Source organism: Artibeus jamaicensis, unplaced genomic scaffold (genome assembly GCF_021234435.1).
Source record: "Artibeus jamaicensis isolate MK-2021 breed Jamaican fruit bat unplaced genomic scaffold, CSHL_Jam_final contig_240, whole genome shotgun sequence".
In the NCBI taxonomy this organism is placed as follows: Eukaryota; Metazoa; Chordata; class Mammalia; order Chiroptera; family Phyllostomidae; genus Artibeus; species Artibeus jamaicensis.
Window position 1 is genome coordinate 16,008,166 of NW_026521506.1, and position 144,179 is coordinate 16,152,344.

The 144,179-nt window shown below is 39.7% G+C and overlaps 2 protein-coding genes across 9 annotated transcripts; one reads left to right on the forward strand and one right to left on the reverse strand.

Moving 5' to 3' along the window:
* The first annotated feature begins 11,932 nt into the window (after positions 1-11,932).
* Positions 11,933-78,233, forward strand: FHL1 (four and a half LIM domains 1). 7 transcript variants are annotated; one of them, XM_037142220.2, is made up of 8 exons: positions 11,933-12,115; positions 40,120-40,193; positions 73,345-73,526; positions 73,959-74,133; positions 74,749-74,918; positions 75,386-75,572; positions 76,140-76,339; positions 76,724-78,233. In XM_037142220.2, exons 3-8 carry the CDS (start codon positions 73,371-73,373, stop codon positions 76,805-76,807), a joined length of 972 nt encoding a protein of 323 aa, XP_036998115.1. In that variant the 5' UTR covers positions 11,933-12,115; positions 40,120-40,193; positions 73,345-73,370; the 3' UTR covers positions 76,808-78,233. The 7 variants fall into 7 exon arrangements, with proteins under 7 accessions (XP_036998115.1, XP_036998114.1, XP_036998116.1 ...); XM_037142219.2 differs by having other exon boundaries at positions 11,933-12,082; XM_037142221.2 differs by having other exon boundaries at positions 11,934-12,035.
* A 5,631-nt stretch (positions 78,234-83,864) lies between these two features.
* Positions 83,865-116,871, reverse strand: MAP7D3 (MAP7 domain containing 3). 2 transcript variants are annotated; one of them, XM_037142227.2, is made up of 17 exons: positions 116,624-116,871; positions 110,614-110,712; positions 110,439-110,522; positions 109,152-109,315; positions 105,393-105,498; positions 104,477-104,581; positions 95,197-95,825; positions 94,559-94,656; positions 94,093-94,298; positions 92,398-92,524; positions 90,696-90,831; positions 89,630-89,734; positions 88,558-88,611; positions 87,212-87,308; positions 85,890-86,082; positions 84,711-84,985; positions 83,865-84,096 (listed from the first exon to the last, which is right to left on the reverse strand). In XM_037142227.2, the coding sequence occupies exons 1-17, from the start codon at positions 116,682-116,684 to the stop codon at positions 84,089-84,091; spliced, it is 2,547 nt and encodes an 848-aa protein (XP_036998122.2). In that variant the 5' UTR covers positions 116,685-116,871; the 3' UTR covers positions 83,865-84,088. The 2 variants fall into 2 exon arrangements, with proteins under 2 accessions (XP_036998122.2, XP_036998121.2); XM_037142226.2 differs by having other exon boundaries at positions 94,093-94,301.
* Positions 116,872-144,179: the final 27,308 nt, after the last annotated feature.

The following is a 144,179-nucleotide window of genomic DNA, read 5'->3' on the forward strand; positions in this document are numbered from 1 at the left end:
ACCAGGGTTATTGTAAAGATTCAATGAGATTATGCATGTAAAACTCTTAAAGTGATGGCAGGCACAGAGTGATCAAGAAACATTAACTATTTTTACTTCTTTCTTAATTCCCGAATTGTTTTAAAAAACAGAAAGAATTAAGGCAGTTAACATTTGCAGTGAATTGGCAGCAATTAACAATGTGCTATCTCAGCTAAGAAATTTGAAGGATTGGGCAGAAAAGAAACAATGACTCCTTAAACTGATGGTAATTTTGGTTGCTGTCTTCTTTGTGGCTGTCTTCATAACGTGCTTTTAAATTTTTAAATTTTTCTTCAGTCATAGTTGACATACAATATTATATTAGTTTCAGGTGTACAACATTGTGGTTAGACATTTATATAACTTACAAAGTGATCCCCCGTTAAGTCTAGTATCCATGCGACACCATCCATAGTTAGTACAGTATTATTGATTGTAGTCCCAATGCTGTAATTTATAGAGGAACACCACTTACTCAATTCCCAAATATAGACTTAATCTCAACTGACAATGGTTCTCACTCCTAAAACATTGCAGTCTAGAAAACAAGTCAAGAATTCATTTGCTTCCATTTTTATTCAATTTTGCCAAAGCCATTAATTCGTTAAGCATCTAGCTCTTCAGAATTCAACTGCTGTTAATGCTCAGCTGACTCCAAGCTCAATTTAAACCCAGTCCAAGAGGAGCTGTGTATATTCATACCATAAGCATATATGGTAGAAGTCTGCATGTGGCAATCTGGAATAAGAAAACAATGACATCAACATGATTTAACCCCAAAACAGAAAAACCTCCCAAGCCGAAGTGGGCTCTACCTCTGAGTGTCTTCCTGGCTTCCCTCACCTCTCATAATTATATAAAGGGAATATTACCCTTGATGTGTGTGACCGCACTTTTAAAAAAGTTTTACAATTATCAGTGACTTTCAGTTCTGAAATAACAGAAAAATGGTTCAATATTACATTTAAATATTCTGAAAATGTATGTACTTTTGTTTTGAATCGCTTTTTCTTCAATGATATTATTTGTGCATAAACAGTGAACAACTGAAAAATCAATGGATGAAAAGTAAAAACTCTTATCAAACACCATGTCCACTGCTATATTTAGCAAATGAACTAATAGAGAAAGCTGCTGCAGAATTAGTCAGCACATCAGCCTGTTAAATATCAAAAGGAGAGGAGGCCTTTTGTCTCAGCATTGAACCAGAGACTGAAAATACATCTAATTTTAGCATTTCCAGAGGAGGATAAAAAGATGTAAAACACAATAATCAGGAAAAAATGTCACACACAGCCTAAGTACACATTCGTCAGAGGACAAACCCTGGGAGGGTGGCAGCATAAGTAAGAGGTCTGCCTGGAAATGAGAATTAATCACAAGTGAATTCTTTAAAGCAATTTGCCATTTAAAAAAGCCAAGACTCTCATGTACACAAGAGGTCCAAGGGAGTAATACAGAGTATTGAGTAGATGGCAAGGTTGTTTTTTTTTTTCTAGAAGTAATTTCAGGTGGTCTGCTTTTGCACTTAGGGCTCCAGGGTATCATCACTGCAATTGGAGGGAAGGATTAAAGAAATAAAGGAAAATCTTTTTTTTTCAAGGTGAGTTTTTATTTTCCATAGAAAAGCTTTTGGTTTTTATGTTTATTTATTGATTTTAGAAAGGAAAGGAGAAAGAGAGAGAGAATGAAAGAGATAAAATGAGAGAGACATCAATTTGTTGTTCCACCTCATTATGCACTCATTGGTTAATTCTTGCATGTGCCCTAACTGGGGATCAGACCTGCAACCCTGACATTTCCGATGATGCTCTACCCAACTAAGCTACCCAGCCAAGGCAGGTTCTTTTAAGTAGAGAATGATATCCAGGTATAGGTGTGGGGAGGAGGAATTGGGTGAGATGATATCTCCTTCAAGACAGTCTAGGAATCCTAATATATTTTATTTTTTTAAGATTTTATTTACTTATTTTTTCAGAGAAGGAAAGGAGGGAGAAAGAGAAACATCAATGTATGGTTGCCTCTTGCATGACCCCCACTGGGAACCTGGCCCACAACCCAGGCATGTGCCCTGACTCGGAATCAGACCTGTGACCTTTTGGTTCACAGGCTGGCGCTCAATCCACTGAGCCACACCAGCCAGGGCCAGTCTTAATATATTTTAAAGGTTTTATTGTATTTTGAAGGCAGAGTGTACATTCTTAATATACAAAGTATAATGAGAAATAAATGTAAGCTTTGATTACTTATGATAATTTAAAAAATTTATTCGGGTGGCCCAAGACCTTGGACATCATGTGCCTTCTGATGTGATGAACTAAGGAGAAGATATCAGTTACAGTGTATTCCTGCAAAATGGAAACAGTCAGGCAAGTCCAAATTAGGAAAATTCTAGAGAAAAGCTGACCTGGACTCTTCAAAATGTCAATATCACGAGAGCAAAAATGACTGAAAAATGATTCTAGATCAACGCAGACTAAAGAGATATGCAATGCTTAATTCTTGCTTGGATTCTGGATTTAAAAGACCTATAAATAATATCATTGCAACAGCAGGGAAAATTTGATTATGGATGCAAATCCAATGATACTATTATATCAATGTTAAATTTCCCAGGTGTGATAATTGTACAGTAGTTGTGTGGGCATATCTCCTACTTTTCATGTTGAAGTATTTAGGGGTAAATATCATGTTATTTGCAACTATGACAATCAAATCGTTAAGAAAGATAAATAAATATATGGACACATCTACACACAAATAAAGCAAATGTACATAAATATTAATAATTGGTGAATCTAGGTGAAGGCTACATGGGATTTCATTATATTGGTCTCGCAAATTTTCTAAAGATTTGAAATATTTAAAAATAAAAAATTGAGAAAGACAAACAAAAATACAAACAAGAACAACCCTAAAACGTCACAATAAAAAGAAAAATTAGCATATCTAAAATTATAAAATCAGATTTTAAAATTTGATTATTAAATCGTAACATGCACTGAAAAGTCCATTTTAAAAAACGAGAAACCAACAAATTGGGTGAAGAATAATAGACAATACAACAAAAAGATGATTATTTGAAAATATCAACAGAATTGAAAGGCTTTAATTAGATTGACCAAGGGAAAAGTAAAGAACTCAAATTAGTAAAATCAGAAATTAAGCCCTAGCTGGTGTATCTCAGTGGATTGAGTGCAGGCCTGCAAAGCAAAGGGTCGTGGGTTTGAGTCCCAGCCAGGGCACATGCCTGGGTTGTGGGCCAGGTTCCCAATAGGGGATATGCAAGAGGCAACCACGCATTAATGTTTCTCTCCCTCTCTTTCTCCTTCCCTTCTCCTTTCTCTAAAAATAAATTAATTAAATCTTAAAAAAAGAAATTCAATAATGTACACAACTACTGACCTTACAGAAATTAAAAGGATTATATGTGAATACTATGAACAAATATATGCCAACAAATTACATAGCCTAGATTAAACAGAAAAATTTCTACTAAGATACAAACTCATGAAACTGACTTAAACAAAAAGGAAACCCAAATAGAACAAATAGGTAAAGAAATTGAATTACTAATTTTTTAATTTCTCACAAAGAAAATCCCAGGACCAGATGGCTTCACTGATGAATGTTATCAAACACATAAAGAATAATTAATATCAATTCTTCATAAATTCTTCCAAAAGTGGAAGAGGGGCAAACCCTTCCTAACTCATTCTATAAGGCCAATATTATCTTGATACCAAAGCAAAAAGAAGACATTGCAAGAAACTAAAACCATACACCGATAGCTCTGATGAATATAGATGCAAAAATGTTCAACAAAATGCTAGTAAACTAAATCCATCAACATATAAAAATATCATACACCTGATCAATCAAATGGGATTTATCCTAGAAATGCAAGGTTAATTTAACCTAAGAAGAACAGTTAATGTAATATAACAAATCAATAGAATCTACAGAATTGATAGAGAATAATCTGTATTAATAGAATAAAATACACATGATTATCTCAGTACTCTCAGAAAAAACATTTGACAAGATCCAACATCCTTTCATGATAAAATCACTCAATAAGCTAGCAATAGAAAGGATTTTCCTCTATTAAAAAAATCTACAGCTAACATTATACTTAATAATGAAAACCTGAAAGTTTTCCCTCTAAGAACAGCATAAGGATGTCCATTCTTATCACTTTTACTCAACATTGTACTGGAGCTCCTAGACAGTGTAATCAGGCAAGAAAAAGAAATAAAAGGAAACCGGATTAAAAAGAAGTAAAACTATCACTATGTGCAGATGACATAATGTATATATGAAAGAGCCTACAAAATTCATCAAAATACCTTATTAGAACTAATAAATGAGGTCAACAAAGTTTCAGGGTACAAGATCAATAAGTAAAAATCATTTATAATTCTACACACTGGCAATGAACAATCCAATGGTGAAATTACAGAAACAATTCAATTTATAACAGCATCAAAGGGATAAAATACTCGGGAATAAGTTTAACAAAAAGTATAAAATCTATACTCTTGAAAATTATTAAATATTGTTTAAAGAAGATCTAGGCCTGGTTGGTGTAACTCACTGGGTTGGGCACCAGCCTTCAGATCAAAAGATCACTGGTTCAATGCCCAGTAAGGGCACATGCCTGGGTTTTGGGCCAGGTCCCCCACTGAAGATGTGCAAGAGGCAACCAATCAATGTTTTTCTCCTTTTCTTTCTCCCTCCCTTTGCCTATCTCTACAAAATAAAATAAAAGTCTTTTTAAAAAAAATTTAAGAAGGCCTAAATAAATGAAAAGAAATCCATTGTTCATGGATTAAAAGACTTAATTTGTAAAGATAGCAGTACTTTCCAAATTGATCTACAAACTTAACTCAATCTCTATCAAAATCCCAGCTGGCTTTTTTTTTCCCAGAAACTGACATACATCACTGGTCATCTGGGAAATGCAAATAAAAACCACTATGAGATACAAGTTCACACACACCAGCATGACTATACTAAAAGAGACAGACAATAGCAAGTGTTGGTGAGAATGTGGAGAAATTTGGAACCTTCACACATTCCTATTGGAAGTGTAAAATGGTACAGCTGCCTTGGAAAACAATTTGGCAGTTTCCCAAAGCTTAAACAGAGTTACCATTTGATTCAGCAATTCCACTCCTAGGTGTATATCCAAGAGAATTGAAAACATATGTCCAAACAAAAAACTTGTGCACAAATATTTACAGTAGCATTATTCATAACAGCCCCAAAGAGGAAACAACACAAATGTCCTTCAGCTGATGAATGGATAAACAAAATGAAATGGACAAACCAAATATCCATACAATCACTCATTATTCAGAAATATAAAGAAAAAATAAAGATACACATTTCATTGGAGGAAATGATATAAATAGAATCTGTAACTTCTAAAATGGTGGAGAGAGGAGCTCAGTAAATAAAGCCATGATGTACAGCCAAACAGATAAAAATAAGTTGCAGAATGATGTATATTAATAGTACCACTGATGTACATTAAACATAAAATCATAAAAGAAAACTAACTCATAATAGTGGTCGACTCAGAAGAGAGAAGGGGGTAGGACTGAGGGCAGTGGCCAATACTAAATTTTTATCTGTAATATTTAATTTCTTATTTCACAAAAACAAAGGTTTAGAGTAAATATAAACTGTTAACAGCTGTTAATAATGCTGAATGGTGGGAGCATGTGTTCATATGATTCCTTGAACTTTTCTTTTTTAAAGTATCTCAAAGTAAAAAAAAAACCCACAGGAAAATGTCCTGAATTAAGATTTTTGGCCCACTTTTACTCAACATCCTGGTCAGGGCATAACCTTTATGTAAGGTTATGCTTTTTAGACTATAAAAAAAAGATTAACAATAGTACTTATGTAAAAAAAATGGGCATATCAAGGTGGAATGGTGGGGAGGGAATCTAATATTTGCTGAATACCTACTAAATATCTGACATTGTGCTAGGTGCTTTACATATGATATGTGATCTAATTACATCTTCGTGTTAATATTGAGATTCAGAGAATGCCAGTTCCAAATCACAGCTGTGGAAATTGGGATGAGGTAAATTAGGTCAAACTAGGTCATGAATATCATTGGGGATACATGAAGAATGGCCAGGAGTTGGTGGGCACATTCAGTTGTAAAGAAATCACTTTCTAGACTCTCAATTTCCTAAAGTTGATACTGAGAACACTAAAGATTTCCTGAGAACACTGTCTCTGGCAGTTGGGTTCTTCTTCCCCACCTACTCTTTCTTAGGTAAGGTGGAGGTGGGGCAGAAAGGTCTGGGTTCAAAACAACAGGACAAGGCAAAATAAGGTTGATGATATGGAAAAAATGAATGACCCTAATCACTACTTAACAAGACCTTTCGCTTTTCTTTCAAGAAAATTGCTGAAGGATCTAATGAAATTGTCAGCTAATAATAAATCATTAAAATTAATATTTGATGAAGGATCACAATTGGATTTTTGATACACAACGCAGAGGAAATACAAAGAATTGTGTGATGATGCTGTGACAAAACATTTTTTTTCATTTCATTCTACCTATTTCTGTGAACAAAGCTTCTTAATGTTTACATTTTTTAAAGTAAAAAAAAATCAAAACAGAATTAATACTGAACCCTGTCTCGTTCTAACAATAAGTATTATTTATTCATAAATGCACGAACACCTCATCCACCTTGAAGAGATATAGTTCCAAAGCACTTTTACATCATATATGTAATTATTTTTCAAGCTTTATAAAATATTTGTTTTTCTTTAAGTGTGTACTAAAGATAATTCTATCTAGAAAACTTTTTAAAAGATTTTATTTATTTATTTTTAGAAAGAGGGGAAAGGAGGGAGAAAAGAGGGTGAGAAACATCAATGTGGGAGAGAAACATCAATTGGTTGCCTCTCTTAAGTGCCCCAACCAGGGCAAGCGCCCTGACCAAGAACTGAACCCACACCCCAGGCATGTTCCCTGACTGGGAATTGAATAAGCGACCTCTTGCTTTGCAGGCTGATGTTCAACCAACTGAGCCACACTGGTCAGGGCCCCCCAATTTTTTTTTGAAACACATAGAGCCTTATGGTGGTGGGAAATTTAAAAAATTAATTTTAATTGTTATAACTATTGGTGGGAATATAAACTGGTGCAGACACTATAAAAATATGAAGTTTCCTTAAAAAATTAAAAATAGAACTACCATATTTGGTAGTTCTCCCAGCATTTCCACTTCTGGGTATTTATCTAGAGAAACCCAAAACACTAATTCAAAAGAACATATGCACCTGTATTCTAATTGCAGCATTATTTATGATAGCCAAGATATGGAAACAACCTAAGTATCCATCAGCAGATGAATGGATAAAGATGTGAAATATGTGCCCTGACCGATGTGGGTCTGTTGGTTGGGCATCATCCTGCAAAGCGTAAGGTTCCTGGTTCAATTCCCAGTCAGGGTGCCTGGGTTGTGGGGTTTGGTCCCTGGCTGGGGCACATGCAAGAGACAACAGGTTGATGTTTCTCTCCTTTTTTTCTCCCTCCCCTCCCCTCTAACTAAAAAAAAAAAAAAAAAAAAAGACATGAGATACATATACACAATATCATTAAAAAGAATGAAATTCTGCCATTTGCAACAACAATGGATGAACCTCCAGGGCATTATGCTAAGTGAAGTCAGACCAACAAAGACAAATACCATAAGATCTCTCATATATGAATTCTAAAAAATTAAATAAACAAAAATCCAGCTTGTAGATACAGAGGATAGATTGGGATTGGTGGTTGCCAGAAGCAGGGCATAGTGGCTTGGGGGTGGGTGGGAGAAATGTGTGAAGGAGATGAAAGTTAAAAAAGTAATTTTAATTTATGTTCATATTTTTGCTTCAGACAAGTATATAAAGTGATCAAAAACAGACTTATAGGCATAAAATATATTACATTAGGAGAAATTCTGAGAGAATTGGAATGGACATGAGTTTAAGGAGAAAAAAAGAAATGATGTCAAATTTCCCATTGTTAAAGATAAATTAATCATGTGTTTTTCAAATAGCTGATGATGGGCACGAAAAGGCTATTGTATTCATATTCGATTGGACAGACTAAAAAAAGTGACATAACCACTTTATTTTAGAATGTCAATATTTACTATATACCAAAAATAACTTCCTTTGTAACTACGTAAGCATGGGATGAAAACATTTACCTATGAAGTTACAAATATGTGAGGAAATAAACAGGTTTTTGAAATTATTTTAGAGCATGTGAGCAAACACTTTTTTGTTTTTAATCTTTTACAGAATCTTCCTCCCCCCATTTTTACTATAGTCATGAGAAAAAAAAATTTGAAGACACTTGACTTTTTAACTTGCCCTGGGACACACAACCAATAAGCGGCCAAGCTCAAACTTAATCCCATGTCTGCAAGATTCGAAAGCCCATGGTCCTTTAACTACACCCAGGGGAGACAAAGGATTTTATGCTTCAGATTTCCTTTCAAGGGTGCTTTAAGTTCTGTTGAAATCTAAGACCCTTCTCTTTATGTCTCTTTCCTTACTCAAACAAAAATGAAAAAGATCAGATCTGAGGTCATTCCATCTGAATTTAGTCATCCTGAAAGAAATTAAACAAATTTCTCTTTCATTTCTTTATGCTGGAAACATTACCACAAAAGTGAACAATTTGGGCAGCCTCTTTTCTTCTATCCATTTGCTTACCCTGCAACACAGTCCCCCACATATTTTAAGTGAAACAATGTGTGCCCATGACCCACAAAAGTTGAGTTCAAATCCAAGGAGATGAAGTGTTAAGAAGCAGGCAGGACTGACCTTCAGTGTGGACCAAGTTCAAGCAATGAGGGAGATCCATGACTGGCACCTAGTGGGAGAACATAATAAACCGAGGAAAGGATAGAAGAAGTGGAGGAGGTGGGGGCTGAAAGGAGGGGAAAGGAAAGATGGAGAATGGAATGGGGAAGGAAGAAAAGGGTCTTGTGAGAAATGACCCACAACTAACAATGACTGAGTGCCAAAGGATGGCCAGAAGTTTCACTGGCAGAAAACCTTTCATCTGGAGACCTCCAAGCTTGGGTGCCTCTTAGCTACTCTGGACTAAACACTGGACTGGTATTCTATCTGGGGAACTCTGTTCCTGGAGGTAATTGTTCTCGGGATCAGGACAAGGCAGATCAGCTTCTTTTCCTAGCAAGCGTGGAGAGCCTCTCTTATACCATCCAGAAAGGCAAAATTTCAGTGCTCTTGAGGGCTTGGAATGGAAAAAGGGAAGGCCCAGATCCCTGGTGCCAGGGAGAAAAAAGGGAACTCTAAGGGCTTATGCTCTCTCCTGAAGGAGGCCAGCACCCAGTTTGTAAATGGGGTCGGGGGCAGTGAACAGGAGTCATCAGAATGGATTTGTTTGATTATTACATACACAGCTGATTACCCCCTATTCCATCATGTTCAGCATATACCTTCATGAACTTTCCAAAGGAGACCGCCCTTCAGCAGGTGGAGGGCCCATCTTCCACCTGCAATATAACTTTCATTTCACCTTGCTTAGGCAAGGATTCATTTAGCAAGCCCTTCCCTCTAATCAGAAATCCCTCCCTACATATTTATTCCTAAACAAACTCTCATCTCTCAAATTGAAAAGGGAGAAAGGAACCTTCTTTTGTCCCTGTTTATCCCTCCTGTTCTACACCACTTCCTTCCCCCTTTATAGTGAAATGTCTCAAAACAGTTGTCTGCACTATGCTATGTCTACTTCAGCTCCAATTTCCTCTTTGAACCTTTTCCATAAAACCCTTTCAATCCCCTCCACAAGCACCATCTCAAACTAAACCACCATCAGTTTTTAAAAAAGATTTTATTTATTTTTAGAGGGGAAGGTAGGCAGAAAGAGAGGGAGAGAAACATCAATGTGTGAGAGAAACATTGAGGGTCTGTCTCTCCCATGTGCCCTGCCAGGGACCCAACCAACAACCCAGACATGCGATGCCACCAGGAATTGCACTGGCGACCCTTTGCTTTGCAGGACGATGCCAGACCAACTGAGTCACACCATCAATTTTGAGAAGGACTATTGGGAAAACCTAACTAGTTCTTTGATTCTCAATCTCTTCTGATCCTTTCTCTACCTGGTAGTCAAGGTGGTCTTTCCAAAATATGTCAGACCTGGAATACTACTCAGCAACAATAATTTAAAAAGAAGCTAAGTAGGGGGAAAAGCCAATCCCCCAAAGTTACATACTGTATGATTAATTTACATAACATTCTTAAAATGACAAAATTGCAGAAATGGAGGACAGATTAATGGTCACCAATGGCAAGGGACCTGGGAGGACTGGGGAGGTGGCTGTGGCTATACAAGAACAACAGGATGGATCCTTGTAATGATGGAACTATTTTATATCTTGACTGTGGTGGTGGATACATGAACCTACATGTGATAAAGTTGTACAGAACTAAATACACAAACACACACAAGTACAAGTGAATCTGGGGAAATCTAAATAAGATTGGTAGATTGTACTAATGTCAATATTCTGCTTGTGGTCTTGTATTATAGTTTTGCATTGGGGGAATGGGTAAGGTTTATAGGACTTCTGTTTTATTTCTTACAAAAGTTGTGTGTTTACAATTACTTTAAAAAAAGAACTATCAGATGTCTTGCCCCAGGTTAAAGCCATTCATCCAATGGCCTCTCATTTATTTTGGAATAAAATGGTCTGTCCATTGACTAAGATTCAGTTCATGATCCGGTCCCTGTCAACGTCCAACATTTTATCATGCTACTCTCCCCAGCTCTTCTGGTGCTAATCAGAATCATCAACTTAGTTCCAAGGCATCAAGATTTGCCCCCTTTCTGGTTTTCTTACACCTGCTCCCTGTTTCTTAAGGCTTTCCCCTGGCTGTTCTACAGTTGCTCCTTTCATAACTTTCAGGGCTCAGCTTAAATCCCACCTGCTCTTTCCCAAGCACACAATTTGCACTTTCTTCTTTTTCTGCACGGGTCTTATCCTAGGTTTGATTATTTTCTCACTTCTTTATCCTCTGTCTCCCCTACTAGATTGCAAGTTCCCAGGGCAGGGTAGAAAGTGTTTTGCAGGACTCTGCACTTCCCACTAGCGCCTGACACAATGCTTGGCACATAGTGAGGGCTCAGTAAACTGCATGTTCAGTGAATGAATGAGTACCGACGTGCCGCTAACCATCAGGGTTTTTCTGAGTGATATAAAGCAACGTGGATTATGGTTTTGGACTTACGGATGGGGCTCCTTTAGCTACCTCTCCTTCTTGTTACTAAAGAGAAGGGTCGCTGGTGGGTCCCTTGGGGCCACTCCGAATCACGGGGTTCCACAGTCGGGGCCAAGCGGAGTACATTCGGGATCCCGGAGGCTGTGCAGGGAGTACGCAGGTTGGCGGAGGCCCCTGGCGTGGCCACCTTCACTGGTCTGTCTTTGTTACTCCCACCACCCATGCTCTGGGCGAAGCTGCCTGCAGTGACTCGTGACTCCTCACCGGGCTGGGAGGCTGTGGATCGGGGGAGGAGAGCCCCGGAAGCCCCTAGCCCGCCCTCCTCTCCAGGCCAGGGCCGGCCCTACGGAGAAGCACTCGCGGCCGCCACCACCCTACACCCACCTTCTCCGCGTGCCCGTGCTGTGCAGGCACACCCGCTGTTCGCGAGACAGGGGCAAGCGGGCGCAGAGTGCTTGGCGCTCCGGCCCCCAGCCCCCTGCCAGACCCGCCCCAACCCGCTCACCCCCACAGCAGCCCCCAAGGGCAGAGTCCGAGCAGGCGCGCCCCGCCCCAGGCCAGCCGCGTCGGCCCCTGCGCGCGCTCCCTCCCTCCCCGCCCCCCGAGCGCCCCTCCCCTCCCTTCCCTCCCGCGCCCTACATCTTGCGCCCGGCTGAGGGGGCTCAGTCCGCCGCTGCCACCACCACCACCACCGCTGCTGTCGCCGCTGCGCTTCGGTCTCAGTACAGGTAGCGGCAGCCTCCGGGACAGCTGTGCTGCCGAGCATCCCTAGGCAGTAAGCCCGCTTTCTCTCTGCGTGTGCATGCAGGTTTGCCTCCAGCCCACCGGCCCGCGTCCCCAGGGAGCTGCTGCCCTCTGGCCCCGCGGCAGTCCGTCAAGGCTGCTGGGCCTCCAGGGGCCCGCTACCTGCGGCCTCTGGCCACCGCAGCTGGGCCGGGTGTGGGGACTGGGGACGCAAACCGGGCTGCAGGCTAAGGGACGCCCAGAGGGGGCTCCCCTCTGGTGCCCGGTTAGGCCTCCCCTGGGCTTTCGCCAAGGTGATGGGGGGTGGGGATGGGACGACTGGGGAGGGAGCTGGGTGGAGGTGGGGAAGCAGGCTCTCCACGCTCTCCTGTGCGGAATGGTGGGGAGGACTGAGGGAGGGAAGGGGGCTCTTGGTTTTCTCACCCAGGATGTCAGGCAGTTTGGGTGGGGCGAAGTGGGGCACCTCTTGGTTTTCTCAGTTTTCTCAACAAGGATAGCTAGCAGGTTTTGTGGGAAGCGGGTGAAGATGAAGTGGGGGGGGGCTCCCCTTGGTTTTCTTATTAAGGATGGTGGGGATTAGGGAGGGAATGGAGGGGGACCTGCCTTAGTTCCCTCTACGAGGATGGTGGGGGTGGGGATGTGAGGGAGCGGAGGTAAGGGGCTCTCCTGGTTTTTCTACAGGGGGATGCTGGGGTGGGGGTGGAGGAATGGGGGAGTGCAGGAAGAATGAGGGAGTGGGTAGCCAGCTGCGCTTCTAAATGGATGTCCTGGGGGTGGGGTGGGGTGGTTGGCGAATTGAAGGGGTAGTGGTGGATTTCAGCTCCAGAGTGAAACCTAGAGAAGCTACTAGGAGGTTCTGTCACGTGGATTGATCCCTAGAAGGTAGATTTTTAAAAAACTGCAGGGTGTGACCTTTCCGTCTCAAAAAGCTTGAAATCCCTATAAGGTGCCGTCTGTTCTGGGCTCTGGAGAGCGCTTTCTGCTTTCGAAGTTTCTCTTTCCCTTCATTCCTCGCAGCCTCTTCTCACCGTCCAGGACTAGGTACACTTTTGGAAATCAGCAAAGAAAAACTGTGTGGTTCGGGTTCAGTGCTATATTATTTTCTGCATTTGGGACTGCATTTGAGTTTTTCGGGCTTGTTTTGATTTTGCCCTTTACAATAAAAACCCTGTACCAGGGAGACCCCTTGGGAAAAGAAGAGAACACGGTTTATTAAGGGGACTCTAGGTCTGGTTTTTGAATTTCATGAAGGACAAGAGATCCGACGTTGTTGCATTTTGCTTGCCTTTCAGAAGTAGAAATAGAATAAACGCCGTATGTCTTTACTGGAAGTCCCCTATATTCATTTAAATTATTCCATTGGAGTTATCCGAGCCCCCTTTGATTTGAATTTGGAATAGATCCAGTTTTCCTAATTGGAGCCATCATTTTGTAATTGCCTGTAATTCTTCCCTGGGTTATCAAATCTGTGGCAAGCTTATAGAGCAGCAGGAATATTTTTTCGTTATTTTGATTAAGACAGTTTTAATATGCTTTATGTTGTTTCTTGGAAATGTGAACATTTGCAGAATAGCATAAATTTAAATTATGGGCCCCTTGGAATTTTGCAGAGCCTTTCCTTCCCCAGCTCTTCTTCTCTTGGAACAGAACACTCCCCATTCTTTACACTGAAGAGGCAAGGGCTTCTGGGATGGTAGCTTTGCCTTTGGAAACTCATGCTCTTATTTGCTTAAGAAGAATACATATTAAAGAGGCTAAGGCCTTTAATGTGGTGAGGCTATATACTGCTTTCCCATTTTGGTTACATAAGGTTCCAATCTAGTTTTTACTTTCAGTCTTTAAAATGCTTATTTAACATTTTTAAGGACAAATATAATCCTTATGCAACAGGAAATTGGTGAGATAGGCCATGATTTGTACAAACCACCTCCCAATAATTACATAGTCTAATACTGCCATATAGGTTCTGTAGCCATATCTTGTTTTTGAAATTCTAAGCTACCATTCTCATATTGGATTTGTGGAGAAGGAAAGAGTGAGTTTTTTTGTTGTCATTTTTTTAACCAAGTGTAGTTTTTTTGAGTGAACCATTAAAAAATGTGTGTAAAATTTAATTTGGTAAAAATGTCTCTCATATGATACCGAAGTATTGGAGCTAATTTAATAAGTATCAAACTAATGAACCACTGAAATCAGATTATTACTTATTTATTGGTAATGCTAACCTGGAAGTGTTCAAGTGGGAGTAGAGACTTGGGTCTCAAAGATTAATGAAAATACATTTAAATAAATGTATTTACTTATTTAATAGCATGTATTTATTTATTATTTAATGTATAATAGCATTTAAGTAAATGCTATTATATGCACCATTTCTAATGTTAATGTGATGTGCATTCTTTGTATAGGCAACAGCCTAAAAAGTAGTACAGTTGAACAACACAGGTTTGAACTTCAGGGATCCACTTATACAGCAATTTTTTCCTAAAAAATACCTGTACTGTTTTCTGTCTGCCCTCGTGAGTCCACAGATGTGGAGGACCGAGTGTGTGCATTGAACTGCACCATTTTATACAGGTGATGTGAACAAGCATGGATTTGAGTATCTGTGGGGTGTCCTGGAGCCAGTCCCCTGGGGATACCCAGAAACAGCCTTTGGGGAGTCAAAAACTATACATTGACTTTTTGCCTGCAGGATTTAATTCTGATTGTTTTTTCTTCTATGAATAGAATGCTGAGAGGTAAAATCTTTTACAGAGAGAAGTATGTTGATGGGTGGTGGACCTCAAGTTTCTGTAGAGAAGAATTGCACATGGGGAGTTTTTTACCCAGATTTTTGAGAACCTGTTGCCCTGTGGGACTGGAGGGGAAAAGAAAAAGATGACATTTCAGAAATTAACAAATACAATGATAAAATATCTTTTGAAATAGCCTTAAAGATTTTACTAACATCCATTTGAAAACTAATTTGTAAATCAAAATTTGTGTAAGAAATTGCCCCGTACTCCGAAAGTCTTGATATTAAAAAAAACAGTTTGTTTAAGGAACGGAAGGTGGTAACCTTCTGAGACTGATCCTTATTTTCCGGCCCTCCACTTCCTGATTCTCTTCTTCGCCACCTCTCCTTTTTCCCCTCCCGTGCCAGTAACATTGGCTTTTATGACCTTGTGGGAGTTGAACAAATGTTGGCACTTAGTTGAACTTATCTCTTTGGCTGCTTTCCCCAACTTTTGCCTACAAAAATTTTTTGGTTAATTGAACTTTCCAGTTGTTGGGATTTGGGGTAAAAGGGAGTTGTAATTATTTTCTCTTAAAAGAGCTTTTCTTTCAGCCCCTGTTAGATGAGGGCAAAGAAAGTTGTGGGTTTTTTTTTTGTCAATGGAGTATCTAATTAAGCAGAATATAGTACTATTCATTTATTCAACAAACATTTATTGAGCTTTACCACCTCTGTCAGAGGAGCTGTGTTAGGTGCAGGGGTGCACAGTGGATAGGAAATGGCTTCTGCCTTCTGGTGCAGTCATTAAATCAAAGACAGAAAATTAATTATGAATAATCAAGAGTTGTCCAGAGTGTTTTAGAAATTAACTTTATCTACATTAAATGTGCTTTACTCATGTAAATAGTGGAGTCATTTTTTTTCCAGAGAATTTTTCACTAGATAAATTTTTTCTCACCTCCCCAAATAAGACATAAGTTTTCATCTTGGGTAGTAATATGTTTTTTAAGTCATCTTAAGGTATGATTTTTTAAAGCTTTATGTAAAATAAATAAGACATAGCAGAATTCTTGGTATTTAAGTTCAGCATTTTGTATCTCTGTATACACTAGAGAGAAGACTGCCAGGCCAGCATTCCTTCCTGTGCCTTAAAGCATCTTCTGACAGCAAATTGGGCCAAAAAAGATTTTTCTGTGGTTAACTTTGAATTGTAGATAATAATGGGTGGTGGAGCCCAGAAAAGTCAGTGGCTGGTAGTAGCTCCAGTAAACCTTTGCCATCCTGCAGGGCTACCTCCTGAGAATTTTGAGAATTCCCCTTTTTGGGAATAGTTCTAGACCACTGGTTTCTAACTGGGGCAGTTTCGCCCCCAGAAGACATTGAACAGTGTCCAGAGACATTTTTGGCTGCCACATCCTGGGGCTTGGCATGCCTCTGAGAGGCCAAAGATTCTGCTTTAACAGTCTGGAGTGCACAGGGCAGGCCCCTCTCCCCCCACCCCAACAAAGAATGACCTGAACAAAAAAGTCATTAGCGCTGAGGTTGATGTAATTTCCTTTACAAAATGCAATAAAATGTAACTTCAGGAGAGTAGAAAACAATGACACTGCCTTGATATGACTTAAGTAGTTGGCTGAGCTCACTTTACTAGTCTTAAAAGTGACTGGTTCCCATACATGGACCTGAATAATTAGAAGACCAACAGCAGTTACCATTAATGGTAATTACTGTGTGCCAAGGACCAATATGGTATATTCTCTTCATTTTATAAATGAGGAACCAGGCTCAGAGTGGTAAAGTAACTTGCCTTAGGTTGCACAGCTGGTGATGGTTGGAAGTAAACATCAAAAGATTGTTCACTTCTTAGAAGCTCATGTTTTTAAGCACAGTGTCATATTGTATCCCTTGGGGTGTGCTTTGCTCAAAATCTTAAGAAAATTAAAATTGTTATATGTCCTACATACCATGGAGCTTGCTTGAGAGTAATTAAAACCATGAATTTTAAATTTGATCCTTCTTGGAGTAAGTAGCCAGGAGTAGGGGGAGAAGGGGAACCAATATTATTTGAAGGTATACTATAATTACATGACTTGGATTTATACCTTTTAAATAATTTTATCCTCACAGCAACTCTGCAAAGTAGTTATGCACATTTCACAGATAAGATTAGTTAAGTAACTTGTTTAAGATTGTACGACTAATAAGCAGCAGAGTTGGGTTTTGAACTTAAGTCCCATGGCTAAACTACTGTCCCCTGCTGCTTCGTCTAAAGCTTGGGATTGATAGAAGGGGGTGAGTTAAGGAGTGGGCTGCAGGGAAGTGAGTAACCGGTCCTATAAAACAGTAATTTCAGAGATAATGTGTTGTAAGTGCTGGATTAAATTCATGTAGGGAATGAACAACTGAGTACATCATGGAATGTGTTCTGCAGATCTACCCGAACTAGGCCTGTCACTGTCATTTTGGAGAACTTCATTTTCTGTTACTTGAGTTTTTTGAACATGTATTTGGTAACTGTAAAACTGGAAGTTACTGAATTGTATTTGGATCCTTTGTGCAGTTCACCTTCTGTCTTTCCCCAAGCTCTCTCATGTAGAAGTTAGTGATGGCAATGTTTGGGTTTGTTGTCTTTTAAACATTTGTTTCTTTTCTATGGATGTTGTTTTGATTTTAAAAAAGTCATTAAATTCATACTCGTGTTTTTCATATGAGGGGTGTGTTTTGTTTTGACAGCTAATATTTAACTTTTGATGTGTTGTGTTTTAGAGCATAAAAGGAGGAAAAATAAGAAACAGCCCATTAGCAATTATATTTTGTCTGGCAAGCTTTTTTGTGGGTAGAAGAAGGACCTCGTGTTTCATTTCATTTGCTTTAAATTGGAAAGAAATTCTAACCATGATTTTCAAGGGCCAGGATGCTGGGGGTGGGGTTGGGGGAAGAAATGTTATTTAGATAAAATGAGTTCCACGTAAGACTGTGAGCCATAGATTTTGATTGTAATAAAAATGTCCTGATTCTGATTACAACAATCAGCCACTTGGGTAGTCAACCACTGTGTATAAACACTCATTGTGATACTGTCTGATTTTTGTGTCCCACACCCCAGTGATTTCAGAATAAACTTGAGAGATCTGATCAAACTTGTGAGAATACACTAATCCTTTTTAAAATATCTAATTTTTTAATGATAAGAATGGTACTTCATTGTAGGGAAATTCAGAAAATAAAGAAAAACCTAAAGAAGAAAATAAACATTGGTTATAATCCACCACCCAGAAATTAGTGACAGTGTTTTGTAGTTCTTTTTAAAATGCAGTGATTTTTTTTTAAATGATGGGCTCGAGTCCTTTGCAAGATCTCCAAACTATAAGGGTAGTCTAAGTTATTTTTTAACTTTATCAATATATTTTCTGAATCAGTGCTGTATCTTTAGATAGAAGTCATGGTCATAAGGAGTGAAATGAGAATGCTGCTGGGGAGTTGGAGAACTATCCTGCGGCTTCCTCATGCAATCTTAAAATTTCCTCCTCCAACTTGAGTGATAGAATTTCATCGCTATAGGGGGCTATCAGTGCCCACCCCCTTCATTTTACAGATGAGGAAAAGGAGGCTAAAATAGGCCAAGCACCTGATCCATGGTCATATAACATGCTAATGTTGCTGAGTTCCAGTTTGAAGTTGTGTAGATTCTCCATAGGAGGTAAGTTTTTATTTTCTAATTACAAACTTCTCATAGTCAAGAACTTTTTGTTAGCCTGGCCCTCAAAAGAACAGCTATTGTGGTGGAAGTATAATAACTACACTAAAGGATACCAAAAAGTCCAAGAATTTCCTCATTTCAGAAAATTATCAGAAGTGTTGTGAGCAGTATTGTGAGGAATTTTTCATATAATTTGCTTTATTGAAATTGAAGATTAGTGATGGGAAATTTCTTTTGTGCATCTTACCCTCGGTTTAATTTTCTCTGGCTTGTGGGCAAGTACCAACGCATATCAAACATGCCTATGGTCACAGAAATGAAAAACAACTTTATAGGAGTCTTTACTCATTGGAAGGCCACAATTAGAGCTATTTTATAAGGGAAAAATTATTATTTTTCCCTTATAAAATGAGATACCTGTTAAAATTGTGGGAAAGAAATTTTAAAAACTGCATCTGCTTCCAAATTTAGGTAGGAGCTTAAGAAATTGTAGCAAATGCCAGCTGTGTGGCACCAATAACACACATGTAATTGTTTTAATTTGGCACTATTAAAAAAGTTCTTCAGCTTTCCTTCCTCTCTTTCCCTGCCTTCTATCTCTTTCTGTAAGTGTGCAGCTAACTCTCTGTCTTTGTGTCTCCTTTCCTATGTGTCTATCTCATTCTTAGGGTGACATTTTTTGGTGCAGCTGACTCTGTCCACTTTCCTTGCTCCAGCTCTCAGTGTATCCACATCATCGCGTTCATCTGCTGATGGGTCCCTCTTACCCCACTCACCAGTATTACAGTGATCCCAACCTGGACTGGACCAGGTCCTTTTCTCAGACTCAGAAGGGCAGGGAAGCTGCTCTTCAGAGCAGGTGTGGGCCTAGAACTAGTGTCACTTGATACAGAAATGCCACTAATAGAAGAGAACAAAACAAAATATGATTAGAGATGACATAGGCCGCATACACAGGGTGGGGCAAAAGTAGGTTTACAGTTGTGAGTATGTGAAACACAGAGTTTATTTTTGTATTATTATTTATCAATTATTACATTATTTTCCATAACAACTGTAAACCTGCTTTTGCTGAACCCTGTACGTGTAAACCTGTGAACACAAAATCATCTGTTATGCACAGTGAGGGCCCCAGCAAATGCTAAAGCTATGTGAAATGGTGAGTATGGATACCATTGCTAAGGGCTTACTATTTGAACAAAAAAAGAGCACTCCTGGGGTGTGCTCTTAAGTAGTTTATGTGCCTGTTTCTCCTTATTGTCTGTTGGTGAGTATGTGCATTGTCAGGAGCAACCAGCTCTTAACAAGCTTCCTGTAGCACACTGTGTGCTGCTTAGAAAATGGGTGTTTCCTTTTGCATTTAAACTAATGAGATTTGCTTGTAGTTTATTTTTCAACTACTACTGGGCAGAAAATGGACAGATAGAAAATATATGTGGACTGTTTTTTTAATGCACTTAAACCTACAAAAATAAAAGAACAATCAGTCTAAGTTTTTGTAGTCAGCTCCTTATTGCTTGCAGAATTTATATTTTATTTACTCACATAAAAACTCTCTGGGTCTTATACATATTCCAAGACACAAAATGACCCATGGATACTCTCATCACAAGAATTTATAGTATCCACAAGGTTTTATGTATACTTTTCAATACTGAGGAAATTATAGCTGAGGATGAAGAGATTTTTTTATCATCAAGGTTGTTTTGACAAGAATGAAACAAAACTAAATTTCTATGCTCCATTAATTAATAAGTTTTGTCATTGACTTTCAACTTTAGAGTGTGGCTAAGGCTGCTTGACTCCTCTCAAGTTTAAAATGTATGATTTCTTAGGAAGACATTACACATCATTCTTGCTTGTGAAGCTGATTGTTAGCATCTGCCTACAAACATAATCAATCATCTGGGCTCTCATGTGACCAGGTAAACTAAAGTAACAGGTGTCCCCCCCAGGTTTCCTAGAGACTGAAGAATGCACACACAGAGATACACACACATGAATTATAAAGTCTCAAAGATTTTATATCACAAAGTCATAGTAGTGGATCTAGGTATCTGAATTAATAAAATTTTGTGTTTCAACATTTTCTAAGAAGTACCCTGTAAAGAAATTGTACTTTTAAATATTTGAAATGATAAAATAAAGTCCTCAGCCTTTTGGAAGCTAAGGAGAAACTAAGTTCCTGTCAAAGATTCTACATCTCTATCTAGATGGCAGAGTCAATTCAAATTTTCAGACCCTAGGACCATTTTTAGGCCACAGGAAGCTCTGCCTCGTGTGTGTGTGTGTGTGTGTGTGTGTGTGTGTGTGTGTGTTCAAAATGTTTATAAACTGAAATTGAATTTGGTTGTTAGACAACTTGCAGTATTATTAAAAGTCTCATGAGTTTCAAAGCCAAAAACAAGAATGATGGTGGTCACGAATTTAGGATTTGATGTTGGAATATTCTTTCAAATGCTGGTTACAGGTAAACAGCAGTTCTTTGTTTCATGAGTGGCCCCTGGGACTCTGCTGAGCACATCCATACTGCAACTTGGCTCAAGATTTTTATATGACCTTGCCCTAAACCTGCCTCACTAATGGGTACCCTAAAAGCAGAAGGGTTGATATTTAGAACTATTATACTCAACCAGCTCAAGAAATAAACATGTAAGTGAAAGGGTAGAAAAATGTGCCTTAAAAGAGGCAGAGCTTCAGTAAGCACTATGCTGTACACCTGAAGCTCTGCCTCTTTTTAAGGAAGGAACCGGGGAGGAATTTTCCATATGGTAAGCATACCTAACCACTCTAAGGAAAGAAACCAAGCAGCTAAACTAGTAGCTGGTGAAAGTTTATACTTGCATCTATAGCAGTGATTTTCAGCCTGCCTTCCTCTCGTGGCACACATAAACTAATTACTGAAATTCTGCAGCAAGCCAAAAAATATATATATTTTTGCTGATCTGACAAAAATTGGTATAATTTTGAATCATTCACACCGGATGGCTATTGTTATGTTGCCTGTTGTCATTTTTATAGGATAGTCTAAGGGAAACGGGGTCAGTGCCCCTGACTAATAATCGGGTATTGCATGCTTTAAAAATTCTTGTGTCAAAGCAGTTGAAAATCACTGATAAGCATTTGGCCCTTGTTAGAGCCACTTTTTAGATATCCACTTCCCCTACTTTATTAAGGAGTAGTTAACAAGTATAATTGTATATATTTAAAGGGTACAGCATGACAATTTGATATACATATACATTGTGGAATGTTAATATCAACTTCATCGAGTATCATTTACATCCAACATAAATTGCATTTACTTAAGGCGTATAATTTGATGAGTTTTGGCAGATATATATATACCCCATGAAACCACTGCCACAATCAGAATGTAGAATATTTTTGTCATTCCTGCGAAAGTTTCCTCAGGCCCGTCAGTACATTCTTCCCTCTGTTCATGTCCTCAGGCAACCACTGAGCTGCCCTTATGTGAGAGCCACTTTCTTTTTTTAAAAAAAATATTTAGACAGAGGACAAGGGAGGCAGGAAGAGGAGAAAAATATTTATTGGCTGCTGCGCACACTTACCCAGCCAGAGGCCAAACCCACAACCCAGGCATGTGCCCTCGCCAGGAGTCGAACTGGGGACCTTTTCACTTTGCGGGACATCACTCAATTAATTGAGCCACACTGGTCTGGGCATGAGAGCCACTTTTTAAACTTAGATTTGAAAATGTGGATCCTTTTCTACCCAAAAACCAATATATATATATATATATATATATATATATATATATATATATATCTAAGATGCAATTTTCTCTCTGTTTAAAATAAAATAATACTATCCCAATTGTCTAAAGATGAATATTTGTGAAATTTGCCTGCAAGTAAACTACAGCATCCTTATCAAGTAGCCTCATTACACACTTGGATTAAAGGAAAATTATAGCCTAGACAGAAACAATTCTGATAAAATAGAAAAGTGGTGTATGTTTTTCCAAAGTAGTTATAGTGAGATGTATAATTCCTCAAGAACAGCATAAATAAAATAATTTGAATTATATTTCATGTTTATTTGTAAAGTAAAAATGTGATATATATCAGAACCTCCAGCTAATGTATGTATATTATTACAGAGGAATAATCCTATCCCTTGAGCTTTCCAAAAGGTTTGAAACAAATTCAAAGGGAATTTTCTGTGCATTGGTGGTACCATCTTTACATACTTACATGAAAGGCAACCTTTTAATGTGCTTAACATTCATTTCCCTGTGATATATTCACTTGAACAATTATTAGCCAATTTAAGGGCCATACTATTGAGATCTAATGTGTCCCTTCCTCACTTGCTCTCAAAAAAATTCATGTCACTGTGCTTTTTTATCCAGCTAGCTCTCTGTTCCACTGCTGCTGCTATGTCCTGCATGCAGTCTCCACTTGTCACTCCTGACTTCCACTGTCTTCCTTTTCCAATTTTCTTCCTCATCTTTTCTGTCTCCCCATGCGACTCCTTACACTACTTTGCTTTCTTATGATACAGCTGTTTATTTAGGGAGAGAAGTTGTAAAAGGCCTTTTATAAAACCATTTTAAAACAAAGGTTTACAAAAGCAGAAAATACACAGGAAAAGAATAACTTGCTTCATAGGTCCCCCAAAAGAGGGGGGAAAAATAACAGGGACAATACCAACATGCTCAACAACAAAGGATTCTTTTTCTTTCTTTTACTTTTTTTATTATTTTTTAAAGATTTTATTTATTTATCATTAGAGGGGAAGGAGAGAGGGAGAGAAACATCAATGTATGGTTGCCTCTAGTGTGTTCCCTGCTGGGAACTGGCCTGCAGGGAACTGGCCTACAACCCAGGAATGTGCCCTGACTGGGAATCAAACTGCGATCCTCTGGTTTGCAGACCTGCGCTCAATCCACTGAGCAAGACCAACCAAGGGCTTCTTTCTTTTTTTTAAATCACAAAATACAAGCAAAAGATGCACACACATACTTAAAACAGAGCTCAGGAGCAGACACGTAGTCCTGGAAACCCTTTGATGAAAGAAAGCAGAAGTTTGTTCTTTGTCTATACAGATTCATACAGAGAGACTAGGGTATATAAAAATTAAGTATCATAAAAGCTCACCATGCAAGTCTACCAATGCATGTTGCATCTATAATTCATGAACATGGTCAACAAAATCATGTTCCCTTCAACCCTATTCATTTACATTTAAAAAAAAATCTTTTAAGGACACAGCTGTTTTTTGTACACATCTCCAGACTAAGTCATCAACAGACTAACTTCCCCGTGTCAGATATTGTACTGGAGGTGTTTTCTTTTTGTTTTGTCGTCCAGCAATTTCTTCAGGCTCCTTTCGGGTTGGGATCCAGGCTGGAGGTTTGAGAGTTGTGAAGGGTTGGTTTTTAATTATCAAAGTCAAATATGTTTGCAGGGCTATGTTATAGATAGTCTTTGGAATCATGAATCATTAAAAAGAAATGAATGATTTATATTATAATATCCCCATGAAAGTTCCTTTTACAAAGCTAAAGCAATAAAAATTTCCTTGAGGTAAGGTGATTTATTGCTCCTCAGGATGTACTGGAAAGGATTTTTAAAAATCCTTCAACATTTGTCAAAATCTCTGGAATGCACTACGCAGAGAATGAATGCTAATGTAAACTTTAGGCTTCAGTTAATAATAGTATATCGGCATTGGCTTATCAGCTGTGACAAATATACTACAGTAATGCCAAGATGTTAATAGAGGAAACTGGGAGGGGTGTTGAATATATGGAAACTATTTTCCACTCAGTTTTTCTGTAATCCTAAATCTGCTAAAAATAGATTAAGTTAAAAAAAAAACTTTGTAAATTGTGATTCAGAAATACAAAGGATGTATCAGGCACTTTTTATTATTAACTTATAGATGAAAGTGCAATGTTTGTTTTTAAGTACTAGTAAAATAAGAGAAGTGCTTCTTGTCCTGGCTGGTGTGGCTCAGTGGATTAAGTGCCAGTCTGTGAATCAAATGGTCACTGGTTCAATTCCCAGTCAAGCCACATGCCTGGATTGTGGACCAGATCCCTGGTGTGGGGTGTGTAGGAGGCAGCCATACATTGATGCTTCTCTCTTTGTCTTTTTCTCTCTCCCTTCTGCTCTCTAAAAAAGTAAATAAAATCTTTTTAAAAAGAGAGAGAAGTGCTTCTTGAATGACATAACTTTTGTCTTGGTGCCCTTGAAAAGTGAAAGTGTGAGCTTCTGAGAGGGCTGCCCAGTACTGCTAACCACCATCTGGTTGCACAATAGTTACTGGGCAGGTCATTGTGAGTATTGGGTTGGAACTTTGCCACCAACGGGGCATTGTGCCATCTTTGCAATGGAGTGGATCTCCAGACTTGATAAATCCCCTGCCCTAGAGCCCAGTAAGCCTCTTTACCCTTGCATTTGTTGATGTCACTAGCAACAGTGACAGTTGGTGAGCTCATGCCAACTCCTTGAGCCAATGTCCAGGTCATAGTTTGATTGCTTTGGGCCAAAGGCTATTGCGGGGCTTGTAGAAGCATTGACCTATAACACCAGAGCTTCCATGCAGTTACTCAGTGCAACCGGCTCTGCATTGGAGCCGGGTGATTATTATGAGCAAACTACAAGTATGTGTTACTTTCTTAAGTGAGTCAGCTGGAAAACAACATTCCATGGTAGGCAGTAGTAGGCAGGGGATGCGGGGAGGGAGATTGGGTCTGAGAAGGACATTGAGACTGAGGGACATAAGCAAATATTATGGTGATGTTAAAGTCATTGGCAGAGAAAAAAACTGACAAGACATTGAGGATTAGAACATAAAAATGAGGTTGATCACTCAAGGAATGAATATCTGGATATCTAGGCAATATGTTTGTTCATGGAATGTGTCCATCAAGTCTATAATTAGACCTAGGGTTAAAAACCTCATACAGCCCTGGCTGGTGTGGCTCAGTGAATTAAGTGCCAGCCTGGAAACCAAAGGGTCACTATTTCAATTCCCAGTCAGGGCACGTGTCTAGGTTGCAGGGCAGGTCCGCAGTAAGTGGCACAAGAGGTGGCACACATTGAAGTTTCTCTCCCTCTCTTTTTCCCTCCCTTCCCGTCTCTCAAAATAAATAAATAAAATCTTTCAAAAAATAAAAACTTCATACAGTTACCTGAAAAGATACTAATAAATGGGAGGTGGTTATAGAGTTTGTCTATTTAAATTATGAAATTTCATTTTCTGTATCAGAAGTGATTTTTTAAAGTATGGATCTGTTATGTATACTCATTGTCACACCTGTTGGTAGACAAACTTTCACATATTTTTTCTTGGCCTCACTGCTTGCAAGATTGACTATACTGTACATGCGGTCCTGTGTCTGTTAGAAGCAACAGATTTTAATGGGGAAGGAGAAAGAGACAATACAGGAATAACCTCTCCCCTGAGGTACAATCCATAATGGAGGCTGGAGATTCCACTTCAGTTGCCAAGATCACGAGTTACTTTGTGCCAGTGGTGAACCAAACAGTGGCACAGCCAGCGCATGCCTGTGGTCACCTTCACAATTAATACCAAGTTCTGCAGCTGATTTGTTTATACAGCAATTCCTGTTCATTGTAGTGATGCAACATTATCACTCTAGTCAAATCATAAGGTATAGATAGGCTTAGTCAGTCGTGAGGCCTAGCATAGTCATTCTCCTCCCAGCAAAGCTGCTGGAAATATCTAGAAAGTCTCGGTAGGTGTAATGGCAATAACATGCATGGCCAGATGTGTGACAACATCCTCTTGCCCCTGGTGCTCACCCAAACTGCTTCTCAGAGACCTCTGGCTTCTCTTCAGCTACCCCCCTTACTCTCTCTCCTTTTTACCCTTAACTCAGTTACCAGTGGAATTTCTGTTAAGGGACAGTGGTGGCCTCACCACAAAAAAAGCTGGGGGACCATTGGCCTACGTTTTCTAACTACCGAAGCAGTGTACCTTAGCCTTCCCTAACTAGCTAGGTTTTCAGTGCTGCACTGGTTTGTTAGGTATAAAATGGAATTTTGGGTATGTTTTAAATCTTGAGAGTTCAATTGTGTCACCTCATAAACTTATTCCTTCTGCTTTTAAAAGCCCTATAATTCATTTGCCTTTATGTGTGTGCTTATTTTGTCCCTATAGCAGATACTGGCAATGTTCGTGTTGATGTGAAAGATTTACTCTGTGGCTAATTGATTAAAGCAGAGCTGCCCAGCTGCCAGCCTTGTGCCAAACCTAGATTATAAATAAGTATGAGGCTGAGTACTTTGTAAAAGGAAATAAGCAGATGTTTATTGAATGCTTGCTCTATGTGCTAGGTGCTTTGCTAGGCTTGCTAGATGCTGTGGGGAATATTAAAAACAAAAGTGATCTCTTTAAGCAAAGAACATCCAACCTAATTGGAGAGGCTGTTAGAGATGCATTAAGGATGTGGTGGAAACAGTATTGAACTGAGGGAGAGGAGGAGTTGGGAATTTTGAATCTTAGCCCAAGTCCTGCCAATAACCATCTGATCCTTTAAGCAACACCTCTTGGGGTCTGTTTATAAAAAGGGAATTGGACTAGATAATCTCTAAAACATTCTAAGAATTGGTTCATAAACAAGTGTGTTAAAAAAAAAAAACCTCATAGTAGCCCTGCTAGTGTAGCTCAGTGGATTAAGCATGGGCTGAGAACCAAAGGGTCGCTGGTTCAATTCCCAGTCAGGGCACATGCCTGGGTTGCAGGTCAGATCCTCAGTGGGGAGCTCACAAGAGGCAACCACACATTGATGTTTCTTTCCCTCTTTCTCCCTCCCTTCTCTCCTCTCTAAAAATGAGTAAATAAAATATTTTTTAAAAGCAACCTTGTAGTACAAGGCAATAATGGAAAAGATTCCAGAACATGCTTCCTTCTCATTTGCTAAATGAAGTATACATATAATATTACATGCACATACAATAACTACTGTATGTGTGGTAAGTCTTCACTTAATGTTGAAAGGTTCTGTGACTTTAAGTGAAACAACATACAACGAAATAAAATTTACCATGGGCTAACTGATATAAACAAGAGTGAAGTTCCTTTGGCGTCTCATCTAGTAAAACAATTTTGAACAAAATGTTGTTAGTTGAAAACCCTGCTGTATACAGTACATATATTGACACTACATAATTATGTTAATTACAGCTATAGAGGAGCAGTTCTCCAAGTGGGGTCCTTGGATCAGCAGCATCAGCATCACCTGGGAATTTGTTACAAATGCCAATTCATGGGCCCACCCAAGACTTACTGAATCAGAAACACTAGGGGAGGGGCCCAGCAATCTGTGTTAACAACCCCCTTGCCTCCAGGAGATTCTGTTGCCCACTAAACTTTGACAACTGTGGGCTATAGGGATTTGGAGCAAGGGGGTGTTAATTTGGAGCCAGCAAGAGGCTGGCTCCCTGCCTCTCAAACTTGGCTGCACATTAGATTCGAATGGGGTAACTTCAGGCACCCAAGACATCGCTAGTTGCTCTAGCTCCCCAGGTACAGGCAATTTGGGAATAGTCGGTTTAGGGGAGGGTGGCATGAGTACCTGTTACTCTCCAGTGGTGACTAACTTAAGGCAGGGAGCCAGTCAAAGCCAGAGCCGAGTATGGTGCAAAGTGAAAAGTGGGCTCAGGTCTGACTAGAAGGCCTTGAAATTCATGCTAGAAATATGGCCTTTAGGTAATGGTGGAGGAAGGTCTCGAGGAAAGGAAGTGGATACTTGCACGGTGCTAAGTTTGAAAGATTATTCTGGCAGCTCTATGAAGGAGGGAGTATATCAGTAGTTCAATTTGATGAAGTAGTCTATTTGCGAAGTGATAATGGGCTAAAAAAGTGCTGGAGAAATGAGATTATAAGGAAGAAAAATATGAAAGCTCTTTTGCAGGAGAAATGGACAGGATTTGGTGATGGTTGTGGGAGTGAGAGGGAGTGTTACGATGTGTTTAACTCAGGAGTCCCTCTTACACTTCTGAGACAACCAGTGCTATGAGAATTGTCACATTTTTATAGGTCTGTACTTATTTTTGCCCCCCCCCATTGCTTTGATTTAGGAGTTCTCATTTGGGGAATGGGTATTCCCCAGTGAGTTACATAAAAATAAAGCGCTGTAGTCACCCAGAAAGTTACTTAGGGTCATCATGGCAAGGGGGTAAAAACCCTGTTTCTCTTAACGAAAGAATGCTTGGAGTTGTGGGAAAGTTGTAAACTTGGCAACGACTAATTCCAACCTATCAGTCAATTAAGTGAATTATCTTATCGTTTGTTTGATTTGGGAGCTGTTGTAATTGTCATTGAAAGGACATCAATCTCTGTATTTTAAAAACAAAACAAAAATACCAGTGAACATTAGGGCAAAGGACAAGAATTTCAAGGTTGCACCTTTTGACTTTAGCAAATATTTGCTTCTTCAATTTTCTTGCTGGATTTGGCCCTTTTGGGGGAGCATTGTTTTCATTTGTTCCTAATGATGATAATTTTAGTTACTTCTATTTTGTTATTGACAGCTTTTAAAGTATTTTCATGTTCTATTATTTTTTACTTTTCTATTTTTCTTTATTCTCATAAAGATCATTAGGCAGAAATTATGCAACAATATACACAGAAAATAGTCTTTTAAAAATCCTTTTGACCCCCTTCGCCCATTTCTTCCACCTTCCTGTCTCTAGCAGTCACCAGTCTGTTCTCTATATATATGTGGTTGGTATTTGGTTCTTTTTGTTTTATTTTAGATTCTACCTATAAGAGAGATCATATGGTATTTTGTCTTTATCTGACTAGTTTTGCTTAGCATAATACCCTTGAAGTCCCCTTGTGTTGTCAAAAATGGCAAGATTTCACCCTGATTGGTGTGGCTCCCCAGATTGAGCACAGGCTTGCAAACCAAAGGGTCTTTGGTTCAATTCCCAGTGAGGACACATGGCTGGGTTGCCAGCCAGGTCCCCAGTTTGGGGCATGCAAGAGGTAACCACACATTGACATTTGTCTCCCTCTCTTTCTCTTTCCCTTCCCCTCTCTCTAAAAATACATAAATAAAATTGTTTAAAAAACTTTATAAAAAATGGCAAGATTTCCACTCTTTTTTGATTTTTAAAATTTTATTAATTATGCCATTACATTTGTTCTATTCCCCCCTTCATTCCCCTGTACCCTGAACCCCCTTCCCCCACCATTCTCCCCCCTTTAGTTTATGACCACGTGTCTCAAGTTCTTTAGATTCTATATTTCCCTTACTATTCTTACCCTCTCCCCTGTCTATTTTCTGCTTGCCATCTATGCTACTTATTCTCTGTACCTTCACCCCCACTTTCCTCCTCCCACTCCCCCCTGTTGCTAACTCTCCATGTGGTCTCCATTTCTATGGTTCTGCTCCTGATCTAGCTGTCCTCTTAGATTGCTTTTGTTTTAGGTGTGGTTGTTAATAACTGTGAGTTTGCTGTCTTTTTCTCTGTTCATATTTTTTATCTTCTTTTTCTTAGATAAGTCCCTTTAACATTTCATAGAATAAGGGCTTGGTGATGATGAACTTCTTGAATTTGATCTTACCTGAGAAGCACTTTATCTGCCCTTCCATTCTAAATGAAAGCTTTGCTGGGTAGAGCAATCTTGGTTGTAGGTCTTTGGATTTCATGACTTGGAATACTTCTTTCCAGCCCCTTCTTCCCTGTAAGGTCTCTTTTGAGAAATCATCTGACAGTCTGATGGGAACTCCTTTGTAGGTGACCGTCCCCTTACCTCTTGCTGCTTCTAGGATTATCTCCTTCATTTTAATCTTGGCTAATGTAATGATGATGTGCCTTGGTGTGTTCCTGCTTGGGTCCAACTTCTTTGGGACTCTCTGAGCTTCCTGGATTTCCTGGAAGTCTGTTGCCTTTTCCAGAATGGGGAAGTTCTTTTTTATGATTTGTTCAAATAAGTTTTCCACTGGTGGCTGTTCCTCTTTCCCTTCTGGTACCCCTATAATTCGGATGTTGGAGCGTTTAAAGATGTCCTGGAGGTTCCTAAGCCTCTCCTCCTTTTTTTGAATTCTTGTTTCTTCATATTTTTTTGTTTGGTCATTTTTTTTCTTCCTTCTGGTCCACTCCCTTGATTTGATTCCTAGTTTCCTTTCCATCACTATTGCTTTCCTGTGCATTTCCCTTCATTTCAATTAGTTTAGCCTTCATATGTTCCTCTAATTTGTGGCTAAAATCAAGCAGTTCTGTGAGCATCCTGATGACCAGTATTTTGAACTGTGCCTCTGATAGATTGGTGATTTCTTGTTCGCTTAGATTTATCGGCTCTGAGGCTCTGAGTTATTCTTGAGCCATGTTTTGATCTGTTCGTGCCTGTTTTGTTCGAGGAGAGGTGCCTTAGTTGTTCACCAGGACTGGGCCACCCAGGTCGCTGGTTTGTGACGGTGTATGTGGGGGCGGGGTCAGAGAGGGAGCAATAGTGGTCCTCTCCACTCCCTTTCACTCAGTCCATCTCACCACTCGCCGCCCCTCCCCTCGCCTGTTTATCTGCGTGCAAATGCACGACCTTGGTCAGCCAGCTGCCCTGCGCCTTCACTGGGTCCGCCCGTGGGTACCCCACACCTGGGATCCCCACCCTTGGCTGGCTGCGCACCTAGGTCGGGGGATCTTTTTTGCCCAACCTGCTCCGCTGCTGGCTCTGCCCCTCTCACCAATTTAGCTGAGTGGGTTGTTGTTGTCGTAGGAGTCTGTATTGTTCGATTTTCTGTGGCTTAGCTATGTTTATTGTTGCTAAAACTTTGTTGTTTTTAGATTTGGTTGTGCGAGAAGGCAAAGTGTTTCACCTACGCCTCCATCTTGGCGGAAGTCCAGATTTCCACTCTTTTTATGGCTGAATAATACTCCCTTTTATATCACAATTTTTTTATCCATTTATTTATCAATGGGCACTTGGGCCGTTTCCAGATCTTAGCTATTGTAACTACTGCTGCAATGAACATAAGGAGTGCATGTGTTCTTTTGAATTAGTGTTTTGGGTTTCTTTAGATGTATCCCCAGAAATGGAATTGCTGGTTCATAAGGCAGCTCCACTTTCAATTTTTTGAGGAAACTCCATACAGCTTTCCACAGTGATTGCACCAGTCTGCATTCCCTCTAACAGTGCACAAAGGTTCCCTTTTCTCCGTATTCTTGCCAACACTTGTTTGTTGATTTATTGATGATGGCCATTCTGATAGATGTGAGGTGATATCTCATTGTGGTTTTAATTTGCATTTCCTGCATGATTAGAGATGTTGAGAATATTTTCATGTGTCTATTGGCCATCTGTATGTCTTTTTTGGAAAATTATCTCTTCAGACCTTCTGCCCATTTTTAAATCAGATTAGTTTTCTTTTTTTTTTTTGCCATTGAGTTGTATGAGTTCTTTATATACAGGGTGGGGCAAAAGTAGATACACAGTTGTGAGTGTACAAAACACAGTTTATTCTTGTATTATTATTTATTAGTTATTATATTATTTTATATGTGAAAAACTGTAAACCTACTTTTGCCCAACTCTGTATTATAGATATTAGCTCTTTTGCAGATATATGGTTTTCAAATATTTTCTCCCATTCAGTAGGCTACCTTTTCTTTTTGTTGGTGATCTCCTTTGTTGTGCGGAAGCTATTAGTATGATGTAGTCCCTTTTGTTGCAAAAGTATTATCAATGTTTTAATACTCTAGTCAAAAATAAATATACTTTATCGCTTATCCCCCCCCACTTTGACCAAAACACATTCTTTAAATTTGCAACCAGAAATGGCCCAGCAAAAGAGCTCCTTAGTGTTTACTTGGGGCACAGTGGAGGCACTGATCATCTTTCTACCTTCAGTGACTTTATAGGCTATGCCATATCCTATATGGCATATACAGGAGGAAAGACACCTTTTATTTACTAGTGTGGAAACCTATAAAAGCAAATTCAACATTTGAAACTTGCAGGGTGTCCTCTCTGTGGCCCTTAGGCCACATGTGGCCCAGGATGGCTATGAATGCAGCTCAACATAAAATTGTAAGTTTAGCTTTTATGTCATAGCTTTTATTTATTTATTTATTTTTTAATTTTATTTAGTTATTTTTCAAGTACAGTTTTTTGTCTATTTTTCCCATCCCAGCCTCCCCTGCCCCTTGCTCCCCCCCTCCCTCCCATTTCCTCCCCCCCCTTAGTTCTCGTCCCTGTGTCCTTCCTATTTGTTCCTCCAAATCCCTCCCCCTTTTTCCCCTTAACTTCCTTCCTTCTCCCCTCTGGTCACTATCCCCTTGTTCTCTATTTCAGTGTCTTTGTTTTTTGGGTTTTTTTTTTCTGCTTACTTGTTTGTTTTGTTGTTTGGCTTCCTGTTAAAGGTGAGATCATATGGTATTTGTCTTTCAGCACCTGGCCTATTTCCTCAGCATAATGCTTTCCAGTTCCATCCATGTTGTTGCAAATGGTAGTAGCTCCTTCTTTCTCTCTGCAGCATAGAATTCCATTGTGTATATGTACCACAATTTTTGGATCCATTCATTTACTGATGGGCACCTGGGTTGCTTCCAACTCTTGGCTCTTGTAAATTGTGCTGCTATGAACATTGTGGTGCATAGGTTCTTTGATATTGATGTTTTAGGATTCTTAGGATATAATCCTAGCAGTGGAATTGCTGGGTCAAAAGGCAGGTCGATTTTTATTTTTCTGAGAAAAATCCATACTGTTTTCCATAATGGTTGTACCAGTCTGCACTCCCACCAACAGTGAACTAAGGCCCCTTTCCCCACAACCCCTCCAACATTTTTTGTTTGTTGCTTTGTTTATGATAGCCATCCTGACTGGTGTAAAGTGGTATCTCATTGTGGTTTTAATTTGCATCTCTCTGATAGCTAATGATATTGAGCATCTCTTCATGTGTCTCTGAATGTTCTGTATGTCCTCCTTGGGAAGTGTTTGTTCAAGTCCTTTTCCCATTTTCTAATTGGGTTGGGTGTCTTCTTAGAGTGGAGTCGTGTAAGTTCTTTGTATATTTTAGAGATTAAACCTTTGTCTGAGGTATCATTGGCAAATATGTTTTCCCATACAGTTGGTTGTCTTGCTAATTTAATACTGTTTTCTTTAGCCATGCAGAAGCTTTTTATTTTGATGAGATCCCATTTGTTTATTCTTTCCTTTACATTCCTTGCTCTAGGGGACATATCAGTAAAAGAAGTTGCTGCGTGAAATATTTGAGATTTTCTTGCCAATGTTCTCCTCTAGGACTTTAATGGTGTTATGACTTACATTTAAGTCTTTTATCCACCTTGAATTTATTTTGGTGTATGGTGTAAGTCTGTGCTCAAGTTTCATTTTTTTGCATGTAGCTGTCCAGTTCTCCCAACACCATTTGTTGAAGAGGCTATCTTTACTCCATTTTATGTTACTGCCCCCTTTGTCGAATATTAATTGACTGTAGAGTTGGGTTGATTTCTGGGCTCTCTGTTCTGTTCCATTGGTCTATGTGCCTGTTTTGATGCCAGTACCAGGCTGTTTTGATTACAGTGGCCTTGTAATACAGTTTGATATCAGGTATTGTGATCCCCCTACTTTGTTCTTCTTTCTCAAAAGAGCAGCTGCTATTCGAGCTCGTTTATGGTTCCATATAAATTTTCGAAGTGTTTGTTCTATGTCTGTGAAATATGCCATTGGTACTTTAATAGGTATTGCATTGAATCTGTATATTGCTTTGGGTAGTATGGACATTTTGATAATGTTAATTCTTCCAATCCATGAACAAGGTATATGTTTCCATTTGTTTGTGTCTTCTTTGATTTCGTTCTTCAGGGCTGTGTAGTTTTTCTGCATACAGGTTTTTACCTCCTTGGTTAGGTTTATTCCCAGATATTTTATTTTTCTTTTTGCTATATCAAATGGGATTTTTCTCTTTATTTCTGCTTCTGCTGATTCACTGTTGGTATACAAAAATGCCTTTGATTTCTGGATATTGACTTTATAACCAGCTGTATGACATAGCTTTTACCAACATTAAATGAAAATATTTAGCCCTGGCTGGTGTGGCTCAGTGGGTTGAGTGCTGGCCTGCAAACCAAAGGGTTGCTGCTTCAATTCCCAATCAAGGCAAATGCCTGGGTTGTGGGCCAGGTTCCCAGTAGGGGGCACATCAGAGACAATCCCACGTTGATGTTTCTCTCCCTCGCTTTCTTCCACCACTCTTCCCTGTCTAGAAATAAATAAATTTTTAAAAATCTTTTTAAAAATTGTAAATTTACTTGAAACAGGGATGTCAAACTCATTTTCTCTGGGGGCCATATTGACCTCACAGTTGCCTTCAAAAGGCTGAACATAATTTTAGGACTGTATATATGTAACTACTCCTTAACTAGAGGCAAGGAGCTCAGTGCTGCCGCCACATACAAACAAGGTGCTGGACTGGATAAAACAAGGTGGGGGGCCAGATTCAGCCCACAGGCCTTGTGTTTGTCACCTGTGACTTCAAACATTATGAGATTTTTGCCCTGGCCAGTGTGGCTCAGTGGATTGAGTACCAGCCTTAAAACCAAACTGTTGCCTGTTGGATTCCCAGTCTAGAGCACATGCCTGGGTTTGGGCCAGGACCTCAATATTGGGTGTATGAGAGGTAACCACACATCAATGTTTCTCTCCCTCTCTTTTTCTGCACTCTAAAAATAAATAATAAAATATTAATAAATAAATAAATAAATAAATAAATAAATAAATAAATAAAACATGAGATTTTTTTTGTGATTATGTGTTGCACTGTATTTAATGTGTGGCCCAAGACAACTCTTCTTTTTCCAGTGTGGCCCAGAGATGCCAAAAGGTTGGACACCCCTGTGGGGTTACCTGTATTCCAATGCAAGATTTAAAAATGGGACTTTCAGACAAGATGGAGGTGTAGGTAGATACACTTGGCTTCCTTGCACAACCAAAAGAAAGATAACCACAAATTTAAAAAACAAAAAATAACCAGAACTGTCAGAAAATCGAACTGTATGGAACTCTGACAACCAAGGAGTTAAAAAAGAAACATTCATCCAGACAGGTAGAAGGGGCAGAGATAGGCAGCAGGGGTGGGGAGGACTTGCAAGAAGGTGGCAGTTGGTGGACTGGGTGGTCCCACGTTTGCATGCGGATAAACCAAGAGTAACAACCGGGGAGTGAGACAGACTGCGCAACCCAGGGGAAATCCACTGTGGGGAAATAGAGCCTCAAAACCCTTGACGGTTAAAACCTGTGGGGGTTGTGGCAGTGAGAGAAACTCCAAGCATCACAGGAGAGTTTATTGGAAAGACCCACAGGATCCTGGAATGTACACAAATCCATGCACCCATACATCCAGGAATCGGCACCAGAGGGGCCCAATTTTTGGGGGGTAGTGGGGAAATGAGTGAAAGTGGGCACAGAGCTGAGCAAGCAGCATTGTTCCCTTTTGAATCCCTCCCCCACTTACCGCACCACAATGCAACAATGTGGGTTGCCTACCCTGGCCAATACCTAAGGCTCTGCCTCTTACTAGGTAACAGGAGTGCCTAGCCAAAAAAAATATGGACCAAATGAAAGAACAGCTCAAAAACTAGAACTATGTGATGAGGAGATAGACAACCTATCAAATGCAGAGTTCAAAACACTGGTAACCAGGATGCTCACAGAAATAGTTGAGTATGGTCACATAATAGAGGAAGAAGTGAAGGCTATGAAAAGTGAAATGAAAAATGTGCAGGGAACCAACAGTGATGGGAAGGAGGAAAAAAATGGGACAACTTTAATAGCATAATCAATAAAAATAATAAAATTAAACATTAAAATTGCTCAGCACTATAACTTTAGCAAGTGCGCTTTTAGTTTTCTAAGAAACTATAAAAATATAGGGAACAAACTAGACTGATCACAACTTCAAATATGTATTTCTAGTAGATATCTTTTAAAAAAAACTTATGTTTTCCCAAACCATATAAGGATAAACAGTTCTTTTTCAAATTGTGAAGAATATCATGATTTTATCATATAAAATAAATACAGAAACTTGTGTGGAATCAATGATCTTCTAGACATACTATGCAGTATATCACCAGATACACGTCACCAGATATACTCTATACTAAGTGTTAATGTAAGGACATAAAACTATATTTTTATTTCTGTAATGTAACATCCTCTCAGTTTTTGTTTATTAACATTGTGAAAGATTTGATTATTTTGCAGATCTTGGGTATGTTAGAATTATTAAAAATGAGGCATTTTTCATCTGAATCATTTATTTATACCAATAAATTATTTTGGCTAATGAGAGCCAGTTTATCAGTTCTTCTTCTAAAAGAAATGAGCCACTGGCCATCTTACTTGTATTTATCATTGCATTTTATGGTAACAGTTAAAATGGGGTTTGAAAGATGCATATGCCAGCGTTTGTGACTACCATAGTGTAAGCATTTGAATAAAAGTAGGATAAATGAGAAGTCTAAGCAGCCTGTTAGCATCACATGTGTACCTAATTAAGATACTGGGGTTCACTGCTCTTTGACTTCTTAGGTGGGACAGAATATACTGAAGGACTAGCCTAAGGAATGAATGGTTACCATGACAGTCACATTCCAAGAATTTAAAGGAGACAGTGAATCTGTGGGACTCATCCACTTTGATTCAACTGGTCTTTTAGCCTCCTTCAAACAGCTGTTGTCTCTGGATTTTTTTTTGCATAATTCACCCAGTTGATTGGTGATTTGGGGACCATTTAAGCTTGGCTGACAGTAGTGATAGGGGTGCCAGTGTCTGTGACCATAGTACTATTGTTAAATTTGAAGAATGATTGTGCATGTTAAATGTGACAAGAACATAGCTACTGGCTTTTTCTGGAATAATACAAACGATTTGTCTAATTCTACTTATTAATGCTGCCAGGGTAGGATAAGATTAACATGATTTATTTAAAAGCATGACTGACCCTAAAGTGTTTGGGTTTTATTTTGGATTACTTTGCTGTCATCACATTTTATCCAATGTGTTTGGCTGCTGTTCTGTTTTTATTCTTTGACTTGCGCAATATTGTCAACAGAGTTTGTATTATGTCTGGTCAGAGGCATACAGTTACACACTGCATATTCAAAAGTATATACAATTCTACCTGCCATGAGTGTCTTCATCGTCCCAACCCAACTAAATGTTAAGTGGAATGCACTAGCACAGACAATAAAATGAAACAGAACTACAAATGGTGTTAATGTCTTGCAGTCGATTTTTATCATTCTTTGTGGTCTAGCTCTTGACAATGAAACTAAGAACTATGGAATCCAAAACTCCCCTGGCAGAGACCCAAGTTGGACCCCAAAGTGAGAGCTCTTGCCTTTAGGCCTTTCTCTCTTCTGCCCTCTGGAGGGTGTCAGGGAGCATGACATGCAAGGACTTGGAAAGGAAGAGCCAGTCTTGTGGTGACTGGAAGACAAGTTCTCTGCTGCCCTACCCCCTAGGGGCCAGTCAAAACCTGAACTTTCAGAGGTGGTGAGCAGACAGAGATCAGGCAGGGAAGGTACTGGCAGGGTTAGGGTGTTAGGGAGGAAGCTATAATGGTTCTTCAAGTAGAGAACTGAATTCCTTCAAGTAGTACCCAGTATATATCAAATCCATCTGCAGGAAAAATTGATTCCAGAAGGGCAAGTGAAATGAAATAGTATATCACATCTAGAGTGTTATGGATTAAGGTTTGAAGTTTAAGTTGGGTTGATTCTCAAAAGGGGTCTATTTGGTGCCAGGCATTTGTGACTACATATGATGAAATCATTATCTAAGTTTGATAATATTTTTACACTGTGCCTCCTATAATTATAATGATAATTATATATGTGATATTAAGTACCTTTTATGTGTGAGGCACTATGTGCTTTACATGCAGTGCCCTCTTGCCACCTTACAGCCTCTCTGTGAGGGAGGTTATTTACCACCGTGCAACTGAGAGAGGTTGTACAGCTAATATGAGGGGGGACCAGTATTTGAACCTATGCATTCTCTCTCTAGCACCCTTGCTGTGAACAGAGGTGTCATGCTGCATTCTCACCACAGCTGTGGAAAGGGTGTGGCGCCTTGATTTCCATATGAGTGGGATGTGGGTGGTGGGAGATGAGACTGAGCAAAGCCTTTTGTATACATACCATTCTGAGTATTGGGTAATAGAAAAGAAATAGGGGATTCTGTCCCTGCCACCAAGAAACTTGAAGTCCTGTAGGGCAAATGAGATATAACATAAAAAATACATATTTATATGATGGAATATGAAAATATTCTGTCTACTTGAGTATGGGTGGGAAGAGGACTAGAAGGCATTTCTTTGAAGTCAGGCACTTTCAAACATTTGCTTCTGAAAGCTAGCTCTTCACCGCTGGCACAAATTCACCTTACTTTGGGCTTTTGACCTGATAGACAAGAGCCTCAACTCTGGAGTCAACAGACTTGTCTATTTTGAGTTCGGAGAGTTATCTACAACAATGACAGTTGTCATTAAGATCTATAAACAGATGAACCCATTCACCTATTGAGCTAACCAGACCAAGTATTTATTTTGCAGTACATTAACAGTTTTTAAGAATCTCTAACCACTGCTTGTTTGATGGTCATCCTGGAAGCCATTGATTGGGGGTGGGTGTAGGACGGTTATGAGCCTGGTTATAATCCTTGGTTTCTTTTTCCTCTGTTTCATTCAGTAGATACTTCTTGAGAGCCTCCTGTATACCAAGCACTGTTCTGGGCATGGGATTAGATCAGTAAACGGAATAGACAGAGCCCTCCTCTCAGGAGCTGTCTTTTCCTCACATTTCATTTGCTCTGTGTACATTTCACGGTTGATATAAAAGTGTTTTTGGTATGAGTTTCAGGATTTAACACATTGGGGATAATACAATGATCACACTTCCTCTTTCCTTAGCCCCAGCCAGTCCTTTTCTGAATACTGAGGGGTGGGTAATAAGGAGCATGACCGGGCCTATGGAGAGGGCAGCAGGTCAGCGTGTACTGTCTTTGTGCTGTGATGGGAAAAGCACAGGGTACACCTGTTTCCTAGCAATGCGATGCAGAGCCGTCAGCACTGGGATGAGCCTGCCCACCAGCCTGCATCCTAATCCTGTTGTTGATTGGAGATAATTTCAGAGGTCACAGGGCACCTCATCTCCATGGCAACATCTCTAAATATTCCTCTGGTGACTTGTGCTCTACATTCTGTCTGAATCTGAACCCTCCTGTGGCAAAATATTCTAAAGATGTTAAAAAGAAGGGAAAAAGACTCAACTAATAAATCTATTCTACAAGACTGAGTCATTTGTTTTGATTACCCGGGTGATTGCCAAATGTTAATTTAAAACTGAAATAGGCCATGAGCTCACTCCACTAACAATGCTGAGTGTTTGTGCTAATACAGCTTGATAATGAGGTGGCCAGATCTATTGCCGGTGCAAATGTTATATGATAAACAGATATTTAGGGAAATATGCAGAACATCTTGGCAGTTTTCCCTTAACTTTAAAGGTTGTGAATACAAAGTAAATACAATGTGTTACCATGAGCCATTTCAAAGGAAGTTGACCCTTTCTTGAGAATTTCAAATTTTTATTCTGAAAAGATAACTTTGCCTCTTGATTTTCATTTTTTCCTGACTTAGGCACGTTGGAAGTCACTGACAACTACATCCAGCTCTTGCCAAATACATCGCATTGTCCACACATCCAGTGTGAGGTAAGTACTACTAATAGTACCAAATTCTTACACTGATCTCCAGCCTTCCGATGTGTGGTGGTAGGGTCAACATTGTGTGAACTGCTTTATTTGTACAGCAGATTTAAGAGGGTTCATTTTCATTGACGCAGCCATTATCACCCCTTATTGTAAATATTAGCTCTCTGGGGAATGCCTTTTCCAAGGGAAAAAAATCTTAATGTCTTTTAATTTAATTTGGGGGCATGAAAAGTGAATGTGCCAAGCACAACAGAACTATTAGAAGGTCTGCTTGAAAATAAAGATCTGCTTATGTCACAGCATGAACAGTAGGGAGCAGGGCATCTGTGTGGAGCAAGATAGAGGGAAAACACTCTTGCTGACAGCTGTGAGGAGGTTGGGCTGACCCAGTCAACTGTCAGGGAAAGGAGCTGGGGTTCAGGATGCCTCTGTAAAATCTGGTGGTAGGAATTCCAAAAAACGCTTAATTGGGTTAGATTAACGTGGGCCAGATGACTTTTTCTGATTAGTGCTAAAGTTCATAGCACTGCTGCACTGGTGGGAGTGGCCGGATTGACCAGCCTTTTCATTTAACACACTGGATAGGCATCCTTTGTCCTTTTAATTTAGCCACAGTGACTTCTGTCTTCTCCGTGATGATCCATAGTTTCTCTTTTTAAGAGACTGGATGTTCACCTTTGAAAATAATGAAAGGAGGGAATCTTAAAGATGGTTCATTCAGGTACAGTGGAAGGAGGGGCCCCAGTCTTTCTGCTTTTGTGCCCTACTCCATGCACTCAGGAGGGAGGATGTAACATGTGCAATCACCACACCAGACAGGATTTCCAGTCTTATTCATCAACAGGCTTTTGTCTTCCCCTTCCCCTGCCCTGGCTCTTTGCACAGCCCCACAGCGAGCATAGGTCTTTGTATTTCAGTTAGGGTACCCACTCACTAGGTGGCAATAGTTGCATTTGTTAACATCTACTTGCTGCAGAATAATTCACAGATTGAAAAAATAGCTCCAGTAGAAGGTGTAACTCTCTGACCCTCCTGAGGAACCACTCTCAGGGCCGATGTGCTCTGCCTAAAGAGCAGAGATGTTAGCTCTGAGCCCTTCCACAACTCTTATTTTTATTTTCCCACAGAAATAGAGACTAGATTATTCAAGGAGATCTACAGAGTGGGAAAGCACTCTCCCACCAGTTTCATTGGAAATTCTGGCTAGGTGAAACTTGGCCATTCACACGCATTGTTTGCCATTAGTCATTCCACAGCGATCTGCCAGTTTGACAAGCTTCATCAGTAGAAAACTTCAATATACAGATAATGTATCATGGAATCGTACACTTGAAACTTATAAAATCTTATTAACCATTGCAATCCCAATAAATTTAAAACAAATTTAAAGGAAAAAAAACTTGATGGAAACAATGTGTTCCAAGACTATTCTTAAAATGGAACCTTTTAATTAGTTTTTTAAACACATAGTTAAAGTGGTTTTGTGATATTAAGAATACCCCAATGACATGTTTAATTTGACCAAAACTTGAGTTTTGTTTTAGAGCAGTGAGATTGTTAGCTGAGTTATTAAGTATAATTTGTTAAATTCTGTTTCACTGTGACAGATTGATGTAAAATAGTTCAAAGTCACAATGCAGTTACATCATGTGATCTTTCTTCCTTCCTTTCACTCATTCATTCACTCCTACTATGTAACAGGCCAGGAGTGTGTAGAAGTGAGCAGAACAAAAATAATAATACATTTTGGTCTGATATTCTTCAAGTGTAGGACATCCCTAGATTATTTTCCCTATTGCAGATGAGGTCACCGAAAATTGATTTACCTTTTTAAATTAAATCACCCAGTGTTGAGTATACCAGTTTGGGTTCAGGAGTGCAATTCAGAATCCTTATATCTAGCCTGTTTTTTGAGCCTGTGATTTATGCTACCTCCATCAACACATGTGCAGATAATAAAGTAAGCAGTGATTTCTGGGGATGCAGCTGTGCCTAGAATCCAACTGCCCCTAAAATGAAAACAAATATAAATGGCGTAATTCACACTCTGTTTTTTTAAGTGTGTTTGGAATAATTGAACACTTTAGGAAAGTGGGCTTTGCAGATTGCACAGGAGGAGATTTTGTTTTTTAAGTGATGTGTTCCATTTTATTTTTAACACAGCATGTATCACAGGTCAACTTTATAATTCAAGAGTTTGAAATTATTTCATTTGGCTGCCTTTTAGTTATGGAAATATTTGGAACAAAAAAAACTTGAACACAATACATACTTGAGCTGGGAACTCTGTTTGCTTCTGTGGTAGGGACATTATTGTTAACTAAACATGTATTTCACATCTAGAAAATATTTGTATCTCTGACACATGATCACTTTCATTATTGATTTGACAGTTTTAATAATCACAAAACACAAAAAATTAAAATACAGTAGTCGTAGTGACTTGATTTGTACTGTTGATATTGATGTGACCTCTCTCCTTCGTGCACTAGCAGTAAGCATGAAAAGGACAGATGGGTTTGTTTAACTCAACAGATTAAGTTTGTGTAACCCATCAGGACAGATGGGTTACACAAACTTAAAGAGTTTGGAAATTTCCAGCCTGGAGCCAGGCTCTCAAACTGGTGGTGTGGATCTGGCACACACAGGTGTTCTTTTACCATTGTAAGTAAATTGCCAGCATTTAAAAATTGAGAGATTTCACATTTTCAAAAATCCAGATTTTTGACTTCTCTTGAAATATCAGAAGATCTGGCAACATTGAGCCCACATTCCTATTTGGTAACGTTAGGCTAGAACCAAATAGCTGCTGTATCTTTAGATGGAACATGAACTCTGAAATTTGCTAGTCTTCATCATTCTGTTATCTCCTTGACACTAAGGACAAGGGTAGTTGCCATTATCTGAATGTTTTACTCATTTATAAGAAAAACCTGCTTAGCTGTTACAGGTCTTGATGAAACTGAGGCTACAAACTGAGACCCATTCTTTCTGTCAAAATTCAGCTTGTTGCTTTTCAGGAACACGATGTTAGATAATGTTCACTTTAAGGGGGTGCATTAAATGGTCTGAGGTTAAATACTTGAGGGAAGGGATAACTTCCGGTGGTGCCTGATTAAGAGAAAGAACATCAGCAGAGTTTGGAAGATTCCCATGGTCTATGCTAGTGCTCCTCAGACCTGAACATGCAGATTCTGAGGCAGCAGGTGTGGAGTAGGGCATGAGATCCTGATATTCCAACAAGCACCAGGTTACACAACAGCTAGTCTGAGGACCCACCTGTCTTTGAGTAGCACTCTACCCTAAAGCCATCCTAAGAACAGGCAGTCAAGCAATGATGGTTGTAAATATCTGTGGGGGTTTTTTTTTGGCCTGAGGAAGAGAAGGATATCTTAGCCAGGCTACTTGAGGTTGAATCTTTACAGATAAACCTGTGTTCACTTCTAGTTGCAGCAGGTAAATTAAACAAATCAATTATTTTAAATACAATATAGCCCATTTAAACAGTAAAACTAGCTTTTTAAAAATTATTTTTCAAGTACAGTTTTCTGTCTTTTACTCCCATCCCAGCCCACCCGCCGTGCTCCCCACCTCCCTCCCATTTCCACCCCCCTTAGCTGTTGTCCATGTGTCCTTTATACTAGTTCCTCTCTAACTTTTATTTTAAAGCTTCTTTCAAATTAAGTGCTTCTAGTAAAAAAAAACCAGATATTAAAGCTCAAAAATCAAGAAATGAGGATTAGGCCTTTTTCTTTTATAATTATAGGAGAATATATATGAGACTCTTAGAAAATATAAATAAGACCACAGAAAATATATAATTATCAAATCCCTGGATATATGATAACCTTGTAAGCTATAAAATGATAGAAGAATTCAGGAAGGAAGAGTTGAACACATTCAAATATATAAATATTTGCTAAGACAGTAGATCTTAAGTATTCTCACCACACACACAGATAGCTCTGAGGTGATAGGTGTGTTAATTAACTTAATTGTGGGAATTATTTCACAATGTGTATGTATGTCAAGCCACCATGTTGTACCTTAAATATGTACAGTTTTGTTAATTATACTTCAATAAAAGTGGAAAACACACCAGGAAAACTTTGTGGTGAATTTGACAAGATAATTTCCATATTATCACAGGGTTCATATAGATCACAAGGCCTGGAACAGGCCTGGCATATGGTAGATGTCCTGTAACCATTGGCTGAATAAATTCTGCAGTAGCTAAACATGCAAAAAACCCAGCAACAACACATTAAACCACAGAGTAAACAAATGTATAGAAAAACCTTCAGCCTCTCTGCTACACAAAAGTGAACCTATTCAAATGCCAGCAAGGTACATTTTTCACCTATTAAATCAACAAAAACAAAAAGAAAACCCTTTGCTTATAAGGTTACCTTGAAAACTAATAAATACTTACTCATTGCTGATAATATTGGAAGTTGGTTAAAAGCTTTTTGTAACATTATTTGGCAATATATATGGCAAAAGTCACACAGATTAGTACTCTGTGATCCAGTAACCCTGTTTTGGGGAATATATTCTAAGAAACATTGTTTTAAGAAGGCAAAAAGCTAAATGTGGGTATTCATCACAGTGTTATTTACAAGGATACAGAATTAGAATTTAAATGTCCAACATTGGAGTGATGATTCATTTCTTCATCAAATATTTTTTATTAGCCCTGACTGGCATAGCTCAGTGGATTGAGCACGGGCCTGCGAACCACACGATCGCGGTTTGATTCCCAGTCAGGGTACATGCCTGGGTTGCAGGCCGGTTCCCTGCAGGCCAGTTCCCAGCAGGGGACTCATGAGAGGCAACCATACATTGATATTTCTCTCTCTCTCTCCTTCCCTTCTCCTTTAAAGATAAATAAATAAAATCTTAAAAAAATTTTTTTGATTAAGTAATTATGATACTCTATGCAGTGGAATTCCATGAAATGTTCAAAATTATAATCCTGACGTTTGGGGAACAAAAATGAATATGTATAATATAGTCTTACTAAAAAATCCAGGACACAAAATTGTGTATGTGCTGGTGATTTATATCTTTGTAAAGAGGTATGTGCACATGGACAAGGACTAGAAGGCGCACGGACAATGTAAGTAACACTTTATTTGAGTTTTTTTTTTGTATTATTGTCCTATTGTTTGTACCGTAAGTATACGCTCACTTAGAGGTTGAGGATCTTCAGCTTTTACCTATTTAAATCAACTCCATATTGCAAGCAGCAATATCCACACTGGTCATACAGTGGGTGTTTAATAAATAATTCTGAAACATAATGTAGACTGATGCCCAGAGCCTAAACAGGGAGCTCTGATGATACAGTTCCTACTTGCTGCTTTAGTCCATCATCCTCAGCTCCTGCTTTTCTTTCTTTTGTTTCCTGTGGTTAGTACAGAGGCATCTGGGCGTCCCACATGACAACGTATAAATATTTGTCTCAGAGCTTTTCATTAATGTGTAGAAGTGCCAGGGAGAGAATCTTATGTCTAAAGAGTCAGTGTACACTGAAGTAGAATCATAATGGAGCTGTAATTGAAGGACAGTGCCTATTTTATCTTCTGGTTTCATTTAGATAAGTAACAAAAATTCCCTGTAGTGTCACGAGCCTTTTCTTAGCACCCCCTCCCCTCCAGTTGTAGTCCCTGTTTCAGATATACTTGTTTCCTTGCCGTAAGTATACTTTTCTCCTTTAATTAGGTCAGTTACTTCATGTCTGTTTTTCTTTTTTGACATGGTTTCCTCTGGCTTTAGCACCACATATTTTCCCCATATGTCATTGCCTCTGGAGCTTCATGTTGCAATCGTTTTTCAAGGGGAACAGAGAGCACATTACGAAGGGGGTAGCTCTTGACTCCTTGCCTGCCCTTTGCCTGCTTGAGAGTTCCTATTTCTTTTGGGCCTAGTTGTGTTTGGTTTTATAGTCTTCATAGTCAGTTATGTTTGGACTGAAAGATACTTAAGTAAAAATAATGGTAAGTCAAAGATATGTCTGGCAAAGGTGCAGAACATTTGTTAAGGTTACTGGTTTATTTATCTCCCCTGTCTCTATGGTGACTAAATCCGGGGCTGGGATTTAATGGACTTAATTTTGACCTCTTATATATCTCCTAACTTTCCCGGCCTCTGATGTAGAAGGAATTCATTTTGACTTTAGGAAAGAAACTGCCCTGCTTAGAGAAAGGATTCTAACTGAACTCTTGAAAAGTGGAACCTCCAAAGCCTTCAATCAGAGTTCATATAGCACTTGTAAAAGAAAGCTGAGACATCTTTTAGATAAACACACACACACACACACACACACACACACACACACACACAACATTGCTAATGGTTCCAGAAAGTTATTTTCTTTTCAATGAAAGAAAATATTTAGTTAATGCAGCCCTGATGACCAGCATGGCTCAGTTAAGCATTGTCCTACAAAGCAATAGGTCACCAGCTCAACTTCTGGTCAGGACATGTGCCTGGGTTGCAGGTTCAGTCCCCAGTGGGGGCATGTGAGAGGCAACTGGTTGATATTTCTCTCCCTCTTTTTCTCCCTCCCTTCCCTTCTCTAAAAATAAATAAATAAGTTTTAAAAACATTTTGTTAATGTCAATGAACTGTATGTAAGAACATTTTCTAATAGAATCTTTTATAAAAATATTAAATCAATAGAAACATTGATTGATATATTTAATTTTATTTTTAAAAACTATCTCCTTTACTGATTACAGGGTTATAAATTTGCTTGCATATATATGTTCAAACCATATTTCAGAGTTCAAGTGTATTAAACTGTGCTATGGAAGTCCAAAATAAAGGTCAGTTTTAGCTAGGATTCCCATGAAGAAAGGTAGATCTGACACTGAAATTCAAATCTACTGTTCCATCTATATCAAATTCATGTGAAACGAAGATTTGTAAGGTAGCTAGAGTCAAACCATCTTGAACTTTGGTTGGTTCAAATGACCATATGATCCTCTCCCGTATGATCCTTTGAGATTTGCAAGGATATTCCAGTTTAAGAAATTTAATAATTTATCTAACATCAAGTCAGAGCACTTTATTTTTTAAGAATAGTGCATAGTGTTTTAGTTTACTCATGGATAATTTATTTATTTGCAAGTCCTTTCATATTCTTTAGAAACAAGCTCACATATATGAATTTTCTTGAAAGCCAGAACAAAGGAGCCAGTAAATGATAAGGATTGCTCAAAGGCTGAGACAAGGGAAGTGACATAAGTGTCCTCTTACTTCTTTATTCCCCACTATAGTATTAGAGTTCAGATCTGTCATCAACTTCAGTTCAAGTCTAGTAGGAACTTGTGAATACTTATTTTATTAAGGTTTTTTAACATCATAAAACTCAGTGTATATGGCAGTTAAGATTTTTTTCCATTGTCTACTCTTCTGTTAATAAGGCAAAGATGTGAGAGGCCAACAACAGATGCCCACTTATAGAAGAGATCCATATTTGTGAGATGAATGTATGATACTCATTAAGTTCTGGGATTGAAACCTTGACTGATGTGTCTTGTAACTGTGAATTTAGAAAATGTACTAGGTTAAGGTCATAGCTAAATCATAAAAATTTTATGATGGTCAGAGCCCCGGCTGGGGTAGCTCAGTGGATTGAGCGCAGGCCTGCAAACCAAAAGATTGCGGTTCGATTCCTAGTCAGGACACATGCCTGGGTTGCAGGCCAGTCCCCAGAAGGGGATGCATGAGAGGCAACCATACATTGATATATCTCTCCCTCTCTCCTTCCCTTCCCCTATAAAGGTAAATAAATAAAATTTAAAAATTTTTTATGATGGTCAGTACAATAAGTATAGCTGTGGTCAAAACTTTTCCAGAAATCAAAATGGTAAGATCTGAATCTGTTAATGCTTGAGAAAGAGCAAATAAAGCCATTAATGAGAGCTTTTCTCATTACCCTTGTCATCATCATTATTTTCTTATCAACTTATGTCTTTAAAGCCCAGTGTGGAGAACTGTGCTAATATTAGTTGTAATTATTGTATTATTTCTTTAATCGCTGATATTTTAATTTCATATAAACAGCTCTAAAGATCGAATCAGTTTGCATAAAAAAGGATTTAAATACATAAGAATGTATTTAGAATAGTACCCTCACTCTCTTGTCCTATCAGGCAGATAAGCTTCACACTTTGTATACCATCTTTGATGAGGGATATTCATTTTTTGGATAAAAATTAGTTTAACAGTTCTTGACCTAAATAGTAAAAGCAGTGGTTTTAGGCGGTTTAGTGAGAATTTGTGGTCTTTGCAAGTTTGTGGATATTTCTTAAACCACATGATATGACCATTTTTATGCATTCTTCAGAGTTATAAATTAATAATTTTCTTAAGATATTTACAGTGTTTCTTTTCCAGAACCAATGGAACATTTTCTGTGGGTTTTAATGAGAGCTTGTATATGTAGTTATCAGTATACTGGGCTATGGGATTCATAATCCATAATGTCTTTTGTTCACTAAAGAGGTTCAGGTGCTGACTAATTGGAGAGGATGTGCTCCACCCTTGACATTGGGCTCACATGATGGGTTTGAACCTGAACACAATACATTTTGTTCCATTAGGTTTAGCCCATCCTTTATGTTCCTGGCTGTGTCCTCTGTATTGTCAATCCTCATAGACTTTACATGGGATGTTGACCAAACCTCTTTCGTCCTCTCTTGGGTGTTTTCCATTTTATTGCAGGGACAATTTAAGGCAATCTAAGAGAGGGCCAGGATTTGGTTGAGATCACTATCTTAAATTGTACTCTGCTTTCTCCAGGAAACTGGAAGCTCCTTGGGAGCAAGAATCCTGATGTTTTCTCTGGTGTCTTCCCTATCATTTATTATTTAATGCCAGAGGCTTAGTAGGCATTTACTAGAGATACAATTAATTAAGTGAAAGGTATTTTACAAATTACAAACCACAGAATTACTGTGGTATTACACAGGACAATCTCAAGATCTTTGTTTGCCTCCCCGTTCCTCTGATATCAGTATCCTGACTTCATTGGAGCATATTCTTGAACAGAGTGGTGGCTCCTACTACATGGCATAATGTTTTCCAACATTGTATTTTGAGATTTTATAAACAGAAAAGTTGAAGTTGTACAGTCAATAGTCATTCCCAGCATCTATATTCTACAATTAAGCATTTACAATAAATCCATCCATCCTTTGTTCTATCTTAATTTTTTGATGCATTTCAAAGTAAACTGCAGGCATCTGTAGATTTCAGCATGTATATGATTATATGGTTTCAATTTTGACATACTGAGATTTGCTGAGATTCTGACTTTTTTTTTGGTGGTAGCTAAGGACAGACAGTGTAAGTTGAATGTGAAATAATCTGTTTTCAGACTCAGGGAGTTTTTATTTGTTTTTAACTACCCACAGGCATACAAACACATACATAATACTGCCCCTTTCCCCTTTACTCCCACGTTGCATGGTCACATTGTTTGTATTGTCGAAACTTGAAAGGCCAGCCTAAACCATAGAGGATCTTGTTTATATGTGTAAAAATGGAGATTTGGAATTGAGGATCATGGGACAGAACATAAGAGTTAGCTACTATAAGGGAGGAGGAAAGATTCAGAATCCAGAAGTTATCCTCAGGACACCACTTTCTTATAAGTATAGAGAGATTTTTAGTGGCTGTTTATAGTACCTAAGGGTCATAGATTTCGTAAACACTAACAGTACAAATAGAGAGTTTTTCTAGTTTAGTGGTTTTTACATTATAGTCCATGGAACCCTGAAAATCATAGAAATGTTTTAGAGGTTTTACCATCATTTGAATTAGATTTTTAAAAGGATATTGAACTATTTTAAAGAACTAATAAAAAATACATATACTTCAGCAGTGTTTTGTAGCAAATGTCAGCATACTAGAGAACGCTTTCTGATTGACTTTGAAATAAGTAAAGGTTATGAATGTCAACCTAAAGTACAATTTTGAATAATACTTATCTGTCATCCATCAAAGCCAGGGTAATATTTCTGTTGTGGGAATATAGACAAAAGGTCTTCAGCAAGACCATTACACTAAAGCCCACAGTGTTAAGGAACTGGCCTGAGAAAGCTGAAGTTACATTTTGGTTTCCAGTTACCATGAGCACTTATCCATCTGTTATATTTAGATTTTTTCTAGTACCTTTAGAAATTTGGAAACAGATGAGTATATGCTTTCAACTTGAAATGACCATAAAAGGGGAAAGGTGGTTAAGAGGATGGAGGCTGGCTCCTCTGTCATCCCTCAGATTGGGCTGTGTGAATGGATTAGGGAACCTTCTGAAAGGTCTTTCTCTTGGCCTGTAGCTCAGATTGCTCAACAGAAGTCTGCAAATGTATGTGCACAATATTGTAGTTCATTATGAGATGTTTATGGCTTCTTCGATTGTGCCTGAAAAGGCTTACAAGAGCTTTGGCAGATCACTTTAACTTGGAGACTGTGCTACTCCCTTCAGTCCCTTCATTCAGATTGTATTGCATTCTGTGCCTGTAGTCTCTCATTTTGAGAGCCAGTTGCTGCTTGTGTGCAGTTGCAGTCAGCTTTTAAAATATTTGCTTATCTATATTTAATGTTTCCCCTAACATTTTATTGTGAAGATTTTCAAAGTCGAAAGGATTTTGCAGTGAACATATATATACCTATCATTAAGAGTTTACCATTAAAAACACTGTATGACACTGCTTTTATCACATCCATCTGTCCACCTATAAATCTATATTATTTGCAGATGCACTGCAAAGTAAATACAGATTTTAGTTAACTTCATATATTTTATACACCTGGAGTCTGGCATTTCACACATTACACAGATGTGCATAAATTGTCATAGAGTCCTGTGACCAAATGCCTGTTTTACTTGGGAAAAACTTAGGAGCTTTATTCTAAAAGTAACAGATTTTCTGGAATTGTGTCATGCAGTTGGAGAACAATACTGTTATTACTTGAACAACAATAAAATAATGTGAAAAAATGAAGCAATGCTTCTTCAAGCAAATATATATATATATATATATATATATATATTTGCAAGTGTAAAAAGTATTTATGCCTTGAGCACAGCAATATTGTGTGATGACTATTACAAATGTTTTGCAAAGCCAACTATTGAAGATTCTGATTACTTAATGTTAAAGACATTTTTTGGTTGTTTTAACAATATCCATATTTCCATTATTTGAAAAGAAAAAATTTGATTTATTTATTTTTAGAGCAAGGGGAAGGGAGGGAGAAAGAGAGGGAGAGAAACATCAATGTGTGGTTGCCTCCTGCACGCCCCCTACTGGGGACCTGGCCTGCAACCCAGGCATGCGTCCTGACTGGGAATTGAACCTGCAAGCCTCTGGTTTTCAGGCCAGTGCTCAATCCACTGAGCCACACCAGCCAGGGCAGAGAAATATTTATTCTCTATCATTTTATATTTCTTTGTTTAATAATTTTTATATTGTAACTGTAAATAAATTTAAAATCATGTATTATATTAATATAATAAATGCAAACTAGCAAAACAATAAAATAAAATGAAACCTGAACTTTACCATGACTCAGACATTACTGGCCCCTAATAAAAAGGGGGTATACTTGTAAATTACATTTTCATCATTGAGACAGGAGCCAAATAACTTGCAGTTCTTATAGAGAGACAGGATCAAATTTAAAAGTGTTCTGAACATCAAGTGTTGGTCACTGTGGCAAAATGCAGTGGATTTAGAAAGCAGAGGAACAAGTTAACTGAGGACTAAATTGGTCTCTGCTGGATCTGATCCCAAACCCTGGTGTCAAGGTGTTAAGTGCAAATTATTCAAAAACACTCTTGTTACCATTGGAACAGTAAGACTGGGATGGAGATGAAAGATACTAGTGTATGGCTTTTGCCCCTATTTATGCAGCAAGGACTCCCTAAGTTCTTACAAAGCTGCCCTGCGTTCCCTTTATTCTGAATCCCCAGAGTCATGTCCAAACACTCTCCCTTGGCCTGGGCAGGAGTCGGGGTTTGGCTGGATATATTTCCTTCTGGAACTCTTCACTTGCACTCTTGAGGTAGCTGGCAGGAGATCTCTCAAAAATATTTCCAAGCTGTTTTTCCCACTCCCTTACAGGGGCTAATCCTGTAATTTCCACTTCAGTTTCAGCTGCTGTTGCTTGGGTAGAAACAAGTCTCTGCTGTGTTCCAATCTCTGGATCTTTCAAAAAATTGTAATGTACAACAACAAAAAGTTAGAATAGAAAATCTTTGGGGGCAGGGGTTAAGTGCAGAATACAGGTGGGAGACTTGCTGACTGGTTATATTTTAACTGTGTCAAATCGTGAATTTAAAAAATATATGTATCGAAAGCTGTGACTTCTTCAGACAAACTCACTACCATTTAAAACCCTTGTATAAAAGACACATGGACAAAACCAAAAGGGGCTATAATCAAGTGTGGGAAGTGGGGGTGGCTGGGGTGGGGGCAGTGGTGGTGGGGAAATGGAGACGATTCTACTTGAACAACAATGAAAAATGTGAGAAAATAAAACCGTTAAAAACACCTTGGCACTGTGGAATAATATGTATTTCGTTCTTGGAAGAGACTATTATGTTGTAAAGGTTTGATTCCTCTACCACTGACTTGCTCTTTGACTTCAGAAAGTGACTGACTTGTTCTGTGATGGTTTCATAAGCACTGACAGTAAAACTGATTTACTACATATAGTGTAATAGAGGACTTTAGGACTATATATGGTTGTTGTTATGCCTCAAGCATTTGTAATTATTGTGTAAATTTTTATATATTAACATCTGATTTAATATTATTTGAAAAAAGTTGTTTTGTGTATGAATATATTCTATTCTATAGTCCATAGACACAGGACCATCCTAAGTTAGATATTTTGACAAATCAGTTTGGAAAATTCATTTTACTACAGCATGTGTTTAAAACACATAGAAATTGATCAGACTATGTACTTATTGCTAGCAGGAACATGGAAAGTGTCCTAGATTTATGATTAGGACAGGTGACAGCACTTGAGCTTCTATTCTTAGCTTGACCTTGTCCCCTTCTCTTCAGGCAAGACACTTAATCTTTTAATGTCCCACTTTATCCACCTATAACACCTGTAGTCTTATTTAATGAAAACAGTACCTGGTTTTTATTTGATAGCATTTGCAGACTTGATGTAGAAAGTGGCATGGAAGTTCAATTTATTATGTAGAAATTATTTGTATATTGAATGATAATCTTGACAAATTAGTAATTACTACATTTAGAAAGTTACAACTCTGGAGGGAATTGATATTCGATATTTGTTGTCCTGTGTGTTCTAAGTTACCATCATAACAGTAGGAAAATAAACTCTGTCTTGGCTGTGTTACAAAGGGATTAACTCACTTCTTCAAGTTGTTACTAAATCTCAAGCTCTTTCGACAACAGAAATAAAAAAGTGATCCTTGTTTTATTACTTAATTTTTCTGGAATAAAAGTCTTCTATCCTGGCTTAATATTTTCTTTCGTTGAAAGCTTTCCAAGTTATTCTCTTTGTAAAGAACCATGTCAGTTACTTAAAGCAACTAAAATTACCAACTACAAACATGTAGAGGAGTATGCTTTTGATTTTTAGATCAAAGCAAAGAACTAAGATTATGTGGAGATTACTTATTGTACATTTGTTCCCAGCTACTTACTTGTGCCTTTGCAAAGAATTTAATATTAAGTAAATATCAAGAGGATTACATAGCTATACCCTAAGTAAAACTGAAATACCCATATGGCTATTTTCTCAATTCCATAGTCTTCAAAGTTTGGGCTAAACTGAGAGAGAGAGGGAGAGAAAGAGAGAGAGAGAGAGAAACTCCTTATAGTGGAGATTATCACTATTTTCTCATGGATCTGCTACTAGATTTTTATGGTGCATGACAAATATGTGTGTTTATTGTTAAAATTGTGTGAGTCATGTCAAATTAAATCCACTTGAAAAAATTAGAAGACACTCACCTACTTAGATACAAAGCCTGATTCATATAGAGTTGACCCTCAAACAACACGGGTTTGCACTGCACACGTTCATTAATGGGCAGATTTTTTCCCAATAAATAACTGTAAATGTATTTTCCTTATGGTTTTTTTAAATTATATTTTCTTGATTATTCTATTACAATTGTCCTGAGTTTTCCGCCTTTGCTCCCCTCCACCCAGTGCCCCACATCTCCTCAGGCAATCCCCCCCACCACTGACACGTCCACCGGTCATGCAGATAAGTTCTTTGGCTTCTCCACTTCCTGTACTGTACTTTACATCCCATGGCTATTCTGTAACTGCCTATTTGTACTTCTTAATACCCTCACTTTATGATTTAAATAACATTTTGAGGGCTGATTTTAATGTAAGTATATAGTATATAACACATACAAAATGTGTTGATGGTTTTGTTATTAGTAAGGCTTCCAATCAAGAATAGTTATTAGTAGTAATTTATGGGGAGAACCAAAAGTCATACATAGATTGTCAACTGTGTGTAGAGGTTAGTGCCTCTAACCCTCATGTTGTTCAAGGGTCAACTATATATGTATATACATGTATGTATATATATATATTCTTTTGCAAACATACTACTTTGATATTGCTTTTCAGTTCATACAGTACTTGGACACATGATTTAATTTGCTTCCTAAAATAATTATATGGGAAAAGCAGGACAGTATTAATGTCCCCATTTTATCAGCAAGGAAGAAAAAATTAACTTGGCTAGTGAGCAGCTCACAAGAGTGAGGGATTGCATCTGGGATTTTTGATTCTATGTCTGTTGTTCGTTTCTTGAGTTCCAAAAGAGTAAAGTCAATGAGACATTCACTGTTCTTTCCATTAAATGCAAGCTTAAAATTCATTTAACTTTTATACTGTTTTCTGAATTTATTCTTCAAAGTTAACTTATAATTGGTTTTATCCTTGCTTAAAATGTTTTAAAATTAAATGTCCTGTTTCAGAGTTCCTGAATTGGTCTCTTCCCTGCATACTTCCTTGTCCAGTATGTTCATTTGGCTTTAGCATAGATTTGTGACATTAAATGAGTAGACCATTTGAAGTGAATGAAAATTAAATCAGTTTTGTGAGTTTTGTAATATTCCATGGTGGTGAGGATCCCAGTTTTAAGATCTAACAAAAATAGCTGGTAGACGTACTTTTCAAATGATTTGCATATACTTAAACTAATTTACAAACATCAAATCCTTTTCCTGAACCCCAAAGAGTTAAATTTTTACATGTTAGCTGTGAGACTGGAGTAGGGGTGCTAGTGACATTTCTTTTTCTTGTTTGTTCAGAGAAACAGGCACAATCTCAGTTGGTAAATCAGTGACAAATAGAACACGAGTCTCCTGGCTTCAGTTAGTTATGTGACCTTTAGAAAGCAAATGCCCATTTATTCAGAAAAGACTGATTTTGAGACTACTGACATCAAGCTACTCTTCCGCTGTAAAGAAGGAACACTTACAGGGTTAATTTAAAAACTCTGGTAGTGATAGAGCTGAAACTCCCTGACACATTTCTATACTAAACAAGTATAGTGTTTTGTGCTCCCAGCAGGCAGTTAAGGTCAGGCCAGTGAGTCAGAGCTGTGAACTTGCTTGGTAATACACATCATTGACATGTTGCCAGTGTAATAGTCCAAAAGGACTTGTCCCCAGCTCAGGTTGCTCCTTTATAATCCACAGCTGAGAAGACACCTTTCATTTTTTAAATAGATTTAAAAAAAAAGAACACAAACATTTGAAAGTCAAATACCAAGTGTGTTTTGTAGCTTTTCAGCCTAAAGATTTGATGAACACTAAGTTTGAGAGGCAAGTCCTTCCCTGCCACTATCTTGTCATGGTCCCATACTGTATGAGCATGTGTGCACTTCATCAGGATGTTTTACTGCGTTTATTGTTTTGTAATTCATTGGCAAGGCATTGTGGTTTGGTGCAAAGAGAACTAGACTTGGAATCAAAAGCCACTTCCTGTCTGGGTGGCTTATTAACTGAGGGTAACCTTAGCATAGTTGGCATAGGATTTCCAGATGGCAGGCATCTTCTCCGCATGAACAAAAATAATCTGCCATTTCTGTAAGCTTTGATGTAAACTACCCTATCCAGTCCAAGGACCTTCCATCCTTTTCCCTTTTCTCACTCTCTTCCCTTGTAAATTTCACAACGTTGTTCTTTTAGCACAGCTGACCCCTATTGGGTGGGACAGGAAGGCAGTCTGATTAAACTAAGTACTTTTGGTACTCGGTCCATTCCATCATTTTAAATTTCACATATTTCTTAGAGCATTGTTTGTGATAACAGACTGTAAGCAACTTTTAAATGTCTGCAAGTAAGGGACTCATTGAATAAATTGTGGTGTATCTATGCAGCTCAATACTGTCTACATGTTACAAAGTAGAAAGTCTCTATGTACTAACATGGAAAGTTCTCTAAAATATGTTAAACAGAAAAGGCAGGGTGTAAGAGTATGTAAAGTATATCACCATTATGTTTTTGAAATGGAAAATTGTTTATAGCTCTCTATTTTTCACATGCCCAGTATCTCTGAAAACATAAGACACTGGTATCATTGGTTACTGATGGAGGGGGCGGGATAGATGTCTGGGCACAGGCAGGAGAGGAAAACTTTGCAGTATATGCTCTTTTGTACCTTTTCAAAACAAACATATTTAAGAAGTAAATCCACACACACAAAAGAATATTCACAGCAGCATTATTCATAATGGCTAAAAAGTAGAAACAACCCATGTCCGTTAACTGATGAATGAATACATAAAATGTGGTATATCCGTACAATGGAATATTATTTGCTATAAAAAGAAATGAAGTGTTGACACACATACAACATGCACAGACCTTGAAAACACTTTGCTAAGTTAAAGAAGCCAGCTGCAAAAGGTCACAGCTTGTATGACCCCATTTATATGAAATGTCCAGAATAAGCAAATCCATCGACATGGAAAATAGATTAGTGATTGCCAGAGGCTGGGGGCAGGGGGTTAGGGGCTGATTACTGAGAGGTCCAAGGTTTCTTTTTCGATAGTGAAAATGTTCTGGACTAACATAGGAGTGATAGTTGCATAACTTTATGAATATACTAAAAACTACTAACATGCCCTGGCTGGTATAGCTCGGTGGATTGAGCACGGGCCTGTGAAACAAAGGGTCACAGGTTCAATTCCCAGTCAGGGAACATGCCTGGGTTGCAGGCCAGGTCCCCGGTGGGGGACACATGAGAGGCAACCACACATTGATGCTTCTCCCCCACTCTTTCTCCTTCCCTTCCCCTCTCTCTAAAAATAAATAAATAAAATATTTTTTAAAACTACTAACTTGTACACTTTAAAGGGTGAATTTTATGTTGTGCAAATTATATTTCAAGTAAAATTAAAACAACTCAGTGAAGTTTTGAACATGGAAACTATAAGAATCACCATGGACATATAAAATGATCAACAGCTTTTTAAAATTTCTACCTAAGAAATAGTTCCATAGTAAGATATTTTACATAGTATCCCTGGTAACCCCAGAGGACTTCATATCCTTTAATGCCTTTCACTAACACTCACCAGTGATCTTTTCATTTTATTGTTAACCCTAATGGATAGAATCGTAGGCAAAACAACCAAATAAAGGAGTTTGAATGATATAGATTGAGATGTTGTGGCTGCAGGCCTTCCCCAAACCCTGCCACTAGGAGAGAAGGCTCTGGGAATTTCAAAGGAACCTCAGAGAAACTTTTGGACCAGTCTGTTCTTTCTCTCCCCACAGCTGATCCCAGAGCTGCCCCATGCCCCTACCCTGCCTCTCTGTGAACTGCCCCTGTTCTCTTCTGTGTGTTGAGCTGAGTGACAGGATTTAAAGAGTCCTTCCTGATAGGGCATTAGGCTGGAGCTTTTGGATGAGATCAGTGGACATGACAATACAGCTTTTCTTCCCCTAGTCACTAACTGTTCCTAGATTCTGGGTCCTTGTGAATTATTGTCCAGCAGGACAATTGCCATTATAGCATATGGCCTGTCTCCAGCTTGGTCAGATACCAGTCTTCTGTAAGTCTTTCCAACTCCAGGTGATTTAACGTTAATGCATCTTGGCATGGGCATGACCACAATGTATCTTTGGTCAGGAGTGCGGTACACAATGCATATTTTTGTTTGCTACACCTGAGACCTTAGTCATCACTCTGCCCACTGAATCTAAGTCTCACAAAGCAACCTTAACTTCACCTGGGCTGCTGAGTCTTCTCTCTAAGTGGCCTAATAAGACAGGGTCTTTCAGATCCACATCCTTGGCATTCATTCAGAATTAACTCACATAATGCAAAACTAAGCTATGTTGTAGCTGGAGCTACTATTCTAATGCTGTACATAGGCTTTTTTTGTTGTTGATCTTTACAGGCCAACTTATGATCAGATGTGTAAACCACGGGTGGCCTGACTCATTAATTAGCCACATCACAGCAAGCTCTTGCTCACTGTTTTGGAAAGTCTAATCATCCATTGGACTCATTGGGTCTTACTTGGTAGGAGGGATCTAGGGAAGAGCCTTCCTTACCCCAAAGCTGAGTAGGTGACCCAGATCTAACAGGTCTTTTATTTGCACTAGAGGATTAAAAGAGCAGTTTTGTTCTCCCTAGGTTTTCATCATCTGTCCATAAAACCTCTTTATCTGTGTAAGATACATAGTGTCTCTTCTGGGCTGTCCTACTGCGAGAGGCTGATTCCTCTGAGTTACTGGGACCTTTAGAATTGCTGTCTGGTGTCCTAAGCATTCTCAGGCCCATAAGCCTTACATGCAGCTGGACTCTTGGCCAAGATCCTGAGTTCTTATCTCTTCTCCACATAACCCTTGTGCTTACTGTGTGCCAGCTACTGTCCTAAGTGTTGCAGATATTTATTACCTTATTTCTCCCAGCAACCCAAATAATAGGGTATTATTGTTATCTCCATTCTACCAGTGATCAAACTGAATCACAAAGAAGTTAAGAAAACTTGCTTGCACACAACCAGTAAGTAGTTGGAGGCAGGATTCGATTTTAGACATTCTGGCTCCAGATTCCTTGACCTTAGCCACTAGCCACTACATGGTATTCCCTTGAAACTTTATTAAAAAATAGATATAACCATATTAAACTCAGGGCAAATTTTATATTATTTGTCTTTGAATAATGTTAGCTGTTCAGATAATCTTATATAAAATTAAGACTTTAATTTATTTCATGGAAATCTTCAAAAAGAGCTCTGATCTAGTCTAAATGATTTTATCTGAATTCCATTGGGTACAATAATCACCCTCACTCTGTTTAGTTTTCAGTAATTTAGACAATCTGGTCTTATTTACACTAGGTACATATTCTCATATTTATTGTTTTTGAGTATCATACTGCTTGGAAATGAAGAAGAGTTGGAAGTTGAGGTAAATATGATGTACTCTTTTCAAAGTGTGATCTTGGTAGCTTCTGCCTCTCTAGCTGCAGACCCCTTGTCGTGTTCTACTTGTTGGACTTCGTGTTCCTGTCATTCTGTTCGTGTACTTGAGGCCTGGCATGGTAAATATATTGCTTGACTTTAAGAACTTCGAAAACAGTCAGTCATGCTGCTTAAGTGTCAGCTGGTTTAGGCGAAATCTCTGCTCCTCCACCAACCTGATCCTGATCTCTCTTGGGTCTCTTTCAACGGCCACTTCCCAGTTATCACAGCTGAAGTTTATGGTCTCTTTGACTTGACTTTTGCTGTAGCATGAGAAAATGTGCAAAGCATTCATCTACAAATCATACAGCTATCCCTTAGCCTTGAAGTCAGTGACACCTCAAGACACCTAGCCTCTGCTAATGATTATCAAAAATCAAGGGACATGAACCCTATTGACTATAAAGCACATTGTTAGATTTTGCACTGTCAGCAGTAAACGGCTTTTGCAGGAAGCAGCTTTGATACGGTGCAAGGAATAGCACCTTGGAAGTATGGACTCTCTGGTTTTAGCCCAGAAGCTGCTGTTAACACAGTGAAGCAAGTTTTCTCTCATATCTGGGTCTTAGTTTTGCTATCTGTAAAATGAGGTGGTTGGACTGGATGGCATCTAAGATCATTTCCCACTCTGTCATTATGTAATCATTATGATGATGGAAGCACCCGCAGACCCCACCCATTATACTCTGTCCTGACTATGCACAGACTAACAGAGGAAACAAGCAAGCTACCTTTCTGGGCAGTGAGCTCACAGCAGACCACACACAAGATCACACTGGCCTTTACTGTGGTCTACCACTGAGTTCTCACATAATAGTGCCTGTCCTCATAAACAGAATATCTGTTCCCACAGAAAGTTACTCATGTTTGCGCTCTCAGCCATGAATCACTGTGGACCAAAACCCTCGTGGATCCTCCTCTGAGTATCTGCTTCGAATCCAGATTGAGACACTGCTCAGGCACACAATTAATGGCCCTCTGGAAAAAGATGGCATATGGAGACCAAGTGAGGCTTTCACCTTGGGTGGTTTCAGACCTCCAGAAGTCTGATTGCCCCTGCTATTAGTCAACCATATTGACTAATAAAATCTAGACTTCTGAATGACACCCAGGTCACTGCTTGATCTCTCTCTTTTCCTGTGTCCCCACTCTTGTTTCTGTGCGCCTTTACCAACCTTTACTCAGAATTTCAGGTCTGTCCCCTGTTTGGGAATTGAAAATATCAATGCATAATTAGGTAACATTAATTCTAGTCCTTTGGTAATTGAAGACAGACTTTATGTTACTAGTGGAGATCTCACACTGGCTCCCACTGGCTCTGCACACTGAGGAAGTGCAGGCAGGGCTCACGAGGCATTGTGATAACACCTCTCCTTAGAGCACTCAATCTTTCTTAGAAGCTTCAAAAATAAAAATATTGAAGCTTATTTGATTTGCTATTTTTCCCTGTTAATGGATATTAATGGACGGGGTAAATCATAGACTACCGTCATGCATGTTTAGCCCTCAAGTATCTATCAGAGGCTTTTAATGTCCACAACAGGTGGGCTTGGTGAATGCCAGGAGTTAGCATGACTGAAAGGGTGTTTTGAGTCATGGCACATGGCAACATGGAAATGAAACAGATATATCACAAGTGGGTGGTAGAAAATAGACTGGGAGAAAATTTTAACACCTACAATATGACAGATTTATCCCTACCAGCTTCTCAGTTTTGTGGCACCTTCATTTTCCCTTGGTCTGAAATTCTGTGTGTTATATATTTCCTCCTAAAACTTGTTGCTCTGTTTCTTTTAGTCTATCATTTTTCTATTTATCTCCTTCTTAAGTGCAACTTTATTGTTTTATCTGAAATCACCACAGTGGCTTACTCTGAAAGACATTTGTTCAGTGTTGTTCTGAAGGTGATTTCGGGTTAGAGGTGCATAAATGTATGTAGGATGTGGTTGGAATAGTTCATACATCTTGGTGAAAGTGTCATAGCAGCATAGGAAGGGGCTGACTTTGAGGATAGGAGACATTTGAAACTGTTACAGATCACGGGATAATGTTCCCAAAAACCAGGTGGCAAAGGCTATGGTGCATGTTGAAATTCTTAATCTCTGTGTGAATATTATAAGGAAACCATCTAAGCCCTGGTTAATTGTGAAATGAACAGGACTTCACTGGACTCAATTTTCAAGGTCCTTGGCAATTTGCAGGGTTCCCTGTTTCACATATCTCACCTCATTTGTAACAGGTCTTCCCCTTTCATAGCGACCCTTTGCTGTGAAATTCAGGGACCCTTTAGGGGGCAAGAACTCCAGCTTTGCTTTCATTTGGATCTTGCACGATGAATTCTTCCCTCTGGTGGTTCTGGTGGGGCTCCCTTGTTTTACTTGTTGATGGGTATGCCCTGAATATTGGCATTTAAGCAGTGACTTTGCAAAATTTGACTTGTCAGTAAGCAAAAGTACTCTTCCCACCCTAAAGATTGACAGGAACATGAGATGGCAAGAGTGCATAGAACAAGAAATACTTAGGAGAGTGTAGCATCAAATCACATCATATCATAGTGCATGACTAGATGCCTAATCTCGTAGTTGGAGTCACTCAGTAAAATTGTTGGCAAAGGGACTAGTAGTCTGACAAAGTTATATTGAGAAAAAACTTGCAGCATATTAACTTGTTAATAGTAGGCATGAGGAGAAGGATAATGTAAAAAAAATGAAGATCAAACCACTGATAAACCCACAAAGACTCCATTCCAGATTGTCATCAGCCTCTGACCATGACTAATGGCCAGAAATTGTCTGAATAAGTTTTAAGTCATTTGGAAATTTCTTCAGTAAATGAAAAATATAGTAAAGGGAGAAGGGTGACCACAAGCCAAGCTGTGAACGAGGAACTCTTGAGGTGTGGGCCAACTAGGTCACCGAATTTGCTGTGTTTGACTCTTAGGTTGCACTACTTTGAACTCTGGAAGTTTGATCCTCCCAGTGGAGTTTCTGAGGTAGAGAGATGGGGATTAGATTGCAGTGCGAGAATCCCCACAAACGTGATTCCACCATAACCTCCCCAGTAGCTCTGTTTCTCTCTTGAGTTGACAACTAGGATTCCATGAAAGGGGTTTAGTTATTCACATCTCAGAAAAAAAGAAAACCTCATTACAAAGCCCCAAGTAAAGTACCACTCTTCCCCCTATCAGTGCTGCCTCCCAAAGTTCCCATTACTTCCCTGATCCACCAGAATCACCACAACAGAGGGATTGTGAGCTCTTTCCCCTCTGATATATTGAATCTGTCCTTTCAGTCCTGCCCCACAGTGGCCCTTACATCCCTTTTTTCTTTTTCGGTGTGAAATTGCCATTGTTGCCATTGTTGTTCTCGTTCATTCAGTCTCCCCTTGTGTCTCATCCAGACAACCGTGATACCATTCCACACTCTCCTTACTTGCAGGCTTTTCCCCCAGGATCCACCTTTCTTATCACCTCCTAATTACCCTGATCTCACTCTTCCCTTGCACCGATTGCAAAAATACCCTTCATGCTCTGGCTTTCCCTTCCTTTGTAGCTGGGTGTGCCACCACTTCCATATCCTATGCTCCTATCCTCACTGGGCTGCATCCTGTTTCTGGAGCAGGTCCTGTGATCTTCTCATACCTTTGTTCACACTGTACCTTTTTCTTGGAATTCCCTCTCCTTTTCAACTTGTTCTAAAGTCTTACCCATTTTTCAGGGACCAGGTCAAATATTATCACATTCATCAAGTCTTCCCTGATCCCCCTCAAAGCTGATACAGTCGTTGCCTGTGATAAATCTTGATACCATTTTATATTTCTTGTAATACTCACTATGCTCTGCCTTTCCTGGCAGTCATTTGTATATTGATCTTGGTACACTTGGAAGGAAGAACTAATCTTAATCTCTGTGAGCAGCAAAATACCCTGCACCACATAGTAAGACATCTGTTCTGAAAGTGTTCACCTTATAAAATACATAAATGGGTATGGTGGTATTATCTGTAGGTGGAGCCCAAGGGTAGGTTAAAATGTAACTGCTAAGTTGTCGGAAGACAAAAATGTGTACATAACCTCTGAAGTAAATGGATCACATGCAAGAGGGAACTTAGGACTTTCGATGCCTAAGACACACTGAAAAGTCTTCCTGGTGTACACTGGACTGTGAAACACTAAAAGGTCTGAAATATGGCCTTCAAACACTGACGAGATTTGTTAATCAAACGCCAGCCAGCTCCACCAACAATATATAAAGGCGCTTTGTAAACAGAACAGTGATTATTAAGGATATTATTAACATCATACTGTTAATGTGTAATGAAGTTGGCTCAGACACTAATGAAACCAGTAATTGTTTGGGCGTGTGCTAAATAACTGTCAAGGTTTCTGAACCACTAATCCAAGACAGGGCAAAATTACCAGCTATTCTTACTGAGAAATTGTGTTTCACCTCACAAAGGGCCTTTTGTGTTTTGGTTTGTGAAAGTTGTGGTTTTGTTATTTGAGGACATGGGCGTGGGAACAAACCTACGAGCAGGCAGTGCTCACGCTTCATCAGGTATTTAGGAAGGCACAGTTAACCTGGGTGAAGTAAATTGTAGGTGCAATGAATGCTGTTGTTATAGGGCCAAGCTCCCAGCTCACACTGAACTTGTGGTAGTTGACTAATTAATTAATGGTCATCGAGTAATGCTCTTGTTTCTGTGTTTTCTCGTGTTTTGGGGCAAAACAGATTCATGTTTATTTGCTCACTTCATAAGGCTGTCACTCTGTCCATATTCTGTTGTTGCTTTTCAAAATGATCAGATGCCTAGTGGAACCACCACACTTGCTAAAAGAATACACCTCTTAATGCTTGGCTTGAAACTACAATCCACTTAAGGGAAAACTATTGGCACTCTTAAGTCTATTGTTCACAGACAGCACTACAAGGAGGGGCATAAAATACCTTGCCTCTATCTAAAAATACACCTCACTGAAACCTGAAATTTGGGGTTTATAAAGGTTAATCATCTAATAAAATAGAGCATTCTCTCGGGGTGAAAAGTTGAGGTTTATTTTAGGGGTGTGGTATTGTTCAGATGGGCCAAGCTCTCTGCCATAATGTAATCGGTCCAGATAAGGAAGAGGCTAGAGAGTTGTGGAGAGCACCATCACTTCTTTTCTTTCCCAGGCTTTTTTTTTTTTTAGGATTATCACACAATTTGCCTTTAACATATCCTGGCTTTTGCCATTTTCCAGATAACTAGGAGTTACTGATAATTTCAGCTGTCTTTTAGATGAACTTTTCACTAAATATTTGAAGAGCATAAGAATTGTGAAGTTCATTCATTTGTCCATGAAGCATGTGTTGCTTCCTCGCTATATGCTGGGGATAGGAAAAGAAGTAAAGTGTATTCCCAGGTGTTACCCTAGTAGGGGAGATAGATAGATGAAGAGGGTTGAAATAAGCAACGTGCACTAGATGAGACAGTGTCTGTAAGGTACTAAGCCAAGGCCTGTTGCAGAGTGAAGGTCGGCTTCGTTCCTTGAACTTCAGTGGCCAAAACCATGTTTAGGGTTCTGGGTAGGATTATATTTTGGTTTTATATGAGGCTTGATTAATACTTTTTGCGTTTAACTCATTTTTTCAACCAATAATTACTGTGGGGAACAAATTGGGGGAGGGGGTAGGAAACTCAAGGTCAGGAAGCATGGTTGCAATTTTAAATAGGAGAGGTCAAGTCACTGAAAAGGTGACTTGGAGTAAAGCCTTGAGGAAATAGAGGAGCAACTGTGAGAGTCTTGGTGGTGATGGAATCAGTCTTGGGACCCCGAGGTGGGTTCTGTCTGGAGGGTGCAGGAGGCCATTGAGACTGGAGTTGAAGGGAGCGAGAGCACAGTGGGTAGGGATGAGACCAGAGAAAGAACAGGGCAGGGGATTATGGGGGGACTTACTGGGTATCCTGAGGACCATAGCTTTTCCTAGAGATTCTTCCTGATGACCAGCCTCCAGCCATCAGTTGTTCTGCTCAGGTGTTACAGCATGATAGGTTGCTGTTTTCCTTTCCATCCGTATTTTTACTTATATTGTCCCTACAATGAAAAGTAAGAGATTTTGTTTGTGGGACAAAGTCTCTGCCTTGTACATAACAGGTGTAGGTGTGTATGTCTGTCCTCCCCTATGCTGTCTGATACTATGGAGATATGTGGCTAGAATTGTTCTTTTTAGTAATTCTGCTAGCCAGGTACCTAACAAGGAGGACATAGATCATACCCTTGATCTCTATATTCATCATGTGTAATTTCTTTTAATTATACTGGTAACATAAGTCTATCTCTTACAGTTCCTTTTATTATTAACAGCACAAAAATGACCCTTCATAGGGCCAAATGCAAGCTCTTTAGGCACATAAAGTGGGTTAACAAGGGTGGCTCAGCGTTAAGCTATGCCAGAGCTGAGTCCAAATTTTATTCCGGTACAGGGGATGACTTTCTATGTGGCCTCTCTAGCTCTGAAGCTAATTTGGATGCTGAGTAGCCCCACAGGTATTTATATGTAGTGTTTGGTATTTTTACTGGGTCCTATTCTTCTCCCTTGGATCACCTAAAATGGTTAAGAATTTTCTAGTGGGATTAAGGTTGTGATCTCTTGGGAGGGGTGGGCCATCTGCTCTTGGTTATTTTTGTGTTAGCTGCTTCCCCTTAAATGTATGTTCACAAATGAGCCACAGCCTTATCAGCTGGGGTCCGGGGAGGACTGGTATAGGTGCTGCTCCTGAACTTGGTGTCTGAGCCATGGCTTCCCATAAGTCAGGTAAATGCTTCATATTCTTTATGTTTTATTGAGAAGTTTGTTAGGACAGTGAATCCATCATTTGTCTAAAGAATATACTTTCTTATTAAATGGCTTTAGTATTATCTAAATAGTAAATAAGAGATAGTTTATCTCTGTTCTGTCCTTGCCTTCTAATACTGTTTCAAAGACAAAAGATTATTCTTACTCAAATAAAATAAGCAGTTTGAGTGTCTTGTTTTTAATATAAATAAACATTTGACTATATTGTACATTTTTCAGGACATCTTATGAAACCGTAAGAAATTATGTGAGGAAACAAGGGGGCTTTTTCAGCTGGAAGGAGGAATATTTATAACTAAGAAAGTCCATAATGACTTACCATAACATATCTTCCCTTTTTGTGAACAATATTTTTAATCTTTCTAAAGAAACAGATATGATCCTTTTGATATAATGCTTAGGTTCTATTAACTGAAAAGGGAGCAAAATTTCAGAACCTGCACCGTCATTACTACAAGAGTCTCCCTCTTGTTTTGTAACCTGATGTTAAGAAAGCCCTTCGTCAGCGTTCAAGACATGGGGGAACAGGGGTCAAAGGACTAAAGGACAGGTGGTCTCCCAAGGCTGCCTGGTTCTCTCTAGTCAGCCTGCTGCCTGTCTCTCCTCTGAAGCCAGGAATTTGTCGTTGCTTTGTTGCCTTCTGACTAAGTAACGGTTCCCTTTCTTGGAAACCAGGCACCCTGTCCTCTCTCCCAGTTTTCAGATTAAGGGACAAAGCAATTATCAGTGGCAGTGGTTTATAAAAATTATTTTTGACAACTCGTGACTGCCTGTTGATATTTAAACAATGGCAGTACTTTTAGAAATGTCTCCTTTAGTGTTTTAAAACAAATGTGCCGCAGTGGAGTTCCCTGCTTTAGTGAATGAATTTGCAGTGTCTTCCTTGTTCAAGAGTTGAAGAGCTGTTTGTTTTTCCCCCACCCCCCAGGATCCATTTTACAAACATGGCACCACATGCCGGAGGTTGTGGTAATCGGCCAACATACACATTCTCTGGGTGAAGGCACACTATTCAGCTGCACCCGTTGTTCCAATGGACCTTGAATGCATGTTAACTGGTAGAGTAACTCCCCATTTTATTTACTAATTGAGTGACAAAACAGGTACATACTGTATTTTAAAAGTGACATAATCATAACACATCCAAACTTGGATTTTAAATTGCACCCAATCCCAATTTTATTCTTGCTTATATAAATCTGAAGGCTATAACTAACTAAATTAGACCAATTAATAGACACCTTTGAGATGAGTTTTTAAATCAGGAATTATTATTTTGTATTGCACTGGGCTTATAGGTCCATGAAAGCAGAAAAAAGAGAAGTCCACATAGAAGGAAAATCCACGTTGCTCTGAAATGGGCTTCATGTGGACAGAATTGGATCAGAATCCATTTTTAGGGACTATCCACATAGTGACAGGACATTCCAAGGACAAGAATTTACACACTTGTTATTGAACACTTATAGTCTGTGAGATGATGTAGATTGAAATATTTTACCCTTTGTCCTTTCAAGCTGAGGACTGGGGTGGGGATGTGGGTGGGAGGGAACTAAGATCATTTGCCATAATGTACAGCCATTAGTTCCCTTCACCAGCAACTGCCCAGTGGGTCACACTGCCGTCCCCCTGTGCTTTATTCTCAGGGCAGGAATACAGAATGAAAAGGTCAGGTGAGAGGGAATAACCAAACTGGATTGCCTTCCTAAAACTGAAAAATGGTAGTCAGAAGATTCGGCTGAGGGTGAAGTTGAACGTTTTGTACTTATAATTACTACCAAGTGACTGACTACCTACTACTTCACCACAACTAGAGAAACTGAAAACACATGTTCTATTGCTGGTGGGTTGGAAGCACTGTTTTCCTATAGGGAAGACAATGTGCTGCACATAATGTGTACAACATTAAGAAAAGCTTCAACTACGGACAAAATAGCACTAGAGTAGAATCTGGTCCAGGTGGAAGTACAATGGCACACAATGTTTTTGTTTAATAATAATCTCTCTCCAACCCACCTGCTACCAGATATAATCTAAATTGTGTTACCTGTTTATTGGCAATCCAAAAAAAGATTTATGTTTTTTTCCCTAAATGCAGTATACAAGTGAAGTTGCTAATAACATTGAATCATTCTGTAAATGTTCTGTTTTTAAGGGAAAAAACCCACTTTTTGATTTTCTATGAAAGACTACTTTTGAGCCATGACTCATGATCTTCATCTCATTCCAGCTACTTAGGTATTTATTCTCAAATGTCTGACGACACCTCCAGGTGCATGAGCATGTCTATTACACAAGTGTCCTATTCATCAACTAAAGCTTCGTTCCATTTAGTGAATGTTCTTAGGAAAGCAATATACCCTTTCTCTTTTGAAGCCAATATTTACACACGGAATGACTAACATACTGGTATGTTGGACTTAGCAATTAAAAGACCAGAAATAACCTGAATTTTTTTCTACTTGGATTGCTGTTCATTGTTTACACTGTATATTGTACCACTCAGGGAAAACACATGGTTAGAAAAATGCAACCTAGTTATAACATTCACTTTTTCCTTAAATATTCTTATTTTGAGCCACTTAGGCACGAGGGAGAAAACAAACATTAGCATGAAATATGTGAAAAATACACATAAGAACACAAGGAAGATGATTGTTGAGTACAAATGGAATCTTTTCTAATGAGAGGTTTATAGTAAAAAAAAAAAGGTTTCAATGTTATATGACTCTGATATGTACATGATTCATGATTAAATCAAAAGCCAAAACTTTTTATTGAGATACTAAGATTTATGTAGGTACCTTATAGCATATTGGATGTAGTTCAGGAATTTTCTGAAAGAGGAAGCTTGTTTATTAAGTGAAGAACGATGTGTCTTTTGAAGTGGGCATAGCATAAAAATCAGGCTACCACTTTGGAATAAATATTAAAAACTTGGTTAGCCAGTCACATTTCCAGCAGCGTTCTAACCTGCTAGGTCTATAATGGACTGTAGGTTAGATGTCAGCACCTTAAGATCACAGGAACTCTCCCCTGGTTTTCTGAAAGAGAAATCTTTGTTGGAAAATGCTTTTAATGAAAGAGGTTTTAGAAGCTTAATGGTGGTGATTTATCTCTGTCTGTCAGTCAGTAGGCATCTACTGTGTGGCTAGTGTATACAAGGCCCTGAATGAGGTCCCTGGGGCTCCTCATGTGTTGGCAAACTTTTCTGTGATGGAGAAACTTCAACGCCACATCCAGATGAGGGCTGCACTGTGAAGTTAAAATTAGAGAGCTGCCGTAGGGCAGAGACAGGCGGGAAGGGAAGCAATGCTGTAATTATATGTATCCAAGTTTTGTTTAATGAACGATGTCATGCCCTTTCCCAGATAACAGCAGCAGGTCAAGGCAAACACAGATCTGGAAGTTTTGAAAGGTTAAAGGCTTCAGATTTCATGTACTTAGAAATTTTTAAAGGGATAAAAATGATTACTTAAGAGATAAACACCTACAATATATGTCTGTCATTCATTAAGATTAAAGAGAGCGCCAAAGAAAAGATAAATGGCACCACCATTTTTCTCTATTTTTATTTCCAACGAAGGGAAAGACAGGAAAGTACAAAGCTTTTCTCTCATCATGAAGTCAGTGCTTAACTGTGGCTCATTTTGGTGGAACCTACAAATCAGGGTATTTGCCGTCTTTTCAAAAACTCTCAGCATTGTCAGTTATAATCTGTTTTCTTGGAGTTATTAAGCTCTTTGAAGCTAAATAGCTAACAAAATATTTTGCTCTTGTACATATTGTTGATATTCTATGCAAAATTTTGACATGGTAACTATCCCATCAGCAGGAATGTATTACTCCAGCTTCGTCATAAGCACACTGCTTGGTTTGAAATAGTTTGGGATGAAATAATCATAAGGTTGGAAAAACACGAGATAAACTAATTTAGGTTGCCCAAAGTTTCGGTTAATTGGATTTATTGCAAGAGAGTACTAAAGTTCATGAATTTGCCATCAACATTGTTAACATGCTTTAAGTTTCCAGCCTGCTTACGTATTAGGCAGAAAAGCCAGCATTCCTGGAAGTGCCTATTTTATCTTGACAAATAAGTGTTTCCACACACAAAGCCTTGAGTCCACTGTGGAAATCAGTTCTAAAACTATGACCCTGGATTCTTCACACAGCAAAAAGAAAAAAAAAACCAATAATATCTGAAGCTAGTACCTCCAAACGCCATTAACCGGAGGTGGATTCATGTAATTTTCCTTTTGCTTGGTTTAAGACCCTGTACTACCAGAATAATAAAGTGATCAGCAGCTTCACTGATTGTGCCTTCATGTCAACACAGTCTGGTACTTCCATGTTCATTGGTGAGCCATGGATTACTTCAATATCTGAATATCTAGAAGACATTAAAATGAGTAGGGCTCAAGGTTTTATTCTATAAATAGACACTTTGGTAAGGGAGGAGGGATTTTCAAATATGGCCCAAGACAATAGTCTTTGAAGGGCTAAACCAGCTGACATTACTAGCCAATGCTGTTTAATCTTAGAGATTCTGATTTCCTGCCAAATGACTTTTAGGAGCCACTGATCATTTAATTTCCTGGTATTTACTGTTACTGGAGATTTATTTGGTTTCTGTACTCACCTCTTTACAAGAAAGTAAATTTTTCTTGAGTTCACAACTTCAGTATAGAAAAGCCAGTAAGACAAAGATTTTACATGACATGTGAAAGACCAGCAAGGATGAATTAAGGAGAGTCCTTTGAAACTTGCTGTCACTGTGACAGGCACATTTTTCTAGGTGCAGAGACTAAAGGTAGTATAAAAGTTGCCCTACATAAACTGCATAGTTCAAGGAGATAGACTCTGGTTTCACCGTGTCTCTACTTTTCATTTCTAATCCAGTTATATAAGGGAACATGTTGTTTTTCTTTCTGGGGAAAAGTAGTAAGAAGTGTTATCTGGTCTGGCTTAATCTCAGAACTCATATACAACTGTCTTGGTCAATTGTCTTTGCCCAAGAATGTCACTTGCTTCAGTCATCAGTTCTGTGGAAGCGAGAGGGCCTGTCTGTGTGCCAGCAAAAACTGGAGCTGGGCGGGCCCAGAGCATGATGCTTGTCGGTGGTCTGGTCCCCTGTTTTGGGGGGCTGGCTTCAGAAAAGGATTCAGTTCTGAGAGACACTTCACCGGCCTTAGCAGAGTCTGAGACACAGGGTGCGGTTTCCTTAGCTCACACACTGCTATTTGGTTGTCTATGGCAACAAGGTCCAAACAACTTGGACATGTGTTTGTATAAAAAAAAAACACTGGGGATGGGACTGAAAGTGGGAGTTTGGGGCCGTTCAGTTAGTGGAAGAGCTGCGGTGAGTACTGGGCAACTGCTCATTGCTTTTCCCTTATTCTTTGTGAATTACGCTGAGGATGTCTGCTAGCACTATAACCATGTTTGGGGGGTAGCTGGAGAAAATAGTCTTCATTCTCATGTTTTCTGAGCAAATTAAATATTTGTTGTTTATTTGCCCATGTAAGTTTCCTTTTCAGGGAGAGAGGAACAAGTTAGCCAATGTTTAAGAAGTTGAGAGCTTTTAGAAACTGGCATTTGGTACCTTTTTTGGTGACAGGATTAACAGAGTGCCTTAGCAATGCTTGTCATTGCAGGTGGGTGGTCTGGGATCAGGTAGGTGGGTGGGGTTCAGGAGGGGCCAAAGGGACTTGTTTGTGTGAAGTCAGTGGGAATGTTTCTTGGAGAATAATCACTTTAACACTTTTTATGAGTAACTCCCACCCAGATTTGACTTTAAGATTTTTATTTTTCCAACAGCAAATGTCCTAAATAGTAGCACTTCATTGACTCTATCTGTCCACACTTGCTTGAACAAAGGGGGATGTAATTTTGGCTCACCACAACATTACACATCACTCCAACAAGTCATTCACGGTTGCAAAACTTGCCGGCTCTGATTGAGAATGCCACTTTAATCAGTCCTCACTTGCTTGATTGGCCAGGTCTCAGAAGTCAGTAAACTACCTTGGACAAAACTCCTTAAGACCCATTCAGGGATATAAAAGGGTTCTGCCAGAGTTAAAGTAAATGTAGACATTTTAAGCAAATGAATAGGAATTACTTGTATGCCTAGTGTCGTGTGGAGTCAGCAGTAAGTCTTTGTTCAGATGAACTGAATTTTACAGACAGGAGGAAAGTGAGGCTTCTGGAGGATGCAATCTCACCCCCCCCTCACTGCACCCCAAAAAAAGTTACGGAGGAAGAACTGGGAGCTGGCAGGGAGATTTCTGGCTCACTGTCTAGAATGCAGCCCTTAAAGCGGAGGGTTCGGGCGCCTCCCTCCTCTACAAACTGCCTGAGCCAGCCAGCCTATGACTGGCCAGGCATCTCTCCCCCAAGCAGCTGCTGCATGCAGACTGTGCCCAAAGCTGTATGTGCCTTTGTGTAGAACAACTCCTTCTCTCTTGCCTGCACCATCACAGCCCTGAACTCGTTCACTTCACTGCTCAGCACCCCTGAGCCACTCAGAGACCCGGTCAGGCCAACACCAGGTCAGATCCTCTTGTCCCCGTCAGTGTCCTGTGAAGCAGCACAGTGAAATAACCCAGCGAGGGTTTCTCCCAAGTCCTCAGGATTTCACTGGCCATTAGCCTTCTAGCCCCTGGGAGCTACCCTCAGGGTTCTTTCTTCCTGAGAGTCTTCGTGAAATATCTGTTGCTTTGGCGCAGCTGTCCCCTGGAGGCCTCTGTGGCGGAGCACACTGGTCTTCCATTGGTCATTTGTTCTACCTGCTTGCTCCCATAGGTCCCTCCAGGTACAAGGTGGGCACCATGGCTGAGAAGTTTGACTGCCACTACTGCAGGGACCCCCTGCAGGGGAAGAAGTACGTGGAGAAGGATGGCCACCACTGCTGCCTGAAGTGCTTTGACAAATTCTGTGCCAACACCTGCGTGGAATGCCGCAAGCCCATTGGTGCAGACTCCAAGGTAACAGTGGGCCCTATGTGGTTTTCCTGTGGCTGACAACAAAAGCTCAATGTCTCCTGAGTTTTCTTCATCACTGCAACCCCCATGTGGCAGGCAGGACAGGCAGTGGCCTGGAGACAAGTGAATGGAGGCTCTGGCCCAGCCACCCTTGTCTCTAGCACTTTTTCCCTTGCTTGTGTTCTGAGCTGTCTCTGTGGGACTTGGACTGGCTGGTTCCAAGGCCCATGCCAGCTCAGTTTGTTGTCCTTTTAGTCTTGTTTCAGGAACTATTAGTCTTCCATCCTGACCTCAGTGTCCTTCATGTTACTAACTAGAGCATTCACCTTGGGACATCCCCAGGTGCACGGAGTGGGGTCATCCCTGTAGTCAGCAATTACACTCCCAGCGCCCCTGTCACTCACAGCAACCCATCCCCTTCTGCTTGGTTTCCAGGAGGTGCACTATAAGAACCGCTATTGGCATGACACCTGCTTCCACTGTGCCAAGTGCCTGCACCCTTTGGCAAACGAGACCTTTGTGTCCAAGGACAACAAGATCCTATGCAACAAGTGTACCACACGGGAGGACTCCCCCAAGTGCAAGGGCTGCTTCAAGCCAATTGTGGCAGGTACTGCTCACACTCACCCCTGGGGTGGTCAGGGAGGAGGCCTCTGGGCACAGATTATGTGGGGCTGCTTGGGACGATGGGGCTAATGCTGCTGTGAGCTGCTCTTAGCTTTTAGCATATATATGCACGCATATATATACATGTATACATGCGTACACATATATGCTCGCACACACGCACACATTCGGAAACTAAAGACCACTGAAGAGAACTGTCTGTGGCAAGAGAAGGAAGTGAAAAAGTATGTAGCACTTTCTCAATTTGGGTAGAGTAAGTGATCAAAGCATGCCTCTTCCTTAGGATGTAACTCTGGGTTAGCCAGTCCCCTACAGAATCTCTTAAGTCCACAAAGGGTGTGGGAGTGGGGACTCAGGCGTCTCCTCCTCAAACATTATAGCTGGGGTCCCTCCAGACAGATCTGGGTTGGCACACTCACAGGTAGGCCATTGTTGAGAACTTCCCCTCGCCCCACTGGGTAGGCTCATCAGAAGCGTGAGGCCAGTAACTGCAGGGCCTGCATTCCCTCACCTCTGGAGGGCCCAGGGTGGGAGCTGAGTGGATGCAGCCCCCTGCAGAGCACTGTCAGTGGGGCTATCCAATTGCTTCCCCCCGCAGGAGATCAGAACGTGGAGTACAAGAAGACCGTCTGGCACAAAGACTGTTTTACCTGCAGCAACTGCAAGCAAGTCATCGGGACTGGAAGCTTCTTCCCTAAAGGGGAGGACTTCTACTGCGTGACTTGCCATGAGACCAAATTTGCCAAGCATTGCGTGAAGTGCAACAAGGTACGTTGTCCAGGGAGTTCTGCATGGACTGTTGTTTCTAGAAGCGTTTGACAGTTGACAGAGCACTTGCACACACACTATCCCATTCCATCCCCACGACAGCCCTGTGACGTGGGAATTATTATGCTCATTTTACAGATGAGGAGACTGGTAGTAGAAAGCAGTGGCTGGGCCAATTCAGGCTGTCCTGAAAGCTGCTCCGCATGGAAGCACGGGTAGCCCTGGCTCTAGAGGCCCTGCCTCTGCCACCTTGTTGCTGTGTAACCTTGCACAGAGGCTCGCCTTCTCTGAGCCTCGGTGTCTTCATTTGTAACTTGGGGATAATAATAGCACCTGCCTCCCATGGCCATTGTGGTGATTAAATGAGATATTGTAGACCAGAGCGCCCAGCACAGTGCCTGGCACATAGTAGGCATTCAACAAAATGGTTGTTGAATCTGAATCCGGTGCTACACTCCCTGGTCTAGGCCATCACATCTGGAGGAATCACTTACCAGGATCAGCCCTGGCATGCCGAGTGCTTTGTGTGTGTTACCTGCTCTAAGAAGCTGGCTGGGCAGCGTTTCACCGCTGTGGAGGACCAGTATTACTGCGTGGATTGCTACAAGAACTTTGTGGCCAAGAAGTGTGCTGGATGCAAGAACCCCATCACTGGTAGGCTAAAGAGTCCTTGCTAAGTCGGCCAGGCTAGGTTTTGCGCATGGTAACCATCTCTCATTTTTCTACTTTGTCAGTTTCATCCACAAAGGCCCCCAAAGAATGCCCCTGCCCCTTGCCATTGTGGTCCCAAAGAGTTTAAGAGTTTGAATTCTCCCCCAGGCCAGGTTAGCGTTTGCAATACAGAACATTTCCTGACTGCTGCTGACTAAAGATGCTGTGCTGCGAAGTTCACGAGCCTGAGACCCACACCCATGCCATGGGCAGGCACTGCACGTGGGGTTCTGTGGGGGAGGGGGAGAATGGGATGAAGCTGGGTAGAGGCCAGGGGGAGGGGAGGGAGGCTGAAGAGCTGTAGGCTGGGATCCTAACATCCCATAGCTGAGGGCTAGCTCAGAGGTGCCTGTGGGCAGCTGTGTTGCGATCAGAAGCCGAGCTAATCACTTCATTCCTCATCTTGCGCCGCGATCCACGTGCCCTGGGCCCTTTTCCCCCGCCTCCACCGTTCCCATCACCCCGGGGAGCCTTGAAATGTACATTTGAGAAGACTTTTGCCATCCTCAGGGAAAAGGACTGTGTCAAGAGTGAGCCACCCAGTCTCTAAAGCTAGGAAGCCCCCAGTGTGCCACGGGAAACGCTTGCCTCTCACCCTGTTTCCCAGCGCCAACCTCCGGGGCAGGCATCCGGGTGGAGAGAGGACTTGTCCCTCATGGGTGGTGGTTCTTTATAGAAAAAATCGAAGCTTAGCAGCTCCTCGAGGCCCGGTAAGTGCACACCCCACGAACAGCCCAAGTTTGCCTCCTGGTGGCCACTTTGATGCCATGGCCCTGACCTAAATCAAAGAAACTGGTTATGCTGGGAGGTTGGTGCAAGCGTCACAGGGCGATTGCAGTGGCATGGGAATGTGGGTTCTTTACATCAGAGAAGCCCTTGGCTGAGCTCTGGCATCTTCTCAGGTCCTTGAGAACCGTAGCGCGGTCACAGTGGCATGGTGTGGGGGACAGATCGCGGTGGAGAGGGGTGGCCTGGGGGCCGGGCAGAAGCTGCCCCTGCGTGCTTGTTGGCTGTGTAAATGGGCAAGGCAGTGGTGTATCTCTCACCTGTATTCACTGAGCTGTCTCTTTTGTTCTCTTTTGTGTTTTCCACAGGGTTTGGTAAAGGCTCCAGTGTGGTGGCCTATGAAGGACAATCCTGGCACGACTACTGCTTCCACTGCAAAAAGTGCTCCGTGAATTTGGCCAACAAGCGCTTTGTTTTCCATCAGGAACAAGTGTATTGCCCCGACTGTGCCAAAAAGCTGTAAAGTGACAGGGGCTCCTGTCCTGTAAAATGGAATTGAATCTTGTTCTTTGTGTCCTCACCCTCTGCCCTACACCATCCATAGGGAAAGAGTGGCCTTTCACTTCTTCAAAGTTGTTCCTTCTGTCTTTTCTCCCATTTTACAGTATTACTCAAGTAAGGGCACACAGTGATCATACTAGGATGTAGCAAAAAGTAACTCCTCAGCAAAGTTGATTTTGCAATGGCTGCAGTTAAAAAATGAACACTTAGATAGATCGACTCTTCTGCATGTTTATCATAGAGCAGAAAAGTGCTAACCATTTAGCTGCTTAGTGATGTAAGCGAGAAGCCTAAGAGATAAAGCTCCCGCTGAGGTGCCCTTTGTGACTCAGCTGGGACCCACTGTCATCACACGACACAGAGTTGCAGCGGCTGCTCCAACTCGCTGCTCACCCTCTTTTGTGAGCAGAAAGAGAACTTACTGAAATGCATGGTTTAACTTCCTCATCTAAACCTTCCTTCTGTTCTTTTGTGCTTTTGATTGACTAATACAAATTTCTAGAAATTAATATTTGAACTTAGCTGTGATTCTAAACTGACCTTTTACCTGTACTAATATTTTGAGTTCCCTGTGTGCTGTGTTTTCTGAGCGTTCCTACTGCCAAGCATGGAACACGCAGGTGATTTGGAAAGTGTAGGCAGATCTGAGAAAACGAGCCTCAGGAATATCGTCACCGTGAATACTTCTGGAAGCTTAACAAAACTAACCCACCTGTCGTTTTTCTCTTTTTAACAATATTTTGTTTTAATATTAATAGCAACATGGTTTATGGGTTTGGAGACTTGCATGAAAATATTTTAGCCCGCTCAAATGTTCCTGCAGTTTTGAAATCATCCCACAAAAGTAACCATAACACTCTAGAGGGGTAGGTGAGCAGGTGCGGGGACTGTCATTGACACACAGATGTGACATTTCCAAACAGCTGAGTTGAAACCCTTGTAACATAGTTGTTGTCTGCTCTTTGTCTCTGTGTTAAAGAGGCCAGCCAATGCCCCCTCTCTTGTGATTTTTAGGACTGTTCCTCAAGAGCTTAGCTGAGTCTCTGGGGGAGTGAGGAGGTCGCCGTCCTCACAGGCAGATTTCCCTGTATTGCTTACCTGAGAGGCAGGAGCACCTACTTACTGTATTCTAGCTACATTGTTATATTACATAGTAGAATGAGACGATAACAAAAGTGAACATGTAATGACAATACATATTAACATTCTCTTAGCAGTGGTTAGAGAAGCCGATGCCCCATTTCTACATTTTGTCATTAGCTATTATTATCTAATGTTTCAGTGTATCCTTAAAGAAATAAAGCAGCATATAAATAACTTGCCTCCTGTCTTTTCATTCTGCCAGGTGGAATTGCTATAAGGTGATACTGATGCACAGACCTGAATGACTTACTTCAAGAATGTAGTTCAATGCGACTGCACAGATTACAAACAAAACAAAACTATAACAGCATTTGGATCTAATTAAAAACAACAAAAACCCATTCTGACTCAAAACAGCATTTCCCAGATGCTCTCATCCCTTAAAGGAGGCAGATTTATTGTGTTTGGCTGGGGAATGGGGGTGGGAAGGGAATTGTGGCTGAAGCATGCCATAGAGAAATCATGAAGATCCCTATTTTGTTGGCTACCCTTCCCCTGTGCCCTCTAGAGCCCCAGACTCGAGGACCAACACTGCTATGTCCTCAACTGCTGCCCTCCATGGTTGGGTATTCAGAAGAATCTCATGCCCCATTGTGGACAGTATTTATTTGGCAAGCTGCTCATATGGGCCCAAGGACTTCAGTTAGGGGTGGGGGCCAGAGGTTGCAGCTTCAACATCATTGCTAACACCTGGTGCTCCTGTTCTTGAACCCTTCAACCTGCTCACCCCTGTATGATTGTTGCAGGGCGGCAGTGCAGGTCAGGTGAAACAGGTGTGCTGCGCCATCCCACATGATAGAAGGGTCACCAGGCCATAAGGGCACCTAGTCAAACTATATTTCAGCTAAAGACAGACTTGGAAAGAGAGGGACATAGTCTTTGATGAGCCTTAGGCCCAGGGAAATAAAAGCAAAGGGCATTGGATTGCAGTGTGTTAGAAGGGAATCAGGACCTGTCAGAAACCACGAGCATTTTTATGAATGGGGAATATCCCCTTGTGTTTCCCTGGAATAATGAGCAACCCTTAAAACAATGACAAGTCTTATCTGCTCTCCCTGGCAAGGGATGGAGGCCAGAGGGGCAAGCCTTGGACAGAGGGACGACCTCCCCACACCATTCACTCAAGATGGACACCGGTTTACATGCTCTCCATAGGGAAAGACTATGACACCCTCTACCTCTGCTTGCTTCACTTCAGCAAACCCTGGACCGTCTATCATCCAGTGGCAAATGTCCTCTAACCATACATTCTTCCCTTCCTGGTCCTCCTGCTTTCACTGAGATTATTCCTTGCCTTTCAGTCCATGGTCCCAGGTTCTTCTCTCAGCCCCTCCCAGCCCTTACTTCCCTCCCACTTCCATCCGTATCTGCCCTAGATTCAATGGTGTATCACTTCAACCATTCTTACCCCCCACCCCCTCAATCATGTTATACTTTTCCTGCCCTTTTCAGTTGGCCTGCAAAACCCCAGCCCACACCAGGGCCCAAAAGCTCTGCTGAGAAAAGCCCACACAGTTACAGCTGCAGCCACCAGTATTGCATGAACTGCTGGCCCTCAACCCTGGGACTCCATTCCACCATTTCCTCCACATCCCTAACAGACTTCCTCTACCACTTTCCGCACCCAGGAAATACCCATGGGAGTCAATCTCTGGCTATTGCATGCCATGATGCCTCCTCTTAACACTTGAGCATATTTAGAAGTAAAAACACCTCATAGACATTATCGTGAACCCTTACAGCCAACACTGTACTCTTGACCCCACCCCAATTTCTAGATGAGAAAACACATTCAGGGAGGTTATGAGGTTTGCCTAAGGTCACACAGTAAGTCTCAAATCACCCCACTCGGCACACATGTAGCCCATCCCTTATTCACACTGCATTGTCATGGAAATAGTGAGCTCCTTTAGGGCAGGGACTGACACATCACAAGAAAACTATCATGCTCACTGCTCAGTACTTCATGTTGAGTGAAAACCACAAGACTAAGGAGGGAGGGGAAGTTTCAGGTAACAAATTTTCAGCAGAAAAACCTGTATCCCTCCAAATTAAGGGGAGCAGGATATCAAGAACATACCTACTTGTGGTTAACAGGGTGGGTTCTGGAGCCCAACTGCCAGGATTCAAATCCTGGCTGCCTTCCTGTTTTCTGGCTATGAGCCCTTGAGTCAGCTATTTAACCTCCCTGGACATTTTTTTCCTTGCCTGTAAAATGAAATGTAGAATTCGTACATTGGCCCTGGCTGGTGTGGCTCAGTGGATTGAGAACTGGCCTGTGAGTCAAAGGGTCGCCAGTTCAATTCCCAATCAGGGCACATGCCTGGGTTGTGGGCCAAGTCACCAGTAGGGAGGCACATGAGAGGCCACCACACAGTTTTGCTCCCTCTCTCCTTCCCTTCCCCTCTCTAAAATAAGATCTTGAAAGAATTCCTACATTGCAGAATCACATGCAGATTTCAGAATAACACAAATGCTGACCAGGGTGACTGACACCCAGTAAAAGCAGTCAATAAACTTTAGCAATTAGTGGTAACTTGGTACTTAATTTGTTCAGGAATTCATGACAAGTGCTGAAACTGACAAATATCGAATGATGAAGCATCTTCTCTTGTGGGGCAGCATCATGACTCATACAAATTGTAGCAAGCGCAATGACTTCCGTGCAAGTCCAAGTGCTGAAACATTTTTTTGTCAAAATGCGACAAGTAAAGGAGTTCACAAGTTCTGAAGCTGACAAGTACCAAGTTATGACTATATCATGTACATCAGCAAAGAAAGTGTATGAACTACCATGCAAAGCACAGGACACTGTGCCCAGTCTCTATGCAGTATGGGGTGCTGGCTTTAGATTCAGACAAGACAGGTTTGAATCAGTTCTTTTTCTAGCTGAGTGATCTTGAACAAATGCCAGTCTCCACGAATCTCAATGTCCTCCTAGGTAAAAATGAATACACATACCTCATAGGATTTTTGTGAGGGTTTAAATCAAGTGAGAGCCTATCAAGCACCTGGCATACAGTACGTGCAAACTTAACTAGTTACTATAACATTGTTGAGAAAGTTATTAGACACACCCTTCTGGAAACACTGGAACTGGATTGGTGGAGAGGCTGAGGCAGACTCTGGGGGTCCGCTTCACCAGTCCCAGCCTGGGGGCACTGCAAGTAACACAGGGAATTGACCCACGATAAAATGTGAATCTGCCTCCTGGTTTTTGCTTCTTGACACTTAGCTACTGTTTTATTAGTCCCAATCCCCAGCTCTTGCCATAATGAGTTAATTGACTCCTCAGGGTCCTTAGAGATGGTAGTGTGGTCTCCATCACTTGCCAAACAAGAGTGCTCAGCAGATTCATAATATAAGCAGTCACAGGTACTGCCACCTTGGCTAAGGTTCAGATCGTCAGATCCATGTCTAGTGGCCCTCATATTATTCCATACTACACGTCAGTGGTGGCCTGGGATTGGAGCCTTTAAGAGAATTCATTCCAGTGCTTATGACATAGGTAGAAGAAATGTGCTTAGCCTCAGAATCTACTGCTAAGGCCAGGAACGTGTTCCTCAGAGGAGAGGATAGCAAGAAACTATCCAGAGAGGAAGGGAAACTGGAGACAACCAATGTGTCCCCTACAAGGTTCAAGAGCACCAGCCTCCAAAAAAAGGGAGAAGCTAGATCGGTGTCCATCACTTTGCAGCTATAAACAGGGTGCTTTGACCATGTTTCAAGTTGTGTGCACACCAGGGGGCTTCCTGGTTCAACACTTCCAAAAGAATGTAATGCTAAGTGGAGAATGGCTGCCACTATTCTCATAAACACCTCCCCTTATCAAAAAAAAAAAACTGCTGAAGTAGAACATGTTTCAAGATTGGAAACTCAATCTTTATAGGCAGGTCAGAACACTGATTTTGCCGTGCACAATAAATGATGTCATGAAGAGATGGGTATATGAGAGTCCGATCACTGCCTGAGCACACACTTGAACTTTAAAAGGCAAATGTGCTTTCCTCACCCATTTCAAGCACCAAAAATGAGGTTTAAAAGGGCTAGGAGAGACCTGGCGGTGTAGTTCAGTGGATTGAGCACAGGCCTGCAAACCAAACAACCACGGTTCAAAATTCCCAGTCAGGGCACATGATGTCTGGGTTGCAGGCCAGTTCCCAGCAGGGGATGCACGAGAGGCAACCATACACTGATATTTCTCTCCCTCTCTCCTTTCCTTCCCCTCTAAAGATAAATAAATAAAATTCTTTTTAAAAGGGGGGCTGAGGGGAGGACTGGGGAATGACTGTGTAAAGGGTCTCGGGTTTCTTTGCAGGACGATGAAAATGTTCTGCAGTTAGATAGTGCTGAGAGCTGCAAAACTCTGTGAACGTACTGAATGGTAACTTATGTGAATTTCATCCCAGTAAAAAGAAAGGTACTTTAATCACTGCCCTCAAGTTTAAGTCAGAACCATCCAGGGGAAGAGTAACAAACACCGACACAGGTACAGGAAGACCAGAGTTTTAAAATTCACATCTTAATGTCCCACATCTGGAACTGTCAAATCACCAACTAGCTGAAGAGGAGCATGAGGGGATTTGATTATTACTTATTGACACTGCTAGTTGCCTGTGCTCACGGCTTAGTCAACAATTGGTGTCACAGTACATTTTGTGTTATTATAATGAAAACAAAACTTAGCTTTGTCTGCAAAGTTTATTTCACAGAGCACACATTTATATGGAGGTATAACAGTAATTCAACACATGATGCACAGAAAACTCTCAGAACCATCATTAGGATGATTGTCTCTGCCTTCTTTGTAAAAGAACTAGTGTATAAAAATAGTTTTTAAATCTAAGGCACCAAGCTCTAACCTGTAACAAAGGTATAGTACTCTGAATAACAAAAAGAGTAAGAAAGAATAACTACTTCCATTTACTAATCCAACACTGGTGACTAGAAAACAACGTGGGCCTGCTTTGGACTATTTGTGACTCACCCCAAAACTCACTAGCATTACGACAACTAATCTGCATTTAGGTTTTAGTCAATGGTTTGAATCAGGACTCCATGCATTTTGGTAAACATATATCCTGTGTGTGTGTGTGTGTGCATGCATGTGTATGTCTATGTGCCTAGCTATCACAAGGACTGAATAATGCACGTCTCCTGTATTTACTTGCAGCCAATGGCTATAGAAAGGCAAGCAAATTTTGGTCCCACATCCCATGCCAGAATGTATACTGAAGGGCAGGACTGGAGAGCATAAACTGAAAAACATTATATACCGTAAACATACCCCACCACACAACAACCAAATACTGCCTTATGTACACAATACAAATAATACACATTTCTGTAGATAAACCTCAATAGGTACTTCAAAAGGAAATACTGACAAGAACACAAAAGATGCTAATTGTTCCAAGATCACGCTCTCTAGGACTCCCATCATTTAGAGATATCAGTGCTTGTGTACTCAGCTGGCAGGGTTAGAAATACACACACATGATAAAGTATGCTTTCCTCTCTTCTGCAACCACTAGTGCTGTTACATTAGAAATAATCCAACAAAACTGTTGTGAGCAATCTTGAGTCCCTCACATAACTCATTATGTTCACTACAAGATCAGACATTTTTAATTACTTAATTACTGTAACTGTTAAATACAATAAACATTATTTTAAACATTATTTCCAATATGTACTGACAGAAAATTATTTTTTTAGAAGTTCAAGAGGTACTATTTTATAAAAACACCCGTGATGCACACTCAAACGTGTTGGCAGGAAAATACAAACATGAGAGACCATGGAGACAAAAACACTATTTAATCAGAACCCTTTCTTATGCTCAAGAGTCAAGATAAAATGAGGGAGCATCTTCTCAGACCTGCTAAAATGACTTGTTTGGTGTTTTCCTTTTTGAGGATGGTTATTTTCTTTGCCTGGTTCAGGCAGAAGTGGAGAAACTTCATGTGATGGGCCTGGAAGTTGAAACCCAGAGTGGAGGATAAATTTTCTTCCAGGCTGAACGAGGTTTACATATCTGACGAGAGGGAAGAAGAAAAGGAACATTAGTAGAGAAGAAGATGCTGGTCACACAGCAACTGGGCCTTGGCCTTCCTCTGTTCAGGGTGGGCCAGGGACCCTCAGCAGCCCCCTGGAGATGCTGACACACTGGTGCCTTTAGAAATGTCCATATCCTCAACCTCCAAATGACTCCATGCTGCCTGTGAATTTCAAAGAGAGCACTCAAGGATAGAAAGCCAAAGCCGTTTTGGTTTTGGAAACACAGGTTGACAGGCAAATTCCACAGACCTCACAAACCCTCTGCCCTAAGTGATAACGTGCATGCTGTCAAGCAGCCAGTGGATCAGGAGCTCAGAGGAATCAGAGGGATCTATCTGGAGTGTGAAAGAACCTACTTTGTATTTTATCTGGCAGAACACGCAGAACATAAAAATTAGAATCAAGTCATTTACTCTCTAAAAACTAACTTGATGGAAGACTCTTTGACATCAACTTAGCTTTTAAACCCACCACTGTCTTTCCCCTAACCTCCAAAGTTACATGGTGCCAAGATGGCCTGGAACAGCAGGAAGCAGAACTGTTCGGGGTCACCTGACTTGCAAACAAAATGAAGATGAGATAAAGCCTTACCTGATGAAGCAGAATCAGATTTGTTTCTATCTTTGTCTTCTAAAGGTATCTGGGAACTTCGGTAGAATGTTATGGAACCTTTCAGATAGTGCTTTTGGCTATCAGGAAGACTATCAGACACAAGTGGCTCGATCTCGTTGGTGATACCTAGTATTTGGTCATGTGTACTTTCGTGTGACACTGACTGTAAACTTCCGGGTGATTCCACGGTGTTGCTGGTTTCCCCAGCCTTTTCAGTTTTTGTTACTTGGTTCATAATTGTGTTGGTGGATAGCCTGGAAGGAGATGTTTTTGTCAGAATCCTAATCACTCCCAAACCAGGGCTTTGTCCCGAAGGAAATTTCAAGCTTTAATTTAAACTTTTCAGAAATGAATGCCTTGGAAGTAAATAAACTTTCAGAAGGATAAAATGGGAAGGCCGGAAGCGACCCTGGAGATCACACTGGGTTTCAAACTGTCCTATGAAGTCCTAGGTTTCATGGACAAGCTGAGGGACTCAGAGCACTTAAGTGTGAAGGCTCCAAAAACCTTGTGCCTACAGCAAGCTGACCCGGGACGTGGCCAGTAAGGTGGAGTGAGGGCTAACGTGGGTTTTCTAGCTCCAGTGCTCTTTCCACACCATCACTATGCCTCTTAGCAAAGTGTTTTCATGGGTCTTGTAGGTTAATGTCTTTCAGCCAATCACTCTAAGAGCCTTCCTTTCTTAGAATCTGTTCCCACTCTTCAGACATAACCTCTGGCCATCAGTTTCTCCACATGTAAAATGAGCTCATCAATATGGAACTCAGAGGTGCAATGAGAATTAAAACAGGTCATGTAAAATGCCTCGTATATAGCAGTCACTCAATCAATGACCCCCTTCCCTGATTTTACGAGACAACATTAACCAGTGTGAACAAAAGCACATTTTTGAGTCGGATGTATCGGGGTGTGAATCTGGGCTCTTCTCTGGAAAAGTGTATTATTGCACAAATAAGACACATAATCCCTCCATGCCTCAGTCTCCTTATCGGGGATGCTAGTCCTTACCTAACAGGACTGTTATGGGTATCAGTTCACTTCTGTAAGTTAAGTGCTTGACACAAACTAAGAGCTCAGTCAATAATCGCATGTATCATTCTAAGAATGTCAATCATAATGCCACCAAGTTTACTCTGATAAGCTCACTGAGTAACTCACCTGATACCCTTGGCCTGAGCCAAAGGGTCTTTCACCTTTTGTCTTAAGTTTTTCACGTCACTTTTTAAAGATGTTTTTTGTACTGAATAAACTTTGTCTGAATTGACATCTAGAAACAGCAGCCTGGGTATGCGCTTCACATTTGTAAAGCTTGCATTTGGTTTTCTAAATGGACTCATGCCACCTGTACTGGCTAGAAAAAAAAGAAATAAGATTAAAACTGCAGTTTCTACAACAAAGACAAGAATGAAGGCTGTGATAAGGATGTCTGTCTGATGTCAGGAAGAGTCACGGGCAGTGACTAGAGAAGCAGGTCTGGCAGCCCCCACGCTGCTCTACTTTACACAACCATGGTCTGGGCTGCTGCCCAGAACACCTGTCCACCCTACTCTCAAAGCACAAAGGGGCTACCTTTAAGAAGCTTACCCTCTCCCTTGGCAGGAAAGAATGCCAGGCCAGAGGACGGGACTGCACCATCCTTCTTACGCCTCCTCCTGGTCACCCACCTAGCCAAATCCCCTCTTTTATTTCAGTCTCACCTTCAGTGCTGCCTCCTGCCCTATCCAACACCCTAAGGCAGACTCTACACCTACCCTGCTCCTACTGTTATGTTCTCGTTGCATCTTGGCCAAACTTCCTTTAGTGCAACCACTTTGTAGCAGTATCACTGTTTGCTAATGTGTCTTGCCTCCCTGCTGGCTATGGTTCCTGAAGGCTGAGGGCCCTGTCTTCATCTCTGTATCCCTGTAACTAGTAGACAACCTGATTTGCATGTGGGATAAAGGATAGACAAAGAGTGTTTTCTCAGATGCCAATTACTGATGACATAAAGCGGTTCCTGACTCATAAGGAAATCGATGACACATTTTCCAGGGCACTCATAATCATGAAATTATTTTAATTTTCCTCAATGACGTACAAAAGAGCATTCCCCCTGTGGCCAATCATGGATATCTCAGAAGGTCCTGAGCTATGAAATGCTAGTACTCACACTCAGCTGAGAAGGAGCTGCCATCTATAGTCTTTCAGCACAGCCTGTAAAATAACAATAGCTGCAGAAGCAGCAACTAATATTTGCTGGCAGTTCACCATGTGTCAGGCACTATTCTCTTAGCATTACAGAGATTATCTCACTGAAACCTCTTGGCCACCCTCGGAGGACAATACCTTGCTTCCCCTTTTTCACACAGGAAAACTGAGCACACACACAGATTAAGTAACTTGCCCACAGTCACACAGGTCAGAAGCAGAGGATTCCTTGGATGAACCTAGGCAGTCTAGCTCTTATATAGTGACTACGAAAACTCAAAAGGCAAGCAAACCTGGTAGATCAAAATAATCTGTGTCATCACTCTCAGACTCATCCTCATCATCTGCCTCATGTTCCTTGTATATGTCAGTGCCGACTGTTTGTACAACCTATGACGAAAAAAGAAAATCAAGGTTAAATAAATATTCAATCATCCTAACTTAGTTATTTCAAAGAAGACCAATTTCAATTAAAAGATTTTTAGAAATCTACTCTTGGGCCCCCAAAATCTATAGGATATAGGACAAATGGCTCTAATGGTGTCTTTCAGGTAAGGAAAGACACTCAAGAATGAAAGACTTCTTGTCCCAGTAGCCAAGGGACAAGAGCTTTGGGTTGGCATGAGCTCTCTCCCCACTCCAAGTTCGAACTAAGGGAAAGTGGAGACAATTGGTGAATAACTACACAAGTTCTTGGCTACTGCTTGAGGTGAACTTCTCAGGCCAACGGGCTGAATCATCTTTGAGACGGTGTCTCCCAGAACTTTTCAGAAATGGTATTTCTATTCTAAATTTTCATGGCATGAGTGACCACAACTGGGCAATGGTAAACAGGCACAGCATGACTTTTGTAGCACAGAAGGCAAAGGACATAGAATCTGGAGAAAAAGACCTTGAATGCCTGTGATCCATTAAAAGATAAGGGCAGTTAGGCAAATACTTATGAGACAGACTCCCCAAAGAAGTAACCATACAGGAAAAATGTGCTAAGTTTGAGTTTATTCACATGAACTTCTGTCCATCACAAGACATTATGAAAAAAAAGGCATTATGAGAGTGTTGGACAAACTACAGTATGGGAACTGACACCTGCAATACATATATCCAACGGGCTCATAACCAGAGCAGGTAAAAACTCCTGCAGATCAATCAAAACGGCAGGCAAACCAACAGAAACATAGGCCAAGGACTTAAAAAAGCACTTCATGAAAGGAAATATCCAAATGGCCAATAAGCATATGAAAAGGTAGCCAAATCCATTAGTCATAAAAAATATCGGTAAATTCAACAATGTGAAAATGAAGACAGAATTAAGAAAAGACAAGGCCATAAAGTGGGCGATGCTATCTGCAACACATATAACCAAGAGAGAAGTAGAATCTAGAACATTTACAGAACTACATATTAGTAAGAAAACGACAAATCAGCCCCAAATTTCTGGGCAAAATACCTACATAAGCATTTCACACAAGAAAACAAAAAACAGGAAAGCTAACTAAAGATCTGAAAAACATGTTCAACCTTTTCAATAATCAAGAAAATGCAGTGTAATACTTGATTTTATTACCACCAGATTGGCAAAACTGAAGAATGTGAAGCAACAGGAAATATACACTGCTGGCAGGAGCACAGAGATTACCTTTGAGGTATTCAAATTTGTCTTTCTTGTCCGCTTCATAATTTCATCAAATCTCTAAAGAAAAACACAATTTCAAACAAGAAACATTAAATACCAAACAGTGGTCCCAAAGAAGTTGATATCCATTTTCCAGAAGTGGAGAGTACCAGTAGCTGCTCCAAAGCCACAGACTTAATGGACACAAGACCTTGGGCAACAGTTGAATTCCTTTTTCTAGTCCAGGTCTCAGTCATCTAAAAAACACCTTGAATGGTGATAATTGTACTTGTTACAGTAACTCAGACATCCAAATGATTCCTTACTCTTCATTTTTCAGACTTTGAAATTTATTACTTAAACACACATTATTACAAAACAATTAGAATTTTTAAACATAATTTTAGTCTGAATAGACCATATCTGAGGCTGATGTTAATGAAAAGAGTATACACCCAGGTACAAAATTGTCAGAGCTTTTGTTACTAGAAAAAGCACACGCATAGAAGGGATAAAAATTCTTTCCCAGTGTACACTTCTTCCCTTGTAAGTGAGAACTACAATTCTTTGGCCTCCTCAGGGTGATGAATCTGACAGAGGACTTGCAGCACCTCAGCCAGGGTCAAGTCCCTTCCTTGCTCCCAGATGAGGCACATGAGTTACACAATGTGAGGTCCTACCATACAAATCATCTGCACCTTGGCCTCTCAGAAAGACCTGTACTTTCTGCTTCTTCCCACTCAGTTGCTACAATTTCTAGCCCAAATTAGAAGAAAACCAAATTTCCATCAACCCCTATCATGATCTGAGTAACTGATCAAAGCAGCTTTGTTCCTAGAGGTTTGCTATATTGAAACATCACTCTAATGGCCACCAATGGTCCATTAGGGAGAGGTATGGTCAATAAAAGGAGACTCTGCTAGGTAGGAGAGGTCAGATCCTTGGATAAGGAAGAAGACAGTAGCATGGTAAAAACAACCAGGGCCTGGCATATCACTTATTTGTGATTTTCAAAAACAGGTTTTAATATCATGTGCATAACATTGTTTTAAACAAAGAATCAAACCCCCACAACAAAGACAGAGAGAGAGATTACCTTTTTTCTTTCTGATCTTTCTTGTAAATTCCATAGCACATGTTTTTCCTGCTCCTTCTTGTGTTTGTTGGCCTCCTCCTGAGCTTTTCTTTTGGTGTCCCCTTTCTAGGAAATTTGTATAAAAATGTTTCATCTCAATATATCTGAATGACTTCAGACACTAGTTTCAAATTTTTAAACAATAAATTGTTATCCAGTGTAACAAGGATGTAACCTTTTGATTGAGAGTGCCAATAACACATATGGACTATCAGTTTTCAAAGCATTACTTAAAATGTACAAAACCAGGCTAACTATTATCTTGAGCATTTAGAAGGCATGTGTTAGTCCTCTCCAGAAACTTGGGGTTATCATTAATAGTTACAAAGAATGGAAATGATTGCATAGCTATCCATTAACATAGCAATAGAACTCAAGTCTTACACTTCTCAAAAGCACCAAGAGGATTGTTAAAGGCACCTTCTCCAGGAATCCAAATGTATACAATCATTTATATATACATAACTGATTTTGATAAATGATACACTAAAAGTGTAATGTAAACTAGGCTATTCAAACTTAGTTTGGGGAATTATTTACCTAGTGATTCGAATTTACATGGGTTAAACATTCTTATTGGTGAATTGATGACTTTAAACTTTTAGAGGTATTTATAATTTCTATCTTTATCTGTCGGGTAGATGTAGGGTGCAATTTTGAGTGTCACCACAGAATGCAAGATTGGGAAAATCCTACATTTAGTATGTTTAAACTGTGTGAGTGGTTTGGATTCCCTGAAACCAAGCTGCAATATTGTTTATGTGGACGAACTAAAGAACAGCTAATCTGTAATTTGCTTTCTGCTTTTGTTTCCCTTGATAAACACTCTAGGATTTTGCCAAAGGTGGCTGAGAGTGACTTACAGTAAAGTGGGATTATTAGCTCGCTAGACTGAAATGTAAAAATGCAGCCACAGAAGGCAGCATCTGTTTATCTTCCTTCTTGGAGAATTACACTTTTGCCTTGGGTTTCAACCGAATTTTATAACCTAGTTCTCATCCTCTGATAAAGTGCAGAGCCAACAAACCTGTAACAGCACTTTCTGGTTTTGCTGGTCCGGACATCTTTTCTTCTTATTTATTTTCTTTTGTCGTTGCTCATTGTCAAATTTTGAGAACACTTCTTGGCCATCCACTTCTTTCTTTGCCATGTCTATCTCTTTCCTAATGATGCAGAATATTTAAATAACTCTTGGTATTTCTCTTGGTCTCTATTATACACAGCTTGCAGTAAGTACAATTTATATTTACACCAGATTCACTACATTTTCTGTGTTTTTACTCCACACGATTTGCACACTTTCACCTTTTTTAAATGGGGGAAACTAGCCCTTGGGAGAAGAAGATTTCAATTGAGTGGTGAGCTACTTTGTATCTTAAAACACAAGAGAGACAGAAGAAAGACAGAATATCACTCCTCCTTAACCGTTTTAGACAGATGTGGCTCTCTACTTACACATGTGGGTGTGATAGGGGTAATTTCGAGGAGGGTCTGATAGTGCCCAGAGGTAGAAAGCCCAGTCCACAAAGATCAGTATTTACCATTTTTAAAATGCAAAGTCAGGTCTGTTTACATAAGGCAATGAATAACTGTCTTCAAATTATAGGTTTTTTGCTCTCCACATAATTGCCTTCTCCTTTTCCCCAAAGCCATATTATAAAGTACTTGGAAAGCATGTGATTATACTTACAAAACACTTAATATTTAAAAACAAACTCAGGCCCTGTCTGGTGTGGCTCAGTTGACTGAGTGCTGGCCTGTGAACCAAAATGTCACCAGTTCGATTCCCAGTCAGGGCACATGTCTGGGTTGTGGGTCAGGTCCCCAGTAGGGGGTGTGTAAGAGGCAACCACACATCCACACACTGATGTTTCTCTCCCTCTCTCTCTCCCCCTCCCCCTGTGTAAAAGTAAGTAAATAAACAAATAAATAAAATCTTTAAAAAAAAGTTAGCCAGTGAACAGAGGTTTATATTCCAGGGTCCGAACTAGAATGGGCCTCAAGATGGAGGATCAAGAGCCTTGGCTGGTACAGCTCAGTGGATTGAGCACAGACTGCAAACCAAAGAGTCACTGGTTCGATTCCCAGTGGGGGCCATGTGACAGGCAACCACATACTGATACTTCTCTCTCTCTCTTTCTCCCTTCCTTCCCCTCTCTAAAAATAAATAAATAAAATCTTTTAAAATAAGATGGGAGGATCAAGAAAGCCTCTAATTGAGTCAGAATGCACACAACTGTACAAGACATCTGCTGCCCACAGGAAATTCTTCCAAATGATTGATGAGATTCAGGTGTCCCAAAGGTCACTGGAAAGCACTATTATGAAAACGCAAAGAAGTATACAATCCAGGTTTACAAACTATAAAGTTACAAAAGACTCTTGAAAAAGATAGGAGCTGACACCAGTGAATGCCAACAGAAACAGTCTTGTGTGATTACTCAGGTGCCATCACTGAGATCCGGGATCCTGACAGGAGTTTTGGTTTCTGTATGTGTCTTTATGACACACTTTCAAGCGAAACAATGCATGAAGATAAAAGGGGCCTGTCCCACCCATGTCCTCTTTTTGCTTGAGATGCTTCCCACACTCATTTCTGATTCATGCTCAAGAAAAAGTCCATCACCTTCTGAAAATTCATAATACATCGAATTTGAGGGCAAGTTTTGACTTTCAAACTTCAGACCCAGCCAAGACTGATAGCATAGAAAGGATGATACTGTGCTGACCTTTGCTCCATTTCTTTCTGTAGTTTTTCTTCTTTTTCTCTCTGTTCATGAGCAAGGTGTTTTGCTGCCAAAATGTTTGTTTCCTCCTCAGCACTCATAATCCCTTGTGAGCTCTTACCCACAGTCTCTAGTTTAAAGTCACATGGAGAACAGTTAGTTCAGAGAACTTAGTACCTCTCAGTCCAATAAAGAGGTGTAAGACAACCAAAAACATTAAAAATAGTATGTATACATGCTCTAAAATTTATAAAAAGTGATCCGTGACTATGTAACACATTATGTTCAAAACCCCAACTCCTCAACAAGTAGCATTTTTTCTTTTTAATAACTACTTGTTCCAAAATGAAATGATGTACTCTTCCCTCCTACTTTGGTTTAACTCTTTTGAGATACCTTACTAAATGGACCCTATGGGAAAAAAGATTTATACTGAATATAGGGGAAATCAAACTTATATTTAGTCGAAATCAAGTGTGCAAATCTTAAATACTTGATTAAATGAAAACACTAAATCCAGCATACATTTTTAAATTTGTTCATCATTTTTACTAAATAATTACTGTCTAGCTCACCATTGATAATAGTGTATTATGATATTTGATTGCTCATAAACTGGGTAACTGCAGATAGCCAAAGAAACCAAGAGTATCATATCAGTAACATAGGTGACGGCAGGAAGGCATGATAATATTTAATCCATATGATTAATTTATTTTAAATAAAGCACATATAAACATGTGAGTTGTAAGATATCTAGAATGAGTAATTTATAATAAGATTGTTCTACCCTGGCTGGTATAGCTCAGTGGATTGAGCTCGGGCCTGCGAACCACATGATCGCAGTTTGATTCCCAGTCAGGGCACATGCCTGGGTTGCAGGCCAGTTCCCAGCAGGGGACTCATGAGAAGCAACCATACGTTGATATTTCTCTCCTTCTCTCTCCCTCCCTCCCTCTCTAAAGAAAATTAAATCTAAAAAAAAAAAGATTGTTCCTGTTAGAAAAATTCACTGTGAAATTCCTTCAAAAAGCAACATTCCTCAAGATATATTTAAAATGAAGCAAAAGCCCTGGCTAGTGTGGCTCAGCGGATTAAGCATCAGCTTGAGAACCAAAAGCTCACCAGTTCAATTCCCAGCCAGGGTACATGCCTGGGTTGTGGGTCAGGTCCCTAGTTGGGGGCATTTGAGAGGCCACTGATTGATGTTTCTTTCCCTCTCTTTCTCCTTCCCTTCCCCCTCTCTAAAAATAATTTTAATTAAGCAATATCTGGATATTGACAACAGATCAACAGGCAAAATATCAATACGGTAGTTTCAGGAACGCACATACTGCCTAGACATGTTACAGCTTATGTGTGGCCACTGACCTACAGGTCCTGATGGAAACTTGTTCAGCCATTCCTAAAACCATGCACTCTCAGAGCTGGAAGGGACAGCAAGGATCACCTGGGCAATGCATTCACCTAACCAGTACTTAAAATACCAGTTCCAAAAATGGATTTTCCAAAAACAAGGGGATAAGGGTAAACAAAGTCTGACAAGGAAAAGTAAGCACTGTGCCAGTGACTGGTTAAATCCTCTATCTAAAAGAAAGCTCACTCCCAAAGTTACCTGAATTGGAGAATAAAGTTAACCATTCCCATATCTTAACATTTGCTATGTTGCCAAAATATAAACTCAGTGAAGGAACTTACCTTCACTGGTCACGCACTTTTGGCTCACAGCCTCAGAGCTGATAGTGGTTTTAGAAACTGATTCTTTTTTCCTTCTGATGGTATCTAATACATTTTGTGCATATAGGTCATACTGAACAGGAAGTGCTTTACAGGAAAGCGCAGATTGTGCTGGTTGTTTTGCCATGACCAGAAAAAAAGATGGTGGATAGTTCTTTTGGCTTTGCCTACTGAGAAAAAGTTATAGTTAATGGGGAAAATCTGATATGATTTTGTAATTTACATGTGCTGATTAATTCTCAGTGTACTATTTAATAAAATGCGTTATGTGTTCATGATATTTTATAATATACAAAGGAAACCCTTTGTCTGTTAGGTTTTTTATTTATATTTACATTACCATATATATTATTTCAATTATGAAACACTGATATAAAATTTATCCTGGTAAAATACGTATCAGAAACACTGCAAATAAGCTACTTACTTAGCACTGAAGGGATAGGACGAACACCATCCACTTGCAGATGGCCATCTAGAAACTGGTACCTGTGTCAATGCGCGCTTCTTTTTGGGTTTTGATTTCTGCAGTGATAAATACAACCAGATAAGAAATTACTAGCAATAACTACAGCTGGCTTTTCTAAGAAAAAATATTCTGAATAATACACAATTATAGCTTCTTAAAACTCCTAATTATGAGAATTACTACAGAGAGATGTTCTTCCAGACTAACAATTCATATTACACAATTAGAACAAAACATAGAGATAATTAATTTAAAAGAAATCTTTTACTTGAAAGCCTAATTCTATTTCTAAATCCTAATTTAAGTGTTTGCAATATTTCTCAAATTTTTTTTCTTCAGAATTTAAAAGCACAGTTCATATAAACTCTTACATCTTCTCCTTTCTACTGAAAATTAGTATTTTACCTTTGGGGGAAATGGGTACAAAGAATATCAGAAATTTAAATCATCAAACTGACTTACCCTATTTTATTCATTTTATTGCTGAATGCTGTAAATCATAAGTTGTTTATATTGGGAAACTTGACCTATCACATCATCTATACAATTAAACAGATTTTAATAGAAGGTCAGTCAATAAACAGCACTTGACAAACCTGTGGAGTGCCTCTAACTTTCACCTTGGAAGATGTTTCCACACCCACTGTAGGGCATGACTCAGGGGGTACTTTCACATTTGCAGTAGCAGGCTCCTCCATGGACTCCTCCGGGATTGTTTCTAAGCTTTCCTCATGAATCATTTTCATGTTAGCCTTGTGTAACAATTCCATGGTTGCCTCAGTTGATGTTTCCATGCTCACCTCTGGAGATGAGTCGAGGCTCACCTCAGAGGACGAATCCATGCTTACTTCGGGGGACGGATCGACGCTCACAAGAGACACATCCTCACTCCCCACAGGTGATATTTCAACGCTGTCAGACAGTGTTTCCACGCTCACTTCTGGGAATGCTTCCATACTCACCTTGGGGGTTGCTTCCATACTTGCCTTGGGGGCCACTTCCAAACTCCCCTTGGGGGCTGCTTCCACACTTGCCTCAGCCTTGGGGGCCACTTCTGCACTCCCCTCAGGGGGTGCTTCAAGGCCCACTTTGAGGGGTGTTTCTTCTTTTTCCTGGGGAGATATTGCCACTGTTGACTTGCAAAGCTCTACAGTATTCTTCAATTCGTCACTGCTAGGGCTAAGCAAGGGCATGTCTGCATACTGCATTACAGGGTTGTGGACACCTATGGGTGAGTGAGGAGAAAGAATAAAATTTCAGTTAGAAATTTCACAACACAGAAATGCACCTATTCTCCAGAATAGGAATAGAAAAGAGACAGAGGCTATATTGAGAAGGAAATGACAAGGATTACACACATCACTAAAGTGTTTAGTGAAATGAATCACATACACAGGACAGAAGCATGGCAAAATTGGTGCACTGGTAAGCACCACCACCAATAGAATCACCGTGAAAGCAATAATCCATTACACATGAAGATAAGCTGCTTCTCCAAATTGATGTTTGCAATAGCCATTTCTATTTTAATCACACTATAGTGCAGAATGATTTTCATACAAAAAAACTGCAAGATATTATATACTTTTTAATAGTCTAAACAACTTCACCAGGGCCAGGGAAGTTACTGTTACAGGTGATTATGCAAGACACTCTAATACAGGATTATTTTAGAGTAGAATATAAAAAAGAACATTTTGTTAACCATACTAAAAATTGAACATTTGCAACAACATGGATGAATCTTGAGAATATCGTGCAAAGCAAAATAAATATGATGGGGAAAGGACAAGAACCATGTGATTTCACTTGTGAGTTATAAAACAGAAAGCAATAAATGAACAAACAAGTAAATAAAACATCTCACTGACACAGACAACAGTATGGTGGTTACCAGGAGGGAAAGTGGGTAAGGGGAGGTTGAAGAGGGTAAAGAGAGTCAAATATATGGTGATGGAGGGAGACTAAACTGTGGGTTGTAAGCATACAGTACTTTGTACAGTTTATATATCATAGAATTATATACTAGAAACTTATTAAACAATCTCATCCCAATAAATAATTTTTAAAAATTGAAATAAGATGTTAATCAGAATGGGCTGGATCTCCAAGGTCTCTTCCAGCTTTAATGATCTAAGTATGTTTTGGTTAATAATGAACCAAAATGATAATACTTGGTACCAATTTTGGGGACCAGGCAACTTCATAAACTGCTGGTGGGAATGTGAATTTGCATAAGCTCCTTGGGGGCCATTTTGGCAATCATGTATCAAAAGGCATTTTAAAAAGTACATATTATGAACAATTAAAATAAAATTTAAAAAGTACATACTATTTGTTGCAACAAATTTACTTCTAGTTTTATACTTAGAAAAATAAGATAAATAAAAATGTATTTATAAAGTTACTGAGAGCATTTTTATAATATTGAAATAATACAAAATATAATGCAACTATTCAACAAAAAATCTGGATTATAGTAAGACAGTCATTAAGAGTAATAGAATTTTTGGACATAAAAGTAACATACACTGAGTTTAAACAAAAGCAGGTTATGATCCTATTTTGTGGGGGGGGAAAAACCCACAAAGAAAAATATGCTGTTAAACATTTTTTAAAAGGTAATTGTTGGTGGCTTTCTTAAGACATGGTAAATTTGCCCTGGCTGGTGAGTGTATCACTGGACTAAGTGCCAACCTGGGAACCAAAGGGTGGCTGGTTTGATTCCCAGTCATGGCACATACCTGGGTTGGAGGCCAGGTCCCTGGTGGGGGGCACATGAGAGGCAGCTACACATCTGAGGTTTCTCTCCCTCCCTTCCCCTCTCTCTAAAAATAAATAAATAAAATCTTTAGAAAAAGAATAATTTTGCAAAAGACATAGTAAATGTGTCACATTATCTTTAAATATGGGTGGAGCCCTGGTTGGTGTAGCTCAGTGGATTGAGTGTGGGCTACAAACCAAAGGGTTGCCAGTTCGATTCCCAGTCAGGGCACGTGCCCGGGTTGTGGGCCAGGTCCCCGGTGAGGGCCACGTGAGAGGCAACCACACATTCATGTTTCTCTCTTTCTTCCTCCCTTCCCCTCTCTCTAAAAAGTAAATAAAATCTTTTAAAAATAAACAAATATGAGTGGAAATTTTATATGATCTTATCAAATAATAAAAATAGAACAAATTATAAAAAGACTACTTATGAGTAGAAAATTTGACTAAATTAAATGTTCTTTTTTAGTCTCTCACTTTTGGTAGAGAAAGCATTTTATTTATTTATCCACATGTGCCTAGAGTCCCATTATTTAGCACAGACAGTTTGTTACAAAATATATAATATATTTATTGTATTATAATAAGTATAACTAAATTTCTATTAGTTATAGAATTTAAGACAAAATGTTGAGATGGGAGTAGCGTATACATTTTATTTTATATATAAAATAAAATATATATACATAAATATATTACTCCTATCATACATATTTTTTAGTTTAATATATTAAACTAAATGAAAGTAATTAAAAGTATCCAATTGAAGGGAGTCTGGCAAATAATAATCTGATATACATATAACTAGGAATAAACAAAGCCAGGAATTCACCCTGGTGTGGCTTAGTGGATTGAGTACTGCCTATGAACCAAAGGGTTGCCGGTTTGATTCCCATCAGGGCACATGCCTGGGTTGTGGGCCAGGTTTCTAGTTGGGGGTGTGGGAGAGTCAACCACACAGTGATGTTTCTCTCCTTCTCTTTCCTCCTCCCTTCCTCTCCAAAAATAAATAAATAAATAAATATTTAAAAAAAGAAAAAAAAGCCAGGAATTCAAACCAAAAGATGCGCCACCAGAAAGTGAGAACATTTTAATAATCAAATGAAGAGTGATTAGAAAAGGGGATGGGTTATATTCTGGAAATGAAAAAGTGGAGAAAAAAAGAGAAAAACAAATGCTGGGATCAGTGTTAGACCTCTCCATTACTGAGGACATCTAACTACCCAATTATATGTAACCTAGAAATGAAAAAATCCACAACACTGAAAATGTGTTTTATTTTACTAACAATCTTTATGTTCTCAGTAAGACAAATACCATATAATTTCACCTATAACTGGAACCTAATCAACAAAACAAACAAACAAGCAAAACAGAACCACAGACATTGAAATTAAGAATTGACAGTAACCAGAGGGGAGCTGGGAGAGATAATGGGGGGAAGGGAAAAGTGTTTTGAAGAACATGAATGAAGGACACATGGACAAAGCCAAAGGGCACAGGGTCAAAAGAGGGGGCTGGGAATAGGTGGGGTGGGGGGAAAATGGAGACAACTGTACTTGAACAACAATAAAAAAAGCTAAAGAGCAACTCAACATTATTCTCCCACATTTTAACAACAACAAAAAGGGTGCAGTAGGAATCTTCCTTCCTTGATATTAAGTTTTTCTATACTTTTAAAATCCAGTACTTTTTACAGTACAGTGACACACTTAAGCACAGGTCAAACAACCCATAAAGATTTATAATTTAACAACCATCACCAAAATTACCTGTCTCATCCTATAAATTAACTATCGCCCAAATACTACTCTACCATGATAGAAGTCATAAAATAAATGCACAACATAAAATGTTGAATAAAATCACTCACTTTGAAGCTACTGATTCAAATTATTTTCATTCCTTACTGCAACAAATTAAGTGACACAACCTACTTTTTAACTGCAAATACTAACACTTTCCAGCTTTCTACCCTATGCCTACCTACGTACGACCTGGAGTACCTTTTCCAGGAAATGATAATGAAGCAGCACTTTTGCTCCTCACTATTGATGCTTTTGTTGGGGTGATCAGGCACATGATTAAATCATTCTCCCAAAGATCAGTGTATAGTTGCTGAACTAAATAATGAGAATAAAAATGATTCAATTTGAGACCTCACAAATAAATGCTAAGCACAATCCCCTCAAAACAACATAAACTGCTGCCAACAACTTTCCTGGCCAAAAAGTACAAGCAGTAAGAACAACACATACATAATATGAACAATACCACCTGAAAAGACTGCATTATTAGGAAAGTACCTGAATAAAGGGACAAAGGCCCCAGCATACCATGACAATAGCAATGAAGGAATCTAGATAATATACTTAAAAGAATCATACTCAACAGATAGTCTCTACGGAGCAACTCACATACGGACAAAAAAGTTAAAAATGACAAAACAATTTTGCTAACAATAATACTGATCAGTCCATTGCCAAAAACTCCAAGGGACTGACAGAATTCTTTGCTAAAAATGAATCTTGTTGTAAGTATATTGCTCCAATAAATTTTTATGCTCTTTAAGATCCCTGTGACAATGATTTTGACCTGAATCAATGAAGTAAAGAGTCTCCAGTGAGTGAATGGATTGGTATGAAACAAAAAGCAACAATAATGTTTGACAGGGGAGTCAGGGGGGGAAGGTGTTAAAGAAACTACTTCAAGAAGTATTAATTGTGAAATTTTACATGTAATAATCAGCGGGAAAAACATGCACAAAGGATGAATGTGGGGTAATGTTATGAAGCAACAGAGCAAAACTTCAAAGTTCAAAATGTGGCCGGGTATTTTGAACTTCTAAATGCACACTGATGAAATGTTTTAATGGAATCAAGTCTTCCAGTAGAAAACTCTTTCAGTATCTGCCATCTAGTTTACCAGCTTCATGAAAGACCCCTTGCTCAGATGATCACAAAACTATGTATTTCATTTAAAGATAAGCTATTCTGGCTTTGGCAGAACAAGCATGGCACCAAAGTACATTTTTAGTTAAGGATATTTTGGCTTCTAATTTTAGGAGTGATTTTTCAAGCAACTGAATGTTTACATACATATATCTCTTTTAAGTAGCAATACATATATTGCTACTTAAAAATAACCACTTTATTTTCCTTCTACATGTTCGGCTTCTGTAGGTGAATGTAATTTGCTATATATTCTACTCAAAGGTAAACATCCTTTCTGGGTTTTTTTTTTCTGGAGATGAAAAGCAAAGGAATATTATTTTTCACAAACTGCTTAAATATATTATTTGGGTACTGAGCCACTCCTTTTTTCAAACATTTTCTATCCTCTCTGCACTTGCTTATAAGCATTTAAATTTCAAATATTATATAGAGATTCTACATCCCCAAACTTAAAACTAGTTTAAATAAGTTACCTAAAATGAAATATTGAACAACAATGAAAAATGGAACAATACCACCTGAAAAGGTGGGAAAAAAACCCACAATGAGATACCACTTCTCACTGGTCAGAATGGCCATCATAAACAAATTAACAAACAACAAGTGACGGAGACAATGTGGAGAAAAGAGAACCTTAGTATATTGTTGGTGGGAGTGCAGACTGGTGCAGCCACTTGGAAAGCTGTATGGAACTTTCTCAGAAAACTAAAAATGGAACTGCCTTTTGACCCAGTCATTCCACTGCTAGGATTATATCCTAAGAATCTCAAAACACCAATTCAAAAGAACCTATGCACCCCAATGGTCATAGAAGCACAATTTACAATAGCCAAGTACTGGAAGCAACCTAGGTGCCCATCAGTAAATGAATGGATCCGAAAACTATGGTACATTTACACGATGGAATTCTATGCAGCAGAAAGAAAGGAGCTCCTACCCTTTTCAACAGCAATGGATGGACCTGGACAGCATTATGCTACATGAAATAAGCCAGGTGGTGAGGGGCAAATACCATATGATCTCACCTTTAACTGGAACATAATCGACAAAACAAATAATCAAGCAAAATATAACCAGAGACAGTGAAATAAAGAACAAACTGACAGTAACCAGAGGGGAGGAGGATGGGGGTAATGGGGGAAAGAAGGGGAAGGGTCATCAAGGAAATGTACAAAGGACCCATAAAAAAAATAAAATGAAATAAAAATATTTAGAAAATGATAAAAATTAGAAGGGTTAATATCTGATACTACCTAACATCAAATTCTCAAATTAGGAATGCACCACCTTTAATTGTGGACTTAAGCCATGACACCTATAACTAAAGTAACTTTACTTTTAACTAGTTATAACTAGTGTTATTTTTAGTTATAACTAGTATTTTTAAACAATAATGATCAGTAACATATGGTATAATAGATGTACAATTTTAGAAACTCAAACCATTCACAGAGAAAATAATCTTTTGCGTAGACACTTTTCCATTTCACTTGCAATATTCTGGTTCAGAATATTGAGAACTGTTTGTTTAAAGATAATTTCTCTTTTGAGGATCTGCAAATTAGAGCACATTACTGACAGTATAGCATCATTTGAAAATTCCTGAATTGATAACATAATTAAGCATCATGAACCACAAAGGTGTAATTGACTTATTCGGTCACATATCCTTTATCATCATACTGCAAAAAATGACAAAATGATATAGGCAGTTAATATGAGGCAGCAGTGAGCAGAAGTAGACTATTTGAATCAGCCAAGATTTTAAAACAGGGCTACCTAAAATACTATAGGTTAGACTATGAACTTCATTTGACTTTGAAATGCTCATCTCTATGTATTGAACAGGTTTCATTTCAATTTGAAGGGATGTTACAAAGGTAAGGCATTGCCAATATTGATTTTATTTTCCATGGAATGATTAATTACAACATTGATCATTTCAAGGTTAACAATATACTGACTGTACCTTTAAGCGAGTTATTTTACAAAGTATCTTCCACACATACCTTCTTGTATTAAAAAATTGTAAAGAAATAATTTTAAAATATACTTGGAATTGCTTCTTCAGTGCAATTTAAGGAATTATTATCTTCAAATTCATCACCTGTCCCTTCTCTTTACATGTCTCATTAATACAGCAAGTAGACATATTAGTAAAAGCATATCAGTGTCTGCTCAGTATACTAAAATGTAATAAATATCTCTGGAGGAAATCTTTGCTAATATGTCAAAACATCAGAGAGTGACAATCAATGCTTGTGAAACAAGATACATGAAAATGAAAGTATGTAAACATGACAATGCGATGATTTCTAAAACACTGAGTTAGTGAAATAAATTTTATTATATGTCAAGAAGGTGCTACAGAAAATCTTCCCACATTAATTTATGAATAGGTCTAGGCTGTACATAAAAGTGTTTTGGAAAAACATATTGAGGGTAATGGTGATAAGTGGATCAACTTTGTGAAACCACTGCAAGAGAAAATGTGATTCACCCAAACTGACAAACAAAAGAACCCACAGCAAATTGCTGGAAACCGTAAGTGCCCTAAAAGTACAAATAACATAATGTAAGTATGAACAAAACAAAAATTACCATATTAAAAATACAATATTTAGACAAAATGGAAATCTTTCCCACTAAGGTAACCACTTCTACAACTAATTATACTTTAAATCAGATTCAGAACCTTTTGCTGTATTGAAATTTTATAGCAATCTTCGTTGTTCTAAAAACTGTCAAGGCACTTAATAATACAAAAAAACAAAGAAACCCCTTTTTTGACTTCTGAAAAGATACTTTATTTCACATGAAATTTAAAATAATTAGCATTTAACTGTGCAAAGTGTTTCCCAATACACGTTTTTCTTATTATCTTGGGTGCTCTATTTCCTGCTTCATTATAATTTTATCAATTTTTTATTTTTTTAAACTTTTTAAAAACATTTTTTATTGTTCAAGTAAAGATGTCTCCATTTTCCCCCACCCCAGCCACCCCCTCTTCCCTAATTCAAACTATAATTACACTTTTTTTTCTAATTCATAAGGTAAAGAAGTGGTATTTCTCTTTTTTTAATTTTTTAATTTATTTTTAGAGGGGAAATGAGGGAGAGAGAAAGAAACATCAATGTGTGGTTGCCTCTCACACACCCTCTACTGGGGACCTGGACCCAGGCATGTGCCATGACTGGGAATGAAACCTCCAACCAACCCGTTAGTTCACAGGCTGGCACTCAATCCACTGAGCCACACCAGCCAGGGTGGTATTTCTCCTTTTTAATAGCTAAGTTTGAGGGAATGCTGTGGAATGTTTAGTATTTCTTTTTCCTGTCATAATCATTTCTGTTTTTATGTCCAGAAAGAAAATGGGTTTTGGGTTTGATTTATGTGTATGGATTTCCTAATCCATTTTGATTATTAATGAAAGCACCATGTGTTACAACCAGAAACGGTCACTGACACACACTCAGATAATGAATTTTAAAATAAGAAATTAAAAGGGCAAACAACCAGAGGCAAAAGGTATTTGATTTGATGTATCCATAGTAGGCAAATTCATTGGGGTCTTCACTATAAAACCAGGAAGGTAATTATACTTGCTTGTCAACTTTACAATTGTTGTGAATAACAAATATATGTGCAGCAGATCAATCTGTCCATTGCTATATATATGCTATTATTTTCCTTAAATGAGGTAATGTTTATAAAACATTGAAAATTGAATGGCTGGTTTAACTAGTCCCTAGGAAAAAGAGATTTCATTCATAGGTTAGAAGAATATGAATTAATTTTAAGATAAATTATTGTGTCACTTAGTGGCCATGACTTTTAGTCAAAATATGTTTCACTTTGGGCTACCTGAGTGTAACAAACAAATCTGATGTGATTAATACACAAGTCACAAAGAGGATTTACACTGGATATTTATATTGATATACTGATTTTACATATATGCATACATTGATATTTATTTGGTATATTGATGAAAATACAAAATGGTAATGACTATGTCCACTTTAAATCAATGTGGTGCTCTTCTGTAGTAAATCCAAATGTGGAACAATCTAAAAAATAAGTGGTACTGTTAAAATACATATAAAGAATTGATTTCATTGATTTGAAATTCAGTGGAATACATAAAATAACTACTTACTCTTGGCAACAGAATTCTGAAGACTGGAAGATGGCCCAGTTCTTTGTTTGTTTGATCCAGAAGTCTCCTGTTCTAGTTTTTCAGTAGCTACAGATCGTTTACTAACTGAAAAAAGATATAATTTTTACTGTATTCCTATTTTAAGAAAGCATCATTAGTCAAAATAAATGAGTTCATGATGTAGTTCTACAGAGCCTTAACATGGATTAATTATGTACACAACATTCACTGTCAGTCATATCTTAAAGACTATGTAAATTTAATTTAGGTTTTATGAAATCGTGTAGAATTAGTCCACATGTAGGAAAGTTTACAGTACATCAATAGTAAACAAGACAGACTTATTTATTTTAAAAACAAATAAGCAAAATATAACCAAAGACACTGAAATAGATAATAGGCTGACAGGGACCAGAGGGGAGAAGGGACGGAATTTCAGGGGAAAAAGGGGAAAGATTTACAGGAATTAGTGTAAAGGACACATGGACAACAACTAAGGGGGGTGGAAATGGGAGGGAGGTGGGGAGTACTGGGGTGGGGGGGCTGAGATGGGAGTAAAAGACAGAACACTGTACTTAAATAACAAATAAAATAAATTTTTTTTTAAATTTAAAAAACATGCACTGGAAAAAGTGTGTCAAGCTTATTTATTATTAATCATTTTATACTAATTAAAAGTTTAACTGGTAAGGTTTTGCATATCCTGGATAAAATAAAGTTATAAAATTTTTACCTGTTTCTTTCGCAATCTCCCAACACAGGTGAAATACTGTGCATGCAGAAGAGTACATGACAGCATTTTCATTTAAGATACAAAATTCGAATCTGCGTTGTAAATGCAACCTTACACTAACAGCCAATATTTAAATATAAGCATGAATGAACTTAAAGTTTAAATGCTGTTTGTATTAATTACCCATTTTGCTTTCAGAGGTCACTGTCATAGAGCCTTCCCATCTTTTCATACGTTCAATATAGTTGTTGCGCTCCAACGTACGAGAGACAACGGCTTTGAATCTCTCCTTAAAATAAATAAGTAAAATTAAGTAAATGCCAACAATGTTTACATATTCCTTTTAGTGTTTAGTATAACTGTAATCTGTGGGTTATAAAACAACACCATCACCAAATTTTTTATCAGGCAGAATCTTTTTTGTATCAGGTAAGTTAAAAATAGACATGTCTCAGTTTATTAATCAATATTAGTGCTTCTCTTGAATAACTAGATTTTAATCTTAGGAATCTGAATTGAAGAACTGTGCTTTCCTCTGCTTATGTCATTAAGAATTTAGAATCACGTTTATAGCCTCTTGCTACCAATTAGAGAAGACTAAGGGGACCAATTTTGTGTTTACTAATCATACCTTATGTTTTATTATTTTCCTGCTTTAATTTCCCCTCTGCTTGAATCCCTCAAACATACATCATGTGGTTGTAGTATGTATTTTTTAATATACCTGAAATTCTTTGTTAGAACAAGGCAGGAAAAAAATCAACTAACACACATGACATAAAATCTATGCCACAGTCATCCATTGTACCCACATTTATAGCATCTTAAATTCTGGTGTTACATAATCCAGTTTTTTAAAAGATAATTGATGTGCTTGTCTTGACCTCAAGTTTAATGTGAACTTCTTAGGATAACAACTACACAAATGTCAATGCCACATGATGACAAAATGAAAGCACTGCCAGAAATAAGATGGTTTTCTTTACTTAGATATTTTTCAGGCCTATGCTGTAACATATCATGGGTTATACTAAGGTAAGCAAATTAACTTCAGGGCTAGCTTTTCTATTTTTCCCTGACAACCACCGTTTCTTAGCAACATCATCCTTGTAATGTTCCCACCATTTCTCTGAGGGCAAAAAGGGTAAACATACTAGGCAGATGGAGAATTGGCTGTATCCTCTCAGAAGAGTAGCAACTGCAATTATTAATGTTTTTCATAAAATGTATGTAAGGTTAATATTTTAAAATTATATTTTCTAACAGAAAATTGTTCCAAATTACTCAGAAACCCAGAAAGTATAATGAACACTAAAATCAAAGATTAATCTTATATTAATAGAACATTACTGATTCCTAAAAATTCCATCCTGCTGTTTCCATCCAAATGAACTTGTGCTCACAGGTTCCTTCTTGCATCTGTGACTCAGATATACCATATTTTGCTGTGTACAATATGCACCCATGGCTCAAAATTTCAGGGAAAATCATTTAATTTTTTAATTCAATTTTTTAAAAGATTTTATTTGTTTATCTTTAGAGGGAAAGGGAGAGAAATAGTAATGTATGGTTGCTTCTCATGTGTCCCCTGCTGGGAACTGGCCTGCAACCCAGGCACATGCCCCGACTAGGAATCGAACAGCAATCCTTTGGTTCCCAAGGCCAGCCCTCAATCCATTGAGCTACAGCAGTAAGGGGTAATTCAGTTTTTTTAATTTTATATTTAGATACTGGTTTTCTGTATTAGAAAGGATTTTTTAGCATTTTTGAACATGTTATGGTACAAGAAATTTTATATAATAAGTAATTACAAAACACAAGAACAGATAAAAGGAGGTACCTCACTACCCATGGATAATGTGCATCCTTATTTTTCCCTCAGAAATTTGGACACAAAAAGTGCGCATTACACAAGGCAAAATATGGTATCTCCTGTGGCCATTCCTCAGCACCAGGAATTTGGGTTTTTCCCTTGATCTACCTATAGCCTACTTAAAATGTCCCATGGTCCCTGCTGTAATCCCCCACGTGAGCTCTCTGGGGTCGATACTCTTTGGCTCTGGTTTCTTGTCTTTCTGCCTCTTTTCTCACGATGTCTCTGGCTCCCTTTCTGTCTGCTGTGTCATTCTGTTGCATTCTCCTCTATATTCTCCCAGATTCCTCTTTCCCTAAGATGGTATTTTTTTCTCTCAGTCCTTGGGACTGCCTCTCTCCTCCACTCTGGCCCACTCTGCACACACAGTTTTCTGTTTTACTTTCTTTGGTTCTCTGTCTTTTTAAAAAATATTTTACTTATTTATCTTTAGAGGGGAAGGGAAGGACAGAGGGAGAGAAACATCAATGTATGGTTGCCTTTCATGCGTCCTCTGCTGGGAACTGGCCTGCAGGGAACCGGCCTGCAACCCCGGCATGTGCCCTGACTGGGAATCGAACCGCGATTGTCTGGTTCGCAGGCCCGCGCTCAATCCACTGAGCTACACCAGCCAGGGCTTCTTTTCTTAATTTATATTCTCTTTCTCTCTTCCCTTCTTTCTCTTCAACATAGATAAGTAAATTAAGGACATATTTCACAGAGAAAAACTAAGTGACAGAACTTCTAAATGAGAGTCCATCAACTATTGAATTGCAAAAAAAAGAGCACAAGCAATTCCTGGGAAAAAGTTCAAAAAGACAGAGAAAGTGGTAATGGATTACGAATGGGGAAGAAATGGCACAAAGACAGTCCTAGAATAAGGAAGATCCACAGACGGAGGCAAAAGCTGGGGGTGAGGCATGTGCCAGAGCAACTGTGTGCAGAAGGAATGAGGAAAAGACGGGCATCACAGAGAAAGACACAGAGAAGAGTGCTCGTGGGAGAGAAATGGAACCAAAGAGAAAAAGGAGAAAAAGAAATGTAAAACTTAGAGCAACCTAGAAAAAAAGAGAAAGATAAAAGCCCACATACTAAGGGAACAACAGGCAGAAGGTACAGAGATGAGAAGAGAAAAAGAGGCACGCTAAAACAAAGGAAGAAAACTGAGGCACATAAAACAGAGAAAGAACCAGAAGACAGACTAAGACTTATTTAGGGACACCCAAGAGTCACTGGAATGAAGAAAAGAGAATGCCAGCAAGAAAGAGAAGGGTGTCACAGAGAATTTGCCAGAGTCAGAAGAAAGAGTCAATTTACTCAGAGTAAAGTAGTACAATGAACTACAAGAGAAAAATTTGGTGTCAGACAGAATCATATAGAACAAGACAGGGAGCCAGATGTCTATGTATAAATAATAAAAGAAATTAGGCAGAGAGGGACAGAAGGGAAAAAGAGAGGGCATCACAAAGACGGTGACTCATACTAAAAAGTGCCAAAGTCACTAACTGAGTCTAAAAAGGAAAAGAGAGCAGTGGGTCACAAAACAACAGAGAAAAAAAGGGAATGTGAAGAACATGAGGGAGAGGGCCAGGGAGAGTGTGTGCACACACAAGAGGGAGTCAGGGAAATGTGTAAGAGAGAAGTGCTTGGGGCTGGCTGGGGCTCAGCCATTCAATCAGAGTTGTAGTTGGGAGAAGTAAGCCTGTCAGATGGGGCCCTGGGAGGGAGGGCCAAATAGTGGGTCTGTGCATATTAGGAATCAGGTCACTGAAAACTTTTTGGTAGAAGAGAGCTACTCAGAGCAAACCCCGGGCCCCAGGCACCCTACGTGCCATGTCCTGAAGGTGGACAGGTGTCTTGTTTTAAGATCTGCAAGGCTCCTCTTTACCTCAAGCCCATGGTTCTCAACACCCAGAATGTGACTGGGACAGGAACAAGAGGCTCCAATATTGAAGGGAAGAAAGGAAGAATTGGCATTTGTTCCCTTTCCACAGGTTGGACCAGTAAAGGCAGAGAAGCTTTAAAAAAAGTATTCCAGATCCGGGCAACACAGTGTATCATCTAATTTAACAGTCTAGAAAAATATGTACCTTATCTTCTCGTAGTTTTTGTTTTCTTTTTTCTTCTGCAGATATTCTTCGCTGTTCATCTTTCTGCTTTTGTTCTCGCAGCTTTCGCTGTTTTTCTTCCATCTGTTTTTCATACTGGATCTTGGCCTTTCTTTCTTTTTCAAGGAGTTGCATTTCTTTAGTAGCTGGAATATTCCAAATACAAGGTGTAGGAGCCAAGAAAATATTGAAAGTTTTTCACATTACATACAGAGGAGAAAATTAATATATCTCATCTCTTTCTTAAAAATAATCTGTGCTAATCATTTTATTTAATCGTTTAAGAAAAATAATCTTAAAAATAAAATGACTAATAAACTAAACATTTATTTTATGAGCGAACACAGGTGCATTTTCGCTGGGTGTTCATTTAACTCCACACAACTAAATTAACTTAGATGACTTTCATCCTGTCTGAACAAAAATTCCAATTAAAGTTTCATCCATGATATTTCTGATGAGTTGAGAGCTGAAGTGAAACCCCACCCAATAAACACGGCGTACACTAAAATAAGAATTTTTTTTTAAAAACACAGGACCAGAGTGTGTTTTTTCCTCTTCAACTAGGAAACTTCTTTCAAAGGCCTCATCTATACAGACCATATTGATCATGCCAGTTCATTGGCTTAGTCACATACCACATTTTGATCTTTGCCTATATTCAAATTTCCCCTTTGCTTAAGCATCTATACAGTTGTAAAATAGTCTCCGGCTTACAGCTAGGAAGAAAGAGCTCCTCACCAAATTGTTTTGGTGTTCCATTTGAATAAAATTGAGCACTAGTATTGTCAGTGTATTTACAGGACCAGAGGAGAGAAATACACAGCTGAAAATGCATGCTCTCAGGGTATATACAGAAAAATTACTCTTTTATATCCCAGTTGATTCAAAGTTACACTTGAGAAGCATAGCAATCAGTGAAAGATACCATATCCACTAAGAATTCCTAGCAACTTCATTTACATGTTTAGTATCATTTTGCCAAGTCCCACTGCTTATTTCTACAAATGTTGAATATATATTCATACCTTAGTTTTCAGAAAATTAAAGTTAATAGTAATTACTACTTCAAAAATTAAAACAATTTAGTCAAATATTTTATGTGCCTTCTCTAATTTAGTATAAATATTTAATCCAATATAATGCATACTATAAAAAGTGTGATCTATCATATAAACAGCTCAGGAAAAGTAAGTAAAGCTACTTTGTAAATATGGAATTTAACATAAAATTCATTCATTTCGATTTTTTTAAAAGTCTGAAATATACCATCTTGTTGTCTTCTTTTTTCTTCTCTGCGCTCCTTTGCTAATTGTTGTTTTATATCATTTTTAAGCACAGATCCATCTGTTACTAAAAAAAGAATATGGGTAGACATCAATTGGATATAAAATTTTAATGAGATGACACTTGGACATCTATCAGAGCATTCTAGAAATTATACCTGGTTTAAATGGTAATCTTGTATTTGAGGATCGGAATGAGGACACGCTAAACCGATGCTGACTGCGTTTCTCTGGAGCAATGGCATTGGTGGCAGTATCTAAAATACAGGGAGATAAAGGGAGGGGTTAGATACTGAGAACAAATAGCTAACACAAAGATCCTCAAAGTACAAAGTGTATCTTTGATGCTAAAAGATAGTGCATCTTCCATAAGTCATGATGGGTTAATCTGAGTCAACAACAAAGATATACTGAGTTCATCATGTTCAACAACAATGTCACAAAAAATAAGTGTCTACTGTGGATGAGACAGCATATCTGTGGACATAAAGAGAATTGTTAATGGGAGTAGCAGCACAAGTTTGTGAATGAGCAGAATCTACCGATTAATAGCTTTCAAAAATGTGTCAGACAAGACATTACACCAAGTACAATACTAAAAAAAACAGGTGGTAAGGAATTGGAAAAAATGTTTCACCATAAACTGGGAATTTCAAAAACATTTGGAGTTCATGGATCTTAATTTGGAAGCAAAAATGTCAACAGTGAGATCCTCAGAGACTGGGCCCAACATTAAGAAGTACATTTATAAATGGCCTAGATTCAGGGGCTTTCTGCCCTGTGTGCAGTCACTTAAACTGCTTTGAAAAATTAGCACTACCTGACCCTCCCAGCCCCCACTCCCAGAGGGTGGGACCCAGGCCTTTGCAGTTGCTAAAAGCTCTATTCTGATGCACAATGAAGGTGAAGAAGCACTCAAGGAATTTCCAACAAGATGGTATTACTCTAGGATTAAAGAACCACCACCACCAACCCCCCCACAACAACTCTTAGAAAACAGTATGGCCATTACCAGAGGCAGAGGGGAAGATAGAAAAGGGTAAATGGAGAATGAATGGTGATGGAAGGAGACTTGACTTTCGGTGGTGAGCACACACTACAATATACAGATGATATATTATAGAAGAGAATTGTACACCTGAAACATATAATTTTATTAACCAATGTCAGCCAAAAAATTCAATAGGAAAAAAACAAGTCAAACAAACAAAACATAAATTACACAATACAAATTTACATATGACTTGTGTAAACAGGTAGAAAAGCAATAAACTTCAGTAAGGGGGATGGGGGTTGGGTGGAAAAGATGAAGGGGAATACAGTCAATAATAGCGTGGTAAGTTTTCACAGTGACAAATGATTACTAGATTTAGTGTGGTGTTCACATTGCAAGGCATAAAAATGATGACTAGTATTATACATCTGAAACCAATATAATGTTATATACCAACTATTATTAAATCTAAAAAGTAAAAACTTTAATAGGGGTGAAATATAAGGGGAGCACAATTTGAGGGAAAGTAAGAAAAACTTAAAATTCTAGGGTGATACACATACAAGTCATTATAGAGGATTCCCTGAAACTTTTAGTTACAGGTACGGCTGTTTCTAAAATGCCCCACACTACTGGGCATCTTAAGGAAGGTTCTGGAGAATAACAATAAAAATTCTCTTCTATCTTATAAAAAAGCACAAGAAATATGGCCCTGTGATACTGCCTACACTTCTGGTTTCTATATATCAAGGAAAATATAACAGCTGAAGATGGGCAGTGAAAATAATTAAGGGGATACAGGTGCTCTCCTTGTACTTAATAGAATGAATGGACTCTGAGATGTCTGTTGCCACTGGGACATCTGAGAGTCATTTTATAGAGTAACCTTGAAAGTCACATCACAATGCTGCCATAGGGATCACCATTTCAAAAAGGAAACAGGATTTTTTTTTACCCCAGAGACCTAACAGCTCAGATAATACATGACCTAGCTAAACTGGAAGATTAGACTCTTCCCACCTTCCTCAATAATTCAACTACTGCCAATTATGTAGACCACAATTGCCCTTAGAATTTGAGTACTACTGTATTAAGAAAAACTCTTAAATGGAATCTATAAATTAAGCCCTCCTACATACCCTCTCCCACTCACAATATTTCTATGTGAGCAAAGAGAAAATCAGTAGTTTTTGCACATTTGATTTTCTTAGAAATCCTAAGGAAAGTTCATATTTTGGCACAATTTAGCCAACCAAAAGGGCAATTTCTCTCAAAATGCTCAATTTTACTAGATTCACAAACCTTTTTCAATTTTTTCATTGTTCAGGTACAGTTGTCTCCATTTCCCCCCACCATTCCCCACTACCCCAGCCATCCCCACCTCCCACTCTCCATCCTATCCACCCTTTTAGCTTTGTCCATGTGTCCTTTATACATGTTCCTTGATGACCCCTCCCCCTTCCCCCCCATTATTCCCTCCCACCTCCCCTCTGGTTACTGTCAGTTCGTTCTTAACTTCACACAAAACAAACAAGCAAGCAAAATATAACCAGATTCATACATCTTACTAAAGTGAAGTAACCTTAGAATTAGCTGTGTTGAGAATAATGAACCAAATCATATAAGGCTCATGTGGTAACATTACATCAAATCTGATTTTTAGATCTTTATATCCAAATTCCTACTGGCAAGATATACATTCGCTAAAATGGCAGGCTCCAAAAATTATTTCAAAGCTCCAGGCAATGGGGCAAAGCCTTTATGTCTGGATTTACTCAACTCTGGAATGACAGGATTTAGTTACCATTTTAAAAGTATCACTTAAAAGTATCCACTAAGGTACAGGAAGCATACTACTGTATTTCTGTAGTTCTTCTACTAACTCTAAATCCCAAATTAAGGTTAAAAGTTACCTTGCCTACAGATTAAATTTAAAAAATGTACAGAGTTTATTACTGAAACTGAATTGTGAATCTTTGTTATGGTACTTTCCTAAAAACTGCCATTAACAAATAATGTATATCACTTCACCACATATGAAGTTCTATTTGTGTTAGTTCATTAAATTCTCATAACAATCCTATACAGTGGTTATTATTGTTTTTCCCATTTTTTAACAGATGAGAAAACTGAAGCTAAACATAACTTTCCCAGATCACATAGGTAGTTAGTAATGGTCCAGAACTTGTTTCAATTGTAGATTAAGAAGCAACTTTACACCCTGCCGCGTGTCCTGGCTGGTGTGAGGCTGATATAGGTTGGTGGAATGAGTGCCAGCCTGCAAACCAAAGGGTCACTGATTCGATTCCTGATCAGGGCACTTGCCTCAGTTTCTGGCCAGGTCCCCGGTTGGGGGTGGGCAAGAGGCAACCAGTTGACATCAATGATTCTCTCTACCTCTCTTTCTCCCTCCCTTCCTCTCTCTCTAAAAATAAATAAAATAAAATCTTTAAAAGAAGGAAGCACATTCACTTTGAAATCTTATATAATCACGAAGGACCAGACTGTACTAAACTTGTATTAACCTCTGTATGATTTAGTTCATTATTCCCACTAAGATTACTTCTGTTTAAAATATCACAAAAAAAGAAATTAAGACCTAAATGTATAAAGTTGACTCAACAAGGAATAAATAAAATATACTTTGAAAAATACAGCAGTAGAAAGATTTTAAAATAAAGCATTTACAATTTTTTAAAAGATGGCACAATTATACTGTGGCTAAGACTGGACTATGTTTAAAAACTAAGTGTAAAAGATATTACAAGAAGCCCTAGCTGGTGTGGCTCAGTGGACTGAGCAGCGGCGTGTAATCCAAAAGGTAGCAGGTTCGATTCCCGGTCCGGGCACATGCCTGGGTTGCAGGTTTGGTTCCCATTTGGGGGTATGTGAGAGGCAACCAGTGTTTCTCTCACACATCGATCTTTCTACCCTTCTTTCTCCCTCCCTTCCCCTCTCTCTAAAATAAATAAGTAAAATCTTTTTTAAAAGGTATTACAAGAAAAAATCATTCTCCTACAGGGAATCATCCTATCTAGGCCAATATAAGGTTTAGAATGAAATGAACCAGAAATTGGCATCACTAGGATGCCATAGTTAAGAATGCTTACACTTAATAGGTTTTTGAAAGATGTCATTGAAATTATGAAGCCCCTTTAGGGCATAAAACACTTGAGCTCATTACTGACTTCAACAAATTGAAAATTTCTGCTTCTCTCTGCCTCCCCTTCCTCAACACACACACATACACATAATCACATACATACACACACAATCAGTATCACTATAGTTCTGCTCCACTGAGCCAACTAAATGCAAAACAGGAACAACAGTTCATGCCAACTAGTTAAGAATGGCAATAATCTTCTAAGGCTGCACACAAGCACAATAGCCCCCAAATGCTTAATCCCATGAGATGTCAATGATAAATATGCCCATAGGTATTCAGCAATTCTATATGGTCTGCCACAGATGTTACTCTAGAATCCCTCTCAGAATTCAACATAAAATCTGTAGCCCTACCAGCCCATGACCTTTCTTCCCCAAGATCCTTTCTTCTGTACTCATCAGAAATATTAGAATGCATAAACTAGTACTTTTATTAGGTAAAAAAGGGCACAGATTGAAAAACTGACTGACCAGGTTTTTTATTGTTATAAAAGGGCTATGGTTGTGGCAGAGAACCATACTATGGTACAGATTAATAGATTTAGTGCTACTCACTGCTATTGGGACAACAGAATAAAAATAACCGAATACCAGAGTGGCAAAACATTCCACTGACTCTCTGCCCCCTTCAGGAAATGCTGACACCAGGAGGGCAGTTCTGATCTAGCGTGCGATGCTTTCAGTTTCCAATTTAAAATGGGCACCAAGGATGTCAATGAGGCATCTGTTTAAAGCATTTTTGCGTGGCTTTTTAAATTTTTAGTTTGAAATACTGTCAATTCAAGCAACTGTCTTAAACATTTTCAAACACTTTTCAACATTTAATATACAAATGTTTAGGGAGATTATCTACAACACTGGTTAATTTAAATCAATGATATAAACCAGTGTCATAGAGCCTTGGGTGTTCATAAGGAATAAAACAATCTGAATTTATTGCATACTCATTCTCTAGAGACAGAAATGAGTTTTTCTCCTGATGGAACGATAAAAGTGTATTATGCTTCTAACATTCTTTGCAGAGTTGATTCAAAGCGTTTTCAAGTAATATAAAGCTTCCCAATCGTAACCAATCTAAATTAATTTTTCAACTGCAAAGGAAAAAAATCCCCTAAGGATTTCAATAAAATCAATATGATGGTTTTATTCAACCGCTCATGGTGGAGGAAACTAGCCTGGGAAGTGGCAAAAAGCAACCTCCCACAAGCTAGAAATACTATCTCGCTCAGGTGGTGGAACAGTATCCTGAGCCAAACAATTGGCTGACAAATTTTACAAAATTAACGATTTTTTGGGGGGAGGGCGCCTTTTTGGCGATGGGGTCAGTTTAGGAGAAGCATTCAAATCAGTTCAGCCTAGGGTCTGCAACATGTCCCAGAGAAGGTGACATCTTGGCAAAGTCGTGTGAATTAGGAGGAATAGCCAGCCAACCGACCTTGACCAGGAGGGTGCCAGAAGTAAGCTTTGGAAGAGAGGCAAAGACTGAGACCGTGGGAAAGAATCAGAGCGCGAACGCCCTGGGTAGAAAGAAAACTGCAACCACCGATGCCTCGAAGGGCTATCCTCGGCCGCGGAGGCGGTCTCGGCGCACCGGGTGCTGGAGGGCGCCAGCACCTCCCCGACGGACGCCGAGTCCGCTGCCGCGGTTGCGCGAGCGCATGTCGCCCCCCAAGAGCAGGCAGGGCTCGGGACCGGCCGCGGGGTCCAGGGTTCCAGGCCACCCCCTGCCCAGCATCCCGTTAGTTCCGTTGCGTCCCTCGCGCGGGGTTCGGCCGTTGGCGGCTGTCCGTTTCCCCTTGCGTCCTTGTCCCACCACAAGTCCCCGTCCCAGGTTGGCTTTTGCGGGAGTGGTGAGAGAACCGGACAGAACCAGGCGACTCCGGGGCAAAGTTTTCTGGTGCCCACCGAGCCGCTTCGGTGATCTCCGGGGCCACAGAAAACCTGGCTCCCACGCAGCCCGAGCCCCCGCACCCTCCTCTCTCCGGGAACCGCCACCGCCCGCTCACCCAGGCGTTCCCGCATCCCTCTCAGGTATGTGCGGCTACCGCTGGCGGCACGCTCCGCCATCTTCCGAACAGTCGAGCCCTAAGCCGCTAAGAGCGCTTTGGCCACAGTGCGCAGACTCTTGCTCGGCCGCCTCTGTGGCTCGGACCCCGATATCAGAGGGCGGGGCGGGGTGGGGTGGCACGGCGGACCCCTCCGGCCCCGCCTATCTGGGACCGCCGAAGTGAGCCGCGCCGCTCTCCACCCCTCATCTCCCGACCTGTTGGGCAGCGACCACCTACTGTAAACAAACCCTCGCCTACGTACCCCGCTCTCCCCTCCCCCTCCATTGTGGGGGGCCAGCCATTCATCACGCGGCTTGGCCATCTAACATTCTATTTCTCATCACTTCTACCTGGCAACACAGTAACATTCTTTCTTCCCTTCACTCATTCGTTCTTTTAGGGAGCTTGTACTGAGTGCCTTCTGGGTGCGCTTGTATCACGAGTTTGCTAGTCTTTGAAACACTACACAGAGAAAGGCCCAAATTGGGGGGAAGGGGCCCAGGGAAAGGTTGGGAAAGACAGGTTCCTGTGAGGTGCTAGGGATCTGAACTTGGGCTGAGACTTTCTTAAACTGTTGCAGAATAAATCATGACACTGTTAGGTCTCAAAATTGCACAAATTATCTTTGGGGTGCTTGTGAGTCTTTAAATTGAAGGAGAGGACTTGCATTAATCTCTCCAGACTTTGGGGGAGGTACTTGAGGTTTGCAGAATGTTCCCCCTACCCCCCCCCTTTGCTCACAAGGAAAAGCTTCATTGGCTGGATGCGCCTTTGAGGGGAAGACATCATTTTCATGGGTGGTTGCCTGTGCAAAGTGGAGTCACCCCCTTTATTAGTGTGGTGTGGCATATGGTTGCTTGTTGGGAACAGTTTATCCATGGGATCCTAGGATGGGACAGGAGACCCCCACAAGTGGGGCAGGCAACCAACCACTTGTGGGATGAACACTGTGACGAGTCTACTGTGTCTCAGGATCACATGAGAACTGTAAAATGAGAAAACCTAGTAACAGCAAACACTTACTGACTCTTATGTGCCGGGTACTGTTCTAACTGCATTACATTTATTAACTCATTTAATCTTCCTACAACTCTACTAGGTAGGTATTATTATCACCCCCATGTTGTGGACAAGAAAACTAAAGCAGATAGAGGTTAAATAATTTATCCAGAGTCACACAATTGTAAGTAACTGAATTGGAATTTGAACTCAAAACGACTGAGTATCCATATGCTTAACCTTATGCCATACTGTTTCATGAGATTTGAGATACAGAGTATAAAATTTGTAAATGATTAGTACCCAGAATGCATAAAGATCTAAAGACACATAAGAAAAAGACAACCTCCAAACAGTGAGCAAAAGACATAAACAGAATTTATACAAGGAGAAAACACAAAATGGTCAATTAACATAAGAAAAGATGCTCAAACTTCAGCAGTGAGAGAATATAAAGGAAAACCTCAAGGTGTCTTGTTAAACCTACAGATTTGGCAAAAATTAAAAAACACAATAAATAAGTGTTGGTGAGGCTGTAGATTAATACTACTGGTGTTAAGTTCTATTAAGTAGTGTGAAAGAGCCTACTACTACTAGGCTCTTTTACATGATTCCTTGAAGGTGGTGGGCTGCTTCAGGATGAAGCTGCATATGTGTTTCCCAGATACTGGTTGCCAGAAACTCATTGAAGTGGACGATGAACACAAACTTCATACCTTTTATGAGAAGTGTATGACCATAGAAGTTGCTGCTGATGCCCTGGTGAGGAATAGAGGGGTTATGTGGTTCAAATTAGTAGTGGGCACAACAAACAGTTTCCTGGTGAAGTAAGGTGTCTTGACCCATGGCTGTGTCCACCTGCTGCTGAGTAAGGGGCATTCTCCTGTTATAGACCAAGGAGGACTAGAGAGTGAAAGTACAAATCTGTTCAGGGTTGCACTGTGGGCCAATCTCAGTGTTCTGTTTTTGGTCATTGTTTTTTTTTTCTTTTTTAAGGAAGAAAGATTGTCCCAGTCTCACTGATACGTACTGTGCCTTGTAGCCTGGGGCCCAAAAGAGCCAATAGAATCTGCAAACTTTTCAATCTCTCTAAAGATGACATCTGCCAATATGTTGTGAGAATGTCCCTAAACATAAAGGTAAGAAAACTAAGGGCAAAGCACCCCAAGATTCAGCATCTTATTATTCCACATGTCCTACAGCAAAAATGTTGGCATATTGCTCTAAAGCAGGGGTGTCCAACTTGTGGCTTGTGGACCACATGTGGCCCAGGATGGCTGTAAATGTGGCCCAACACGAAATGGTAAATTTACTACAACATTATGAAAATTTTTCTGTAATTACGTGTCACAATGTATTTAGTGTGACCCAAGACAACTCTTCTTCCAGTGTGGCCCAGAGATGCCAAAAGGTTGGATACCTCTGCAACGTACCAAGAAGAATAAGGAAGAGACTGCAGAATACACTAAACTTTTGGCTAAGAGAATGAAGAAGACCAAAGAAAACCATCAAGAACAGATTGCTGAGAGACATAGGGTATCTTCTCTGAGAGCTTCCACCCCTAAATCTGAGTCCAGTCAAAAATGAGGTTTCTCTAAGAATAACAAATAAATAAAAACAAATATCAACTCTCCAAAAAAATGCTAGTAAGGGTAAAAGTTTGACAATTATAGCACCCCAAACCCTGCTGTTATGTATATACAGACACCAGTGGTTTGTCTGATATACATTATGATAGCCATGTTTATTAATATGGCACACATGTGATTAGGGTGCCAGCAAAGCATATGTACTGTACACAGATATAAAATGAGTTCCAATGAAGTCATGTGAAACTTCATAAACAAAAAATCTAGAAAAATGCAACATCACCCTTGGAGTTTCTTGCAAAAATGTTGAAAATGTTCAGCCTATTGCTAGATGTCTAACCCATCCATTAATGAGGCAACATTCAGACAAATGCAGACTGTGACATTTTCTACAAAACACTTGGCCTGGATGCTTCAAAACGTTAATGGCATGAAAGATTAAAAACAAACGTCAGGGAAATGGTCTAGATCGCAGGAAGAGAACAAGTGTAATACATGATCCTTGATTAGACCTACATTAAAACAAACTCAGGGGTACTTATTAATGGGACAATTGGGAAAGTTTGAATATAAACTATATTAGATAACCTTATTGTATCAAGGTCAAATTTCTTTGGCATGAAAATGATATTGTGGTCATCCAGGAAAGTGTTCTTTTTCTTAAGAAGTAAGTGCTGCAGAATTTAGGGGTAAAGCATCACAATATCTGAAACACTGGCAAGTAATGTAGTTCAGAGGAAAAACAGCAAATATCACAAAATGTTAAAAATCGGTGAATCTTGATGTCTCAGAGATGTTGATTTTACTATTCTTTCAATTCTTCTGTGGGTGTGAAATTTTTCAAAATAACAAGTTGGAGTTTTTTTCTAATCTAGAAATTTTGTCTTCAGCTTACTTGCACATACCACCACTTTCAAAAATGAAATTTAATTTGGAATTACATATGGGGAGGCACTCTCGATATTCTTTTCAGTATTTAAAGCAGAGGTGTCAAACTCATTTTCACCGGGGGCTACATCACCTCACGGTTGTCTTCAAAGGGCCAAAATAATATTAGGACTGTATAAGTGTAACTACTCCCTAACTGTTGAGGAGTTGAAAATACATTCAACCCTTTGAAGGCAACCATGAAGCTGATGTGGCCCCTGGTGAAAATGAGTTTGATACCCCTGATTTCAAGTCTCTAAATGCCTTAATCCTGTCCGGGTGTGGGGGAATTGGGGTAATAAGAGGTCTACTAAAAAAACATATAGATAGTATACGCTGGGAGCTGGGTGAAAGGAATGAAAATGTGTCCTAAGAGCTCAGCAGATTGAGAAATCACTCCAAGTTGGGATGATCCGAGAAGCCTTCGTGGAAGAATTAGCACTTATTCTGGTCCTGAGGCCCCAAAGAAAGCAATCTGTCCTTAATTCCAGACTATGGTAGCTAAGTAAAGACACAGGCCCATATGTGGCCAAATCTTCCCATTTTTCAAAATAAGCTGAAAATTTGGATTTTAATGCAAAATCTCTTATTTTTTTAAATGATGACAACATTAGACATTTTGCAAAAACACCATGCAGGGCAAATAAAATGATTGGATATATAATCAGTGCTCAAGTTTCCCAATTGTCTCATTTTGGGGGGTTGGAATAAAAATCCAAACAATTGCCTCACATGACCTTGATTTGTTTTTTAAAATGTCTTTTAATCTATAGATAAACCTTGCTTTCTCTCTAACATCACTGATAGATCCCTGTGAAGTTTAGCCATTCATTCTGTAAGTAAGTCATTCAATGAAACTTTTACTAAGCACCCACTCTGTACCTGGCAGGTTAGAGAGAATGAGTGACTCCTGACAGGTAAGGAGTCCTGCCCTCCATTGATTCTAAGTGAATGATTAGACATCAGGGCCCCCTTGGATAGCTGTTTCCTTGGGAGCCAGAGCAGCTCTCTAAGGAGTCCCTATGAAACTATCTGTACATTTCTCAGACAAATATTGGAACTGAAGGCCTGTCAGCTTAGGGATAATAAGTCTTTACTGGAGCCAACTGAGACTCACAGCTGGAAAGGAACCCAGGCTGCTCCTTCCCTTTCCTCCCTTATTTTGAGACTACATGTTCTCCAGTGAGCAAAAAAAAAAAACAAAAAAAAAAAAAAAAAAAACAAACCCTAGAATCTTCACTTTTTTTGTAAGCAGGGTTGTCCCTGCTTAAAAAGCCATACTTGGCTTTTTTATCCCTTAAAACTGACACCAGCAGGAAAAATATATAATAGGTCTGGGAACTTTTTTCTATTAGAAGTTTTTAAAAATTGAATTCACATGTAATGAACACTTGGTGAATTTACCAAGTCTAGCAAATCTGCATTTAAACTGCTATCACCACAGCGTTGTACTATGAATTTTAAGCATCACAGCAAAGAGCTGGCTCTTCCTCTCCATCCTAAACTACCTGTCGGATTTATGCATCAATCACACTGTGGAGAAAGGGCTCTGGTTTTTGTTTTGTTTTATTTTTGTCTCTCACTTCTGACTTTTGCCTCGCATCTGCTGCACCTTGGTCGTGATGCAGGGGAAAGAGTGATGTTTGATTGTGGTCTCATCTCTCCCCAAATCTACTCATATTCTTTCTTTCCCCAAATCTCCTCTTTTCTTCTCTCCTGAGTTACAAATTTACCTACCTCAGGCTCTACTCTTTTCTCACGTGGTTGATGGCAGCCTTCCCAGCTCCGGAATTCCCTCTACAGCACCATGCACTCCACCTCGCCCCCACCCCTCATGACCCTTCAGTACTCCTCTCTCCCTCTCTCCCTCTCTTTTCCCCCTTTCATTTGCAATGAGGACCAGGGTGACCTTGCTTTCTGTGCCCTATCCTTTCAGAGAGCCCCTGGTCTTTTCTGGGGTGGCGCTACAGGGTGATTCCCCATGGCCTGAGCTCCCCAGGGTGGAGACAGTGAGTTTCTGAGGGGTGGGATAAGAGACCATCACCTTCAGTTGGGAGGGTATTGCCCTCCAAATTGTAAAGTCAGACAAACCTCAGAGGGGAAGGGTGTTATGGCAACTGTGGTATCTGCTTGGAGCGGTGTGTGACACTTGAATACTTATGGGTAGATAGTAAGAGCTGTCATTTGTCCAGTGCCTACCCAATGGCAGGCACAGTGCTAAAGCTTTTACATGGATTATTTCACATAATCCTCACCACAACTTTATAAGGGAGCCTCAATTATCACCTCATTTTAAATATGCGGAAACAGGTGCAGGGACATAAATTAACTTGCCCCAGTTTAGCATAGTTAGGAATTGGCAGAGCCAGAATTCAAGCCCATGCATATCTGGTACTCCTTCCACCATGTCCCTGGATTTATCAGGTGCTAAGTCCTAGTTCACTCTTAATTCCTAACCCATGTCTTCCTCTTCTTAATTGATCTAGTCTCCACACTCAGGTTACTGTGCCTTTACAAAGTTGCACTTTCTATCATCAGTAAGGTCTTTCTACAACTACATCTCATAACCCAAGGATCAGTGTAACTGTCATTTAAGCCTTTAATAGAATTGACTCAAACTATTCAATACGAAGCCATTGAAATGGCTGTTTAATATATGTCTTGCAAAGGAGATGAATGTGAGTTCTCTTAAGCAGCCTGCCTTCTACAAAGACTCAGCAGAGTCAGTAAGTGCTGAGTACTTGAGACTGCCTTCAAAATACAAGTGTAAAGGAAACCATGCCACAGCTATTGCACTGTCTATTCTGCAATGAATATTTATTGAATGAATGAAAGAGAGTAGTAAAAGCTTCCAAATTACTGAAAGAATAAGAAATAAAAATATTCTGAATGACTACTGGAGTGTTGAAAAGGTCTAGACAAAATTAGTAAAGAGTAAGAAAATGTCCTCATTTTTTCCCCTTCACTTTGAATAAAATAGAGCAAACATGAGCTGTGCCTTCTCATTCTAAATACAGGCCTGTAATATACAGGAAGTTTAAGAGGTGCCAAAAAGCATAAAATACCAAGGAATGCCCTTTTAAAGACGCTTTTGAATGTCTAACAGACCTAACAGTTGGTAAAATCCAGATGGGACAAAATGAGAAGCGGCACTGAAATTGTTTGTTAAAACACAGATTTCTGGGCCCCATTCCCAGAGTTTCTGATTCTCCAAGTGGGATTAGTTTTAAAACATACACCTCTAAGGAAACGTACTGAATAATGTGTAATGTGATGTCAATTACAGCTGAGTACTTAATTGACACCTTATCAACTTGCTCGTGATAAATATTTAAAATTCTAATACAGATGGAGCGTCTTCTATATCCTAATCTTCACATTTTTTTTACTAAAAGCAGGCAGATGCTTTGCCTTATAAGGTGCATTGGAAGCCAAAGTGTTGCCTAGGCTTTGCTGCTGGGGGCCATCAAAATAGAGGGAGAGGCATTACTTACACTCAGGGAGGCATGTGCCTGAGGACATTTTAAACAACAATTTTCTGCAACAGTATTTGACCCAACAAACTACAAACATGCCCCCTCTCATAGGAGAGCATGTTCAAATCTACACCTACATTTTATTTTATTTTTTAATTTTATCTATTTACTTTTAGAGAGAGGGGAAGGGAGGGAGAAAGAAAGGGAGAGAAACATTGATGTATGAGAGAAACATTGATCAGTTGCCTCCTGTATGCGCCTGGACCTATGGGGGAGGGGCCCTGAAACCAAGGCATATGCCCTGACTGGGTATCAAACCTGCAACCTTTCACTTTGCAGGATGACGCCCAACCAACTGAACTACTCTGGTCATGGCTGTGCCTACATTTTAACAGGAGCTAGTTAGATGAACAAGGATAAAGTGCAGACATGTAGAACACACACAGGAAGTGAAATGCAAAAGAGACTCCTCTCTCCTTCTGCCCCAAAAGAGACATTACCCAGGGAACTCTGGTCAGCTTTAGGGCACATCACTGTCCTTTCCACCCACTCAGCCTGTAGTTAATCATGCTGCAAACTTGGATGCCTCTGCAGCAGAGGGAATAGTTTGTTGCTTAGTATATTGATGTAGATGTTTCAAAATTATGTGAATGGAAGGAATCTCATCTATTTTATATATTGCACTTCATGAATCAAGTTCTATCTGGGACTACATGAAGTTCTAAAAAGCCTTAGGTCTTTAAGATTTTGAGACTCAAGCTGAAACTGTTCTCAGTGATTTAAAAATAATCTGTCCACCCTGGCTGGTATGGCTCAGTGGATTGATCACCAGCCTGCAGACCAAAAGGTCACTGGTTTGGTTCCTAGTCAGGGCACATGCCTGGGTTGTAGGCCAGGTCCCTGGTTGCAGGTGTGCAAGAGGCAACTCTCACACTTTGATGTTTCTCTCTCTTTCTTTCTCCTTCTGTTCCTCTCTCTCTAAAAATAAAATAAATAAAATCTTTTTAAAAATCTGTCCTTACTTTGGCTCTTGAGAATTTCCTTTTGCCAAATCCAATTGTCCGTCAGTGGGCAATACAGTTGTGTAGTCAAAAAACTTCCAGGTGGCCCAGTTGGTTGGAGCATCATCCTGTATAGCAAAAGTTGTGGGGTCAATCCCCAGTTAGGGCACACACCTAGGTTGTAGGTTCAATCTCTGATCAGAGGATGTATGGGAACTAATTGATCAATGTTTCTCTCTCACATGGATGTTTCTCTGTGTCTAAAATCAATAAACATATCCTCAGGTGAGGATTTTTAAAAAGGCTCAAGTACAAAGAGTGACTATACACTCCTTGGGGCACATGACTCTATCAGAATGCACACACAGGCATCCAGCAGCCAAATAAATTTTTGCCTATGGGTTCTCATCATCTTTGCATGCATCTGGGGTGAAGGACTCAGCAACACAGAGCAAACTTCTACAGATCAGGTTAGTCACACAGCCAAGCTCCTCCAGGAGCTCCCCCCACCAAGGAGAGTTTTCAAAGACTCTTGGGGTGGATGGGGAGAAAAAGTTCAGAATATCCCTATGGCCAATGGGTAAATAGACTACGTTTCACTGTTTTTTTTTAAAGTATTTTATTTATTTATCATTAGAGGGGAAGGGAAGGAGAGAGGTAGAGAAATATCAATGTATGGTTGCCTCTTGTACTTCCCCTGCTGGAAACTGGCCTGCAACCCAGGCATGTGCCCTGAGTGGGAATTGAACAGCTATTTCTCTGTTTTCATGAGATACACATACCCTCGTCTTTGCTTTTCTTTCATTTCTGAATATTACTATTGAGGACAGAATGTGAGAGCTAGGAAGAACCATGAAAGCCACTTAGTTTAGTCCTCTCATTTTCTCCTGAGGCTGAGAGAGAGGTGTTGTCCCAAGTTCCCACAACTGGAACCAGGTCTCCTGACACCCTATTGAATGCTCTTTCCTTTAGACTCATATGAAAGGCTGTCCAAAACAATCTTTTGGAGGATGAAAAAGAAGGAAGAATTGCTGATCCAGTGCTGGGAACCATTAAGTTATCCAGCTGGAATTTGACCTATGTCCTCCCAATGAAACTGAAATTAAGAGTAAGAGAATAGATGGAGATACCGCTAAATTAAGAAAAGGTACAGTTAAGAAATGTTTAACAACAGTTATTTTTGTGAAGGGTCCAAAGAATTGGCCCCTACCAACTGCTTCAGCCTCATTTTGCTCTGTATCCTTCAAGGAACCCTTTTCTGCAGCAGTAAAACAGGCAAACACCTTGGCTCACAAGTGCCTCTTGATCTTTACTCTTCTCCCATCTCATAGAGGCATAATTCAAATTCAGAAGAATTGGACTGCAGAGTTCTGGAGCTTTTCAGGGGTTTGAGGAGCCAGAACAGAGAGCGTTGCTAGAAATAGTACCTGGTAACCTGTGCCAAAGGATAAGAGTGGCAAAATCTAATTGCTATTTCATTCTGGGAGTGGGGTAGGAATAGGAGAGATGGCCAAGTGCTAGCATAGCCTGAGAGTTTTCATGGAAGAAGTGGCTCTTAAAACCAGGCTTTTAAAATGGTTTCTATTTTTGGATGATAAATTCTTGTATGTGTTAGTCTCAGATCTCTGCACAGTGTTCAATAGAAGGTTTGTATTTTAAAATATTTTATTTCTTTATTTTGAGACAGAGGGAAAAGGAGGGAGAAAGAGAAGGAGAGAAACATCAATGTGTGGTTACTTCTCACGTGCCCTCTACCTGGGACCTGGCCCACAACCCAGGCATGTGCCCTGACTGGGAATCAAACTGGCGACCCTTGGTTTGCAGGCCAGCACTCAATCCACTGAGCCACACCAGCCAGAACTGTATTCAAAGTTTTTGTTTTTGATGATGGTATTTATTATTATGCCTGGGAATAGTTAATTCAACTGCAACATACCCAGAGGGAACTGTTCAGTCTTTTGAAACCAACCAGTTCTTTTCTCTTTTTGGGTGTAGGAGTGTGTCTGACAAATTCTGGTACCTTCTGGATGTGTGTACACTAGGAAACCACGGATGAGGCTGACTTCAGAAGGAAGGTGTGAGAAATAAAGCACTAATTTTAATTTTAGTTCTGTAGAAATATTTGGAAAGCCCGCTTGATGATGTTTTCATGATTAAAAATGACCTGGTACATGCGCTTGACAGGAACATGGGCCACAGCAGGCCTGACATATGCTTTTTCCCATTTCCATATGTTTCATTTACATCTTAATCCACAGCCTAGTGAGAAATAGCCTGGTAATATAGCCCTTTGGGGACTGCTGTCAGTTGGTCTCATGCTAGTGTTTTAGCCTAGGGTATTCATTCACACATCCTCCACTGAACTGGAATCTGGCTCTGGGCCTGTGGACTTGTCATTGGGTGTACTGCAGGGGAAAGAAGATTCAAAATGTGAAATGACTTGTTCAAATGTTAGTCAGGGATGTGTTAGGTCTGTTTACAGAAGAAGGAAATGACATTTGAAGAAAATTGGTTCAGGGAGAAATGCTGTCATTATATAAGCATTTGGACTTTAGGAACTGACTGCCTACGAGAGTAACAGATTGGTTAATTTATGAAGACCCCAAAGTGTCCTCCCCTCACTGCAGTGTTGTAAAAAGAGCGTGGGCTTTTGAGCTCGGTACATCTGGATCTGGGTCCCAGTTCTGCCACTTAAGACTATTCAAACCTCAAGCCTCACTTTCCTCATCTGTAAAATAAGGGTAATAATAGTAGCTTAAAACTGTTTTTTTCATCTTCCAATCAGTTGATTTAAAGGATTGGGTATAGTACTCAAAATATAGTATGAGCTCAATTTTTAAAAGTTTGTAGTAATAACATAACTATTAAATATTTTAGAAGTACCTACTATGTGCCAAAGACAGTGTTATGTACTTTTGTCACATTTTCTCACTTAGTCCTGATAATAATGTCATGAGGTCAGTAGAATTATCCCCTAAAATGCCTAATACTATTAACAATGATAATATGCTAGCAGCTGAGATTGAAATAGATAATTTGGGACTTTCTAATCCTGCCTTTTCTCCCTATTCCTCTCCTACACCTTCCCACTGAATTTTGGTGGCCAAAGGCTGGAAATATTTCACCAGGTGACAGAGTAAAGATAGGTCAAGAATACAACCATTTGCAACCCAAATGCTGGAAGAAAGGTTTGCTGTGAGAGGTGGGGGAACAAGTTTTCATGCAAAGAATAACAAAACTGTGTAACTATCTAACAAAGGGGCTTGTTTTGGGGCACTGTTGGGAAGAAAACACAGGAGTTATTCACATATTGAAATGTTTTAAAACTAGAAATACTGGAGCTTCACAAAGTGTCAATACTCTGTTTCTGCTCTTCCCCTCCTTAGATCTATGCTTCCGTCAGCTGCTGAGAAGGCCTGTTGCAGAAGGGTCAAGGTAGGGTCTATTCTCTTGAGGTGTTTGCAAAGCATGTCCTGCAGGCACAGACCCACCCAACCCCCCACATCCGGCACATCCCCTGTGGGGAAGCCAGAACGCAGGTGCAGATAAACAGGTAGCTGCAGCAACTAGGATGCTTCTACTCCCTTCATTTGTTACAAATGGAAAGAGTCTTATTGGGAGTTAGATCTTGCAAGAAGAGAACATCTCACTAAATAGTAAGCTGAAAGCTGAAACCGCATCAAATGAGAACCCAAATCAGAAGACCATAGCCTCCGCAGTTTTACAACAAAGTGGGAAACACAAGGGCCTTGAAGAACACCAGGTCAAGAAGGGGTTAACCCAGGTCTTGTGGTCAAAGGCAGTGTTCCACCCACTTCTGAAAGACCCCTGCCCTTGGGGGAAATAGAGACTCGTCCTAGACAATGACAAGGTTATTTTACTGCAAACTGAATTTAAGTTTTCCTTTGGACTATGGGATGCCAGAGCACAAATATTTAACATTTTTCACCTCACACTATCTGTGCACAGTTCTAAATTGTTTCTGAATATGTTTTCCTTCCCTGCCTTTTCTTCCAATTTTTGGGGTGTGGTACAAAGGAAGTATTTTCAGTGCAGTCTCCAAAATTTACGGAAATATGGATGACAGTAACATACTTTGAATTGTGTATTGTTTTAAAATAGGAAAGTTAGTTATATTTTTCCCCAGTGGTATTTCGTATCATACTTTTCAAAACAACATGTTGTTAAGAGATACATCAGGGTAGGCATTCTGAGCAGGAGGTACCCAGAAGCACCAATACAGAAAAACTCAAATTGCGACTTATTTCATAACTCAAAGACAATTTTGAGAGTTAGAGATTTAAAATTTAGTCAGCTTCTTCTTCATTTTTACAAAAGATGCAACTTACAGGGAGTGAGTTGTCAATGTCCCACAGCTAAGTTAATGGCAAAGCCATATATTTTAAAATCTCATTTTGAAAAGACTGTTACTCACATCTAAATTATAATTCCAGAGGGGCATTTTTGTGTGTGGAAATTGACAAAACGATTAGGTGTCATGAGGATTAAATGAGATAACATGTGTAAAGTGGCATGCATACTAGCTAAACAGAACTAAATTAAAATATTCTATCCAGTACACATTTTCTTTCCTTTATATTCATGTCCACATACATTTAAAGTTTACAGAGTTGCAGCATTTCTATCTATACCACATTGTGATTGCTTCTTTTCATTTAACACATCCTGCTTACCTACCATTTTCATGCCTAAAGAACACTCCACCTGGTCCGTAGGCTCTACTTTTTTAGACACTCTATCATCATTGAACATTTCAGTTGTTTTCAGTTTTTTCACCACTGTCGACAGTGGGGCTTGGAACAACCTTACATAGCTTGCCCTTCTCCCACTGCTGTCCTCCTTTAGGGGTGTTTCTTTGGAATATGTTCTCAAAAATGGAATGAGACATAGAAGGAGCTTACAAACCAGATTTCTCTCCAGAAAAATACCAACAGTTTACTGTGTTTGTGTGTCATCAGTGATAGGAGACCGTATCATGGTAGTGGTGGCTGGGGAGAAGTGTTTTTACTCTTCTCTCTAGACACAGAAAGGGAATTAGGGATTCTTGGCTGAAATTTTCTTATTCACCCTCCCTCACCATGGTTCTCTAGTCTTGGCATTGTTAGTGATTTCCCTGGCCTTTTTCTAACTTACTCCTCCTGCATAGAGTCTTGGAGCTCTCATGAGTGTATGTTTGCGATATAGTCTTTCCTATAAGTCAGCTGGGCAACTAACTGCTGGGCTAGCTGCCTGCTGAGCAGCCCAGCACCAAGGAATAGACAAGAGTCACACACAGTAATTATGCTATTCTCTAAGCTTTTATTGAATGCAGGTTCACTCACAGTAGAACATCAACATACAATAATATCCTACTCACACTCTAACAATCTAAGAGAATTATAACACACACAGAGCAATCAATGAATGATAATTGACCCAAATCCCAGAGTCTCAGTCTGTGGGTCCGGCAGACAGCACGGTGGGCAAGGAGTGGTAAACATATTGCAAGGAAGGATCTCTGGAGCCAGGAGGGAAGCAGGGCAGATGGAGTCCTCAGTCCAGCAAGGCAGAGCCTTCAGTGGCCAATGCCAAGGGAAATCAGCATATCACGGAGCAGCACTCTGGTGTGTGGAGCTCGGCTGTCTCAGCAGTGGTCTGGAGTCTGCCTCAGTTATACCTTGAAAGTGGTGCACTCCACTCTTCTGGGTCTCTTGATAAGTGTCTTGGCACCCTGGATGCCAACTGGGGAGTTTCCCCAGGTGCCTATCTATGGGTGTTATACCCAGCTAGGAAAATTACAGCTAGGGCATTACCCAACCCTAAATCTGCAGTTCCTGGAACAGGGTAATGAACAAACATCGGGGAACAATTGGGTTTAAAATTCTAGCCAAATAAGGTAACTAACCCGGGCCCGCCAGAAAGTGCCCGCCAGCAGCAGCAGCACCCACCAATCAGGGACCCTCGCCGTTTTTAAATAAGCCAATAGCTAACCGCCACCTCTGCTTCTGTATGCCTTTGCTTGCTTGCTAGAAAATATAAATACCCAGTAGTCTGTAAGCCAGGCGCGACTTCCATTTTGTAGCTCTGAGTAGCTACGTGACTCCGGTCACAGTTGGGGAAGTTCGCCCCTGCGCAGGAAAATCTTTGGCCATTAAAATTTTTATCAGTTCGGTTCCGGACTCCGAGAGTGTGTATTTACCCGCCGATCGTCTACAACATGGGCAGTCCCGGTCTACAAATACTGGCTGTTCTGATCACGTGTGCAAATATCTTAGGTGTGTCTCCTTGCCAGATGTGTCTGCTTTGTGTTAGAAAGTTTTCTTCTTGGCTGATGGCAGTATCAGCCAAAGTATCATGGCTGATGGCAGCCATCTTGGTTAACATGAGAGACTCCACTTTGTTTTATATGGTTTGTGTTATCTTGACTGGACCAATGCCATTTTATTGGTCCTGCTCTCCACAGGAGCAGAAGTGACCATGTTAATATGAACGGTTTCTGTATCCGTACAGGCAAGATAACAAAAGATTACAAAAGCAATACATGGAAGTGTGACTATCGCAAGTACTTCACCAAATAAAATGTTGGGGATTTACTTCTGAGTTTCCATAATGGACAAAAGATGATTTTCATTTCAAAAATCAGCTGATAAGAAAATCCAGCCATGTCAGAAAGAAAAGTCTAATTGTGAATGTGTATATCCAGGTGCTTGAATTCGAACATTTGGCCCACTGGACTTGGGATCTCTGTTCCGAGTTCTGTCACTTTACAAATTGTCAATTATTTAATAATAATAAGTCAGCCCTATCTGGTGTGGCTGAGTGGATTGAGTGGTGCCCTATGAACCAAAGGGTCATCAGTTCGATTCCCAGTCTTGGTTTGCAGGCCAGGTCCCCACTCGAGGGAGTATGAGAGGCAACCGCACATTGCCTCTCCCTCTCTTTCTCCTTCCTTTCCCCTCTCTCTAAAAATAAATACAATCTTAAAAAAGAAACTTACCCATAATAATAAATCATATTTTAGAGTGTGAAGGGCCTTTGTTTTATTTCAATTACAGTTGACAATGTTATTTTATATTAGTGTCAGGTGCACAATTTAGTGGTTAGATATTTATATAATTTACAAAATGATTCTATTGATGTCTAATACCCACCTTGCCTTAAGACCCTTTGTTTCCATGCAGCATCTCATTTAATCCTCATAGCAACCCTTGGAGTGGGCACTATTATCACCCCCATTTTACATACAGAGAAAAGGAGACTTAAAAATATTTTAAGTTGCCCAGAGCAACACAGCTAAGCAGTGCCAGCGCTATGATATGAATTCAGGTCTTTTTGATTCAAAGGCCTTAGTGCTTAAAATGTCCTGCCTTCCCTACCCTGATTTATGGGATGGTGACCTATCTGCCACATTATCATATCAAGGTTGACATGAGATAAAAATCCCAAACTGTGGCCTATCCCTAAGCTTTCTGGAGAGACTCAGTAGTATATATCATACAAACAATTTCTGAGAAGTGGGTCCCCAATTATAGTTATGCTATGATATTTGCAAATGCAGTGCTCCCCCACAAGAGAGCTGTAAGGAGAAAGATGAAACTCAACTGTGCTGATGTTGGTGTTCCTGGTGGTTTTATGCATGTTTCAAAAGAAGCCAGATGAACTACACTTGGGATGGTATACAGAAGGTATGCCTTTTGGGCAAGCCCAACTCTTCTGCTCCACATTTTTCTTTTGTGAGTGAGCAGTGGATAGTAACTAAAGGAGCCACTGTCTCTTACCTCCTTTCCTAAGAGAGAGAGAGAAACCTGGAGTTAGACACAGTTCACCTCAATACCCAAATCAGAGAGTGTTAGACTATTAGTATTGAAAGAGGCCTTATATATCCACTCATTAGATACTGACCCTTCCCATTTCTTATTTCCTAAATATAGCTTTATTCTTTTTATTAAATGCATGCACTGTCCTGTATGGGGGAAAAAAGAAGGAAAACCAGACATAGTATGCTGTATCAGACTCTGTCATGGGAAACTGTGGAACAAAATGCCTTCAGGCATAACTGTGTTTGATACACCTGCCCATCTGTGACATGCCTCCACGAGTTTGACATGCCTCCCTGTCCCTTACTGCATGGTCTCTGATTTTAGCAAAACCTTTTCAGGTAGATACTATTATTATGACCATATTGCAGATGAGCAACTCAAGGCCCAGAGGTTATGAAAGTATTGAGCACATTCACTTTGCAAAAGAAGGCAAGGGGAAATGTTTGGGATTGAGAATTGAGACCTGAGTTCTGGTTTCTATTCTGTCACTAGCTATGTGTATGACCTTGGGTAAGTCACTTCAGTTTTGTTTAATTCTCTACAAATTTGTATTCTCTACAAATACTCAGTTATTGCTATAGTTCTTTTCTGGCTTTACATTTCATGCCTTTTCCTGAATTTTGTACCATTATTTGTGATTACTTATAATTGGAAAATTTTCCAATTACTTGTAATTGGAATATGTTGGAAAATTGTTTAACCTATTCAATTGTTTATGAAAAAAGGTATAGAGGTGCTCATAAATCAAACATATAGATGATAGAGATGATCATTGAAATGACAATAAAAACACTTTCTATTTTGCAAAGCTAAGTTTTGCTGCCACCTGGTGAGGAAAAAGAGCATGGCTTCTGGTTCTTCTGTGGCAGCCAAGGGAAAAACTCAGAAACCATTCACTTGACCAGATAATTTATGGGATTTCACAGACATGTTAAATCTTATAGTGTTTTTGCAAGGTAATCTGTTTCCCTTTGAGTAAAATGAGTTTTGGAGAAGAGTTTCTCTGTACGGTATTATTAAGTAGACGTGACCCATCTTTGACCTCCAAATGTGTATATGCTGTGTCATTTCCCATAGTGTTTATACTGTGTTCCTCTCCCTGCAAGGATTTCAGAACCTTTACAAGGTCTGAATAGGAAGGAATAATTCTTAGAGAATTTCTAGGGCAACCCATCTCACTTTTTCCATAATGGAAAAGTGTTTTGACTAAGCTCACACAGATAGTTAACATAGGCAGGAGTGACAGTATACTGGTCCCAGAACTCTGAAAGCTGTTCTGATAAAATCTATTGTATTTTGCCATGTATATAATGCACACTTTTTTGCCCAAGTTTTTTAGGGAAAAATAAGGATGTGCATTATACATGGGTAGTGCTAATTCCATATCTATATAAATGGTTTTAATTCTTTTATTTATGCTTATGCATTAAAATGTAACTCTAGAAAGCAGTAACGATCCATATGCAAAATAATACCCTGGAATATGATCATTAGTTTTGTTTTTAAATATAAATAAATAAATAAAAATTGAGTAAAAAATTTAAAACAAAAGATTTTTCCCTGAAACTTTGGGCCCAAAACATGGGTGCATATTATATGCAGAAGTGCATTATACATGACAAAATACCTAGAATAGATGATATTAGATATTTGCAAAATCACCTTCAGAAGTGAATGGAACTCCTGGGCATGGAGCAAGATTGAGAGACTTAATCAAAGGTGTTTACCTATTTAAAGGAAGCCTTAGTCTTTCCGGTGGGGAGGAATGAATGGCTGGTTGGTCTGGCTGGAAACATGGAGGAACTGGTGCTATGTGGAGCTTTGAGCACTAGAAGGCGCTCTGTGCTGTGATGAAGAAAGGGCTAGCTCACAGGGCTCCCAGCCAGGAAATCTCAATCTTCCTGAGAGACATTCCTACCCTTGGGGGAACAACCAGGGCTCTCAGTGTTCCAGGTGTAACTTTTGCAACAAACTTAAACCTTGTAGTTGAGGTGATCCACTTATTCTTGTAATGATTCTTTGCACAATCAACAACTTTAATAATAATAGTAATAATAATAATGGCTGACATCACAAAGGGCATCCATTCAGTCAAGGGCTTTGCATTTTCTGACTTACATCTGAGAAAAGCCCAATAAGGTAATAATAATTATGATCCCCATTTTACAGCTAAGTAAGCTGAGGCTTAGAAATCAGTTTACCCAGAGTCCCACAGCTCCCTCCAACTATGTCAACCCTTAATCACTTCCTTGTACCACCTCCTCCTGAGAGCTTGGCCTCCCAGATTCACTAATATGAGAGAGCAAGAGGAGGTGCACATCTATAGCCTGGCTAGTGGACAGGTATATTTCTGTCTACAGGAAAGGATTCTCTCCTCACCGCCAAAGACCCTGTTGTAAGCTACAAGAAGATGAGACCTTCACCCATTGTCCCTTTATATGATTATAAAGGGGTTGTATATCTGAAAGAGAGGATTTGTAGGAGGGTGTAGCCAGAGGGCCCCCCAAAGAAGAATTTGCAATAGGGTCCAGAACTCAGGGTGTCCAGGAAATATTAAAAAATATGGGATGTCCTCACCCCCACAAGTCTGAGCTGGGGGGATGGGATACATGGAGCAGGGCCACTGAGTTGTTCTGCATAGCAACAGTTTCACAGATAACCTCTAGACTGGTCATTTAACATATCTATAACCTTTAACTGGTTTCATAGATATGTTAAATAGCTGTTGCTCTGCTTTGAGCCAGGGAGAAGAGAGTGACTTCCACTCAAGATATAACTGGGAGGCAACTCCCTAGCCCCCATTACAACACCTGCATGAGAGCTTGGAGACAATTGGCTCCATGCCATAGGGCCACACCTGCCCAGACTCACTATGGCAGCCCAGTAAAGCTGGGCGGATATGGGAGTCCTGGCGGGTATAGCCGACTGTGGGAGGAGTTGGAAATGGGACTGCAGAGGAAGATTGGCACGAGAATCTAAACGCAGACTCAGCAGCCATTGAAGAGAGAACCACACACTTTTGGCCAGAATGGGGACTCTCACAGCCCTGTGATAGAGAATCACCATGTAGCTTTAGCAAAGAGAACCACACGGCTTTGGTCAGAGTGGAGGGACCCTCCCCCCCACCGCTGCAACCATGAGAAGAATCATCAAGCAGCTTTATTGGAGAACCACCACGCGGCTTTGGCAGAGAATCACCACTGGGCTTTCTATTTCTTTTCCTGAGATACGGTACCTTGGACTGGGCAAAGGGGGAAAGAAGGACTGTGTGTGTTTGTGGGTGTTTTAAGGGACTTTGGGATTTTGATGAAGACATTAAGCCATTACTCTTAAGTCTGTATAACTTGAATACATAATTCTTCTCCTTTTCACCAGTCTCTAACATGGAGAGCTATAATTCTCTGGCAAAGGGAAAGGCGAGCCCAGTACAGGGGGGCCCCAGGAGAAGGGAGGGTCAACTAGGTAACATGTGGGACCTCCTTCTCTGACAGCCAATCCGGGAAAACTATGGGAGACCAGATTTAAAGTAATACAACTACTTATACATTCACAGTAAAAGCCTGCCAAAACTAGCCAGGAAGGATCCGCCCTGTAAGAATAGAGTCCCTCCAGCCCATGAGGTCAATCTCTGCTTGGAGTTGGCCTCCTCCCATGCTCTCTGCTACAAACTCTGGGTGTTCGGTTCAAATCTTTGTCCCGATCACCAAGAACCTGGTTACCTGTGCCCACCTCTGACAGGTACAGAAGCATTCTAGTAATGCAACCTCTCCTCAGGGAACTGATCCGTCCCCTTGGTAGTCTAGTTGCTTGTAGGGGGAGAGATTGCCTCAGAAAAACATTTTCCTTAATTTACAACAAATAGTTTGCTGGGTGGGGGGTGATAAGGGGACACACTGTTGGAAGATAGATGACTAATTAAGAAGAAGAATTTTTGATTATCTGTTGTTTCAGCATATCAGAACAATTACTTCTCTCTCTTAATGTGGGTAATTAAGAACTGCCATGTAGTTAAGTGATTCAAACTTTCTCTCTCACAAACTTCACTTCAGTAATAAACAATGAAGGAACTTCTTCGCAGTGTTTGTTGTTTATGATCCCCTCCTCCTCCCACCAAATTATCAATTAGGTGAAGAATTTCCTTAAACAAGATTCTCTGTTTATCTATCTAATCTAGCATTTATTACATATATATCTGTGTAATATGAACAATATATACACAACAATAATTTTACTTCCCCCCGATTTTGACTTTTTGGGGGGATTCCTGAGCCTAAGAATACATGCTAGGGCTTATATAACATTTTGTGCTATTTCTATATTATTATTATTTTTTCGACTACTTCATAGATTTATTAAGTGCACTATAGAAATTTACTGTCATTTTCTTACCACCCACATTTCTTTTTTATTTTTATTTCTTTTTTAATTTTATTTAGTTATTTTTCAAGTACATTTTTTTGTCTATTTCTCCCATCCCAGCCCCCCCCCCGCCCCGTGCTCCCCACCTCCCTCTCATTTCCACCCCCCTTAGTTCTCGTCCCTGTGTCCTTCCTATTTGTTCCTCCAGATTCCTCCCCTTTTTTCCCCTTAAATTCCCTTCCCTCCCTCCTCTGGTCACTGTCCCCTTGTTCTCTATTTCAGTGTCTTTGTTTTTATTCTGCTTGCTTGTTTGTTTTGTTGTTTAGCTTCCTGTTAAAGGTGAGATCATATGGTATTTGTCTTTCAATGCCTGGCCTATTTCACTCAGCATAATGCTTTCCAGTTCCATCCATGTTGTTGCAAAGGGTAGTAGCTCCTTCCTTCTCTCTGCTGCATAGAATTCCATTGTGTATATGTACCACAATTTTTTGATCCATTCATTTACTGATGGGCACCTAGGTTGCTTCCAAGTATTGGCTATTGTTAATTGTGCTGCTCTCAACATTGTGGTGCATAGGTTCTTTGAAATTGATGTTTTAGGATTCTTGGGGTATAATCCTAGCAGTGGAATTGCTGGGTCAAAAGGCAGGTCGATTTTTATTTTTCTGAGAAAATTCCATACTGTTTTCCATAATGGTTGTACCAGTCAATCCCACCAACAGTGAACTAAGGTCCCCTTTTCCCCACACCCTCTCCAACATTTGTTGTTTGTTGCTTTGTTTATGATAGCTATCCTGACCGATGTAAAGTGATATCTCATTGTGATTTTAATTTGCATCTCTCTGATAGCTAACAATATTGAGCATCTCTTCATGTGTCTCTGGATGTTCTGTATGTCCTCGTTGGAGAAGTGTCTGTTCGAGTCCTTTTCCCATTTTTTTAATTGGGTTGGTTGTCTTCTTAGAGTATTTCTATATTATTAAGGCAGATGATGATAAAGGGCATTTAGAAAATGTGAACAGGAAATAGTTGAATATAAACTGAGAATGCTGTTAAAAAAGAGGAAGTGAATTGAGAACTAAAAGGTTTGTGTTCAGAGGCTCATCAAAGAAGAAGAAGTCTATTTTTAAAAAAAGACAACTTTCAGCTGTGTACCAAAATAAGCCCAAGGTGCAAGTAGACCACAAGTTGCCCTCCAGGTATTGATATTTCATGTTCATGTCATTAAGCCCCTTCAAGTTGTCTAGTTTTATTTTAGCTTGTTTTAGATACTCGATATTTAGTGAGTCAAGTGGACTTTGTAATCAGGTTCCAGGTTGCAAGAATCAAGTTGCGCTTTTTTTGTTGTTAAACAACAAAAAAAAATGAGAAAGTATGGAGACTTTATTTTAGAATGTGAAAGAGATAATGTAAAGATAGCAAATGTTCTCATCTCTTTTTGTATGAATCATAACTATAATAACACAGCCAGCTGCACATATGTGCAGCTCTTTAGTGACTTGGTACAGCTGCCTTCTGATGTAGCTGTCTACAGTTCTGTACAATTCACTGAAACATTTTTTAAAATCCTCAACTGAGGATATGTTTTTTATTAATTTTAGATTGGGTTGTTTCCCATATGCAAGACTACTGGAGATTAAACCCGCATCCGTTGGGTGTATAGGATGATGCTCCAACCACCTGAGTCACCCAGCCAGGGCCACTAAAACAGTTTTTAATGAGAAAAATAAATATCTCTCTCTCTCTTGCATATGCAAACATGTATGCCAGAAAAGGTAGTATTGAAAAGAATTTTTAGGCCCTGGCTGGTATGACTCAGTGGATTGAGTGCCAGCCTGCAAACCAAAGGGTCGCCAGTTCCCAGTCAGGGCACATGCCTGGGTCCAGGTCCCCAGTAGGGGGCATCCACGAGAGGCAACCATACATTGATGTTTCTCTCCCTCTCTCCTTCCCATCACCTCTCTGAAAATAAAAAAATAAAATCTTAGAAAAAGAAAACAATTTTTAGAACAGGGCAATTCGTACTACCAGAAGTCTGTTGTCACATGGTGTGTGTGAGTTCCCAGAGATACCCCATTGTCTCCCTAGCTCCCTCTCCATGCCTTTATTTAAAGTTTGTGACAGTTACTTAAAATCCTGAGAAGGGAGGTAAGGTTTTGTCTCTCTGTGTCCTTTGTTGAAATCATATATTTGGAATAATAAAATAAATAAGTAAAATTTATATATAAAAAATAATTCATATATTTGGGAAGGGGGAAGAATCCATTTGAAAACTTCAAAGGGAGCAGTTATTATGTGTCATGCATAATGCTGGCAAAGGCATATGAAGAGATGCTCAGCCTCGTTCGTCATTAGGGAAATGCTAATGGAAGCTGCAGTGAGGCAGCACTGCATACTGCCCAGAATTGCAAAATAAAACCAAAGCAAAACCAAAACTGTTGCACTCAAATACTAGCAAAGATGCAGAGTATTTAGACCTGTGATATTGCTGGTGAGAGGAGAACTCTTCGAGGAAAGCAGGATAAATGTGTAATGATTGGGTTTCTTGTCTAGAAAGAAGTTTTTCTTGTTGGGTCCTAAAATATTGTTATAACCAGGTCCTGACAGGGGCAATAGCTAAAACCAGTAGAGGCCGTGTGTTAGGTGGCAACTAAATCATTCCAGAGTAAAATGGAGAACTCTGGAGAAAGATTAAGTTCGTGATCTCAGCTTGAAACCTGGTTCAAGGAGGAGGGTTTATTTGACATTCTTTCTATTAAAATTGCACACTTCGGGAAACCTACTTTCCACCATTAAGAGAATACATATCTCCTTTAAATTTTTAAGAAATATATTACCCTGGCTGATATAGCTCAGTGGATTGAGCACAGGCCTGCAAAGCAAAGGGTCACAGGTTTGAGTCCCAGTCAGGGCACATGCCTGGGTTTCAGGCCAGGTCCCCAGTTGGGGGTGTGCAGGAGGCAACCACACACTGATGTTTCTCTCCCTCTCTCCTTCCCTTTCCTCTCCTCTCTAAAAAATAAAATAAATAAAATATTTAAAAATTTTATTACTTAATGTAAATCCTTAATAGAAAGGAGTTTGTAGAATGAGAGAGAGAGAGATACTTGGTGACTATGTGGTATAACTCCTCCTTTTGCAGATGGTCCCTATAAGGCCCAGAGGAGAGCAGGAAGGTGTTGCTCAAAGTTACACAGTGATGGAGGCAGGACCAGAGCCTGGGCTGGGTCTACTCAGAGCTTCTTGTAATGACTGCATCATCCTGCCTTTTAGTCTTCTCATTTGTCTAGATTTGCTGTGTTCCAAATTAGTCCCAGCAACCTGAGCTTTCCAAGACTGGTGACTCTTGGAGAATATCAACTGATAAGGTGTTGCATGTGATCACAGGATTTACTGTACCTTTCATAATCAGTACTGATCACTTCCCTTCATTAGTGGCTGGCTTCTGCTTGCAGCAGGAGTAGGGCACTTCCCCAACTCTTTCATTTTCCTGACAATTATGAATTACAGTCCAGGTTATCCTTTTACCTCCACCTGACTCAAATCACTCTCCTGGCTTGTGAGCTCTAGGCAGCTTATCTCATGTTTGCCCGACTACCTGCCTATTTGGTTAATGTGGGGAAGTAAACTTGTGCTCTCTGCCTTTTACCTCTGGAGGGGACCTGTCTGGATGTAAATGAAACGCAGACCATCCCAATAATCTGAATCAATATACCTTGTGTTACACAGGGCAACTAAATCAAGCTGCAGAGTAATCTAAAGTGATGACTGCCATGTAATAAGCAAGGGTCTATGTTATTATATGCCAAAATTGCTCATGTGGAGGTAATTTTTTTGACTAGATAATGACCAGTGATTGTACAATTAATGGGATTGCCATCTGGTTCTTTTTATTCTGGATAGTTTGGCTGAATACCATTGATGAGTAAGCAATCCAGCTGACTGTAGTCATTTCTAATTGTTCTGACAGAAGTGTTTTGAGGACTTTTTCACTCATGGAAACAGACTTTTTTCTACGGCTTTGATATTTAGGAATTTAGACCCCTTTCCCTGGATATATGATTCAAAAGTCCCATTCTTTTTCTTAAATAAAACACACATCTGCCTGAAGGCTGAAGGTTTATAGTATATTGCATATTACCTGTATAATTAAATCACCAAATACTCGATTATCTTCCTCTCCACCTCAAGTCTTGAAACATCTCAGGGATTACTTTAATATGTAAATTCCTTACTATCAAGAATATTCCGGGGGAGGCTGGGATGGAAAAAATAGACAAAAAACTGTACTTGAAAAATAACTAAATAAAATTAATTTTAAAAAAGAATATTCTATGCTTTCCAGCAACTCCCAGTACTTACAGGGGCCTGTTCAAATGAGGAGTCCTGATGTTTACCCAAAGCTTCATTAACTTTTATTTGTGTATTTATTTATTTATTTATTTATTTATTTATTTCCTCACCCAAGGACATGCTTATTAACCTTAGAGAGAGGGGAAGGAAGGGAGAGAAACATTGATTGGTTGCCTCTCATATGCACCCTGACCGGGGACAGAACCCACAACATAGGTATGTGTCCTGACTGGGAAGCAAACTTGCAACTCTTTGGTTTATGGGACAATGCTCCAACCAACTGAGCCATACTGACCAGGGCCTTCATCAGCTTTTTTAACTTTATGGTAAAATCTGTGTGCAGAGCACCTATCTTAGTATTGAGTTTTTAAATCATTAATGTAGACACTACAAATATTATTGATATTTTCCTCCCCTAGTAGACTAAGTTCTATGAGAACAGGGACTGTGTCTAATTTTGCTCATTATTAAATCTTTAGTATTTAGTATGGTGCCTGGAGTAGAACAGGCACTCAGTAAATATTTCTTTGCTTAGCACAGTGCCTGATGGGATTCAGTGCTGGGCTGAATGAAGCAGTTAAATAGAGTAAAGGTAAGCCCTACCCTCTTTAAACTTTCTGTAGGCAGAATGCCAGCCTCCAAATAGTAGATGTAAACAAAGGTGTCTGGACATATTTATGAGAGTGTATGAATAAGGAAGGAAGTAGCATGCTTAGGCTGGCCTAGACTAGCCTAGACTGGGAACTCAGGGATGTTAGTATGAGTGGGGCTGGACTTGTCACACTTTAGTGCCAATCATTATCCCTCTAAGCCTCATGGGGGGTCAGCATGAGGCTGTGTATGATAGCAAATAGAAGGGAAAAGGTGCAAGGAATCAGTAGTCAGTGAGCATCATTAGAGTGAGCTAGTAATGATCATAATAACTGCCATTTACCATGTTTTAGACCCTGTGCTGAGTACTTTCCCATATATTATCTCATATCTTTCTCAGAGTGTGTCTGTGAGAGAGATATTATCTCCATTTCCTGCTGTGGAAACTAGGACTCAAGTTGGTATAGAATTCGGTAGTATTCCCTCTGAAGTTCAAGGCACTTTAACCCTGGTCTTTCTGACTTCAGAGCCAGAGCTCCCTTTTAACCACTACACTAGTAGCTAAAATAAGAATCTAGAAACATGCAAAGCCACCTGTGAGTAGTAGCAAAAGTAGCTTACAGTGTGTACTTTGGTCAGTTGCAAGAAAAGTAGCCAGGAAAGATCTCTTGCCCATTTGGCAGAGGACCTGTGGGAGCAACATTTAGCTTGTTATGAGTAGGGCTGGAAGCAGGGCTTCACCATGGAGGGACAAGACCAACGATAATTAAAGGGAAATATCCAGCACCTAGAAGAGCTCCAGGTTTGCTATTCAGTGGAGTGAAGTTGGATTGGCATTGCTATTGGCCCTTTCATTTGCCTAAAGAGCCGCCCCAGATTAAGCAGTCTATTCAGAGATGTGACTGGTTGGCACACACTGCTGATGCAGGCAACTCACAGGTGGCAGCTGTGTGTTAAGATAAGACATGGGACAGACTTCTGAGGAGCAACCCAGCTAAACTGAACGCAGACCTTGTCCTAAATTGTTGAGCAGTGGAAACAACAGTGACAGCTGTGGGAACAAGCAGCCCTGTACACCTTGGCATTCAGCTATAGAGTACATGATCATTGCAGAGGAAACCAGTAACATCTGCTTTTCCTGGCCCTTACTTAACTTGTTCTAGTTAAGCAGCCTCTCCATGTCCCCACTCTGTAACTACTGTAAATGATGCAAAAGAGGAGAGAGAAAGAGTGAGGGAGAATTAATTTATCACTGGGTAAAATGAAAATGCACTGAAGTGTAATGGAATTTCATTAACTTCGGAAATGATGATGAATGCTGTCCAAATAATTCTTACTAATGCATAATTCATACCTGAAAATAGAGCCAAACTCTCCTAAAAAGCATATCCATTTATGCCCCCAAATTAATTTAGTGTTATTCAGTATGGTTGACAGGATAAAAGATCTACTATGAAATGTAATGATCTATTAAGATTGGGAACCTATGAGTCTTTCTAGTTTAACAGATGATGGTAGGTGATAACAAGTGGCGTCTTGAGAGGCAGACACCCACAGTCCTCATTCTCATAATTTGAATTTCCCCAAAGATGTCATTTCAGACATAACCACAGAGAAGTTAGGATGAGCTCTGAGATCTCCATAGCAACCATGGGCCCAATTCATAAATATACCCCAAAAGCAAATTAAAATCAGTTTCAAAAGATTCAAATGGGTCAGGAAAAGGCCCATATGTTTTCTGGCAGGCAATGTTTTCACATATGTTTATATAGTATGTAAATTATATAAATCATATATTTATAGACATTTATTCAGAAATATGTAAAAATTACTTTCCCATTTACTGTAATACTGTCTGTTCTTTTCCACAAACTCTGAGAGACATTAATCCCTTAATGTCTCAAGACATAATAACCTCTTCATTCAAATCCGCTTACGCTTTTTGTATACTCAGGAGAGTGGTAATGAGGGAGAGACCTTTTCACCTTTAGATCTAACATGAACCCTTACTGTGGTTGGCAGAGAGAGACTTATTAAGTAGAAGGGTAGCTATTGGTTCAGGTTCCACCAATATAGCTTCAGAAGACAGTCAACACCTCACAATGGAGGCATCATGACTCTTTTGCCTATGGGTTTCTTCAGCCAATTAGAGAACGCCTTGGTCAGACATGTGAACGGTAAAGTCAAGGATGACTTCTGGAATACTCTGAACTCTTTTCCCAGGATGAACTTCGCTGTGTGGAGGCTGAGGTGTCATAGGGGAACCTCACTTTTCAATACCACCCTTATTTGTCTCAATGGCCAGACCTCATGATTTGGGGTGGTAAATAAATACATTAACTCCTGACACTGTGAATATGATTAAGTAGGAAGTAGCCATTGACCAGCTCCCACCAACA

Bases quoted from the DNA above. Each gene is read 5' to 3' on its own strand.
- MAP7D3 (XM_037142226.2), bottom strand. From the start codon at position 116,684: ATGGCGGAGCGTGCCGCCAGCGGTAGCCGCACATACCTGAGAGGGATG. The intron at 88,612-89,629 runs GTAATCTCTCTC...GTTTTTCTTTAG, and splicing joins AAAGATCAGAAAGAAAAAAG to AGATTTGATGAAATTATGAA. The intron at 87,309-88,557 runs GTAATCTCTGTG...TTTTCGTCATAG, and splicing joins CAAATTTGAATACCTCAAAG to GTTGTACAAACAGTCGGCAC.
- FHL1 (XM_037142218.2), top strand. The intron at 73,527-73,958 runs GTAACAGTGGGC...CTTGGTTTCCAG, and splicing joins CCATTGGTGCAGACTCCAAG to GAGGTGCACTATAAGAACCG. The intron at 75,573-76,139 runs GTAGGCTAAAGA...TGCCATCCTCAG, and splicing joins ATGCAAGAACCCCATCACTG to GGAAAAGGACTGTGTCAAGA.